Raw genomic sequence first — 143,168 nt, 5'->3', positions numbered from 1 at the left:
CGACGTAAACCTCTAAATGGCTTTCATATCCAGCCATGTGTTGTAAAATGTCTTGCAGCACGTGATTTTTCACAAAATAAATTATAGGAAAAAGATACACATGGATGTCTTACAATATATGGTGACAAGTTCAGCTATAAGAATGACAGAAATAAAAGGAATGTGTGTTGTAAATTTGGCTGAAGGCATTTAGACAAAAACAGAACATGAACAGCAATAAGACCACCCTCTGCTCTCTGTATTGCTCAGTCTGACAAATGGATGCAAGGCTCCAGCTGAGAAAGGTAAGGGCACGGAGGAGTGGAGAGTTATGCGCATCAGCAGTGTGATGGCTGCTAGACATGACTTTTCCCCCCATTCTAAAGATTTTAAAAGACATGAAAAAGATTGCTAAAAAATAGAAATATTTCTACAATAGCTATGATTACTCTTAATTACACAATGCTTCTTGTATAAAATAAGCAACACTTTAACTTTGTTTTTAAAAAAAAGTCTACGAAAGGCTGTGCGATACATCTGTATACTCAAAAAGACACAGCTAGAAAATATGATCAAAACTAAACTTTAAATTTCAAAACAGCAATTTTTTTTAAACCAGTGCGACAAAACCTGTTGACTAAATATTCTGCATTGATGCAGCTACAGCTGTCCTGCCTATGCAAAGATTTATACAACATCTGGAAGGAATCAGCAGCTCTTCAGCCTGCTGGAAGCAGGTCCGAGGTCAGAAAGCGCATTCCACGTTTCATGGATATCTCTACAAGATTAAACAGAGTGCTGACATGTGAAATTCCTTATGTAGATGCTCTTATGTCGACACGCCGAGAGTAAAGCTACACCTACGAACAAAAAATGATGGTAAGAACACTTCATCCGCCCCATTGATGCTGTTTATCCAGTTGGTTTCTGAGGATCTGAAACTGGTGATGGAGTGTGTATGTGAGCATATCTCGGGGAGGGGGGAGGGGGTGTCCAGCAGCAAACTTAAAACCTTCCGTGCTTGGCGTCTCCAATTGCTCCCCAGACGTCAAAGACGAACTCATCGGGAAAGGCGAAGTCTCCGAGGGTCTCGTCGAGAGCCATGGCAAATTCATCTGGGTTCTTCTTGTCGCGGCCGACCTCGACCATTGTAGCAGCTGGAGAGGAAACGTCAGAAACTTGGTTAGATTTCTAAAAACAACACTCAGATTTAACCACCTGCATACTAGGGGTGGGAAAATCAAATAGACAAATCGAAAATCAGGATTTTTTTGCTTAGCAATTTTAAAAACGATTTTTTTGTTAAAAAAACATTTTTTTTCAAATAAATGAAACTAATCCATTATGAAATTTTTGGCATTTTTATTGTTTTTATTGATCTTTTAACTTGTCTTCTTGGGCATTTTAGCAGCAGAAAGATGGTCTGGCTACTGAATTGTTTTTTCTTATTTGAAATCAAGGAAAATGACGAGTAACAAAAAAGTTTTATACATTTATTTTGTTTTTAATCTACAAAAATCATCAATATTAAAGAATTGTGAGAATTGCAATTTAAATCGAATCGGCACCCAAAAAAAAATTGGAATTGAAAACAAAAGCATATCATCACAGCCCTACTGAATACTGGGATTCAATCCGACAGCATTCGCTGTAAAAATAAATAAAGAAGTATTATTTTTCTCTGTTATATTCCTGATATTACAAACTTCCACTGTCTGTCTTGAATAATAAAATGTTGGCCTAGATGAAATATTTTCAGGCTGCCGTGGACACAGCCAGAGCCTGGAAAGTAAAACAGAGAGACAAACTAAATCATGTTTTCTTTTTGTCCCTCAAGGTTTCTGTGGAGAACACTTTCTGCTTGAATCATAGCATAATGGAAGTGAACGTTAGCTCGTATATTAATCCCTCTGACGCCTTTCTAACTCTTTAAACAACAGATTAAAACAGGTTTGTGTGCAGAGCTGTTCAATTCGATGGCCTTGGTTTGACAAATGTTGACAAATGATGAGTGCAGACAAAAAACCTTCAGAGAAAAGATAAATATTTCAAAACTGATATGTGCTCATAAAAAGATATCCTCACCAAGTTCAGTGTCTCTGATGCCCATGTAGCTCTCCAGAAGGTCATCTACTTTCTTTATAGCCTTCTCCTCAAATTCCGTTGGCTGGAAAACACAAACATCTCAGAGGTAATCCTTGAACAATTTGACTTCACTATATTCGCAGCTAGGAGAACAATATTCTACAAAAGACTAGAGGACAGACCGCTACAGTTTATTAATCTTGATGATTATTGCTAGTTTAATGAAGGATCTTTCATCCATCATTCCCCCTTTCTAATTCATCATGCATCAGCATTTATTTTCTTCAGTTGTATTTCAAGATAATAACATTTATATCTAGTTTTAGCCATTTCTGATCATGTGACAGACTTTTACATTTAGATGAAAGTCTAGAATTGGGGTACATTAAAAATGTAGAAGGAAAATCTACCAAAAGCCTTCAAAAACTTACAAATTTGACCTAAAATCTTTAACAGCTTAAGCCGAACACAAATGAGACAGCCCTGGGTTAATAATGAGTTTTTACATTTTACACTGTCACAGGAGAACTGATGACTAAATGAGAAGCAGCAAAACCGCGAGCCTCACCTCATCCTCTACAGTAGCCGGACCTTTGGAGCGTAGTCTCAGGGTTCCCCTTCCTGTGCCGATCTTGTTGTCGCTGGCAGGTTTGGCACCCTTTGACCTTGGCTCGAGCATTTCTGTCAATATAAAGACAATGTTACCAAAAAGTGAATTGTTTCACTCCCCTTCTTTCACATTGTTCAGAAATTACATAGAAAACAACTTTTTTCCTGCCGATGATTCATTCATTCATTTTCTTAATTGCTTAGTCCAATAAAGGGTCGCAGGGAAGCTGGAGTCTAACCCAGCAACCACCAGGCAAGAGGCAGGACACACTCCAGACAGGTCACCAGCCCATCACCGAGCCAACACAGAGACAAACAACCCTTCACATTAAGCGTGCATTCCTGTATTTGATCCGCTTGAAACGTGCCGAGACCTGTGTTTGTAGGCGGACCGAGTCCGCTTCTTTGGCCCGAATCAGAATTTGTTTGGTGCATCCACAGCTCCCCAAATGAAGCGGACTTTCCAAGCAATCGAACTCGGATTTGAATCAAAAAGACTGATGTGAATTTGTCCTTACACTCATTCTGAGGGATAATTTAGAGTGACCAGTCAATCTAACCTGCATGTCTTTGGATGGTGGAAGGAAGCCAGAGTACCTGGAGAGAACCCACGCAAACATGCAAACTTCACACAGAAAGGCCACCATTCAACCCCCCAACTGAGGCTCTAACCAGCGACCTTCTTGCTAACTATAATCATGCACTTGTTAAAAATTTACATAATAACTTTTCTCAACATTTTACTTTTCATTTATAAAAATGCAAAAATCAATACAAACATGTTTAGAAGAGTAGTATAACCACCATAATCTGCATCTTTTACATGTGAAGCCATGAGCATCAAAGGATTTCTGTTGTCTCTTAATATTTTATATCAGACATAATTACTCAATACTTTCATGAGATTATTATCAAGTATCCAATCCATCTAATTAGCTTTATTTCTCTTTAAGGCTTCCAACATCAGTTCATTAAGGGACAATCCATCATTTTTTTAAACCACTCTTTTTAACAACTTATTAAGCTGTCTTATAGTGAGTTTTTTTTTTTTTTTTTTACTTAGATATATGTATCTATCAGTTATCAATTGATTATCAACTGATACATTATCTATCAATGGTAAATTTTTATTTACAAACTGATAAAAAAAAATCTCAGAATTTAGAAAAATAAAAACAGAACTTCATGGTTTTACAGTGCCCATGCTTACAGCAATAACATGAAATATATAACATGAAAAATGTAGACATATTAAGTCACTGAAAGCAATCTGCATCAAATTCTCAAAACTGAGACACTAAGTGGAATTAATCTGGAATTAATATTAGTCATCAATGCCTGAGAAATTACATAAATAATTGACAAGTCATTTCCAGTCTAAAACAACCACTACTGTCTCATGAGTCTTTAATGTCTAAGTGAGAAACGCTGCTGTGCACAATTTTTTCTCAATTATACAGAACTTAATATGTTCTGAGAGGAACAGGAAGTCGTACAATAGATGCCATGATTATATCATCATGATACCAGTCAGACAGTTCTCTTGAAAGTGACTTTCCTGAGTCAGACAACCCATAAATATCAGAGTCGCAGCCATGATAAGAGTTCATCTAATTACCTATAATACTAAGAAAAGCAGCTCCAATGTTCCCTTTGTCATCTCCTTCAGCATAGGATACACGGACTCTCCATTATGCAGGAAGGGAGATAATTCTGTCTCACAATTTCACCTCTCAAAAGATACTGAAATATGTTCATCCAGTTGAGCTTAACTGGGGGTTTGTCTAGATAAATATGAAGATAAAGTGAGTGTGAGAAACTTGAAACAACATATTTCATTTATGCACCTTTTTCTTTAATTTCTTAATCGTGTTTAATATTTTTTGCTTGTTTTAAAGTATGTATTTCAACTAAAAATCCTCCTCACTTCACATTTAGTAGCTGAAGTCTACTGTGACTTTTGTGGGCCAGTTATATAATGTCTCGTTCGAACATCAACCACACTGTCTCAACATCTTGCTCCCTACTCACCGAAAGCCTTCATCGGCTCAACCAGTTTGAGTGTGAAAGACTTGTCTCTTGGCAGGTCCTTCAGCATGCGGGCAACCTCAAAATGCCGTGTTCCGAGGATGTTGTGTCCGTTAATGCACTCTATGTGATCGCCCACGCAGATCACCTTCACCTTGTCCACAATGCTGCCCGGTTTGATGCGCTGCCATGAAAGAAGTCGGTGTCAAATGCAATAACATGACAGCTTTAACACCACAAGAGAGATTTATTTCAAAAGTTTTTTTGTATTATAAATACTTCTAAGTTTTGTAAATAACACAAAGCCAGTGTGAGGGAGACTTGAAAAAGATTTGCAGAAAGGAAATAAACATTCATCATGATAGTGGTTACCTTTCAAGATTAGCAATGAAGTAAAAAAGGAGAGTGACGGAGGTGAAAATAAGCCGCATCTCTTCAATTAGCATCATGGAAATGATGAAATCACCTGATGGCCAAGCTAAAAGCCTTAGTGAGGAGTCCAAGTCTGTTTTCTTGAATGTATTGTTTTGTTTCATTGAAAGACATCTGCAGATATGACCTCAGATCGTTTTCACTGTAGGCCTTCAGACATTCCAGGGAATCAGATATATTTCATGAGTATTTCTATAGTTCAGACATTCACGTGGATTAATCTGTTTCTGCGGATGTTTCCTCAAAATGACACATTTTTCTAAAGGATACTGTTTATGTCAACACATGTCCATATATGTTTAAAGCCAAAGCCAGATATGCTTGATGCTCTCTGACACATATTTACTTCTTAAATATCCATAAACAAAATTTTGCTGTTCCAAAAAAAGTGTGAAGACATTTATATATGATAGCAAGGGGCTAGTCCTGCTCATGAGTGTTCAAAATGTCTCATTAAATGTGTGCAGAGATGTTTTTTTGATTCATTTTTCCAACATCAAAAGTGAAATCTTACATCATACATAACTGTGGCCACAACCACATTGGAATGAATGCAATGCAAGGTGTTCTTCTTTTACAAGAAGTGACAAAGTGACAGTACTTTCCCTGTTTATAACTCTGTCGGTGTTATCTGGATGCAGTGCTGTAGCAGCATCACATGATGGCACATGTGAGCAGTTGGATCTGTTGGGGCGACATGACTGGGAGGAGATAAGCTCATTAGAGCAGGGTCCATCAACACGGGCCAAAATGAGGCGACAAGTTTGAAAATCTACTTTCAATATGACAGAGCAGTAAGCAAGTCAGGTGGCTGCGGGGAAGAGACTTTGAATAGGATCAGAGATTATGAAAATCTGATTTGAATTGTTTAATTTCAGAATATTTGACCAAATAAGTTAACTAAGTACTATGTTTTACACACAACAAAGGCATAAGGAATTAAAACCAAAAGAATTAGAGTTATTACATGATACTTTTAAGTATTATATTCCTTGTGTACAGTAATGAACTCAACATTCAGAGATTCATGTTCACGCTATTCTGTGATACAAGAAGAAGACTGAAGATGATGTCTTGTTTTGATTTTGAAATCCACAGAAGTCACTGATTTATTAGGACGCAACTGAATCATTTATACCTTGTAAATTTTTGGTGGATATGATATGTCGTATTATTACAGACCATTTACAATAATAAAAGAATAAATTTACTGCATCTGTGTGTGGTCCATGATATGCAATTCTGATGACTTGGTTTATTTGTTGTTTGCACAATTTTGTTGAAACATTAGGCAGAAAAACCTCAGTAACATGACTGAAAATCTCTTTACATAGCCTGATGTGTTTAAGGTGAGAAGTCATGCATCTTCTTACCTTTATGAAAGCGTAGCCTGCTCCATTGTCAGTGATGGTGAGGCCCAGAGCATCTTCAGATTTATAAACTTCCACCTCCTTTTTGATCCCTTTAATGTGGGCAAAGATAAAATCTTCTAGGCCAATCTGACCCCCCAACAGCTTCTCCATGTCAATCTTGTGGGTGTTGAGGGTGCAGAACAGGATCTGTGCAGAAGCAGGTTTACACAGTACAAATAAATAAAATATATATATAAATATATACACACACATACAAGATTAGCTCTATTCAAGAATAGCATCAAATGAAATACTTTCTTACAACGTGGGAGGTGGCGATATAAAAAAAGACAGAGTGAGTTATAGTTTCGGCTCTAAAACAGATTGCACTTTTTACAGAACATGACACTGAGACAGCGAGACAGAAATGAAAGTGTTTGAACGCAGATGACAGAGTGTTGTGTCACTTAGCTAAATGCAGAAATCATCAGAGTTGTTTTATTGAAACAAAGTCATGAACTTGTATATGTTCCCTGCATCTTCACACAGTTTCCTCAGTGTGTACATTTAACAAAACCGTGTTAGCCTTGCAATGAAGCAGCAAGAGATAAATGACCTTTCCTCTTGCGTTAGAAATGTGGGAATCTGCCTTCACACCTTGTGGCTGTTGCATCTTGTCACGGCAAAAATAGGAAAATGTGATCAGCAGGAACACGAGACACAAGTGTCCAGATTTAACAGCTCTTCAAACAGAGACTAGACTGTGAAATCCAGGAGGAAGACTGCAATGTTAGTGAATAATTTATAGAGGCCTCACACAGCTAGACAGTCTGTGGATCTACTGAGTTCTACTTTAGCAGGTATCTATTAACTGTGGGAAAATGTGCTGTCAATTAGAAGTCATGCATTGAAGTTGATTGTAGAAGGGAGGGATTATTGTTTATCTGCTGGATGAACTCTGTGCACCAATCAGCCTCTGACAGGCAGGCTTGTCATGGTTGTGTACCAACAGGCATTGCTCACACACACGCTGGCTCACGTGGTCTTGTTTGTTCTCTTCGGCTACAGAATGGGGTTACAATGGAGGGAGGCCACAGAAGGAGAAAAATAAAAGGGACTATAGAAGGGAAGAAACCAATGTCTGTGACGAGGGAGAGGGACCACTGTGGATGAACTCATGACCGTCATCCTTTCTTATAGCACATAACCCCCCCCCCCCCCCCCCTGCCTTGGCCAAGAGTGTGTGGGAGGAACAGCAGCAGACGCCTACACTTGGTTACCAAGGCTGCAATAAGCACTGAGCCGCCTCTCTTCATGGCAGGCAGCTCCTCTCCTCTCCTCCTGATGGGCTGTGTGTTCACACTATAGATGTAGCTATGTTACAGCGAGGAGTGTCACACGCAGCAGCGACAGCCTCTCAACTCATCAGAACAGCTAGACCTCCCACTTACAGTGACACACTGACCAAAATCTCAACAACAAGAGATAAAAATGGAAAGACAAGGGAGTTTCACCACAATCACACCAAGCAGAGACACTTATGTGTCTGAGTTTTCAAAAGAAGATGAGAAACATGGGAGAGGTAACTCACTTACACAGGTTTCAATTCAAATTTGAAGCCAATGCTGATAAATGCTTTCTGATAAGAGCAAGTTGTCTCGATACATTTCTGAAATAAAAGTCATCAGATTTGACTGACACATCTTTTTGAGATATGATTCATGATTCAGCTCAATAGCCTGCTGGCTCACATTATTATTTAAATAGTAACTAAAACACAGCAACTAAGGAATCCACTGTTTTGCTTGAATGCCATTCAAAAACATAAAATCTATTTAATGTCACTTATTATAAAAAATGTTATTTTTATTTTTTAACACTGTATTTATTTGACATCTGCCTCTGTAAGTAGTTACACTGAAATGTATATAAATTATGACCACCTTATAAAATATAACCTATTCTTTTTGCAGTGACAAATCCCATTTCTTGGAGTTATAAAGAAAATAAAGACTTTTATAGCTTATAAATTCAAATACAAAATACTCAAAACTGGCTTATACTGAAACCAGAAAGCTATTAGAAAGAAAAACAAACAATACAATCTGTCAGAAACCCAGCAAGCGGTGAGTCTGTCACTGTGCTGACAACATTTCTGTAAAACATGCACACTTTGATCCCAGAAGGGATCTTTGCACCTCATATAGCCAGTACTGACAAGAAAGCAAACATAAGTCATTTTACCTCCTCAATGAGCTGCACATGGCTGCAGATACCTGCTCTCTGCACTTCCCAGCTTCTTGAGATGTACTGCTTTAGTTTTACAGCTCAACATATTTGTGTCGAACCTCAATCTCACTGACAGTGAATGAAAAGCTAAAATGTTAGGATTAATATCCTAATATAATTCAATTTATTCATACACTTAATATAAATTAAGTTTTGTTGGTAAATTTGGTAGCAATGAAAACCATCTGTACATTTAACTTTCAGCCTTTGAATAGGATTAACAATATATTTAGCCATTTTATAGACAAATAATTTCTCTCTCACTAATAGTAAGAAATTATACTAATTCTAATCATTTAAATGATCATATTTAATCATTAAATAATGTAAAGCAATGACTTACTAAAGAAAAAAGCTTTTATTGCCATTTTCAGAGATGAAAAATAGCCAACTCCAGCAGTCTAATAAGTGATTTGTTTAAAAATAATTACTCTAAATGTAATATTAATAACAGCAGAAGGACATGTACTGGCAATTAATCTCTCCCCTGCACACCCACCTACATTCATCCTTTTCAGCTACACAATTAGAAGATGCATCACTTTTCCAGCCTCTGTTTGACGAAAGGTAAGACTAGATAAATACAGCGTCTAATTGCACCTCCCTCTGAAATATTCACTGCATTTAAAGAGTGTTGACTAAAAGCTTAGAAAACCTGTTTCTTTGGCAACTGAACTGCAAACAATTTACAGTCTATTCAACTTGTCCTTCAATGAGAGAAAACCGGGTCAGAAAGATTAAACACGGAGCATTAAGTGTGCAACAGGGAATTGATGGAAATGTAGAGTTTGATAGGGAGGGTGGTACATGTTTCTATAAATGAACACAGTCCGGTCTGTTTTGATTAAACAATCTTAATGCAATCACTGTATTAAATAAATTTTGGTACATAAACCTTTAGCGTACAGCTACGTCCAATAAAAGGGCTGTTTCTCCTGTTTTATTTTTGTTTTCTGTAGTCTACCTCTATACAAAGCTTAACATCTATTTACTGGAGTAAATGCCGCTTCTGAAACTGGATCTACAGGAAAAATCCTTATGCCCTCTCTCTTGTATTATCTAATTATTTAATATCTTATAATTCCATTCACTAACAAGACTGATCTAAATGATCTTCTGTAAAGCTGAACAAAGACACACGTTTCCACCGACTGCTGAAATGAACTGAAAAAGCTCCCCAGCGTCAACAACAGTTGCAAGCGGTTGTATTTCAGTAGAAATCAGAGTGAAAATTAACCTTTTGGGGGGGGGGGGTATTGCAAACATCTGGTTAAGTAGTAACAATCTTTTCCACAAAAACATTAATCTCTGGAAGTATCCGGAAATATCTGGAAGGTGAGTCCTGTGAGTTTACCATTAATCCATCCAGCCTGAAAACAGGCAGCTGTCACGTCATTTTGGCTCTACTGGTTCACAAAATTGTTTCCATTCCTCTCCACTGCATATCGAGCTAGTTTATACTTTTTGTTTTTATTTTTTCCATTTCTTATTAATCTCAGCTTCTTATTGTAAATCAATAATGGTCCCGGTAACCCGGCTGATGCAGTTTAAATGATGTATGTGTGACAGTTTTATCAGCCGCTTCTCTAATATACATTCTTAATGTGTTGCTTTTCCTGTGTCGGATGGTTTTAATAATTAACACGGAGTGCTGATGTAAGCTGTGTGTATTGCTGGTGCAGCTGCATTTTCAACAGGAAATAACATCCATCAGCATTTAACCTGTGGTAATCATTCACCTGCTGATGCGAGAGTCCACAAGATCATGATGAAGATAAAGGTGTTTCAGTGAAGTGAAGCGTTGTGTCATTCATATCAAGTCCATTTGTAATAAACTAAACAAATACGCTCCTGTGCCAAAAACACAAACACATCTACAGATAAATAAAAATAAATGTCTGGCTAAAAACTAAGCAAGAGGGAGGATCTTTAATGACCCGAGGCTGAACTTTCTCTGACATCGCCACGCATCAGCTGGCAAATACTAAACTCTTTAACTCCAGTTGTTTTGTCTAATGCCACGCTGATCCTTGGAGAGGCCAATGGAAACCTGAGGTTACCTCTCAAAACCTGCTGTCATGGATGAAAGTGTTGTCACAGCAACACCTTGGCCTCAATCGCTGCTAGTAAACAACTACTTAACTCATTTAAAATTAGATCCGGTCTAGTAAGCAGTGAGTCCGACACAAACCTCCAGTTTACTTCACAAGATCCTCATTAGCATCGTGTTTGTTTCTGCAAATATAAGGAGGGTTTATGCTCACAGTAAAACACAATTTGACAACATGGTCACCTGAGTTATGTTGCAGGATCATTACAGAATATCCTGAGGCAGTTTGGGATGATTGAGGATAAGGTTTTTTTTTTAACTTGTAGAGTAACATCATTCACGTTCGGATGATGGAAAATGAATAAAAAAATCTGGAAAATCAGAGCTTTCCTCTTTAAAACAGAAAAAGGCTACCACTAAACCTCCAATGCGGAGCCTTTTAGTTGTACTAAACTTGCCATTTTAAGGATAAAATTTTGAAAATGACATTTTCTCATAAGTCAATATTTTACTATTTTCCTCTTTACAAACATTGATAATAGCATGACTGACTAATTCCTTTGAAAACTTCCCGTATAATTCAGTCTCCTCTGCCACTGCGACTCACTTGCATCAGTTTTCTAAGTGGCTGAGATTTCTTTTTGTTGTATATTTTCTTTAAAGTGTCTTTGTCAATTCAGGCACAAAAATAAAGTGAACTAAATCCTGTTTTGGATCAGACTGAGAAGGCTCCCACCAACCTGAAACAGACATGCGCAAAAGCAATATTCATAGAGTAAATAATCCATAAATCACATTTTTAAAGATCTAAATAGTGGATAGTTGGAGTTCATTGTGACTTGACCTGTCTCTGTTTTTTGTTTGTTTTGTTTTTCTAACATCTAGGAAGTGAACTTAGGAGACTGGTTAATACAAACAGCTGACTGAAGCCCCACTGAATGAGATTGTTTCAGCTAATCCCCCCAAATACCCGCTGTTAAGAAATGTCTGGCTGTGAGCATGAAAGTACGACTACCTGGAACTTGCAAAACAAAAACAACTTGTATGGCTCCTTCACGTGACCACAAGCCATATATTCAAACAATAGGCAAATGGATGCAAGCTTTCCAGTGAACAGGTGAACAAGAGGCAAAATAAAAGAGCCACACCTCAAACGATACAGGTTCAAAGCCAATAAGCAGACTTTGACCAGAGCAAAGGGACTGGGAGGGCATAAAAAGAGCCCAGTCTTTAACCTTAAAGGCTGCAACATGTCCTGCTGACTTGTATGAAACACAGACAAACCTGCGTTTACAAACTACATGTGGATGGTACGTGTGGTGCAACATAATGCGTTTAGTTCCTTCTTTGAAGTATTTCTGTGATTGAAATGATTGAGATGCCATTTATTTGATCTCAGCCAAATTCCTTTCCCGTGCTTCCACTTTGTAAGAGAAAAGAAGACTGATCCTTAAGCATGAAATAAAAACAAACAACTTCATTAAACGACAACACCAAAAGACACTCGTAGTTCATCCAAGTAGGCTAAAAATACAGCCTGATGTCTATAGTTTACAAGCAGTAATTATTATTGTGTGGCTGCTTGTGGATTAAGTGTTTCATTATTTAATCCTTTAATTTCACGTGCAGCGATGGCAGATAGGAGGTGAATCATCAGCAAGATGTTCATGTTGAAGTATTACCACTTTCAAGGCAGCAGTCTTGCTCATGGAAACAGCTGTTTCTGCAACAGAACGTAGATCACTTGGAACTATTTTACTGCTGTTTTGTCAAAGTATCACCATCAACAAATAAATAAAAAGAAGTGTGATAAAATACAAAAGCAGGTTTACTCTAGATATGTCTTAACCTACATAATTCAATATATTTAACAAGAGGAAACAGGTTTCATCATGACCAGACTAATATCATGTTAAGCTCAAGGAAAATTATTATAATTAATAATTATAGCTGTAGCTGCTGTTACTCTGTCATGGTTTTTTTTGTGTCTTTTTAGTCCCGGTTTCATGTTTTTATTTTGTAGTTTTTCTTGTTTAGTTCCCTCATCTCTGGTTTTCTGTTCTGCTTTCCTGTTCTTTATGTTCACCTGGACTCAGTTGATTCATTACATCTGTGTCTTGTTCTGTTTCTGTCTTATAACTGAAATTATAGCCCTTAATTTCAGTTCTGGTTGTGGGTTCATTGTGTTTGTTTCATGTGTTAGTTTATCTTTAGTTGAGTTTTGGAATTAAAACCGCTTGGTTCAGTATCCTGCCTCTTGTCCCTGCATTTGGGTGCAAACCTCTCTATGACATACTCAGCCTGAGCTGCAAACATCTACAGCTTCATTACAGGTTAAGCAGATGGTGCATTCAGTTGCATCTGATGCTTGGATGAAATGAGCCCCCTCAGTACGTGGAGACCTGCATTTGACAGTAGAAGACCCCTACTATGCTCTTCAACACACACTTGAACAGACATGTGTGGTTGGAAGCTGAACTTAGACAGCGAGATGAAGCTGTAGAGAAAAAACGCAGTAAACCTACAGTCTGCATCCTTCATTCATTTTTATCTGCATTAAAAACCAGAGAAACTGACACAAACTCTTTAGTTTTTGGAATTTAAAAGTTAAATTGGATTTAATACAATTAGGACAGTGCTTTGAGACATCATTTTACATACCTGGGTGCATATGAGTGTGTGTGTGTGTGTGTGTATAAATATGTTATGTACATGAAAATGTTGTGGGTTTATGGTCTGGGAGATTTGATGGGAAATAATGGAAAGAGAAGTGGGTGACCTGTGTTCATCGTGTCTTTAATGTAAAGCACTTTGAGATGGATTTGGATGTATGAACAAGTGCTCTATAAATAAGGTTAGATTTGATTTAATTTGACAACAGAACAACTGAAACATCATTTATAACATAAAAATATCAGGATTAGTCTCTTTCTGATAGTGGTATCATAATAAATACGTCTGAGAAGAACTTGTGATGTATCTTTTGGCTCCACTGTGAAGCATGAAGAATGAAACTGGTTACGTCAGGTGTGAGAGAAGAGTGATGTAATGAAGCACCAGATAAATGTTAGTCAGCAAACATAAAAGTAGACCAGTTTTCTACTGCTTGCACAAGACGTGAAGGGCCTTTTTACGTAGGGATAATGAGTCATGTCGGAATCTTTCATTGTCTTCATTGTGGTTTTGTTTTTTTGGTTTTAATTTGGAGTTCGGTTGTGGTCCTAATAGTCTGATCTGTTTTGGAAAAGTGTTGCTTTCTCTGATACTTTCATTTCTTTGTGAATTTCCCAGATTTTTGCTTTGTTTGTTTTCCTCCACTTCAGTGTGTTGCTAGTTGATTTTTTCCATTGGTTGATTGACCTTGTATGTTTTCATCTTCCTGTTCCTTCTAATCCTCTTTGCTCCGCATCTTTAATGGTCAGTATTAGATTTAGTCTGGATTAAGTTGCAGCATTTTTGTTTTTATAAGATAAAACCTTCTGGTTTTTTCTAACTAAAGACACTGAGTCTAATCTCTGAAAGTAATAATATTTTGAAGAATCAAACCTCCTGAGTACTAGATTTACTAAAGCATTTGCAATTATTTAACCCATACCAGCTTCCTCATAATCCTCTACAATGATTTGTGAAAATGCCAAAATTCATCAATATATTGTTTTTTTTCCTGAAAATATTCCTTTAATCTGATGGAAACAACTTTTTAAATAATTTCTGACAAACCAAACATTTTTCTCATAATTGATTGCATCAGTTTCTGCATCTAAACAATAAATAATGCAGGTACATGAAAAAATAATCTCAATGTGCCCAGTTTAAAATAATTCCTGAAGTATTTTCTATTTTTGTACATAACTGGTTTAGCTTGTTTTCCCCTCAAAGCTTCCAGCCAGAAACTACTTTTATTGAATGAGAACCATACAAAAGCCAGGCATATACACCACCAGATGATTATGACACAAAGCCGTTGTTTATTTGTTTTAAACCAGTAAACAAACAAAACAAGGCTAATGTGTACTTTCTATAAAGCAATGTCTCTAATGTGTCATTTTAAATAATTTTGCAAATAAATAGAAGCAAAGCTCGAGCTACTGGGCTTGCATAAAACATTTAGATAAAACATAAAACATTTGGTTCAGTTTCAAAGTACTGGGCCTGCAACTGAGTTTCTAACTTTACTCCTGAAAAGCTGCTTTCCAGTTCAGAAAATTGACAGTACTTTTATCTTTTGTCCAGTCAAAATAGGTCATGTTCAGTCATTAGCACAGAGAGGTTTGGTGGTGTTTATGAAGGGAGGAGGCCCTGGACAGATCTGCTTCCCTATGTCCTCTGGGATGAATCTGGCTGTGACTGGGACAAGTAATCTGGTTAGATTTGAGGCAGTGCCCACTGAACCGGACGTCAGGGGTTTCCTGTGGTAAAATCTGTGGAGCCAAGCAACAACTATTATCATGTCCCATTATGTCGCTCTGTGTGTGTGTCTTTGGTGTCAGGTTGGGACAAGAGATGAAACAACTGAATGATTTTTTTTTTTTTTTTTTTTTAAATTGCCATTTGCGGCACTGAATTCAGACTAATTGCACAATAACAGGTTGATGGGCTGTTATTTCTTATTTTTCCTCCCACTGGGAATTCATTAACTCCTTACTAAAGCAGGAATTGTTTATTTTATCAACACTCTGTGACTCTATCCTGTAAATTTTCTTGGTTTTGTCCAACCATGGAGACCACAAAAAACACTTTTGAAGCTGGTTTATTCAAAAAGGTAAAACTTTGGTCTTCCACTGCACTACATTTGTTTAAATCAGTAAAATCTGTTAAAACCTCTTTAGTATTTTATCGTCATTAGAAAAGGAGCGTGCCACAGTGCAGCTTAAACAATCAAACAAGTTCAGGCAGAGACAGACGAATGCTGTAGACTGTTACTACCAGAGGTGATGAAATAAATACCTGCAGAAAAATGTCTGAGGTCCCATTTACACAAACAACTGCAGTTTCAGTCTGGTTAAGGATATTTTCTGATGAGCAGCAGGTTTAAAAGAAACATGCACCCTGTGATTCACTGTACATCAATGCCATTGGGGTAAATTCCTTTCCAATTATTGCACTTGATGAATGAAGAGAGCTTCAAGGGCACGGAAGCTCGAGTTGCGCACACACAGACGTACTCTGGCTGACAAAAGCCAAACATGCCATTCACTCGCTCCCTTGAAAAGAAAAGTTTTAACACTCTGGTCTAAAGGGAAGATGCAGAACCTGCTATTGTTTTCAGGACCTTCATTTGCACATTCAGCGGTTGCACTTACTTCCCCAGTGTAATCTATCACTGAATGAACATAATAAATTGTTCCTAAATATAGACGCAGATTAATTTTTCAGGTATCCGCTGACGGTGTATTGTAGATTACAAAGTTCTTTTATTGTCTTATGAAGATTAAAGTGTGCAGGCCAATAATGAGTTGGCAGGGCGTGTATTTAAATATGTAATGAAGCTGACTTTAATGGCCACAATAACACTTATCTCCTAGAAAAGCCACAACACCTGTTTACTCCAAAACTTTACTGCAATCTCACAGCAGATTTTGAGATCAAAACAGAAATAAGAGTACATGTATTCAAGAGTAGTGAAAGATAGAGTAGTAGGTGAAAGATATTCTTTAGTGTGATCATTTACAAGTTATAGTAACTTCCAGTGTCATAATATCGTGTTGGAATTGAGTTATAAGAATAAACTGTCATGTCACGTGTTTATATGTAGTTTTATACAGGAACAGAATTGTATTTCTGGTTTAGTTTACTTCTGATTTTTGTTTACATCAATTAGCACTGTTTGAGTCTCATCTTTTAGCATAAATGGCAGGAAAAGAGATGAAATCAAGTGTCTCCTATTTATTATTAAATGACTTCACTGCAAGCAATTATTACTAATTTGTTAAATGAGGTGTATGCTACCTTTCAACAGGATCCTAAAATATCAGTGCTTGGAACATGGTTAGTACTATATAGGCTACAATAGCTACAAAAAAGTTTTTCTTTTTCTAAATGTCAAAGTTTCTTTTTTTGGCCTCAGTTATAATCTGTGTGAAAGCAACAGAGTTTTATGAGCCAAATCTGCGTTTTGTTTGAATATTTACCTTTACAAACAACCTCATATAGATCCATTAATGCAATATAGCTCATCAACACAAATATAAAACTAAAATCTGATACATAAATCAAAAATTAAGAAGTATTGGTAAGGATTTTGTAAATGTTTCAGTTAGCCTGAATACTTCACGGACTACTCTGTAAATGTGAGATCTAACAGGTGGGCGCAAACGTGACATCCTACCTCAGGTGGGCTTATACTAAACGCCTCTGCTATCTTCGTGTACAGCTCCTTGACGTTGGTAAATCCCTCGATTCTCCCAGTTGGGCTTCCGTGAGCAAGCTGCGTGTGGAAAACCAGTTTGGGCCTCTGGTTGACAGGTGGAGGCGGGAGCCCCGCTCCGTTCACGGCGGATTTACCGAAGCTCCCGACACCTGCGTGTCCACCGCTGACCTCCTCGTTCTCCACTAAATGCTCCTTCGTAGACTTGTTTTTCTTCTTCCATGGTCCCAATGGCATCTTCTTCTTTTAGTTTGTGCTTATTTTTATTGTTTTACGTGGTTAAAAAAAAATGTCCGAGCCGCTGTTATAACATTGAAGTAGATGACCTGTTGAGTTCCGTGCCAAACAACCGTGTCGTCCTCATTTACTTCCTCGATTCCTTAATGTCCTTCTTCCTTCCGCCAACACTTCTCCTTTCCTCACCTGCGCACGCACGAGCTTTCACTCTGATCTTCGATAGAGATTCTGCTTGCAAATAAATGGTGTAAATATTCAACAGGTAGGGGGTGAGCGTGGGATAAACCCTGACACAACCTGCCACTGTTGCCTAGTGCTCCTAGACTAACAATAGCCCTCTGTTTGGCTTTCAGCGTGCCGTGGGACGCAGGCGCAGTGGGACGGTCCCAGGATCTCAAGGCAGGAGCCTTCAAAGCACCTGTAAACAACCTCAGGGACAACATCAGACTAAAACAATTACTCAGACGTAGACAAGTAAATAATTCCTGATGTGCCCTTAATTCAAACATTTAATTAAATTGCTTAAAATGTAACTTTGCTTCTAATTTTTGTCCTCATGTTTAGTATTTAACTTGTATAATTATGTTACAATACGATAATAAAGCTAGAAAATAATTCATTGAGCGATTAGAGTATCTGAAACTTCATTTTTCTGTTAGTACATTGACAGTTTAGTAATGAAAGATTCCCACATTATTTTGTGACACCCAAGTTACCAAACTGTCAGAGTAAAAACACAGAGATGATGAGTTTACTTTCAATGAAAAGTGGGAAATTTAGCTCATACTTTTCAGAAACTTTCAAATAATATCAAATATTAATATTGTGTTAATAACGTTTTATCAATCACTTGGCTTTTAAATTAAACTTCTGAATCACAACAAGCTCTATGGTCATCATTTAACAATACACTGACAAAAAGCATTATTAGAAATAATCAGTTTGGTTCCACTGGATGCAAAGATTATAAGCAAGAAGGACTGCCGACTGGCAAGCTCCCACGCTGAGCAGATGTGTTTACACTCCAGCCTCCCTGGATGATAGTGACTCAGCATTTGCACAAATCTTTAACACGTTCTGATGTACACACATGAAGTATTTCAGGGACAGATGGGGCATTTTGATACAAATATTTGCTTGGAAGAGGTGTAATTAGTGCCACTCAAATGCCCCCCTCGTAGATAGAGATGTGGATTTGGTCTCTTCTGCTAAGATCAGCAGACCCTACCTTTGTAGGCCCATGCCTTATGCTGAGTGAGAGGGCGTCCCCTAGTGGGAAAACACAAAGCCTTCTTGTGTTGGCAGCTGAACAGCAGCAGCTGAGACCATACAACTATATTTAAACATTCATACTTTGGCCATTAGTAACTTATTGCATTACATTTTGTCAAGATATTTTTAATTTTGATCTCTGCACATCAGAAATGGGACCGCATATGTTAGACAACAGAAAAAATATTCACATCTCACTATCAAAATATGGGTAAATTTCATTTTTTTTAAATTTATAAAGAACCCCTTTTTATAGTGCTGTCAAAAAGGCTTTTAATAATTCATAAACATTTCTAGCAATTTTAAAGCAATTATCATTATTATACAATTTATGTAATAGAGGAGGATATTTTAAATGCCTCTTCTCCACGACTGAAACGGCTCAAGATCATTTCATGTGGAAATATTTATTCTAAAATTCAAGTTTTCACGTGTAAATATCTAAAATGCACACATTGCATGAGCTGAATTCCTCCAAACTCTTTCTTCTTGAATAACTTGCACACACATAATAACACAGCCTCTGATCTAAAGAACAGCCAGAAAAATGAGCATGAAAGACGGTTTTTAAAAGTGTCGCTGATGACTCTTGTCAAATCTAGATAACAGAAAGAAAATGTTACGTTTTTTTGGCAAATCTTTCACAGCCCAACATCCCCGATGAACGCAAAGATGAATAAACTGCGCCAAAGCCAACTTACTTTCACATAACAGTCAGAGAAGTCTTTCACTTGCACTTGCATCAGCTGAGCAGCATGCATGATACTTATAAAAACAACAAATAGCTCAAAAATAGAAATTGCACATTCATCGGTAGGGGGTCCATCTGTGAACTGTCACAACTGTCCTTGTGAGAGGGTCTCTCGTCGAGGTTGAGCGCCATCATGCTGTTTTTTCTCCCCCCTCGTTCGGTCTACCTCCTTCATCCTAAGTAGGTAAATGCCGTTTCAGGACGTCCTTAGCGTTGCCAGGCAACGTGTCAGGAAAGTTCACATCAAACTCCACCACCAGATCTCCTCTCTGCTCCGGATTTTTGGGGAAAGGGAGACCTTGTCCGGCTACAGTTCTTCTCATGCCAGGCTTGATGACGTCCGTGACCTTCATGTTGCATGTCTTCCCGTCTATTGTTGACACGGTAACCGAGCATCCACACAGAGACTGCAAAGACAGCAAGAAGGGTGTAAGTGAGGATCAGCAGGGGGGGAACAACTCCCACACATGATTCACTGCAGGCAAGAATAACACATACACTGAGATTAATGCAAAAACATATTAACCCCTTAACCTCTGGGTTTTCTTCAATTCAGTCAGTAACACCCCCAAAAGTGTGAAACTAAAATGAGTACGAAGGGTCGCCATCATCATCACCAGGCAACAGAGAGATTTCACTAATTACCACTCTACTGTTACTAGCAACCGAATAACAATAGACATCATTTAACCAAATCCTGTCTCGGAGCAACAAACGCTGTATTCCTGTTACTCCCAGCAGTACAACAGTATGCAACATGCCACACTTGGCAACATTTAAAACATGGTGTAGGTTGTGTGAGTCTAGCAAATGCTGCCTTCAAGATAACTCTGGAGTAGAAGTGTTTAAATGGGATATTCTCTAATGTATGTTATGTCAAGATTTTTCAGTTTGACTGATGCTGGATGGTTATTAGGGGTGGGAAAATCGAATTGAAAATCAGAAATCTGGATTTTTTTTTTTTTTTCTTCACAATTTTAAAATCGATTTTTTTTTTTTTTGTTAAAAATCTTTTTTTTTTTTTTTTTTTAAAATAAATAAAATTAATCCACTATAATTTTTAAAAAATAATTTTTATTGATCTTTCTACTTGTCATCTTGGGCATTATAGCAACAGAATGATGGTCTGACTACTGTGTTGTTTTTTCCTCATTGAAAAGCTTTATACATTTTTTTTGTTCTTAATCTACAAAATTCAGCAATCACTGAGAATTGTGAGAACTGCAATTTAAATCGAATCAGCACCCAAAAAATCGGAATCAGACAAAAGCAAATTGTCACAGCCCAAATAGTTAACAATGTGAATTGAATTGAATTTTATTTTAATCAATTTGTCTTTTTTCTTTGTTTTTAACACCTCAAGTCACCAACCATCCTAAGACATCTCTGTTACGTATACAGTTATAAAACTGATGGGAAATGAGTTGGAACTGAAATTATGAAATATGTGACACTTACAGAAAATAAATATAAAGTTTGACATGTAAGAGCTGCAATTTCATCTGTTTCCTTAAAAGTAAAAGCAATAAAGTTCTTTCCACCAGTTCCAGTCATCATTTTGGACATTCTTCAGTCAAAAATGTCCAAAAGCTCATGCTCCAAGGATGTAATAAAGGAAGATTTCTGATCAAAGTGTAGCAGAGTTTGCTTCATTTTATTTTAAAGATGAACAAAGACACGTTTTTTGAGTTTGTTACTTAACTATTCTACATTAAATTCTTCCAGAGCTTCTAAGCTCAACAAAGTGCTTACAAAGTTTAGATAAGAGGAAAGACAAAGATCAAGAAAGGCATTTGATGTCTTGCTTTTTCATGTAAACTTCATTCACAAACTTGTCATGCTGATTTACAACATGAGAGGTGATGTTTCACAGTCACAAACAGCTGTGATGATGAAAGTACGTCCTCTATCTTGCCTCAGGTTTTGTTTTGGTTTATTATATTTTTTTAAAAGTATAAATGAATTGTTTGTTCCTTGTGACGTCTTGGAATTAGATAAATGACTTCAAATGAACACTGAAAAAATAATACAGAGTTTTTTGCTTTTTCTTTTATTTTTTTTAATTTATTTATTTATTTATTTTTTATTATAATACACAGTATTTAGTTAGAAAAAAAACTAAGTGAAATTCCAGAAGCAATGTGTGAATAAAGCAAGTTGCCTCCGTGATTCAGCAGCTTATAGAAACGCTTTCAGTAGCAAACATTAAATAGTCATTTGTTTACAATTCTTACACACTTCATTGAGGTTTTCAGGCATTTGTTTGTTTCTGCACAGCTCTCCTATGATCCCTCCGCAACATTTCAACCAACTTGAGGTCCAGCTTTTGACTGCACCATTACAACATTTTGATTTTCTTTTTCTCTTCTGCTGTTGTGTTTAGGCTCGTTGTCCTGTCTCATGAGCCAGTTTTAGCAAAGCTAGGTGTCAGGCTGATGGTTTCGCATTTGACTCTAAAATACTTCGGCATTCAGAGGAGTTAATGGTTGTCACAGTGGAGTGGCAGGTGTCCAGGTTCTGTGCTTGGACTGAGGTGTGCTGATATTTCTGGTCACATATGTCAGAAAAACTTCCTCTTCTCTGAGACAGGAGGTTTTCTCTTTGTTAACATCTCCATAAGCCATTCGTACACAGTCTTCTCCTCGTGAAAATGTGATGAATGTTAGCATTTAACGTGCTAACCGAGGCCTGTGGCGTCTGAGATGTAGCTCCTGGGTTTCTACACAACTTTTCTGATGCATTACATGGTGTGAACTTAGAGTAAAGTTGCTAGGAAGCTCACCTCGGTGAAGATTGACAACTGTTTTGACTGCTTGTCTATTATTCCTCTCACTGTAGAAGGATGGAGTCTAAATTGTTTGGAAATGGTCCTATAACATTTCCTATGTTGATGAGCATCAACAGCAACTGTTCTGATACTATTTCTGATGTCTTTCCTCTTTGGCATTGTGTTCAACACACATCTGACCTGAATGCATCAGACCAGGAAATTTACATATAGAGATGCTTTCGTTTGGTGACGATCGATAAATCCATCGCATCTGATGAACAGCTCCTTACCTGTTTAACTCACATGTAGGCAGGGAGATGCTTCTTCATTTTGGCTGTGCTTTTTATCGTTTGGTTTGGTTGAATGAACGACATGGAGTATTATGTTGTAGATTTTTTGTTTGAGGTTAAAATTGCCTCATTTTAAATAATGAATTTTTCCCCCATCATCCTCTTATATGTGAAATCTTACAACTTTCTTTTTCAACAAACTGTAAATGTCTTGGGCTCCATGGTGGCACAGTGGTTAGAACTGTGGCACTATCGCAAGAAGGTTGCTAGTTTGAGTCTGGCCTGGTGGGTAGGTTTAAACAGTGCTGTGTAGAGTTTGTATGTATGTGTGGGTTTTCTCTGGGTACTCCGGCTTCCTCCCACCATCCAGAAACATGCATGTTAGGTTAGGTTGACTGGTTACTCTAACTTGTGTCATTAGGAGTGAGTGTGGGTGTGAATGGTTATTTGTCTCTGTGTTGGCCGTGTGATGGACTGGCGTCCTGTCCAGGGTGTACCCTGCCTCTCGCCCAATGATTGCTGGGATAGCCTTCATCGTCCCTACAACCCTGAATTGGACAAAGGGGTTTAGAAAATGGATGGATGTAAATGTCATGTGGTGTTTCAGAAATAATTTGGATAAAAAGTTTAATTCCTCTAAAGGAAAGCACCCCTTTTCACCTTCCATTTGCATAAAGTGATCAGATATTGAGAGTTGAAGCAGTGAGATTTATCACTGAGGGGCTGAAGGGAGTAGGAGGAACCATATAAGTACATCTTGCACCTTTTGCATGTGGGTGGGCGACACCTCTCTGCCATCCCTGTAAAACCGCTCCAATTTCCCCATGCAGATGATCCAGATTACATAAATGCACGGTTAACGTGTGCGTAGCTCAGCACTACGCTCATTCAGGATGCTAGTAGTTTCCAGGGTTTTGAGGCAGACTACCTACAGTTATTGATTGTAACCAGGCTTCTCAGAGGTGGCGCAGCAGAGTTTTAAAGTTGAATGTGAACTTGAAACTCGTGTGTGTGTGTGTGTGTGTGTGTGTGTGTGACTAATCCATCTATCAGCCTCTATTAATAGTGAAACACTCAGCTGAAGTTGCCAAAATGGAAAAAGCCTCACCTGTCTTAAGCTCACACGAACTGGATACACAATGTTGGAGCCTTCCCGCCTGAAATGGGGGTGAGGTTTATCCTTGATGACGAAGACAATGTCAGCCGGAATGGTTCCAGGCGACTCGTCTCCTTCTCGTGGGAACGTGATCTTGGTTCCCTCCTTCCAGCCCCGCTTGATCTCAATAGTGAGGATCTTATCCTCCGTCCGCATGGTCCTGCCGTCAGGGTTTAGCCTTTTGCGAGAGATTTTCATTCTCTTGGTGCACCCGTGAAAGACCTCCTCCAGGGAGACCCTCAGTTCATGGATGATGGCGGGGTCCTGCTTGCGGCGCTGCTGCCCTCCGAGGCCGACGTGGCCATCCCGAGGGAAGCCGTTCAGATTGAAGCTGGTGAAGGAGCTGAAAGGGTCGTTTCCATCCACTTCCATGTCATCGTCATCTCGCCCGTTCGCTTTACGCCCAAAAAACATCTCGAAAGGGTTGGAGCCGCCGAAGAAAGTGGCGAAGGTGGCGTGAGGGTCCCCGTGGAAAGTGTAGGTGAAGGTGGGGCCCTGTCCATCAGCAGTGGGCCCATTCCCTCCTTTGAGACCTGATCAGCAACAGATATTATTGATTGGTTATGGTACCATCATCACAGAGAGCTGCAAATGAAGCTGTTTGGCTGCAGAGATGCACCGTACCGATGAGCATTAACCCGAATTGATCTTCGGCATTAAATATTTAGGGAGAAAAAAAGACAACACAGTCAATAAACAAGAACCTGCCATTATCCAAACAGCTAAGGTGGATTTTTTTTTTTTCAATGAAAAAAAATCCTATAAAAATGTTTTATCCATTATAATACAGCGTGTTTAAATGAAGGGTGCAAATAAAAAAAAATAAATAAATAAATCAAAACTACAGGTCTGCTCTACAACCATCGTTTAGTTTGTCCTTTGTAGGTTACAGTAGTTTTGCATAAAATTAGAGCATCTGAATAATTTATTGTGATGAAAACTCAATGATTGTAGTTTTAATGGAATTTAACAGTACTGAAAACACACAGCAAAAAATCCTGCAGGCTGGAACTGAAACTTGGTTATGGTGTCGCAGCTAAATAGTAGTAGCCATCGCTTGATTCTTTCACTTTTCTTGATTTTAGTGGGTGTAACCATGGCAACATCTCCAAAAAAACACTTTTCTGGACAAGGGCATGTGGAAATAAACTTGATTTCATTTTAAGTCACAGAGTCTTAAAAAACCTTTTCTGTGGGCTAAGCTAGAAATCTGTAGGGGTCTTTGGTAGATAATGGAAACCATTTGTCTTAGTTTAGGCGTAGACTTAACTTCAACACCAGGGCTGTCCAGTTCTGGTCTACAAGGGTTACAATATTTAGGTTCCAGTGTATCCCTATTCTAACACACCTGACAAAAATGAATCAGTCACTGTGAAAAACTTCACCAACTGTTGGATCCATTTAACGGGAACCAGGTGTGTTGGAACAGGGTTACATCGAAAACCTGCAGGACACCGACTTTACATGGGATACAGGACGCAAGACCCAGTTCTTCCTTTTGGTCTTGCCATTTGGCCATACTTTGTTCATCATTCTTTAAAGTAGGAAATGCACCCTTTTTCTTTTGGACATCAATCCACAGCCAACCTGAGTAGATGATGTGATGGGCATCACCTCTTGATCCAGAAAAGTAATGAGCATCTTGGTCCAGCAAAACGAAAAGGTAGAGCCAAATGGTAATACCAAAGGAAAGAAAAGAGACTGGGTTTTATGTTGACTTTATTTAAAAAGGTATAATTCACAACCTTTAATAAATGAAAGACAACTTAATTACTTGGTAACAAATAAGATGATGGATAAATACTTCTAATAACTCATTAAGAGCAGTTTTCTTAGTGAGTTTCATAGAGCAATAATGAAAGAAGGATTTTCCACCATACTTGTCCTTTCTGGTAATGTTCAGTGTAAATTAAACCTAAAAATCTGAAGTTGACATGAAACAGGTTCCACCCATTTCCAACTGGACTGGAAATTTGTTGCCACACATTTATCTGTACATGCATTTTTTTTTTTTTTTTTTTTATTGCTTTTGTTTGTATGGCTGTTACATGATTTAATACTAATTAAATTTGATGCCTCTGTGTGAAAATCTGTTGTGGAAATGGGGACAGATACTGATTAATCTTAAGTCAGAAGCTTATGTGTGGAAAAAATGATGTAATAGGCAAATCCTTAGAATAAAAATGCACAGAGCTGTGGGCCCATGATCTGCTGAACAGCTGTTTTCAGGGCCTGCATTTTTGCTGGTTGCAGTGTGGGACTTGAATTAAGGCAAAACAGTATTTTACATGTAAACATCCTGCTTTACAGCTGGTTTATAACGTATTTGTTAACGAAAGAAGAAGAAGAAAAAAAAAGAGAAAGACCTTCCACTCCCAAACTGGCAACACGGTGATTTAATGTGATTAAAAATACACATTACCTTCTTCTCCATACTGATCATAAATTTCCCTTTTCTTCGGATCACTCAGGACTTCATACGCCTCGGCGATTTCCTTAAATTTCTCCTCTGCGGCTGCAGACTTGTTTTTGTCCGGATGCCATTTCAGCGCTTGTTTTTTGTAAGCTTTCTTTATGTCATCGTCTGTGGCTCCTTTAGAGATACCAAGCGTCTTATAATAATCCTTACCCATTATCGTCAGAAATGGGGGGTTTAAAATAAAAAATACAGTAAAAAAAAAATAAAAAGAGCGGAAAAGCCCCCCTCCCACCGTAGAGCTGCAGGACAGATGGTTGTCACAGCACGCAGAGAAACAATAAGAAGCTGCAGACAGAAACACGGTGCAGGATGAGCATGACCATTTGAAGGTTGTTAGTCAACGCCGTGGATCTCCTGCTATTTCTCCGTGACTAGATGACCCTCTTTAAATAGTCACAGCGCCCACCCCTGCGTCCACAGCGCAAAGTAAAGTCAGACAGGATGAAGAGGCTGCTTCCGGTGTGTTTGACATCAAGGCTGCTCTGCTCTGTTGGATAGTATTTTATTTTATTTTATTTTATTTTATTTTATTTTATTTTCAGTGTTAACATTACCAACTTAGTCATTTGTTTATTTATTATCTCCTACAATATTGAATTTCCCTTTGGGGATTAATGCTTGCTCATGGTGGGAGGTTGAGTTGGAGCCTCCAACTCAATCTGTTGGTTTCCTAATAAAGGGTATTTTTTTCCTGTCTGTAAACCGTCTTCAGATGGCATTGCTGTGATTAGACTCTAAATAAATAAAGATTAATTGAACTGAGTAAAGTATTTTTCATTCTTTCATTTCATTTCATTTCATTCATTTAGGCTAGTTATCTTTTTGTGTGTTCTGATTTACCTGCTTTCTTTTCTGATGTTCTGTGCTGTTTTCCATTTGCAAGGAAAACAGTTTGCAGGAAGCAGGTGGTGTCGTGAATGATGTATCTGAATATTTTATCTGTCTTTTATTTTCCTCATGACTTTGCCTTTCTTTTAACCATCATTGCAAATTTAAATGTCAGTCTTAATGACTTGCTTGATTAAGTAAATATTTGTTTAAATATATGTACATTTTAAAGAGATATTAAATTTGCGATGCTCTTGCAAAAGTATAATTCTGATAAATTGTTTTTGAGACTTTTTTTAAAAGCATTAAGAAAAATAGTTTCTTTTTATACTGCATGGAAAAAAGACAATGGACCTAGGTCTAGTCATTTATCAAAGAAAATACAGGGAAAGATGCAAGAACATTTATATACAAATAGCTAGAAAGTCAATATTTCTGAAGTAGTCATCTGAAATATTCTTCCAGGACTCTTGAAGGACATTTCAACGCTCTTCTTTTCAAGCTGGCTGTTTTTGCAAGATCCTTTCACACTGTTTTGATAATGTTGTCATCTAAGCTCTGGTGAGTAGGCTTTTCATCACTACATAAGACTCGCTGTCATTGATCATCAGCCCAGTTCTTGAGTCATTTGTGATAGTTCAGCCTTTTTTCCTTGTTTCCACCATTAATAATTGCTTCATGATGGTCACCTTGAAGAAATTTTGCCCAAGTTCATTTAGAAAAAATCACAAGAAAGATGTTTCAAGGCAAAATGTAAAATAAACAAGTTATGGGCCTGAAGCTCATCCACAGAAACGTTTTTCATTGAGGATTTTTATAAATTTTTTTCTTTGTTGCATTAACTTTGGAGAATTCCCACTCTCAAACATTTTGCTCCACCTGACTGACTTGTCAAAGGAAATGACAGAGTGTTGCACAAACATCTCCAGGTGACCGAAGCAGGCTGGGATAGTACCAAATGTGTGGAAACAAATAAACACTAAGGAATCCAAGAAAATGTATTTTTTCTTTCTTCAGCTTTTCTTACCTATTGACTGAAACGAGGCTAAATAATTTTATTCAGCATAGAACACATATATTTGTGTCATCTTAACTGCTTTGTAAGCAAAGTTGGAGACACATTAAAATGCCTTTTTTTTCTGAAGAATATTTCTCGAGACCAAACTTATTATATTTTGAAAGTCAGCTTCCGGTTTGGTCCTGTCCGGCTCGACAGTGTCTGAACTGGAATTAGGAGGCTCTTTCTAGAAACCAAATGCCGAGGTTCGTCATTTACTAAAAAGAGGTGCTTCACACGTCGTCCAGGTGAGGGATGAACAAAACGAGGCACTCAGTTTCTCTGCGTGACGTCATCAAAATTTACACCTGTCAACCCCCCCCCCCCCCCCCCCCACACACACACACACACACACACACACACCACCACCACCACCACCATCATCATCATCATCACCATTCACTTTTATTAACACAGAAAAGACTAAATTCTATTCAGCAGGTGGATTAATGTAAAAGTCATTTTAAAGCAGTATAATATGTTTACAGCATCATATTACAGCTCCAATAAAAAATTTTAAAAAAAAAAAGTTAGGATGTTGTGTAAAATGGTCATAAAAATGTCAATAAAGATAAAACTAAATTCAGGAACATGTTGCTCAATGTTGCTTTCATACCTAGTCATGTTATCAACCTGTTGTCAAGTAACTTCATTTGTTGTCAGATGCTACTTTGGTTGTTTTTGTTATGCTAATTACTTTTCCAGCATTTTGTTGCCCCAGTTCCAACATTTTATTTTTATTTTTTTAGATGTGTTGCTACCAACAAATTTTAAATGAGATAATAGTTTCAGTTTGTTTGTAATATTTCCCAGTTACAACATCTGAAATATTGTTCATAAACTGTTTGGAAAAATATGAGTTTATTAGCTTGCAAGAATGTGAATTCTGTGCAGTTTACGCAGCATCTCGAATTTTTGGGAGTTATGGATGTATTTGTTTAACATTTAATGAACCATAAAATGATATCCTTGATATCTGAAGGCTCTTTTTCAGACACTATTGAAATAACTGACCAAATAGACTCACAATTGGAAAGTCAATTACATGTAGCCTATGTGCTTTTTAAATGGAATGAAAACAAAGAATATCTGAGATCATACATGTTTAAAACAACTGAGATGAATATATTTGTTAAGATTATTAATTATTATAATTATATATTATAATATATATATTATAATATATAATTATAATATATAATATTATATTATTATAATAAGATTGGACCAGTAGTGTATTACAAGTGGCACAAAGCCTAGAAGAAACCACCACACAGAAGATCATAGACTGATAAGTGGATTTTTCTGTAGCCACAGCGCCACCTGCTGCACCACGCCGGGAGTGCGTTGTCCTCCTCAGACAGCTGATCCCAGCTCTCCTGCTGCAGAGCTCCGCCAATGAGTCAGCGTCGTCGCAGAGCTGCAGGTCAATGATCTGTCATGATCATTCATCTTTTTAATCCTCCCAGCTAAAAAAAAGAAAAAAGAAAAAAGGTCCTGATGGAAGTGAAACAGACTGTGCCTTCACTATTTTTTTTTGCACTTTGAGAAATTTATCATTTCTTCTCCATGAAGCATGGATCAGTTCCGTGGTTTATTCGTTAAACTGGACCAGAACAATGATGGGTTCGTTTCGGTGGCTGAACTCCACGACGAAATGAGGAAGCATGGGATCCTCTCAGCGGACGGAAAGGTCCAGGTAAAGTCATCTCAGTGGTGTAACACTGACAGAAAAATCCTTGTAGTTTCACTCACAACTTGCTCATGTAACCAAAGAGTTCCTCTCTTTCTTTTTAGAATATTATCGATTCATATGACAAAGACAAAGATGGCCTCCTGGATTATAAAGAGTTTCTCAGCTACATGATGGACAAAGAAAGGAAGTGGAAAATTTACTTCCATGACCTTGACAAGAACAAGTGTGGTGAGTGATTATTTGTTTTAAACACCTGTGAAATATCAAAAATGTTCCAGAAATTACAAGAAAGTGCACAACGACTTCAAATTATTTCTTGTTTAACCTTTGACCCCTTGTATATATGAAGGATATATTTAAAAAAAATATTCCCAGTTGCATTTATTCTTCATAAGCTTTAACTGAAGTTTATTTCTTTCCAGTAAAAAGTATTTTTCAAGGCCAGACAGGAAATGCTGGCACAAAAACATAAGATGTGTTTACAGTACATCTACAGCTTAATGACCCTTGTACTCAGTCATAATTTGATGTCTTACTGTGCAGAATGGGACCGGTAGGACCAGTATGTGTTTGTAACTGTGTATTTCTTCTCTAATCAGGGGAGATTGACCAGGAAGACATCATATGTTTGTTTAAGGAGTTAGGAGTGGTCATATCAAAGCCGAATGCAAAAAAAGTTATTCAAATGTAAGATTTTTTTTGTCCATTACAATTACCTTATGGATTCATAAAAGGACTTTAATCAATTTTATTCATTTATTTCTGAAAGATAAATGCAGTGATTTTAAGTCATAGTAGAAATGAATACATCCCATGAGGCTCCTTTAAGGTTTAAGATCATTATTTCAAACCGAGACTATAAAATCTCTGAATGTTGATGTTAGTAAATGATTTGCAGATTTTGAAACACTTTTATGGGCTTTTCCATTCAGTCTACATAAATTATAATAACAGTGTAATGATGTTTTTAAAAAAAAGGACAAAAATAAATAAATCAATAAGAAAGAAAACATGCGTGCACTCTTTCAGTTCTAAGGTTTTATGTATCGTTTATTTACTGGGTCATTTATTCCTATTATTATGCGACCTGAAATGTGCATCGCTATGTGAATTGGTCCTTCGGATCATGATTAAGTTAGCTAAAATGCAGAAGTGTGTGGAAAGCAGCTGTTGGTAAGCAAATGCACCTGATCAATCATCAGCAGATGTGAGCATCTCTATAGAAATAGAAGTCTGATCAAACAATAGGACCAACCAGACAGCGATCATTCACAGCAGAAATTCTCCACCAGAATAACTAGAAAAAAGAAAAGAATCAAATTGCTGCAATGGTTCAGTCAAAAGTCAGATTTCCAGTTGCCTGAATTGTTGCGACCTTAAGAGATCTGTGCATGAACAAATGCCTGCAAACCTTGATCGACTGAAGCGTCATGTAACAAACAAAATACAAACATGGACGACATGCATTTTATTTACCTCCTGTCATGAAGGATTCTGTGAATCTTAGAAATGAAAGAAGATGTGCTTTTTAATTCCCTACAACTTGATCTTTTCTAGAAAACAGGGTTCAGATTGTCATTAGTGCATTTATTTATTTAGCCAAAAGCCATCAAGTCTGCAGGTAGAAAAGAGTAAATAAATGCACAAAAAGCATGCATCAGAGTCTGTTCTTTGTGTGAAATATAATAGACTGTTACTGCTCTGGACACATAGCATAGAGCTGGTCCTAAAGGTTCGTTGTTTCCTGGTGAGTACTTTCTGTTGCTGTTGTGTTTGCTGTAACCAGGATGGATAAGGACAGTTCCATGACGGTGGACTGGGATGAATTCCTGCATCATATCATCCTCAACCCTGTGGACAACATCGGGGAGCTGGTGTCCTCATGGAAACACAGTCTGGTAAGATCATCGTTTAAAATGAAAAAATGACATGAAAGGACGATAAAAGAACCGCTCTGCTGGTCCTTTGGCAGGTTTTTGATGTTGGGGAGAGCCGTGCAATGCCCATCGAGTTCGCTGAGGAGGCGTCTGGCTTTGGTGCCTGGAGGACATTTGTTCTAGCCGCAGGACTGGCCGATGCTGTGTCTCGAACTGTGACGGCACCCATAGATCGTCTGAAAACACAGTTTCAGGTCAGGTGTCATTACCACTTTAGAAATTCATGTAGGTGAATCTTTTACTAAAAAAATAGCAAATAAATGTGTGTTGAGCTTGAATCCATAAGAACCCATCATAGCATATGTGATACATACACTTTCTGAGACATTTGGAATCATTTTATGGTACAAAAGTTGCTCAAAATCCTGTTGAACACAATCAGATTTTTGTCTTCTGCCCCTCAATGGACAGCAGGAAACAGAAGATTACACTATGAAGATTTTGACATATCACATGGTAATAAACAGTAAATACCTCTAAAAATGTTGGTACATTTTTATTTTACGTTTTGTTAAAGGGAGAAAAAAAAAACGTCATATTTAAAATATTTGACTTATCTTTTTTTTTTAATTTACTTTTATTGAAGTTTTCAAAATACAAAAAAGGTTCATTGTATCTGACAAACAAAAATGTAGACAATAACAAAATGTCTCAGTAAGTAAAGTCATCAATCATCAATTTGCTTTTTCATAAGTATGTTAAACACAAAGTACTCTTAAAAGATCAAATGAAACTAATCACAGAAGAAAAAAAAACCCAAACAAACAGTGTAGCTTTGAACAAGGGTGTATATCCATCTTCTTACTTTCCATAGAGGCAAATAAACCATTAGAAGATCAGGTAAGCATAGCACATCCCCCACCTTCAAATATTAAATCCCACTGTCTGTAGGTTGCTCATACCGAACCTATACCAACTCCCTTCTTAGTTGTTTCACATATTGTAACCATCCTCCCCAAATTGCTTCGAGTTTGTCCAATTCCAGTCTGAGTGAGAAAGTCAGTTTCTCCATATTATAGATGATTATTATTGTTTCAACCCAGTCCTCTCCCTTAGGCACCACTCCACTTTGTCATCTCCTGGTAATTATTCGACTTATCTTAATATTTTTTTTATGGGTTGCGTCTGTATGGGTTAAGGTGAGTGTTAAGTTCTCAACTCAATAACAAACTAAGTCTCAACATCACTTCCCTCAAGAGGTTGAAGCCTTTTTGTTTCTGAATTATTTAGTCATAATAATATTTTCCATGTAAAACCTCACTTAAGTTTTAGAAAGTTGGCTTGAAAATTTACTTCCTATTTTATTTTGCCAAGTTTTAAACCATATCTCACACATTCGCAATATTCAAGCTTTTTTTATGTTATGTTTATATTATATTATGTTTTAACCATTTTGATAAAGTGACTTCTAAAAAAAAATCATTCTTCTGGACTTACAGTACAGGAAGGCACAATATAAAGTAGGATTTACACATTAATATCCAGGCATTTTTCAGACAAAACTGCAAACAAGATTAACAATTCATTTAATGAAGATTTGAATTCAATCTTCAATAAATGTTACAGGTGCAAAATAAACTATGTTAGATGCAAAATAACTATAATGTGACGCAATTCCCGTCGCTGCAAATAGATGCAAACAAGAAGAAAAAAAGAACATGACACAAAATGCACAGAGACAGGAAAACAAGTAAAATTAGCTTTAAAAGAAAAAGTCAATAGATGTAAAACTTACAAAAAGATCACACTGGTAAAAGATGAAAGAGAGACAACTGTATAAAAAAAAAACACAAACACTGGCTACAGCCAGGTAACAGCATCTCTGAATGTATGACACATCAAACCTCGAAGCAGATGGGCGGCAGCAGCAGAAAACTGGGTGCAACTCCTGTCAACTAGGAACAGGAAACTGAGGCTACAGTTCACACTCACCAAAACTGGATACTTGGACATACGTGTTTCCATTTCAGTTGTAACAGTCAGATGGTAGGGTCAGACTTCAGCATCGGCAACATGAAGGCATGGATCCATCCTTTCTCTGTCGGCAGTTCAGGCTGCTGCTGCTGCTGCCAATGTGATGGTGTGAGACACATTCGCTTGGCGCGCTCAGCATCATTTCAACACCACAGCTCCTGACCATTTCCATCTCTTCATGGCCACAGAGTAGCTTCTGATGGAAGATGCATCATGTCACAGAGCTAAAATCATCTTAAACTGCTGTCTTGAAGGTGACAATGCCACCAGATTTTAGTCTTATAGAGCACCTTTTTGGGATGTTGTGGAATACTGTGGAAGAATTTGGCTGGTGGTTTGGGCTTGTTGTGTTATTACAACATGGCTGTGGGATGGATCAAAACTTTTCCCAGTGGTGAGATGAGATAGAGGAGAACTTGAACATCTAAGCCATCAGAACCAGTATGAGACCAAGAACGAGTCTCATAAGTCAGTCCTTTAGGGGTGTGTTTTCTTAATGAGGTTAACATTGCTATCATAAGGTTGTATTGTTCATGTTCCTGTCTGCTCGCAGGTTAGAGGATCCAAAGCCCTCTCTCAAGCCTTTAAGGAGATGAAGGCAGGTGGTTTACGGTCAATGTGGCAAGGCAACGCCGTCAACATGCTGAAAGGAACACCGCAGTCGACCCTGCAATGTCTGATCTACACACAGGTGAGGGCCCGGCTGCCCAGGCTCCTCGCTTTGAATCATTTATGAATAGCTTCTTGTTTGTAACTGAGAAGTGCACTGAGAGTCATTCTGCTCTTCCCAGATGAAGGTTTACACCCAAAGCAGAACCCAGGAGGCTCTAACAGTTCAGCAGCGCTTCGGCTTGGGTTGCATGTCCGGAGCTGTAGCTCACGCCGTCTTCTACCCTTTAGAGGTATCAAAGATCAGCGGCAGGTCTGAGTGCTTTAACATTTCTGTCCTGTCCTGTATTTCATTACTTGGACATTGGAAGGATGTTGAGCCGCAACTTTATTTGGTTTGGGAAGATCCTTTTGAAGAACTTGACTTATGATTAAATGAACACATTAATGAGATTTAATCATAAAACCTAATTTGGGAGGCAGTTTACCAATGAAAGTAACATAATATTTAATTAATAAAGTTTGAACTTACAATAATTTTGACATTAAAAGAGTTAAATGTGTTGATAATTCAGTTCCAGTAATAGTGTGATTTGATCTCAGCTGTTAAAATCAAAATATAATAGATTAGGACTGCATGATATTGGGGAAAAAAACTGACATTGCGATTTTTTTCCAACCCTGCGATATATATATTGCAATATGAAAAAATAAAGGAATTACCACCAGATGACTTGAATAGTACTTCCTGCCATCTTGTTTACAAAAAACCTGCACCGATCTTGTGAATGTTACAAGTTTGGTTTTTGTTTGAATTTGTCAGTTCTTTGGGTATCTTTTATTGCTTTTCTTTTATTGTGCTAAGTCCTGAGTGCGGGTTTCGTTCTGTAATGTGTAAACATGAATCGTGTTTTACCATAAAGGTTTGTTTATTGCCATTGGAAGTAAACAAACCCGTGTGTCAGGTACCCTTGAAATAGATGAGAACATAAAGTTAACTTGCCTCCTACATTGCAGGATGTGCAACGTGACTATTGTACACATGTACATTGCATCGACAACGATGCTCAACTGATATATTGTGCAGGTCTATTATGGATGGTGGGTTTGCTCCTATTTTGAGTTAAATTAAATGACAAAATGAAAAGGGGACAAGAAATGAGAAAACAAAAGGATAGTAAAGCATTTTATTAAAGTTTTCTGTTAACATTGTGATAATATCATGACTATGAAGGCTTTTGGGCACAATAACTGAGTTGTGAAAATCTGTTGCCATGACAGCTTTATTTAGATTACAATCTTATCACCAAAAGTAAGGAAATGTGGTTTTTTTATCTGTTATTTCTCTCCTTTAATAATATTAACCAGTGTTGTTTTATATAGAATTGGTCAACCTGATTAGTTAGATATGTTGAGGTATAACTTGTAAAGAACATACTCCTGTAGAATAAGCAACACAGTTAAACATGTGCAGAATTCCTCCCAAAAACTGCAACAGGAAAATATTCCAAGTGCTTTTAGCTCATTTTTTTTATTGCACTGACCACATATTTAGCTGTGTTGCTAATTCCACAAATGCACATCCTTTACAAGTTAGATTTTATGGTAAAGGTAACTATTAAGACTTTCCAATTACTAGTAATAAAACACCAACAGGTAATATTAAATGGAGATGTACGTAAATTTTAATGGATTTAAGGTTCTTTCGGTGGAGGTTTATGGGAGTATCCTCACTCTCCTCTTATCTATTCTACAGGTGTTAAAGGTGAGACTGAACCTGCAGCAAGCTGGCACGTATCATGGTGTTACAGCGTGTGCCCGATCCATCTACAGACACGAGTCTCTGTCTTCCTTTTACAGAGGTTTCAAGCCCAGCATCCTCTGTATGATCCCCTATGCAGGTGTAGAGTGTGCCGTTCATCAGGTGAGATTGGGCAAAAATAAAACGATTAAGTGCATTTTTATTTAAAAAGAGACTAATTTCCTTCCTGCTGCAGTCAATCATTAGTTGGGCAAAGAACGATGCGGCCTACAACAGTGAATCCAAACTGTTCTTCTTCAGTTTTGTGGCCTTTGCTTCGGGACAAATAAGCAGCTACCCGCTGGCGGTCATCCGAACTCAGCAACAAGCGCAAGGTAACTTCTGTTATCTCTCTGCTACATCTTTATTTATTTAAGGCAATAAGTGTGATTGTTTTACTCATCATCATTTGACTTGTTTTCAGCTTTCAGCTCAGACTCTCGCCCAGCTTCAGGGGTTTTACCAGGACTTGTTGGGATATATGAAAGAAATGGATTCAGAGGATTTTATAACGGAATGGGAGCCAGTTTCATCAGAGCGATTCCATGTGCGCTGATAAACTACACCCTCACAAGAAAATTTGAAGATCTTTTTTCTTCCCTGGAGTCTTGAGAAATGCAAAAAAAAATAAAAAAAATTAAATAAATCAACGAGCGCAGGATTGCTATTAATGTTAACTAACTGTTAAAAATGAGTGGATATTTGGAAAAAGGTTGAAGCAGGATGTGTGCCTTTCCTTAATACAGAAACCTACATGTTTGACTGGAAATATACAATGAGCAAGAAACAGCTTGTCATTCAAAATGTGCTATGTAAATATGAAAATGTGTTGTATTTCTGTCTATTTAATAAACATCTGTTGTACGAAATCAGTCTTAAAAAATTAAACAACAAAAGGAATTAATCCATAAAAATTGGACGTTTTATTTGATTGTTGTTTAGAGGAATTTGCTTTTTAATCTGATAACTTAATCATCAATCTGAAAAGAAACAGCCACCATATAGAGAGCCAGCCAGATCATAACATTATTGAATCAATGAAGGTCAATTTCTCACCCTTTAATACTCAAACAGCTTACCAAAGTTACAATGACCACAGACACGAGCACTGAGCATCAACTGTCTCACAGTGACAAATGTTTTGAGATTAATTAATGTGAAATACATCCTGGAACTACTCGTGTTTTTTAGAGAAACTACTTTCCTCAAGATTGGGCTAAATCACAATTAAATTCTTACATTTGGTAATTTGGTGATAAAATCTTGCATCCTTAACAATTTTTTTTTTTTTAAATTTAATGTATTTTAGAAATTATGATAAAAAATTAATACATGCAACCACACAACTCAGGAGTGTCATACATGTTTTATGTCTTTGAATAACATCTCAAATGATCATCAGCACGAGCTGTTTGCTCTAGGCATAATTTTTAGTTGGTGAAATGAAATTACTGTCAACCTAAATGCTTATTGCACATTCAAATGTGTAACATCAGGATGCTTTCCTTCCTGTGTCATTGCCTTTCTATTCCCATGCAGGAAGAAGAAAAATTGTTCCACTAAAAAGGGGTAAAATGTCAATTATCGTAACTATTTGGGGGAAAAAAACCCACAAAACTATTTTTGACTCGACAGTCCTTTCTTATTTACACCTTTTCAGACTTTATTATTCTTCACTAAAACTGCTTAAATCTAGGTGTGTGTCAACTATATCCAATTTCCTTACTTTTTAATTATCTGCTCAATTTCTTTTTGCCTTACACTGCTGTTTTTTTGCTTGTTTGTGTTTATTTAGCCCATGTACATAATGTTACCTTACTTATTTATACCTAGGCTTATTGCTACATTGTACCTCTACAAGGCTTTGTACTACAGACTGTACATAAAGATACGGTTTCGTATACGGTCTATGCTTTGTACTCAATTGTTCAATAAACAAATAAATAAATAAAAAATAAAAAGCTGAATGTAAGGTTGTTTGTGTTATCGCGAGACTACACATTTCACGGTGAATTTTCTCGCCTGCAGGACGTGAATGAAACCCGCCATCTTGTCGCGCCGCCGAGGAGAAGAGCAGCAGACATGGCGGACTACAGCAGCGTGGCTCCCCCGTCCTCTAACGCCGGCGGCGGAATGAACGATGCGTTTAAAGATGCTCTACAGCGAGCACGACAGGTAAGAAGAAGAACCAGATCATTTCCGCGATATATATTCTGAATTCAGAGCAGAGAGCGAGTTGTGGTGATTTTTATTTGTCGTTTCGTTTTGTCGTTGAGCTGACAGGAAGCTAAGCTAAGCTAGTCTGCGGTGAAGGCAAACGCCACAAAGACGATATCAGATTAAGATCCAGACGTGATCAGGACTAAAAACTCAGACTAAAGTAGTTAAATACAAAGCCTTTGCTAAAAAAAAAAAAACCCCGCGAACTTTGCATGTCCCAGTACTAAACTGGTTTCCAACCAGATAAAAGTAGGCGCTTCTTTGTTGGTCCGACTTCCGGACAGAAAGGTAGGCCACGGTCAGGGTGTTTCTGGAAACCACGCACTGCAAGCAAATCAAAATCTTCAGCTCTCCTTTCTAATCAACGTGTGATATTTTTCTTTCAGATCGCAGCAAAAATCGGCGGTGATGGCGTTGCGGCCCCCCCAACTAATGAATTTGGCTACGGAGGCCAGAAAAGGCCCCTGGAGGACGCTGGTGGGTATTTTCCCATGCCTAACCTGGATATCGGTCAGTGGCTCACATTAATTTCAATGCAAAATCTTGATGGTTAATCCTTGCCTGCGTGTTTTAGTCCTACTAAATATGCATTCATATCTGTATTAGATTTCCCCCTAACCCAACTTATGTACAATAAGACATGATCCCACTTTATTTTGATCATCATATTTGGACTATCCCACTTTATTTGAGATGGCCTTGCCGTGATTTGATGCTAAATAAAGTTCAATTGAATTGGTCAGTAAGATGTTCTTCCATTTAAAGAAAAACAAAACTTGTTAAATGCAGCCCATGTAAGCATGACATGAAATGCATGTGTAATTGGATTTTTGTTTGCTTCCACAGCTGTAATGTAGCAGTGACTGACACTGTGAATGTATTTTATGTTTAAGTGGTGAATCGTTTAATGATGGCTGTCTTAATACAATGTGCAACTTGGGTAAAAGTTGAAGAGAAAAGTGTAAATACAGCTTGAATAATATACAGCGTTAAAGCCCAGCTGAGAGGTTTTTAGAGAGCAGTAAAAGCCATCACTATAAATGAAAGGTAAAATGGATTTGATGCGTTTTCATGATCACTGGAAGCCAGGTTAGCTAAAAGGAATTGAATATTGAAATTGGCACTCCTCATTATTAATCAAGACTAAATATTCTAATCTTCTGGGTTGAAGGACTTGGTTTGCATCCTTTCACTCAACTTCAGACAGTTTTATGTCATTTCACTATTCAGATAATTGTGTAAACAAATCCTTTACAGGTTGATTAGTACAAGGTTGTTAGATGTAAGTGGTACTGATGCTGTTTATTCTGTCATCCGGTCACAGATCAACCAGAGACAAAGAAGGTAGCAACGAATGATGGTAAGTTATTGTTTTGGTTTTTTTTTTAATCTAAAGCAGTTGTCCAAAAGTCTACAAAGTCTCACAGATAAATCCATTAGTAACTTTTTAATTTCATGTGTGTTTCTCCTCTAATTTCCACTTTACAGCATTTTCTGCAATGGGAGGAATGGGTGGCCCTCCAAGGTAGATGGCCAAGTTTAATTCAGATGTTTGAAACCCAAGTTTGACCTCATCAGTCCTGTAAAGGTTCACGCTGACTTTACTCTCATTCCCAGGTCGATGTCAGAAGAATTCAAGGTTCCTGATGGGATGGTTGGATTTAGTAAGTGTTTACTTTACTTACAGCTGTCAATTTGGTTTGTTAGTGTTTTGATATTTATGTTTTTATTTTTCTCTTTTCTAGTTATTGGAAGAGGAGGTGAGCAAATCTCACGTATTCAGCAGGAGTCTGGGTGTAAAATACAGATCGCTCCTGGTAGGTTTGGTCTTGTTCATGCTAGGATGTTTATCTGGTTTTGGTTTGCTGCAGTTTTTTTTTTTAAATTTACTTCTGCTTTTGGTTTTTAGACAGTGGAGGTATGCCTGAAAGGTCGGTGACGTTAACTGGACCTCCAGAATCTATCCAGTAAGTGCCCCGGCTCCAAAAACCAAGTGTTACTGGGGAGCATAAAAATATTCTAAACGCCTGGATCCCAATCGAATTGTTATGGTAAATTTTCTGTCTTCAGGACTGCAAAGAGGTTACTGACGGAGATAGTGGAGAAGGGACGTCCAGCCCCAGCGTTCCACCACAACGACGGGCCGGGAATGACCGTTCAGGAAATCATGGTGCCTGCGTCCAAAGCCGGCCTCGTCATCGGAAAAGGAGGGGAGACTATCAAAAGCCTCCAGGTCAGCGTGCGCGGTCATATTGCAACAACGCCCCAGGCATCAGATCATTGATAATTGATGGCTTTGATTTGTGTTGATCTTCAGGAAAGAGCTGGAGTGAAGATGGTCATGATCCAAGATGGACCCCAGAACACGGGTGCAGACAAACCTCTTCGCATTTCAGGAGAACCTTTCAAAGTTCAAGTGAGTTTTCCATGTGATTGATTCATGTCTTTCTAAATATGATCCTAGTTGGGATATTGTTTGTAATTTATCCCCGATTCTGTCACAAAATGCTGGATTAGTTTTCTGAATCTGTTTTCGTTTTAGCAAGCCAAAGAGATGGTGATGGAGCTGATCAGAGACCAGGGCTTCAGGGAGCAGCGGGGGGAGTACGGCTCAAGGATCGGCGGCGACAGTTTAGATGTGAGTTCTCGTCATACGTCGCTTATTTTAACGGTTCAGCTGTGAAGGTTCGGAACTGTGTGTTAAGTGTGGTTTTCTGTCACTTATACAGGTTCCTGTCCCGCGGTTTGCAGTGGGAATTGTTATCGGGAGAAACGGAGAGATGATCAAGAAAATCCAGAACGACACCGGCGTCAGAATTCAGTTCAAACCAGGTGAGTGACTCGGCTGAAAAGCTGCCGATTCCACATTAAATTAGGCTTTGGTTTAGCAGTGTGTATGGTCTGTGATGAAAACTCATGCACCACGCTGACAGGCTGATGGATAAACCTAACCCTAACCTTCTGAGACCTGAACACAGATGCAATACAGTAGTTGTCTCCAAACAGCATTAGTTTAATTAAAGATGTTTTAACAAATTGTTGGTTGACTTTGAGGTTATAACATCCATCTGTAATTGTCCTTTTCTTCTTCTTCTTCTGCCTCAATCCAGATGACGGCAGCACACCAGACAGGATAGCACAGATCATGGGTCCTCCTGACCAGGCTCAGCATGCAGCAGAGATCATTTCTGACCTGCTGAGGAGTGTCCAGGCTGGGGGACCTCCAGGACATGGAGGTGGCAGGGGCCGCGGTCGCGGGCAGGGCAACTGGAACATGGGCCCACCTGGTGGTCTGCAGGAGTTTACCTTCACAGTCCCAACCATGAAGACCGGCCTGATCATTGGAAAAGGTAACTGCCTCCTCGGTGTTATATATGTCACGCAATTAAACCAAACATTTACAGACTGGGACAGATCATTTATGAAGCTGTAAACAATAGAGGGAGACTTGTAAAAACAGTTGGTGTGTTTTAGAACGTTAGCGGTTGTGATTCATGGACGTTTGTGAACCAGGTGGCGAGACAATCAAGGGCATCAGCCAGCAGTCTGGAGCCAGGATCGAGCTCCAGAGGAATCCTCCACCTAATGCTGATCCAAACATAAAGATGTTCACTGTCAGAGGCTCCCCTCAACAGATCGACTACGCCAGGCAGCTGGTGGAGGAGAAAATTGGGGTGAGACGTTGAATGTTGCACGTGATGGCCTTCCTCAGCTGGGAACTTTATTTACTGACTGCACGGTGTCTGCTTTTGTTCCTTTTTAGGGCCCAGTTACCCCGATGGGTGGCCCCCATGGTCCCTCTGGTCCACATGGGGGACCAGGCCCACATGGTCCTCCAGGGCCACCTGGACCCCCAGGAGCTCCTATGGGTCCATACAACCCTGGACCATTCAATCAGGGACCTCCAGGACCACAGTATGTTCAATCTCAGCTTATTTCCAACCTCATCTTTTAGGTTTGTGGTGACAGAAGACCTTTTAGGTTTTTAGGAACATTAAGCTGAAATGGAGGATATGACGAGCTGATGTCTTTTTTTTTTTTTTCTGTCATCAGCGGTCCTCCTGCTCCTTATCAGCCTCAAGGATGGGGCAATGGCTATCCCCACTGGCAACAGGGACAACCTGACCCAAGTGAGTAGCTTCTAAAAACAAAAACACGCTCACTGTTGGATTCAAATCTTAGGGACAGTAAATAGAGCTAAAAACCCCGCAACTTAACATGCAGCTTTAAGTGCCTGTATGTCTGCACTGATGTGGTAACAAAACCACTTGTTTGTTTTTTAAGCAGATAAAGCAGCAGCTGATGCCAACGCAGCAGCGTGGGCAGCCTATTATGCTCAGTACAGCCAGCAGCCGCAGGCTTCCATGACTCCAACCAGTGGAGCTCCAGGCACGACTCAAGCCAATGGCCAAGGTAACAGAGGTGCCCTTTGAATAAGCAGATGCTGCTTTTAGGAGATGCATCGTACTGAGAGGAGCTTAGAGAAGCGTAGTCGGAAGAGATTTACGGTAGCTGTGTCCTGTGCTCACGTCTTCCTGCTGTTGCTAATTGAAAGCAGGCCTCACTTACAAACGACTTTGCTTTTGCAGAGCCTTTTCTTTTTTGAAATTACCCCAGGGACAGGATAGTTTTCCTCCACCCTCCCTAGGCTGACAGCCCAACCCGGGCAGGTGGAGGACAAAGCGCTGAGAATGATTGACTAATTACAAGTACCGTCTTTTTTAACAGGTGACCCACAGGCTGCAGGTCAGAGTGGACAGACAGATTACACCAAGGCCTGGGAGGAATATTACAAGAAAATGGGTATATGATTGTAGTTTCAGTGTTCACCTATTAACAGATTCCAGTCTAAACAGCCACTGGCCTTTCAATCAGCTTCTTTTTCAGGTCTGGGTATTCGGCCTGCTGTTTTTCAGCGTGCCTCTTCTTTGCTTTTAGCATTTGACGCCTGTGCTGTTTAGACTGCAACACCTTTGACTATCTGCAGGACTGAGCTGTTGACACAGAAGCACCTACATGAGCTTATATTATTGTCTAGATTATCTCAGGGCCATATCTGGACCAATGGCATGTGCCATGAATGCTGCACTGTTATTGAATGTGTGTAAAATTAAATGTTCATGTTTGATTTCTGGGTTATGGATATAAGCAATGTAGGATTGTTTTGTTTTTCCTCATTATTTTGCTCTTGTATGCATCGAGTCATATACATACATATTTTTTTTTCTTGTCTTTCCAGGTCAACAGAGTCAACAACCTCAGGACTACACAAAAGCCTGGGAGGAGTATTACAAGAAACAAGGTTGGTAAAATTATTTTAACTTCTACCACATATTGTTATAGGTCAATTAGAATAAATGTACATCCTATGAGAAGTATTCATAGTGAGTTAAATGAATGTAATTACAAACCATGAAAGCTACCTGAAATACCCTGAAGCATCCTTTAGCGCTGCTATTCATGTTAAAGGGCGGTTGATTTCTCAGTCAGTGCTCTGTTGTAGAGTTTCTGTTTTCACAACTGCCCGATAGAAGAGCAGAAGGTTTCTGACCTGCGACCCAGAGATGAGGGTGGTGGGTTCGTTCCCCTTCTCATAGTAGCTTCTGCCTCAGGTGTTAAAGACTCAGAATTACAAACCCATTTAGTCTATAGCTGGATATTTTTATGCTTGAAAATAAGTTTTAGATTTCTTTGATAGTTTCTTGTTTTGCAGATTGGTAAGTGAATATTAGTACATGATCAGATACATTTAAGACTTTCTAAGAGGAGTCCTGTTGGATTTTTATACAACATATATCTTGTTGTACCTGGTCTGCCTTTCAAAGAGCAAAGTCACGCTCTGTAGCAGCAGCTGTTCCTGTCTCTTGTTGGACTGGATGCTTCTGGCATTTTGTGCCTCTGATGATTTTTATCAAGTTAGAATCACAATATGTACTTCACGTTACTGTGTGAGGGATTTTTAAATCATTTAATTTCTTTAATGTTCGTAGAGCAGGACATTTACCACGTGTAACAACCAGAAACAATCAGCCATGCAATAATGGAATAATAGCGACCTCTGTTGGCAGACATAGGAACTACAGGCGATGCACACTGAATAAAATGGTTTCATGGGGTGGGTATTAATGCTCATGAAGCAGTTATGTAAAAGTATTGCAATTAAGTTTAAAGGCAATCAACTTATTCTCATTTGCTGACAACAAATAGACTGAAGACAATCTGTGTTTGCACACTTTGAGCAGAAGTAGTTTTTGTTTGTCAGTGTAGCTGTGAAAATCAGTCATGACACATTTAATGGAAAGTTAAATTTCTTCTGTTTAAATTCACCTTTGACTGCCTTTTAATATGTCATGCAGCGACAGTCTGGTGATGCGGCCTCTCCCAGCTCTGACAAATGTTTCAGGCTGTGTATTTTGTTGTCTGGTGACTTAAAGATTGTAATTTGGCCAGTACAGTTTATCCAGTTTAGCTCGTCACGCGATTGTTCTACAGATCTGTATTTATGCATGTATGTGGGTTTGACCAGTCCCATTTGCCATGCATCGAGATAAGAAGCTTACTGTGAACTTGAAGTGCATTGCTATAGTGAATGCACTGGTCATATCAGAAACATTAGACACGCTTTGTTACTGGTTCCTGCTCACGACTTTCAGATAAAGGCGTGTGTTTCCACTGAGTTTCTACTGTACCAATGGGTTCTTTGTGTGTGAACTTCCAGGTCAAGCGGCCCCTCAGGCCGCTCCAGCAGCAGCAGCTGCTGCCACTCAGCCCGGAGGCCAGCCAGACTACAGCGCTGCCTGGGCAGAGTACTACCGGCAGCAGGCTGCTTACTACGGCACAGCCAACCCTCAGGCCATGGGCGCAGCACCGCAAGCCCCTCAGGTACACACTCGATTAGAATCTGTCTTCCAACATTGATTTGCACTCAGACTTTTTGCACCATAACATCTTCCTTCCTCAGGATTTTGCAGGGTTCCAGTGACAGTAGCAGCCTCACAGTTTTAACCAAACCTCTTCCTTCCTAAACAGGCTTTTTTTTTTCTTCATTTTTTAGCTTTTTATTTTGGGAAGCTGAGTCCACTGTTTCTGCTGTTAACATGCAATGTATCTTCTATGTATTTCTTCTGCACAGGGCCAGTAATGTGAAGTGGACATAAAGTAAATGCTACATTGTCGAAACAAAATCCTTTGTTAAATGTTTGGATGCAGACGCCTTGATGAAGATCTTAAATTTCCTTGGTTTGAAAGTGTTTCACATAGATGGCAGATAACCCGGAGAACACGTCCTCAGATTCTTTTCTTCTGTTGTTGTTTTTTTTTTCTTTTTCTTGTAAATGCTTTGTTTTTAGTGAGGTAATTATACATATGGTCATTCCAGCCCTGTATCTACATTAAATGTGGTTAGAAGTCATGTTAATTAAACTGTAGACATTACCATGTAAATCATCTCAGTTTTAAAAATGCTATTGCCTGTTGTGTTTTTGCAATAAAACAAACTGAAACCTCCTGTGTTGGTAAGTTGGGGTGGTTCACACCAGATGGGTTGAGGCATTTCTGTATGTTTTTGTTTACCTGGGGCTGGGGGGGAGTTGAAATGAAAGCCATGTGTGGGTTCAGTTGTCCCAAAGGGTTGACTTGGAAGTTGTGCTGTCCTGTCTCTCTCCAACTGTCTATAAGGCTTGTAGAAAAACATGCGTGTGCAATGATCCAGGGTGGCTCAGATCGACAAACGTCCTTATGAATCCTGTTTCCCCGACATTATTTACTGTAGTTGTAGACTCATGTTTTGTTCTAAGAAAGTTGACAGGTATCTGTGAATCGTCTCTCATGCATTTATTGCGTTGCTGTGGCCCTTTTTAAAAAAAAAAAAAAAAGTTTGCAGATATTGTTGAGCTTGTTTTTTTTTTTCCTCCTTGATAGTCACTTCCTCTTCCACAGGCAAGTTTAGAAAAGCGGTAAGCAGGTATTCTGAACATGTTCCTCAGAAAATGTGGTTTCAAGAAATGTTGCATACTCTTAGTGTCCTTTTTTTTGTGCTGTTCTTTTTCCAGGACAGTCAGGTAAATTGCCACTGTATTTAAAACATGTATTGAAACATTTGCCTTGCCCATTTCCAAATGTGTATAAATTTGTTTTTTTTAAATGTTTTTTTAATATAAAAACATTGCAAAAATCGTCTGCTGTGCCCATTCTGTTAGTGTTTATCCAATATAAGAACATAGATGCTGTAGGGTTGGGGGTGGCTAAGCAGTCTCGTCATCCATCAGTTGAGCCCTCCTGTAATGTAAGTACAAAACTGACTTGATTGAGAAACACTTTTTTATGCTTTATAAATTGCAGAGGATGTAGTATTTTTGTCAGAATTTGCTATCACCCCCCCTGGGTAAGTATATGTTCTAAAAGACACAGTACTTAAAACCTTTTGATGATTCTTGTACCACAAGTTTCTGAGACTTTTTGTGACTCCAATGATTGCATAACATGTAGACTTTTGAGTCTTCACAGTATGATGTAGCTTGTGTAGGTAGGTAGCATTTCAGCGCCAGTCGGTTTTTCTGAACTGAGAGTGAATGTCCGTACTGTTACTGTTGGTAGGAACTGTGCAAGGATGTGGGGTTTATTTGCGTTTTGAATATCTGACCTGCTGAGTGCTATTAAGTTCACTTTTTTTACACATGCTATTAATTGCAACGTATTGCTTTAGAAATATCCAACTGCTTAGTTCCAGTTTAGCATGCATAGGTTTCTGCTTATGATTTCTTTACATGTCCCATATAAGCATGTGGAATGCTAGTAGTGGAAGTATGTCTGATTAGCTCAGCACTGATGATCATTTCTGAAGGAGCACTGTTGCGAAAGGCTGTTTTGTTTAAAGACTAGACGATTTGACTGCATTGTTCACTGATGGCAAACAGTGCAATATATCTGATCTTTGCAGTGTCATCCCAGACCTTGCACCTTAGGTTCTGCTGCATAACACAGGTAAGCGAAGCCTAAGGAAACAGTGTATTTGTCCCGTGATTATGAGCCATATAATGCAAAGAAATGCTTACCTGTGTCGTTAACATGCCTCAATGCATTTATGCCTCGCCGTTAAATGTCCAGGGTATATACATTTGAACTGTCCCTTTTTTGAGGATCTGTTGTCATTTATGAACTGCATGATGAGCTGTATCACTTGTTACGTGAAGTTTTACTCTTAAAGTGATTTTTTTTCTTTCCCCACCCAAAAACGTTGCATAAATGGAAATGCTCTTGCAAATATCTGCTTAATATTTGATAAAGGCTTTGTCTTTGCATCTGGTAAGTCTGACTGCGACTGTACAAGGATGCTTTAAGTTGACACTGGTGTAACCAACTGCATGCCATGCAAACCTGTTGCCAGAAGTTAGCAATGTGCTCAAATGATAGGTGGAAATTGGTTAAGTACATGACTTTTTTATTTTTATTTTTGTGGTGTGAATCTGCCCTTAAGTGCAGTGCATATATATATTATTGAAATATTGCTGCCTTCACTTCTCGCTCACAGTGTTGGAGGATGCTGCAGGCTTAGGTCGTAGAATCAGGCCGTGTCGTAGTTTGTCCCCCCCCTCCCCCCAAAAGGAGGAATCCTTTGAGTCAATCCCACTGCTGAGAGTAGACCGTTCAAGAGCTCCAGTGATAAGGTAAAGCGGCAATGCAATGAAATATAAAGTCTGTGATTGCAAAGTGATGGTCAGATTCATGTTTTGACAGCTTGGATTTGTTTTCTTCCCCTTACCCATGATGCCATAGTGTTTTTAGAACTGTTTGATGGTTGTTTGTGAATGCCTTCATCTATAACTGTACTTCAAACAACTTTAGAAAGTTGGATGAGAGCAGGAACTGATAAACTTAAATGATTCATGCAGCTATTTTGGAGGTTCAGTTTTAAGTCACTTCACCTGTAGTTTGAGGGTTTTCTTATGAGGTTGTCCACTGTTTGTGTAAGATGCTCTATTTTTAATTCAGAGATCGATGGGGTGTAGAGGACAAAACAAGGAGCATGCCTTAGAGGTAAACAAGGGTTCATGTGTTGTGTATATTCTATTGGTTTGGGTTGGTTTGTTTTTTTAATAACTGACTATTAAGATGTTGCCATGTTGATAAATAAAGCTGTTATAAACTGGATCAATGGCCCTGAGTTTAATTTGGAACACACAGGGACAAAAACACACACACACACAAAAAAAGCCATTTTCAATCTTTATTTGCTTAATTTATAAACACATTTCCTTCCCTCCTAACTCAGTCTTCCCACAAGTCCACCCACAAACACTGAATTTCACAGCGAAACCATTTTTTTTGGGTCATTTGTTCTGTTTCTGACCCCCCCCCCCCCCTAAATACATACATAATAAACAAATTGACAGTCACTGACCACACAAGGCTCAAATGTGCATTTATGGTAAGGCTTCTTGTGTTAGACTGATGACGGCCCAATCCTCCATTTTGTAAATTGAAATTTAGGTATCAAGAAGCCCTCAACATCGCTCCCAAGGTGTTAGATGACCGTTACTCCAATCCCTGAATGGAAAGAGGCACCTGTTCAAGGGATGAGTAGGCTAGGAGACAGCTGTTGTGATGCCCTGACACACCATTGTGTGTGTATTTTACAGGCCTTGTGAGCTGCATGTTGTCAGAAAATAGCTTTCCCTTTTCAAGTAACAGCCTGATGTTTAACATCTCAGACTAACCCCTGTAAATGAGTGATGGGGAGCATGCGCATCTAGTAGTGTCTGGTGGCTAATGCTCAGCGAGATACGATACATTCAATCTGAATTCACGGCTGGATACAGGATAAACTGCAACTACTACAAAACAACCCCTTAAGCGTAATAAAATAAATATGATAAAATATCCTTTTTCAGTCACAAATTGCTCTTATACTGCCATAAATATCCCTTCTTTTCCACTGGGCAACGCCTAATCCCACAAGTTTAGATTAAAAATATTATTGCTATGATATTTCATACAGTTGTCTACTGCTATGGCACTGTGAAAGGGGGTTGGGAAGTGGAGGAAGAGGCCACATTAAACAATGAACAAGTGTGAAGCCAGACAGATGATCTGGATCCACAGCACACAGTGTAATGACAGATGTGATAAGTGAATGTGAGTTACTGCAAACATGAAATGTTATATACTAACAGCAGATCAGATGCACGCTCACACCTACGGATAGTTTTCTTTGGTCCGATGTTCATAATACCTTTGCCTCTAACAGGGTGCTGGTAACCAGCTGCACCTGTGAGGAATTACAGCTGTTCAGGGACCTCAGGGAGTCTGCTCCCAGGTAGGCCAGCAGCAGTTCAGAGCGCCGATGCAGCAGGTGGAGCATGTCCTCTGCCAGACTCTCCACCGAGGAATAACGCACTTTGTCCAGATCAAAAATGTCCTTTAGGAAGTGCAGCACCTGGTCCTGCAGAGTAGAGGAGATTTATGAGAATAGCCGTGGAAAGATTATTGCAGTTGGCACAAAGCTGATACACATCTTCAGCAACTTAGAAATATGTTACAAGACTAGATGAGATAATAACCAGCATCATGATACCACTTAACAGCTAAATCGTCGGGGTTGGTCAAGACATACACCCTGCCACTAACAGAAAACACAGATCACATGTCATCCGGAGGATGTTTCTGACCTTGAAGAAGCAGCAGAAGTCATGCAGGGAGCTCTTTGGCCCAAGGAAGCCCCAAGCCAGAACAGGGCTGATCTGTTCACACACGGCATAAAAGTGGGCGATGAAGCCATCAGACACCTAAACAAACAGCAGAGGCCTCAGTTGGGGGTTGGATTCCCTAACTGTTCTGCATAGCAAGTCACAAAGTGGTGAGCGTAGAGACAAGAAAGATCTAGATTAATTTGTCAAAAGAAATGCAGGCTGAATGGAAATCGATCGAGTTCGTTCATTAAAAATATTTTCAGTGTTTGAGACTTTTACCTTCATGTGTTGTCTCTTCTGCTTCAGTACAGACCAACAGCTTGACGCCACTGCCTGTGGTTTAGACACATTTAGGAATGCACAGTCAAAAAAAAACCACAGGTGTAAAAAAAACAAAAACTTGTTGCCTTTCAAATACGGAAAGTTAATCTGCCATTTTCACTTTGCAGTTTGACTCACTGTCTCCTTGAAGGAGCTGTTGAGCCAGCGGTTGTTGATCACGTTCTGGATGGAGATGGGAGGATTCTCCAGGTCCTCAAAGGAGTCCATCAGGACGAAGTCCAGAACAACATCATAGAAGTTTAAGTGTCTCACCTGGCCAGGATTAGTAGGACGTATTTAAAAAGATAAACAAATAAATAAAGTATTACTCATGCACCAACATCTTTCCACTCCTGTCAGATACAGATTTCACTTTGACTGGATCCAAGAGGTCTGCTGTTAGTAAGGGAGGCTGTAGCTTTGCTGTGATCCTTCTTGGCAACAAGTACTGCTGGATGATGTGACGGTTACAAGTTTAGATTCTTATGAAATTTACAATGATCTCTATAATAAACACGAGATAATTTCAGTCAATCCATTAGCAAACTCCAGTTCACAGTCTGGCAGTAAAGTTAAAGTGGAAAACCAGAAACAGAAGCAAGGAAGAGGAAAAACATAATAGTAAAAGAAACAAAAGTAAATAAATCTTAATGACCTGCCGCCATGTCATCAAATGTTGCATCATATGAACAAAATCCATCCCATGTGCTACAGCTGAGGATTTCTGCTCTGAATCTGCAGACAGCCATCTACAGCAGGGGTGCCCAAGTTCGGTCCGCTATATATATCATCTACCATCCTGCAACTTTTAGATGCATCCCTGCTCCAACACACCTGACTTAAATAGCAGAATTCCCTCTTCATCCAACTCAGGCCTGGTAACAAGACATTCATCTGATTCACGTGTGTTGAAGAAGGATTGCATCTAAAAGTTGCAGGATGGTAGATCTCAGGCCCCCCCCCCCGATTTACAGTCTCAGAGTGGCGAAGCCAGACAGCTGGTTATATGTAAAATAAAACAGAACAGCCTTTATTGTCACTGTACAAGACGATACAACGACATTGAGCAGCACTTCCTTTGTGCAAAACACTAGAGCGTTACACAAATAAATAGAATGAAAAACACAAGATAATATAGAAACACCATATATAATAAAGAATTTAACAGTGAGAAAGAGGTAGATGGGGGAAATAAATACTAAAAACACCAATTATTACACTAACCCCTCGTGTTGCCAGTTCCACCTCTGTGTCCTCCCAGTGCTCTGTTTGCTCCAGAAAGGAAATCATCTCTTCAAACACTTCCTCGAATCTCTTTGGGCTCTAAAAAAAACAACAAAAACAGCTTATGGAAGAACGATTTGAACAAAGACATACAGAGTTTTTTCTACAAGTGTCTTCATCCTTACTTTATGTGCTTTAACTATAATGGAAGACAGAATCTTCTTTCCTGTGTCGGCCAGAAACATCCTGGTGGCTCTGTCACACAAAATGAGCTGGAGACAAAATGGACATTTTGTCACAAAATCTGACCAAATAAACCAACAATTTTACAATTGTTTATTGTGCAGATACAAGCTTTTCCAGATAGGTTTGCATCCACACAATTCCAGAGAAAACATTGTTTTATCAGTTCCAGGCCTGCAACAGGTGCCGCATAAATACATAAAAACCCAAGAAGCCTACATGAAGCATGTGCAGATCCAAATAAATGATAATCATAGTCTTTACCTGACACGCCTGCCGCACACAGTGCAACTTAGCCAGGAAATCCAAGTCGCTAAAACACTCCAGTATCTCCGTTCTGAAAATTATAAGCAGAAAAAACAATCTCAGACTGCATTGGTAAAAAATTATCAACAGCCATCTTCTGTCACGGTAGGAGTATGTCTGTAAGAACACAGACTTCTCAAGCCAGAAAGAACTCCAGATCCTCCAATGCAGACAACCTTCTTAACTGGTGTGTTAATGAGTACACTCACCGCAGTACTCTGCATGATATCTTGCCCTCTTCCGCCATCTGAAGTGCCTCCTCGTAGAAAGGGTGATGGCCCAGAGCAAAAGCACTCCTCAGCTCTCTGTGCTCTGACAACTGAGGCTGAAACAAACAGAGGAGGCAGAAATAAATTAATTAAAGGTCATTTTCTTTACGGTCAGTCTGACAGAGGGCTTGAAGTGTTTATAACTCTCTAAACATGCGTAGTTTTCTTAGTTATTGGCACTTCAGAAGAAGAGCTGTAGAGACAGTAGAAAATGTTTTGGAGCAACACTTTCTCTTTATCATGCTGGTTAATAAACTTCTCACCCCCACCCTTCTGAGAAAAAAAAAAAAAGATTTGTAAACCTGGTGATCACTATTGGGGAAAAAATGTAAATTAAACCAATCATCAAATAGACAATATTAAATATAATAAAAAAAATCCTCTGCACTAAATGTGAACAGGAAAAGTCAAATCGCTACAGTTTCCACACGAATAAAAAATACTACCTAATACACTTTAATGTTACAGGTAGTGAAGTAGTGAAGACCTACTGACTGCAAGGCTTTATTTTCCTTTACTGTATATCAGATATTAAATTGCACCGAGCTGTTCAGTTCTGCATTGCTCCCCAAGTTGTGACCAAATGAGGAGTGTATAGTGAAACCAGCTGCAGAGTAACTCTTAGATGAGAGTTGTACCCTGCCGAAAGAACACTGAAGGTCTATTTTAAGTGACTCAATTTGTATGATGCCCTAGTTTTATTGCTAGGAGCACCAGTAGAAGCTAAATGAAGTGTGTAGTCTTTAGCATGGGCATTTTGGACAGCACTGACTAAAAACAAGAATAATATGCATGTAGCTGTGGATGTGTTGTTGCTCCCTTGTGTTTATATGTAGAAAGATTTAAATTAAATAATGTTTCCAAAACAATGTTGACAGATCCTCTTCAGATTAAGGCATGCTGAAAAGTTTGAGCTTTTGATCTGATCTTGTCGTTTCAGATCATTCAGCATGAAGCCTCACCAAATAAATAATTTAACAACCAGTTTATTTTTATACTTGGTAGGTCAAGTGTACTAGTGGCACCGGATACGCAGCTGAAGCCCCCACAGAGACTTAATGAGTAAAGGGGATAAACCAAGTCCTGGTAAACACCATGTGATGCATCTACAAGAAGATCAAAGCTATTTGAGTGAAACTCCTGCTGCGACCTAGACAACCTTGGTTCAGACAGTTAAGGAGTTTCACTGGGATTGTTGCTGCACTGAATCTGAACCTACTTTTATTTCCTTATTTGGATACTGCCAAAGAAAAACAGGACAGGATCTAATTCATAGTATAAAGTAAACCTTATGGCATCTGAAAAGCTACATTTACTGAATCAATACAGACTGTTAATGTAAAATTTAAGGTTACATAAAAATGGAAAGGTGGGAGAGCAAAACAAACCTGGTTTTCATACAACACAACTTTTGGGTAAAATACATTTTTTAATGTAGTTCACAGTTGCTTATGAGAGACACTTAAAGTAAATGAAAGAATGTTTTACTTATTAAGAGGTGATTTGTCTCCCTCACCTCAGCAGCAGACACAAAGGAGTCTGTGGAAGCGATGCTAATGCTGTCTCTGAGACAGGTGTCGTCCAGCTCCTCTCTGGCCAGAAGGTCTGCCATTTGATCTGGGAGGGAGCATGAGGATATTTTTACCCGTCTTTAGAGTTTTCATTTTTAATGAAACACATAAGAGTGCCATTCACAAAGTATGCATAAACATTTTAATACCTTTATTTGAAATTGAGAATTTAACTCTTTGTAAAAAAGTGAGAATAATAGTAATTGTGAAACTGCATCAGGTTTCAGAAATTTTTTTACACATCAATTAAAACAGATCTAATGTTCATACTCCAGCCTACTAGACTGCCAGAACAGCGGGAAATTATTGATATTTTCTCCATTTAACATGAAAAACAACAGATATTGTTGGTGTACTATGATCACTCCTGGCTGCATTGGAAACCACTTACTGATGCAGCACTCAGGACATTAAAAAATAATTTGCCGCTCGTTTTCTTTCTTTCTGAACTTGCCAAGAGGACTTGTTAAAAGCTGGAATCTGTGAAGCAGCTGCGTGATGCTTTACTGCTGTGCTTGCTCTTTTAGTATTCTTACATCATGCACAATTGATTTAGCCTGGATTCATTTATACAAGATAAACCATTGTGCAGCTTGTGTGCTCAAATTTAACCATGTCAACATTTGATACATATGAGAGCAATCAGTTGGTCACAGAATCATTTATGTATTAATCTCTACTTATAAAGCCAAAAAAACCCAACAGCTTTAAATCACAAAGACATTTAAACTATGGTTTCACATAGATGTGCAACTACTCAGAAAGCCTACAATGCATTGAAATACATGTCCCGGTGTAGTTTTCTCTACTGTTAATCCAGAATTTTATAATACTGTAAGAGGGTGACTCACCCAAGCTGTTGCTGTGTGATGAGGGCTCTGACATGCCCAAGACTCCCTCAAACTCCTCCTGGAGGCGGTAAGCCCGCTGAAGCAGAGACTTCAGCCTGTGGATGAACTCTGCACTTATGGCATCCTAAAGAGAAAAATAGTGAACTAAACTGTGAAAAATAATGCTCCTAATGGTAAAAAGCTAACTTCTGAGTACCTCATGACCTAATCCTCAACATCCTTTTGTAAATAGTGTAATTGGTTTCCTTGAAAGGAGACTAAACAGTAGCCTGATTATCTCTTTGTGGATTTGCACACTTAAAACTATTGGATCTGCAATAATTTTATAAAAAACAACAAACTTTAAATGAGGTGAACGAGAAAATAACAGCCATCAGTCAATCTGAACTCTGTGTAAACAACAGGTTGTAGGAGTGCAATCCTTCTGCTGAGACGTGCATTATTCGTTTGTAGAGTAACTGTCACTGAAAATATTAGCAGTGGTTTAATCAGCACCTTTCTGAAAAAGTTTTGAGTTTTTAAACTAAAGATGGATGAAAATGTGGAGCTATCTGACTAAAAGATGCTGCTTTCAGTCAGTATTATCTTCTCACTGGGAACCTTGCTCAGGAATTTTGTATTTTTTGCTCCTAATGAAAAGGAATATGTCTCCTACCTCCATGGCCTGCTCAGCGACGGCGTCTCCAGCTCCTGTTTTGACAGATGCACAGCTCTCATCGTCCTCTGCCTGTCTGCTCCTGAATGTCAGCGCCTCCTCCCACCGCCGCAGAGCTTCCTCAAATAAATCCATACCTGAAAGGACACAAAAAAAAGAGAGAAAAACTCAGGCATAATGATGATGCAACACCCAAGACAACCTAAACAGCATTACACACTTCATACTTCTATCGTTATAAAGTTTATGACAGTCCTTTCTACCCATGAAAAATTCAGTGCTGTATCTGATGAGATACATAAATATAGAAATAGAAAGATAGAAAAGTTATTTTACCCATTAGGTACAGGTTTTCAGGTGTGGTGACGGATAGGTTAACCACACTGCAGATATCAGCATCCCCCACTCCATCCCAACATGTGGATTCATTCGCACAGGTACTGCTGCTGGATGAATTTACACTTTTTACCTGCAGAAACAAAGCAGATCACAGTAAACCTTCCCAACAGTAGAAGGTGCATACAGAAATTAACACATTGTGGGTCAACTCTGTTAAAAACAGATCATCAACTCAAAATTATATAAATATCTTATTTATGTCATATAACTCAATCATCTTACACATCAACCCCACCTTAGGTTCATGTACTGTACATTATTAGTGCATTCACATGCTGCATGTTTTTTTTCTTTTTTTTCCCCTTCAAAATGAGAATGGCTACTCTGCTGAACTTTACAGAATATTTCTGGGCTACATCAGTTCACAAAAAAATCATTTTTAAAAAGGTACAATGTGTGTAACTAGTATAGCTTTCATAAGTATGTATTTTACCAAAGTTGAATCACAATTGCATCTAAATAAAAATATGCTCATAGCTTAGAATGAATTATTTATAAATACATAGGTGGCGCCGTACCAAACAGAAGCTTGCCATGTTGCACCGCTACCTTAGAATAGTGTAGCTGAAAGGGGACAAACTTGTTAGCCTTACGCGTTTTAGCTGTGAATCACGAATGTTTGAGGGGATTCACAGCAACTTATTTATTCTCCCGTTTGAGTTGGATAATTTACTGTTATTTGCTTTAGAAAATGGCAGATGCTAATTTGTTAGTTAGCCTAAAGTGGAAAAGCTCTGTTTTCAGTTGCTGTTAGGCGATGTGCACTTCTTTCACCAAATTTCTGAGAGTTTTTCTTGATGTTTCATAATATCTATCAGCTGATTTGTCAAGGGAAGTAGGGGTTGATGTTCTCCCTCATGGAGGACATGCTTTACTTATTGGCATTAACAACTAAACAGAATTATGTATTGTTCTGTACCTCATTACCTGATGGGACACTCCAACTTTTGTAGACATTTGTGGCTTCGGTAGTGGTAATAACCTGCTTAAGCAGTGACGTGCCAAAGAAAACGACTCGACTGTTTGCATTCAATTAGTGCAAATCTAGATGGGAGTATTTCTCACAGACAATGGTACCTTAAAATGAGCTTATCAATGGTTCAAACACACTTGTCACAGTGCAGTGTTTTACAGGACAACACGTGTTTGCTGTTCCTCCACAGTGTGAAGTCATTGACCAAAAGATAGGAACGATCTTTAAAGAATTTAGATGTTTTTAATTATGGCTAAATCAGACTAAAAGAGAAGTTATGTGTTTACCACACATAAATGAGTAAATAAAAAAAAAAAAAAGCATGTATGCTTCTGAAAAGAAGAACGCTGTCAGACACAAAAGATATGTCAGCTCTACCTCGATTCTTATTTCCATTTATTCCTCCTACTCATCTTGTGTTTTGTGTGTCTGCAGACTTGCACAGACTTAAACAACTTACAAGTTTGTCTGTGCAGATGCCACCTGCAGCTTGTTTCAGTGTCAAGACACGATGATTTGAACTTTTACACACAGTGCACAAAAAATCTTTGGGGCAAACTCAACAATGTTGTTATACAGGAAAGCAAATCTTACACCTGACATCTATCATCAGTTTTTCTTTGTTAGACATGTCAAGTCCCTTATTTTGGCTCCAGGCAGAGAAACTACAAAAACAGCAGGACCTGACAAATATCAACAAAACACGCAAACTGAACAAAACATGCATCTTTATCACCCCTAAAAACATTTGATTAAATTTACTGTAAATTGGGAACAACTCCCAAATAGGATGAGTGTGTACAGACATCAATAGCAATGATGATAAGCATACTGGGGCAGCTTGTGGCCTTCAGCCACTACGAACTCCACTGTGCCTGTAGGGTGACGTCAAACTACCCATTCTATTAAAACTGTAACTCTGTCTTACCGAGACCAGGCTCAGCAGAGACCCAGACAGTTTTCTGTAATCCCTTGTTGTGAGAACTAGACCAGAACCAGTGGAGCAGCCATTCTTTGAGTTGAGGGAAAGAGTGATGTTTTGGCTGGTGTTATCTGGGAAGAGAGGGATAAAGACTTAAAGAGATAAAGCATAAGAGGAACATCAGAACAAAGCAGGATCTGGAATCAGTAAGCAACAGAATGACATAATAGATGAGGTAGGCTTGCAATTTTGGTGACAATGTCTTCACTATGTAACGAACTTTATATGGTAATATTAGTGTAGTTGTCTAATAACTTACATTCTGGTAAATTATTTACCAGAGGCTATACATTGTTTGACTTGCGTGTAGTTACAGTGAGACAAAATATAAAGGAACTACTTAACACATTTAAGAGCACAATTAAAGTATTGTTAACAAATTCTAAATATCTATAAAATGCCCAAGCATCTATCTGTAATGACATCACTAAACATGTAGATGAAGGGCAACAGTAAAGTCTAGACATGGCACGTTACAATGCAGCATCTGTTTGTGCAATGCTATAACAACTGGGGTCAGCTAAACACACAATTCATAACAAAACTGTACCAACAAGAGGAATCAATTACAAATTTCTGATGTTCAAGTTTTAGGATTTAAGAAAAAAATTTCCAGACGAGTATTTTGCCATTAGTTGTGTGTGTAGTAGCCTGAGCCCAGTTTGTGTGAGCTAGTGTGATCCCACATGCTAGGCAGTGTGTGCTCATTCATAAGGTACAACATGCCTCAATGATTAAGTGTACTGCAAATGTCCTTAAAGTTACATTACAAGCTGTACAACATATCTGAAGAGACATAACCAGAATACCCAGAATCCAGTAAGAAAAATCACTTATAAGCCAACTCTGGAGGGAAAAGGCCCTTTGTCTTGAATTACTGCTTTGTGGAATAAATGCTTTACAACTCTGTGTCTGACTCAGCTACCTCTGACTTGGAAACTGTTGAGTCACATTTACATACACAACTAATTTTAGACAGTTTTGCTGCATTATAAACTCAATTTCAGATACAAAAGTCTGCTTTTCTATATATTAATGCACATTAAAAGAAAAATGACAATCAAATTAGTAAAATACTCTTTTGACTTCCTTTAATTTGACCCTTTCTGTTCATTTCTATGTGGAACCTTAATCAGAGACTAGAGCAGTGGTGTCCAAGCTTTTTCGCCAGGGCCCCCCTTTCATCAATGACAAAATGTCAGAGTATGTATTTTGAGTTAGGGCTGGGGGATATGACCTTTTAGTAATATCCCGATATTTTTATGGCCTGTCACAATATACAATATATATCTCGATATTTACCTCAGCCTTGAATGAATGCTTTGGTGCATACAATCACATCAGTAAGATGATTTTGTGTCTCCATTGAAACATAATTGTTCATACTGCATTAAGATATGCTGATTTTAAACATTCATGCCAAAAGGATGAAATTGTCACGAAGCAAACTGATCAAAACCGTATTTATTGAAAACTTAAAGCAGTGGCAGAAACATGTCATTTTAAAACAAAATAAAGTGACTTTGCATGATGTAATAAATGCAACGTATGAAAATAGGTGCTCTAGGGAGTGACTTTTCAAATGATGAACTATTATAAGGCTTTGCTTTATGGATACGTTTTTGAGTTGTCGTGTATTTTTTTAATCGCAGAGTTTAGCATAGAAATCAGTCTTATAATACAGGCAGAACGTCCTCGTATCGTCTCCAATAAACGGCTTCAGTCAGCTGTTAATTCAGGATTTGATTCCCACACCTTTCTGTACTTTCTAGAGACATGACAAGCTAGATAAATATGCTTGTGTCACACACAGTGGATGAGGTGAGTAAGTGACAGAGGTTGTAAATGTAATCAAATAGAATTAATTATTTTTGCGTGACGTGAAAAACTTTGTAATTTACGTCCCACTCTGTAATCCAGAGCGGGATCAGTGGCGGATTTGGCTGTTCATTGTGACTGTAGGTGGAGTTGTGCAGGTGTCCCCTCTGCTCCTCTGACTGGCAACTGAGTGCTTTAGGACGGGGAGAGACTCTCGTTCTGACAATAACTTTACAATATGCACTTTAAAGTCAGTCGCCAAAACACCAGGAAAGTTTCTAATAACTCCAGTAAAAGTCGCTAGATTTGTCGCTTTTCACAAAAAAAGTCGCCAGATTTAGCGAGTAAGTCACCAAGTTGGCAACAGCGGCTACACGCTGCCTCTCATGACGTAGCACGTAGCTCACGTTATGTACGTAACGAGGTGCGCTTGCTTTAACTCTCTGTGCAAAGCGGTGGAGAGTCGAGGAGGAGGGAGGAAACCCCGCCCACAGCTAAAAACAACTGCGTGACAACAGGATACTCGAATATGACAAATATAGGCATTTTCTATATCGCACAGAGGACTAGCCACGATATCTCGAGTATACTCGATATATCGCCCAGCCCTATTTTGAGTCTGCTTTTCATAGTTTACAGTAACACAGAAGTTGCCTCACACCAGACTTGTTAACCAAGAAACACATCTATTTACAAAAAAATACATCACAGACCAGGAGCTGCTGGTGAAAATAAGAATATATGTCAACATGGACATGAGGTGATTTGTGGGCATTTCCTTGTTTACGGCTTTCGGGAGATAAAGCCAAAAGTCTGACGCTATCAAAAAGAAAATATTCAGCTGTGATTGTGTAAACTGCCTCAGCTATCAGAGTCATTTTAAACACTGAAAATCACCCACACATCCGACATTCCTAGCATGAAAAATCCTCAGCAAGCCCACATCATTTGATGTTTTGCTGGCTAGAATAAGGGTGGAAGTGGGAATCTAGGAGCAGTTCATAGTTAATCTGACCTCTTACTAATATCAGGACCGTGGGACTACAGCCAGATCATGATGTTGATGCATCTCATTATTTTGTCATTCTTTTCTATTTTGCTGTTACCTCAGTGTGTCCATATATGTCCCTTATTTTTTCCCATTCCAGCCCTTCTTTGAGCACGACTACTTACACCTTTCATGTTATATCCTCTGGATGTCTGACTTTCCCTTTTATGTTTCTAGTATGCTGTACATTAACACCTCTTACCATTTTCTGCAGAGGCTGGTGTGAAAAACTCAAAACCAGCCTGCTCCCACTGTGGAGAAAGTGCCTTCTTTCTGCCCTTCCTCCTCTGGAAGCGGCGAGCGAGGAAGAGGAGTGAGATGGTACCAAAGGCAGTGGCAGCCACCAGTTTCTTGGTGCCTGTACTGACACTCACCTTGAAGAGATAGACACATAAAGAAAAAAATATATACTTAACATTTTCATGTCTTCTGTGAAGGAAAAAAAAGTAGAAGCTCACAACTGTCCCCTTAAAAAGATCTTTTTCTTCAGCATTTAGATTTGACAGTCCCAAACTTATTACAAAAAATTTTCATGTTTCTGCTCTGTTACGTTACCACTTACTTTTACAACACACAGCTTTTCAACTGATAAAGACTCGGGATAAAATCTTAGTAGACATCCACACCTACTGATCAGTGTATAAATAAAGAAAACTAAAGAAGATGTGGGAACTTCTCCCACAGACATATAAAATGATGATCAAACTTGTTTATGAAGCACTAAATGTATACACAAAATCAACATTCTTATAAAATAAAAATTCTAAGCAGGGGGTAAATACTTACATGGACACTGATACCAGTACTATTTCGTGCCCACATCAACTCATAATGATGCACATCACCACTGCTTCTCCCTTTAATCTCCTACTCCAAACCAGAACCAAGACCTGTGCTCCCATTAGCTTGTTCAGCTGAGCATAAATAATCATATTCATATGACCATACAATACTAATGCTGGAAAGAATTGAGGTTATTACAACATGCACAACATCTATCTGCCTGACAGAAATTCAACTATGGATATATAAATCAAACTACAGTGGACAGCAATGTTGTAAGCGGCAGGATCTGCTCTTTGCTGTCATATAGATTCATAAGAAACAATTTCAGACTGTGTGCAAAGCCCCCTCAGTCTATAGTTAGAATCGTTGAATGAGACGATTATCCACGCATCCCCACTTCTGCACATTTCAACAGTTTAAGTCAACAGAAAACTTCACTAACCAAGTAGATGATATGAAAAGCCAAAACTGACAGCCTGAAAAGGGCAGTGAATAATCTAAGATGGAGCTGCAGCCATAAAATCTGTATTCAAAGCTGCTACTGTTACACATCAGGTATTTTCCTGCCAGAGCACCCTAAACATACCAGATCCAGATCTGCTACGTGACTCCTGTCCAGCAGTCAAACATGCCGTTCACATAAACACAGCGCCATGTGGGTATCAAATGAAAAATACCAAACATATTAGAAGTGAGCTTCTTTAGATCAATCACAATTGAAATGGCATAGTTTCCATGAACCTCTTCTTATGTTTGAAAAACAAATAAACGCGTTTTTAAGAAAAACCTATGAATGGATCGGTGCCTAATACAGACAGATTTGAGAATCTTTTTATTAATTCACAATAAAAAATTTCAGATAAAGCTAACTTCAATAGAAAAATGGATAAAAAGAATTATTCTGTGAGTCCAATCAGTTCAAAAGAAAGCCACTGGCTGGACATAGCACAAGTCAAAGTTTCCATGTTTCTGTACTTTGTGTACTGAGCGTATGCACACAAGCCTACTAAAGTACAAAATAAGCACAAGCCTGATAATTGTTCCAAACAGGCAATTATTCAGTGTCATTAATACGAACAGATGAGATGAGCTTGACCTGATCATTTATCTGAACCACAATCTTTGTCCCTGCATATATGTATGGTTTAGCTACAATGCTGCGGAAAACAAGTTCAAGACACTAAGCAGCTGCCAACTTGGGGGGGGGGGATTACATATAAATTATACATCCAGGAACTGTATTAAACACAACATGTAATGTTGCATATAAATATACAAAGATTTGATTTAATTCTTGGTATGCATAACTTTAAACAGACTATTTTGACATATAACCCAAAAACAGAATGTACAGAAAAGCAGAAACCACAAAGAATTCCCAACAGCAGTATTGTGCATAGCTGTGCTAACCTGTGTCAGAGAGCTGTAGACGGACAACGGTAGGTCAACCATTCGCAGGGCAGCAGTCTTAACAGACAGCTGGGAATTTGTGAGGGTCTCATGTGTCATTGTGGGACTCTATCCATGACTTGGTATCTCTGTTGTCCTCACCACCATGACACTGGAGCTGAACAGAGTGACAATAGTGAGTAACATGCAAGGATTTAACCTTGGTGGCTCAGTAAGAGATATAATGACGCTATTACATAAAACCTTGGATGTACACTATGTGCAAGTAGAAGCCGGTCTAACCATGTTTATATTATAAAATGCATTAGAGAGTAAATGAACATATCTTGATGCTTTTGTGACCTGCAGGAAAGCCATTAAAGGACTGACAATTGCCTCAAGTGCTTGGTCATTTATGAAATTACAGCATTAACTGATAACTGCGAACAGACACAAAAAAATATAAGTGCCAACAAAACAAATGCTTCACCAACATTACACATGAACAAAACAACTGTCTGAGTAGAAAGATTAGTTTGAATCCTTTTAAAACATTCCTGGATCCAAACGGTGATCCTGATCACCACCAGAATTTAATCAGTTCTTCATTTTTACATTTGCAACAACTCTTGAAATATTTATAAAATCCCTCCGTAACCTTTTAAGTTATCTTAAGCAAAAAGACGCCGGGGAAAACAACCTCCTCGGCGGAGGTAACACCGGGTTCATTGCACATAAAGCAGACATTGCCCCCAGCAGTGATCCCTCCCCGCTGCAGACGTGCTTCTCGTGTAGTATATATGGACTGCCGAACAAGACGTTTTTTCTTGTTCTTGCAGCCTCGAGAACAAGAACTCAGTTCTTGCTTCTCGTGGAGTATGTAACAGGCTTTAATGTCCCAGTTAACACAGTAAACCTACTCACTGTGGGGCCGCATATTCTAAGCTGACATATATCCACCTGGTATGACAGCATGCAATATCCAATTAAGTTTGCCCAAAAGGCTTCTGGCTGGTCCCCATGGATAAAGGAACAGCTTTGAAGCAAAGTAAAATCTTCCCAAAAGCTTATTGTTTGTCTTCATTGTTTTAACAAACAACAACAACAACAAAAAACAACTAACTTACAGTTAATGTCAACATTTATTTCAGCTGACAGGAAGATGAAGAATAATATGAACAGCATACTAAATCTCAAAATAAAAGTTTTTTGTTTTTTTTTTACTTTACAGTGATATAGTAAATAAAAAAGGATAAACTGTAGATAAAGAAATAAAAAAAAAAACCAAAATTAAAGATAGGAATAGAACTATTACATTTGAGCTTTTCTTAAATACATGACTTAAACGATAATAAAAATAAAACAATCATAATGCAAGCAAGTTAAGGAAGACAAATACATTAAACTTAATAAAAACATTTTGCAGACTTTATCTTAAATTAAGGTGTTTTAAACAAGCATACTGACAGAATTATTGTTATATCCTAATTTTATCTATGTGTACGATATTACAATGCATCTTTACATAGATTATTTCTCTCTCCATAACGTTTTATATTTTTCTGCAGCACTCGTTTTTGAAAAAAAAGTCAATTATTTTGTTAAATATCTTTTTTTTAAAAACCAAAACAAAACCTGTCCTTTCCTGTAACTCATTAATAGCAATAACTGAAATATTCAAAGTAATAATATTAGCTTTCAAAAACATCTAATCGACAGTAAATCTAATAAACAGCAGCAGTGCCAGTATAATCATCACATTAGCACATGGTTGTGATGTGATGAATACTTGTCGGCCTGTCTGAGCAGCTAAAGGCTAACTTAGATAACAAGGCTAATAACGGCTAACCGCCTAGCTGCATTAGTTTAATTAGCTCAAACTAAACAGCCTGACAGGTTCATTCTCGTCTATCACCTCACTGAATGTGACACACTCAAAGCATTAGACATATCACCCGTACATTTTGAGGTTTACCCAACAGACTACTCTCGAGTTCCCGGTGCTTCAGCCGGTCCCGGTCTGACCTCAGTCTCTGTCGGTTGAAGGACTCGCTCGTGCAGCAACACGCGTCCATCCAGCGTGGCTTTCAAAATAAAGGCATTGCCTCTTTAGGTGATTTGTGGAGTTTCTGCGCCCCCGTCAGGTTTTCTGCAATATTACCTCATGAAATGGTTTATTCAAGGTTTTTCCTATTGAAGAAAGTAACTTTATTAGAAATGATAAAAGTAATTCATAAATGTATTAATATGAAACTATGGAAATTGACGAAATATATGTTTTATTTTTACTATTTCTTTGTTGTCACAATGCTTCTAGCCAATTATTCTTACACTGTTGGAAAGCATAGTTTTTTGTCGTTTGAAATTGTGCTACAAGAAAATGGCAGAAACAACAGTTTTTTACATGTATGTATGAATTCATCTAGCAAACACAACCTCAATAGGAGGAAATAGTTCTTTCAAATTGTTGAAAGAACAATGCACAGCCACAACAGCTTGACAGCTTCTTCCCATGCTGATCACCAGTTTGGTTATTCACTGCTGTGGGAAGGCATCAGCTGAAAGCCAGCCAGTGTTGTTAAGTTGGTCACTTTGACACTAACAATATGCATAAGGTAATCCCATGAGTATTCAGTGAGGTTGACATCAGAACTGCAAGCAGACAATTCTCTCTTCATCACTTCTAAATAGGAAATCCTTGATAAACTCTGCTATGTGGGGCCAACTGTTGTGACCTTAGAGAGTGGAGTTTGGTCTAAGACTGTAGAGAAATCTCTCTGTACTGGCATTCCTTCCATTTAAAATATCCCTTACTTTTTCAGTTATGGAGATGCTTCCCTACAGCATCTTACTGCACTGACAAAAAGTTATGTTGTTTGTGCATGATTGGAAAAAAAGGACCATCTGTGACTTCATCTAATTTTAACCCTCAAAATCGTGAACCTGATTGTCAGTGCCTGGGTAGTAGAAGCTTAAAACAAGAGTCAATAACATTTACCTTTCCAATGTAACATTAAAAAAAGAAATTAATATGTTTATCAATAGTATTCAATCTACTGGCAAGAAGCATTAATAAATTCATAAATCAACCAAACACACATTTTCTTATTTTCATGCATGGTTTACACTTTTCACTCACAGTCCATAATGATACTGATACTTGTGTATCTATTTTTTCTTTCATTTTCCCAAGTAATTTTGATTTCCGGTCAAAATAATCTTAAAAACAAACACAAAACAAAAAAAAAACAAAAAAAAAAAAAATTACTGTTCAAATAGAATATATTTTTCTAACATATTTTAATGATGGAGGAAAGATGCAGTTTGGTTAGGAAGACATTTCCTCTTTTTACGCTAGGTGGCACTGGGGATGGGTTTATTGTGTATTGTCTGATTATCTGGTGATTGTGTTACAATTTCAGCTCTAATAATCTTTATTTTCATCGTCCGAAGTACATTGTTATTACTGTGCTGATAATAGGCTATATTCACGGCTACTTTAAATCATATATGATGAATGTTTCGATATTAATGCTGTTTTTAAAAAAAAAAAAAAAGAAAAAGATTATTAATTAATTATTTATAGGTTATACAGGTTCATTGTGTACTAGTGTGCAGCTGTAATTTAGTTAAAATGTAATGATAATGAAAATAAAAGATAATGCGCAGTAATGTTTGGGAGGGTTTATGTTATTTTTTTTAAAAAACCGGAAAAGAGGCGGGGACATCTGTAACGTTAGCAACCACGCTGAGAGACAGGAGCTGTTGTCGATACTGTGACGGATTGCTTTCTGAAATACGTTTTCAGATACACTTTAATCCATGCCTGACACTTCAAGAAGAGTTGGATTTATCAGAGAAGCAGTGTGTGTTGTTATCGAGCCGGTAAGAACCGAAGCTGATGTTGTTTTTGGATCCCACTCAGCTGCTGCTGACTCCACTGTGGGAACGTCGGTCATCTTCATGCTAATCAGTTAGCACGCTAATCAGTTAGCACTTTAAAAGGGAGATGGCTATCAGTAAGGGGCCATCACATCGTAACATTAGTTTAAGATTGGGCTATAAACATCCATTGCTTTTTGGGGGAGGCTGTTGTGAATATTAGGAGTTGCTTGCAAAGGCTTAACTAAATAAATGGATGAGTTACCACTATCGTGCTAATGCTAACAGCTTGTGACGCTGTCAATGCCTCGCCTGCTTTTGACAGCTCACTTTGAGGAGAACCGAACAAGGCCGATGCTACACACTTCTGCAATGTCAGATGTTTTTCTCCGAAAACGAGGAGCTACTTGCCTTTTTAAAAAACTGTAGACCTTCCAAAAAGGTAGTTTTTCCTTAAAAATGATACTCCAAACCTAGCTATCACTGACTTCCAGGTAACGCGGATAACGTCATACTTTGAAGTCATAGGTTTGGGTTAACCAGTTTTTGGTAGCCTGCTTGCTACAACTGGTTATTAAGGAGCTTATACTTTAAAAAATAAATTAATTAATTAATTAAAAAAAAAAGAAAAAAAAAAGCTTTCCTTTCATTGATAATGCATCCACAAGAATATTATTAAGATTCATTAAGGAAAACCTGGGCTTTTGGCAGTGATTCTTTTGAGAAAGCCCCACCCAGTAAGGTCTTTTGTATAGGATCTAACTGAGATGGAAACTATATTGACATGCTCACACACCTGAAAATTAATATGAAAATGAAGAAATACTTGGACAACTACAAATACCCTGCAAGAAAAATATAAAGGTGGAGAGAAAATTTCACCTAAATTTCAGTGGAGGTTCTGTATTTGTACCTAATGTTGCTTAATGTTTATTGTCTATAGATTATCACCTGTGCTGTTACATCTATATAAAATGGACTTAGTTTGAGATGCATTTTGTGAAGTTTCTAGTTTCTGAAAGTGCCATCTGCTTTTTGATGAGATATTTCATCACTTGAACATTTACTGAAGTAAAAATATGAAGGAAGTCTTCAGGTAAACAAGTCACAGTCCTTCAGAAATGTGTTCTTGGCTTTTCAGTACTTCTTTTCTCAGACTGTCAAAACTAAAACTTTGGACTGTACTAGATTAATTTTTAACACAATCTCGTAATTCTGTCTCCCACAATTCATTGTTAAAGCATATAAACTTAAAATTAGCTAGTAACTAAGGCTGTCTGTTAACTATAGTGGAGCAGAAATGGAAATGTTTCCTTGCTATGCAGGAATGCAAACGAAAGTAACAATAAATAAGTGCTGCAATACAACCATTTGAAAATGCATTTATTTGCTGGCCTTTAATTTCCTGAAATGTTGTCATGTTGCCTGTTGTCAGTAATGAAAGGACAGTTTGTGATGGAAGTTTGCATCGATATTGCGTCGTCACTGCTGGCTCAATAGTAAAACCACCGGCTAATCAGATTTTCTTAGTGTGTACTACTAGCTGCAAGGTAAGTATTAGCTGCTGTAGGCAGGGACACTGATGTTATTTTACTTGACCTTTTGATCGGATCCTTCCCAAGCTCAGGGCAATTACAGAAGCATAATATTAAGATAATTTGAAATCTACCAGATACTTTCTCTGATCAGCATGTTTGAGTTCATTATTTGTATGAAAAGTACAGCTATCGTCTACATTATGTAAACCAGACTGATAAGACTTGGAGACTGTGTTGACAAAATCAGGAAACAGATATATTGACTTGCACCTTGTGAACATGAAGTTCAAGACTGCAGCTTTGTTGTGTTTTTGCTTATCTCTCAATTGACTTGTTAGGAAACGGGATGTGCTTAAATGTCCTCCTCTTTTTTTTTTTTTTTGTTTAGGTTTTCTGTAATGTTGATGAAAAGCGAGATCATATTAGTAATTACATAAACAGTTTTTTAACAGTGAAAAGAGTGAAGTATGAACAGCTGCTTGGACAATTGGAATACATTAGCAAGCTGATAAATGCTTTGTCATTATTACCATTTATATTATGCAGCAGAGTAGCTGTTTTCATTTTCTTCTGTAAAGCCATTTACTTCCTTTCATTTTGTTTTTGCGAACTGCTCCTTCTTCCTTGAGAACATGTCTTTAAATCATTGACTCAACTGCTGAGATTTAATACTCAAGAGGTGTGTGATTTCTGCACACTTTAAGGTGCTTGTTGGCTTTAATATGCAACAGTTCTTTACACAAAAAACTCTTGACAGATTGACCAGAGTAACCTCTGTCCTCTGTCCACTCCTATTGGCTATATAAGGGGAACAAAACCTTGTACCCTTGTCACAAGGCCTGATATTAAATAGTTGGTTTCTTGTTATCCCACTGTAGATGACATGTCTTGTTGTAAATAAGGCAATGATGTCTGAAAAGTAACACATGGTTTTAAGGGTAAATGCAGAGCTGTGCCAGGAGGATGTTTTTAAAATTTCATACATCTATTTGACAGAATGGAAAGTATCGTAATAGTTTGGGATTATTTGTCTTTGATTTAATTCCCTCATATTACTGATTCTGTTCTGGCTGGCTCAGGATTAATCCATTTGATTCATAGCTGCTTGCACCCATTTATCACACTGCTGGATTTATTCTTTTCCAGTTAACTTCCAGGAATAAAAGTTGAGTGCGAGCATAAATTTATGTTCTTGTCACTACTTTAATTTTTGTAAAAAAAAAAAAAAAATATATATATATACTACTTGTAGTTTCCGAGTAGAAAAATCAACTCCACACATTTGGAACAGTAATCAAAATATGTAAAGTATTTACATAACACAGGCTCATGGTTTCTGCCAAGTCATGCAAATCACACATCTGGGTGTGTCAGCATTCAGACTCTGGATCGGAGTTACTGAAAGCTCCTTCTTGATTCACTGCATAGCAAGTCAGTGTCTGATAATAAAAGGAATGTTTATGTCATGCAGGCAGGGGATAGCTGGGTCAGGTTACGTTTTTGTTGTGTCCAGTATCAAATATCAGGTTAATAAACAAGATTTAGAAGAAAAAAAAAAAATTCCTTCTGTTTTTCCAGGTGTGAACTCAGGAAGTCGCCTGACTTAAAAATGCAAGTCTTATGCTGAATATTATTATTCTTTTTCTTTGTCCCGTCTTCAGAGCAGTCGGTGAGCGATGCCGCCAGCATCCAGCTGTGACTGCCCCCACCTGGACTGTGTGGGGGAGATCACCAAGGAGGAACTTATCCAGAAGTCCCATGTGAGAAACCCCTCTCCCACTCTTCTTACTCTTCTATTTACCCTTTTTTAATAAGTTATTGAATATGCTGTAACTTCATAAAGTCTGAATCTTAACCTCAGCATACTCATATATTTCTAGGGCCAGTGCCAAGACTGTAAAGTCAGAGGACCAAACCTGTGGGCGTGTTTGGAGGTAACACTATTCTTGCCAGGAAAAAAAAAATGTTGATCTGACTGTGTGAAATACTACCTCATAACACTTTGTCTTTGTTTTTTTTTTTAACACCCTGCTGCCTGCATCCTCTGCTTGCTTTCATGATTTTTTGTCTAGAACGGCTGTGCATATGTTGGCTGTGGAGAATCTCACACCGATCACAGCACTGTCCACTCGCAGGTGAGAGATCTCAGAACCTTCTAAATGCCTTTCAGCTATGGAGTTTTGATGATGTAGGGGAAAGAGAGAGATGAAGGGATGCAGCTTAAAAGGAGGAAGCCTTGACTTGTGATGCTAAATTGGAAATGGATGTAACCGAAAGAGGGAGGTATCAAGTAGAGTAGCAGAGGAGGCACAGATGGCAGTTCGGGACGGGAATACCACATCACTGTCCCAGGAGTCGGTACTTAGACTAAAAACTGCCTCAAGTACTGCTTTTATATTTAACGTTTTTTTTTCTCTCTGCGTGATCACAGTGCCTGCACGTGCATCTTTTAGCTTTTTGATGTGCACGAGCTGTTAAAAACCACCAAGCTCCCTCTCTGTGCCTCCACATTGAGTTCAGTTTCAGCAGTGGATCATCCATTATTAATTGCCATTCCTCAGGGAAGTGGGGGAGATTCAGTAGTGCTGTCAGCTCCATGGTTACAGTGTCTACTCCTCCTAGATACTCTGCAGTTCACTCAGCCCATGCTGTCGTGGTTGTTGACTAAGGGTTTTCCCTTAGCACTGTAGTGCCAATTGAGGTTAAGAGCATGGACAGATAAAAAAAAAAAACCTAAGTTCATTTACTGTGCATAGTTGTACCTACAGCAAAGCAAATCCAAACTTCTGCTCTGTGAAGTGCTAACATCTTGATAAGTGGTGCTCTGTGTTTAGATGGAAGATGATTTTATTGCACAGTATCTTTAAATCTTATAAAATTAGAGACCATGCTTAAGTAGCGCTGTGGAAACCCATAGGGACGGAGACATGTGTATTTCATTCTCTTCACCATACAAGGAGCAGCTGGATTTGGTGCTCTGTGGTCTGTAGGAATGAGGGCCTGCGAATCAAACTGTTCAGGGATTAAATACGATTTGCAATTTCTGAAATTGGAGGTTAAAAATAAATGACTGCTAAAAGAGCTGATCTGACCTGTTGAAACTCAAATTCTGGTTTTAAAAGTGTAGAAGTCCTTCTGTATTTTGCAGATAAGGGATTTAAATTTGCTTTTGAGCTGCCAGTCAGTGAGTTTTGCTTTGTTAATTTCTGCAAATTTATTGAAAGGACCACCGTGGGAAAGGACCACTGTGGGAAGCATGGTGACTGCTTGTGTTTGTTATTTCTCATTGATGCGAGTCCCGAAGGATGAAGGCTAGAGAGGACGAGAGGATCTAATAGCTTAGTTTGTTCATTTGTTTTCTACAGTTTCACTGACAAAACTTGACCTAACCTGCCTCTTGAAAAGACTTCATACCGCTGCAGTGATTCAACAGAGAGCAGCGCTGCATCGACTTAACGTCTGCGTTTGTTGTAGATTAAATGTTTGCGAACATGACAAAAGTTGTTGAGATCATCAGATTTTACTACACTCTTCCCTTTTCTGTTATTGTTGATGGTGGTGGAGGGGTGTGTGAGGCATGCAACATGTGATGTGGGTTCGTAAATATACATCTTGTTGATGGAGCTTTTATTTTCCTTTTTTAAAAGAAAATGTAATGCTCTGTTTGGTATTTTTGGGGGGCTATGCTGTGTCACATCTGCCATAGCAGCCATGTCTTGCTGTGTGAAGGCAGATGCAAGCCTGATGAATAATACAGAGTCTGCTGGTCGGGTGCAGAGTTTCTGTAGCAGCACCCATCTTCCTCCACCTGTAACTTGAGCAGGCTGAGATAAATGGCTCTGCCTGAATTTGATTCAGCGTTCTGTGTTAGCAGGTCGATTTCACATCTCATAACGGTGGAATTTTACTAGTCAGTCAATCAACTACTTTTTTATTTTAAAAACTGAATCTGAAAATGTATACTTTTAACATTTTTGATTGTTTCATTTGAATGGAAACGTGGTTTAGATAGATCAATACTACCAAGGATGATGAATTCTACATTGCGGTTTCATTATAATGAATTGTATTTCTATGGTAATTTTGATTTAACGTCTTATTCATTCGCTCCTCATCCATACCTGATGATTGGCAGCAACATGTGTAGCCACGGCTACCCTGTGGCAGTCTGACGGAAATGTGGCAGCCAATCCACATCCACGCTCTCTCCGACCATCACCAACCATTCATACACATTCAAATACCATGATGCTGAAACTGTAGGCTGTGAGAGTGAAGTGTTTTGCCTGAGGACACAAGGGCAGATTGGCTGGGGGAAGTGGGAGTATCTCAGGTGGTAAAATGCCAGCCGAGCTCATAGACTGCCCTGTGTATAAGCAGTAAACTTCTGCTTATGAAAATAATTTTACATGTTCCAACTTCTTTGTGTTCAGGAAACGAGGCACAACCTCACTGTGAATTTGACCACGCTTCGAGTGTGGTGCTATGCCTGCGGCAAAGAGGTTTTCCTGGAGCGTAAACTCTGCCCCCATTTGCCCCATACCAACGTCAAACCCCTCCCCTTAACGCAGAACGCTGGTCGGGTAGGAGCCATATTTGCCTTTTATATGATTATATATTAGATTACATCATAAATTCGATCACATCTACGCTTGTTTTCATTGAGAAGCAGGTTTGATGATAATTGCAGAAAAGTTTGGTTTTATACTGTTAGCTTTATTTATTGCATCATCACATGACCAACGTAAATGACCATAAAAAAAATTCCTCCAATTCCCCTTGATACTGTAACAATGGTTATTCATTTACTCAGTAAGATTTATTTGTGCTGTTGCTGCAGGACAACAACAGGCCCCCTGGGAGCCCAACTTCTCTGAGAGTGCCCTCTAATGGAGCCTGTGACGATCTAGACATGGAGACAGAAGAGGAGGACGACTTGCGTGCCAGAGGTGAGCTTTGGCAGCTCATGTCATCAGCTTGTTGCTACATGAGTAACTTCATAGTTTAGTTATACATAAAAATATATCTGGCATTAACATAATATTGATAGTAGTTTGTGTCTGTAGTGTCAGTTGTTTAATTATAGCTCTGTCAGCTTTTAATCCAAGTATGGCTAAATTTGAAATGAATACCTGGAACAGAGGAGAGTAAGGAGCAGCAACTAACTTCAAAGCAAAGGTTATGATTGGAATTGGAAAAGAGTAAATTCAGCTTGTAAAAGTTCAGACAAACCAAGCAGGCTTCAAAGAACTGGAGCTGATGAAAAAACAGCTGGCGTGTTGCCTCACCCTCCCTCAAATTTCTTGATAGTTTTATCAGAGCAACCATCTAAAATCCTATTCTAAGAAGGAATAAAATAAATTTCCTCCCTTTGATTTTCCTCTGCTCCAGCTAATTGTCATCTTCTGATGTCCTAATCCTTTGCATCAGTGACCTCTCTGGTGTTTAAAGGCTGCAGATTCAGTGTTTTATCCTCATCTAGTTCTTTTCTTCTCAATATCAGGATCCCTAATTGTGACTGTTTGCAGCAGTATAGTCTTGGATTGTCTGATGCTACTGGTGCAAACAATGTTCCCACTCAGTGATGTGGGACGCACACGAGCTCCACCTAGCAGCATATGCCATGTTAAACCTCATGTGGTGCTGCTCAGATGGGCACCAGTCACTGCAACGATTATTTTTCTTTAATTTAGATAAAATGATCAGAGCGGAGAAATATAATCAGCAGAATAGGCTGTTCATGCAAGATGCAATGCTTTTAAAATGTGAAATTTCCCGCCTCCCATAGATGCAAGGGTGGGAAAGAATATAATATGAAGTGAAAGGGGCAAGTTCATGCTGAGATGAAGAAAGATGCTCCTAATAGTGATAGACATTTGTATCTCTGGGTATATTACAAGCAGGACTTGCTCATAGCTCTTCTGGCATGCATTTCATTGTGCTAGTTTCTAAAAATGTGAACGAACAAAGGCCAAGAAGCAGGGTTTGAGTGAGTCAACCGAAGGTTTATTTTTACTGCTAAAACATCATGGCAAATGTGGCTCCAAATCTTGGAAACTGGAAGTAGCAATAAGACCAAGAGTAATAAGAGGAGTCGTAAATATAAGCTTCGTACTGATTACAGCAACCAAAGCAGGGGACCTGAAATACAACTGGTTGCCACTGTCCTCGCTCTTGGTGTGAATTATTAATCCCTGAAATGGGATTGTGTTGTAAACATGTAGACACTTTCTACCTGCCATAAAAATGAACTAGTATTTGATGAGCGGTTTGCTTTAACTCGCTCCGTCTCTTTCAGGTCTGACAGGGCTGAAGAATATAGGCAACACCTGTTACATGAACGCTGCCCTTCAGGCCCTATCCAACTGGTGAGACCTTTATTTCCCCCTCCCAGTGTTTAACCCATGTATGTCTACCCCACATCAACCTCTCTGCCTTTCTCTATGCTTCCTGATGTATTTCTTCTAGTTACTCCTTTCTTGTTGCTCACCCTTTTGCCACACTTTTTTTTTTCCTCCGGTAGCCATTTGCAGCTTTATTCTCTGCCCTCTTAAAGACTGTGAGAAATGACCATGGCTGTGTTCATTTGGGAGAGTGATGGCTAAGTGAGAATTGGTGCAGTGCACCATTTGATACGCCAGAAATGGCCTTTTGTAGCTCCCTGTAGACTCTTCTGTTACAAATCAACACCAACTTGCACCTCATTTCCTCTTCTTTTCACATCCCCGCTATCCCCTTTAACAGTTTCTCTCCCAGTCTGCCAGTTCTAAAAAATCACTTTATTGAAGTGTCAGTCCATCTGTTTAAATTAGAGCTTTGCAGTAAAGTACAAAGCTTCCTTGTTTACCCTGTGCATTTTTCTCTACCTACTTTTCCCTTGTCTAAGTTCATCTTCTCATGGGTTTACGATTTTTAAAATAAGCAAGATGATGCAGACTCTGGTATAATTCAAAATAGTTAAAGATGTGGGTCAAAATTTGCAATCTAAATCATGTTCCAAATATAGGAGGATCTGAGTCACACAGCTGCAAGAGGAGGGACCCTTTCTGAAACTTTCCTTTGATCTGTTTGTGTGAGAGCTGCTCCTCTTGGTTACTGCCGGGTCATTATTCAGTGCAAAGGACTTCTCTCTTGCCAGAGGAAGGGAACACTCCATGTCTCATTCATTCTCTGCGTCGTCCCTTTCTTGCAAGTTCCTGTCCAATCTGTAGCTGTCAAGTAAAATCCCCTCAGCTGTTTCTCTTTCCAGTCACTCTGATGTCCTTCAGCTGTGTGAGGAATCTTCTTGCTTGAGAAAGTATATCTCCAAATTTGTGATACCACTCTGCAAGTTAAAAAAAAAAAATCAGTCCAATGAATAAAACAAATGCAAATTTGAGAAAAAAATGCAGACTTAAACATCTGCTTGTCTCCTGTAATCTTTTTTATTTATTTTTTTTTTTTTAAGTTTGAAAAATGGTCAGATATCAAGTATAAAACAAAGTTATGAATTTGAAATGTTTTTGGTAATAATATTTTGACAGTATATGCTTTTTTTTTTTTTTTTTTTAAAGAAGAAAGTATTGAATTAAAGGTTTGTTTTTCCCTTGTACCCATCCCTTCTTCTTACTGCAGCCCACCCTTGACACAGTTTTTTCTCGAATGTGGCGGTCTGGTGAGAACGGACAAAAAGCCTGCCCTCTGCAAAAGCTACCAGAAGCTGGTTTCAGACTTGTGGCATAAGAACAGGTTGGTGTTTGTCATACTAGTTCTCTTTAAATATGTACATATTAACACATTTGCCTGCAAGCCGCATTTTATGAGTTCAGATTTTTATGAGTTCATCTTTAGTTCTCTCAGTCAGACTGATAGTTGTCTGCCAGAACACCATTTCTTCCTCCTTCTGTAACATAAAGTGTGACTACGCCTGCAGACCTTTAAATCAGACTGTGTTTTCTCTTTCGACAGACCGTCTTATGTGGTCCCGACCAACTTGTTCCAAGGGATTAAAGCCATAAATCCCATGTTCAAAGGGTACTCCCAGCAGGTGAGTCATCCAGTGGAGGAAATTGATGTATATGTGAGTTGTTGGGAACAGTCATCTCATTTGGAGGCATATTCAGCTCTATAATGTAAATGTTGCTGTAAATTGATCAGCTGCTGCAACTTAAGATTTTTTTTCCTTTTTGTTATGGTCTTTTACAGTCTGGAATGAACAAGCATAGAGTGATAAATGAATGGAAAATACTTTTGTCTTTTAATTGAAAGAATTATTTTAAGCATTGAGAAATTATTGTTGTTATTCTAACATTACATTGATTTGAGCTTAAATCTTTCTCATCAGAGAAAGTTTCATCCAGTAATAAACAGATATAGATACATTTATACACACATAACTCCTTGCATCAGGCCTTACATGCTTGATTTGATTCTGTGTGGTGTTTGAAAGCAAAACTAATCCATTGCAAACATGAGGCGTTTTAAGAGTTGTTAAACTGAAGTACTTCTTGTCTTTAGCCAGCGCCCTGCAAAGTAAGGGTTTTATAAACCCAAAGAGTGAAACGATAACTGTGCCTCTTCCTCTACGCTCCCAGTGTTTGTTTAGAAGAGTTAGCTGAGGAATATTCATTTGTCACGCCATGCTGGGCTGCACAGCCCTGGATTTAGAATTGCAGTGAATAAAGTTAACATGCCAGCTCTTGGGAAAGGAGAGTTAATTTGGCTTGAAGACGGAGATTGGATTTCTGAGGTTCGTTAAGTTTAATTACACATTCATGAAAGTTTGATTTCGGATTTTGTAATCCAGAATTGGGATGAGCAAGGAGGTGAAATTGTGGTTGTCTGTAATGTGGGAGATTAGCTGAGGGAAACTTTCACTCTTGATTTATATTTTAGAACAAGTATTACTCAAGTTATTTTTCATGCTTAATCCAGTAACAGGGACTGAACTATTTGCTACCCAGACAACAGTGATGAAAAAGAATTACCAATCTCTGTCAGCAAGAAATAATTTGTTGTTTTACCCCACTGCACCTGCAGGACTCCCAGGAGTTTCTGCGCTGTTTGATGGATCAGCTTCATGAGGAGCTCAAAGAATCGGTGCCTGAGCTCTATGACCAGTCCAACGGCATCGCAATGGACAATGGCCCCGAGGAGGATAGTCACAGCCAGTCAGATAATGATTTCCAGTCATGTGAGTCGTGTGGCAGCAGCGAGAGGGCCGAGAATGAAGTGCAGGGTGGGAATGTTCTCATGGAAGACACGAACGAGGCAGAGATGCTGGTTCCTGAGCATGATGACATCCAGGCCAACAGGGAGTGGCAGAAGGAGAAGAACATGATCAATGATTTTTATCGCTCTGGGGTTAACGGTGTAATGGGTGGAAGCGCTGGGGGAGACATTGACAAAGATGTCGACACCACCACTGAGGCCACGCCCATTATTAGCAGCCAGGGAGCCATCAAGGTTCAAGGCAGGGCATCAGGTAAGAATCTAGAAATCTGACTCACTAACACTCCTGTTTCCTGACTTTTTGACATTTATTATTCCGTTTCTGTGCTAAAAACCGTTTTTTTGCCACCAGATTGCTTTCCAGATATCCAAATTTCCAACACTACGAGACCACAAAGTCCAGTCCCTATGGAAGGGCATATTCCCAAACTGTCCAGCAGCCCTCCCAAAGCTGCCTCTGGTTGGCCCAGCCTGAATCCCGCTCACAAGAAAGGTACATAGCTTCTGTTGGCAGGAATTCAATGGCAAACCGAGCCCCAATATGATATGCAGACATTTCTAAATAGAAACCTGGACAGTAACAATATCCCCCCCGTCTGTCCTTGCTGACTCGTTTGTTAGACATACTTAACTGTAAATCAGTATTCTCACATTTCCGACTCTCTGCCATCCAACAGCAGTTACCACATTCACCCCACCAAAGAACAAGCGTCAGAAGAAATACCGCAGTGTCATTTCAGACGTCTTTGATGGGACCATTGTCAGCTCAGTCCAGTGCCTCACCTGCGATCGGGTTAGTGTGACTGTGTGGTTGTTCTTTTTTTACTGCCATGTCTTACACCTCTGTGTGTCCTCACTGGCCTTGAGAATCAGTGTGGAATAGCAAAGGAGAAATAAATAGAGGGACACTGTATTAAAAAAAAAAAAAAAAAAAAAGCAGATTTCACACAGCTCTGATGTTTTTATAGACTTTATTAATTATGATAAGATTTTGATTATAATGATAATATTCTGCTAGGTTTCATTTGGGGAAACAACAGTGTGAAGATATAATAAACTATAACCATAACTAAAACATGACTGTAAATGTCAGGTGTCTGTGACCCTGGAGAACTTCCAGGATATATCATTACCCATTCCCGGAAAGGAAGACTTGGCCAAGCTCCACTCATCCACCCACCAGACGTCCCTGGTAAAAGCTGGCTCCTGCGGGGAAGCTTATGCACCTCAAGGCTGGATAGCATTTGTCATGGAATACATCAAGAGGTGTGTGTAAAACATGCACTCTATTTATCTAAATCACACACTGAACACTGGTTGTGTTTTTAATTTTTCAATTTTTCTGTAAAATAAATGTGTTTGTTTGCTTTCCTAGCTGGTTTTGGGGTCCGGTGGTTACGCTACAGGACTGCCTGGCAGCTTTCTTTGCTAGGGATGAACTAAAGGGTAAGCAAATCGGTGGAAAGGGATCTGTTTCCAACACAAACATCAAGATTGGTATCTCAGTAACTGTGTGTTCATTGTTTCTTAGGAGACAATATGTACAGCTGTGAAAAATGCAAGAAGTGAGTCATTTAGATGGGTTTTTCTTAAAAAAAACAAACAAACAAGATAATTTATTTCACAGTTATAATGGAAAACAGTGACACGACTTGTAATGATTTGCACTTTGTCTTTTTTTTCTTTCTCTGCTTTTAGATTACGAAATGGGGTCAAATTTTGTAAAATGCAGAATTTGCCAGAGGTACACTCAGTCCTAGCTACTTATACCACGAAGAAACCTGCATCTGTATCCATTCTGTCACAGGGGATTTTTCTCTAAAATGACTGAATTGTATTTCCTTCTGCTCCAGATCCTGTGTATTCACTTGAAGCGCTTCAGACATGAACTGATGTTCTCCACCAAGATAAGCACCCATGTGTCTTTCCCACTCGAGGGCTTGGATCTGCAGCCTTTTCTGGCCAAAGACAGCTCCGCCCAGACCACCAACTATGACCTGCTGTCAGTCATCTGTCACCACGGCACTGCCAGCAGTGAGTGGGAACAGTTACTCCTCTTTCTGCACTGGGGCAGCTGCCATTAGTTGGCACATATGAACATCCTGCATTCATTAGCCTGCACATAAAATTCACACGTACTTGTTAGATTTTTGCGAACGCCGCTCTCACACATCCCTCTCTGTCTGATCCCAGGTGGCCATTACATAGCGTACTGCAGGAATGATATGAATAATCTATGGTATGAATTTGATGACCAAAGTGTGACCGAGGTGTCTGAATCCTGCGTCCAGAACGCCGAAGCTTACGTACTCTTCTATAAGTAAGTGGACTCATCAGACATTTTTTACTTTTGCAAATGCAAAGTCATTTGTCACCGCGAGGTTTTTACAACTCAGACTGCTACTTTGGTATTCTCAATTTTGATTAATGCGTTGCATTTCTGTTGCAGAAAGAGCAATGAGGACGCAGTGAAGGAGCGTAGGAGGGTGTCGGGCTTATTCAACATGATGGAGCCCAGCCTTCTGCAGTTCTACATCTCCCGCCAGTGGCTTAACAAGTTCAAGACCTTTGCTGAGCCGGGGCCCATTTCCAATGATGACTTTTTGTGTGTACATGGAGGTGTGTACGTATTACCGTGCCATTACATTACTGAAACCACTCCAGGGTCAAACTGCCCTTTTACTTTTTCTATGTTTTGTAGCCAAATACTGCATTTTGTCAAAAACAGTGACGTGCCATCTTTCATCACAGTCTTTGCTTTTATTGTTGGTGTGGATTTTAGATGTTCATACATATAAATATTACTTTACAGTACAACTTAAAAGGGGAGGATTTACCTTGCTTTGTGCAGATGATCCCTCTTTTTTCACTGCAACTCAATTCTGTCTGGCACTGGAAATTACATTAAATTAAATGAAGCAGGAAACAAACGCAAAAAAACTGATAAAATAAAAAAAATTACTGAGGTTGTCTTTTATAGTGTTTCCTCCTTTCATCAACTCATAAGCAGATTAACCAGCTTGTCTGGTACATAAGCAGAACAGCAGAGCAATGAAACCAAGGTTACTTTGGTTCAGAATACTCTGTTTTATGATACAAGCAAGTATAAAAGAGCAGCTTGTCATTTTCCTCTTAGTGTGCTGTCAGAAATGTGACACAATGTGGAAGCATGTGTACCCTGTCTCTTCTGCGGTAGCAACTCTTTTTTTCTGGCGTCACTATTTCTCATGAAATCTGGGTCTTAATTTTGCTTTCCTAGTAAATCAATAAGAAATACAGAATGAAATATTTAAGATGTGTTGTGTATATTTTATGTCTAGGGACACCGTGTAGGTCTCACTTCTCAAGACGAACCAGTTTTATTTTACAAAGACGTTTATAATGTTGCAATTTTTGTCTCCGTCAGCTCAAGCACCACAGTGCTTTGAAAGAGATAATTAGTGTATAGTTAACAGATATTTATTTGTCATTGTCAGAGGAGCTTGAGAGGGAAATGTTAAAATTTGTTATGAAAATAGAAGAAATTTGTCTATTTGGCTTTAAAGCCCTCCCAGGTTACTCCAGCTGTTTTAAAGTGGATTTTAACAGATGAGAGGTACTAAAAAGTTCCAGAGGGGACTGAAAATTGTTAAAACATCTATTATTTATGTTTAAAAAAAACATGAGATCATACACAGTGGATTTCATTTGAACCTGTCTGTTGTTTTTTTAATCCTTTGAAAAGCTCCATTCAGAACCAAAAAAATAATTAAATAGTAGGATTTTACTGGCTGAGTACTACTAACCATGACAAAAAAAACAAAAACTGGGATGGAATGAGTTATGGGTCTGTTGAATAATTTTGTTTGGTCAGTTAAGACACCTCAATGACTAAAAGTATCAATATTTGACAAGCAAAACCAGTTTTTCTGGAGCAGACTTTTCTAGTTCTTTTTATTTCTAAGAGCCTGTAACTTATCCACTGAAGACACGCACACACAGCCAATTTCTTTTGAAATATTTTTGATGTGTTTCATCAGGTGTGCCTCCCAACAAAGCCGCATTTATTGATGATCTGGTGGTGATGCTGCCACAGAACGTGTGGGATCACCTTTACAGCAGGTACGCACAACTATGAGATGGCATCCGAACATTTTCAGATCTTTTAGCAACATCGTGATTTTCTTTATCAACTGTATTTATTTATTTATTTTCTGTTCTATTGCCCTCAGATATGGAGGGGGCCCAGCTGTTAACCACCTGTATGTCTGCCACACGTGTCAGATTGAAATAGAGAAACTGGAAAAACGGCGAAGGTCTGAGCTGGACATGTTTGTCAGGGTGAGCGTTCCTCTCCATCCGTTTACTCACAGAGCTGTAATGGTGACTGACCATGCAACACAAAAGACACATCTTCCATCAGACACAGTAAAAACTGATGCGAGGGATAATGTATTGTGTGCCTCTGTGCAGCCAAGTCTAATGGGTGTTTATAAACCTATTCTCCAGTCTGTTTAACTAGTTGATAGGCTGCATGTGTTGGAGCTCTTCGCCCCGGCAGTAGATGAGAAGAGTGAAACAGATAAAAGCCTTATCATGAATGCATTGAGACAGATGCAGCTGTTAATGCCTGCTTGGTGTTCCCACTCATACAATTGCTGCTGAGACAAGAGATAAGTGGTGTGTGTGTGTGTGTGTGTGTGTGTGTGTGTGTGTGTGTGTGTGTGTGTGTGTGTGTGTGTGTGTGTGTGTGTGTGTGTGTGTGTGTGTGTAAAAGAATAAGGCTTCAGTAAGCTAACACGGAGACAGAGAGAAATGGCACTGTGTTATTTCCGAGAAAGTTGAAATTGGTGCAGTGGTGTGTTAAGACTGTCTTCTAATTGGAATAACTACCAGAGAAAATTGATTGGGTTTTCCATCTTTTCTTCTTTCAATCCTTTCATCCTCGCTTGTTTTTCTTTTTCCCCCACCCATCTACCCCTCCTCTTCCTCCTCCCCATCCCTTTAAGTCCATTTTCCTCCCTCTTGTCTCTACCGCTCACTCCTCCCCCACTTCCTCCCTGCTTTTCCTCCCTCTGTAGCTGAACAAGGCGTTCCAGGAGGAGGAGACTCCGGTGGTCATATACTGCATCAGCATGCAGTGGTTTCGTGAGTGGGAGGGCTTTGTCAAAGGAAAAGACAATGGTAATTGGACTGAAGTGTCCCCCCCCCTCCTCCTCCTCACCCCGTCGCTTTATTTAAATGTCTGGTTAAAAGGTTAAATGTCTCCCATGTGACACCTGATATGTGCTGATGATTTAATTTAATGTGGGAAAAAACTGTTTGTGCAATTTGATGAAGATTTTGCTTCTAAAAAATGGCTTGAATATAAATTCTTTGGGATATGTAAAAAAAACTAAATGTCAGAAACATTGTTATTCAGGAGGAAATCCAAAGGCTGAATCTGATCAGGGAAAGGGACTGTGGATTCCCTTTTTCTTTTTCTCTTGATTTATCTTCAAAGGATTAGCTCTAGTCTCCAGAGTCGGGGTTCTCTCCTGCTACTGCAAAACGAAGCATCAAAATAGATTTTTTTTTTCTTTGTTTCTTGCTTTGTATTGTCATATCTATTTATAACAACTTGTTTTTGGCATGTCTGCAAATGCCTTTCTTTTGTTTAATGCTGACTTCCACTCCTTTAATATTTTTCATCTGTTGTAAATTGGATGTAGAAATTGCTTTTCATAGTCTGACAGAAACATTTGACATTTTAACGTCATTGCTCTTTCAGTCAGTTAGGATTTGGATAATATATCTGAAAAGCTTGAACATCACTTCTATGTGTAATTGCTTCCTTGTATCTTTTTTATATTTTAGATCCACCTGGACCCATTGACAATTCCAAGATAACAGTAAACAAGAATGCCCATTTCATTCTTAAACAAGGTACATAAGTTTCTTTTTTTTTTGCAGTCTTTTCAAAGTTGTTGTTTTTGCGAACATCTTACATATTTGTAGCTTATACTTGCATCGATCCTGCAGGGGCGGACTCGGGGCAGATCTCTGAAGAGACATGGAACTTCCTCCACTCTATCTACGGTGGCGGTCCGCTGTTAACAGTGCGGCCAAACATCAGCCATCAGGAATCTGAGACGTCACAGTCAGAGGAGAAGATTGAGGTGGAGACGCGCTCAGTTTAATTAAAGCAGTTGACAGTAAAAACAAAGAAAAAAGAAACAAAAGAAATGTAAAAGAAGCCTTTTTTTTAAAAATTATTTTGCACTTGACTTTGTTTCAAAAAGCATTCAAGCAAAGGACCTCATCTTTCCTGCTATGTGACAGCCTTTGACAGAGGGATTTAACAGGTCTGGAAAGGATTGTTGTGTTGTACAAATCTGTATAAAGAGCTCTTAGATTTCTATTAGCACTGTTAGAAATCATGTGACAGGTTTTGTTTTCTTCAGAAATGAGCATTTAAATTGTGTGCAGCTAAAAAAAAATTCCTCTGATTGCCATTTTTTTTTTCTCTCGACCAAATGAGCACATATATTGTATGTTCATGTGTTGCTGATGCTGATAAATCTCAATACATCTTGCTGTAGATATGTCACACAATTTCCCGTTGTAAAAGAATATTTTCCACTGTATGGGAAGGAGAGCAAGTGGGACACTTTGAGTGATGAATATCAAAAGGTTATGAAGGGACTATTTTCTGCCTAGTCTCAGGAATGACTTGGTTTTTTTTTTGTTTTGTTTTTTTTTGCACTGTTCCGTATGAAGTATAAATTGGCATCACCTAAGCAGGATGTCTGATTTGTATTTGAATGTATCAGTCCTGATAGTATGTTGGTCAAGATTCAGCACTTGAGTGATTTATTATGATGTCAATAGATTTTTTTTTTGTAGAAAATATGTGGCAGGCAGACTGTAATGAATGCATGCTTAACACTCAAGCACAATTTTAACATCACATGTAATTGCATGTAAATGCAAAGCTGCTCATAAAATGTGCACGCAATCCGGATCTATCTTCGCTAAGTTGTACAGCAGTAGAAAGCATATTGTAGTACGTAATGAGCATCATCAGCAATCTATTTTTGTGTATCGGCATGGTGTAGCTTAATGTGGCTGGCTGTTGGGTCAACTGAATGCTTTACTCCAAACTTATGCATTTAAGTGAGATCTACCCTGATTTTCGCTGGCTGACTCTATTAAAACTTAATGAAAACATGTTGAATACTGTGCCCCATTGATTTATGTTACTGTCGGCTGATCTGGAAGATAAACAGAAGAAAAAGTCAATTGCAGCGTTGCCTGTCATTTCAAGTTTATGAACGGATAAATTGGGCAAGGTGACAGTAGTTCTGTTGGCAGGGACAAAAATGTACAGGATAGTGTTGCATTTTGACGAGAGTGGCTGACTCGGCTCACACACCCCGACTAGTTGACTGGATTGAAAACATGGCTGCGGCCGAGCGTGCAGCAAATTTACGGAAGTGAGGTATGTTTAATTCTTAAGCTTCAAAAGCTGTTTTTGAAGTGTACCTCCAGTTGGGTTCTTGTAGCGAAACAAATGCAACAACTTGAATTTACTAGTCTACCAAAAAATGTGCGTGGACGCAATTTTCGGTTGCACACTAATACATCGGCAAAGTTATGCGCGGAACAATCAGCTAGCAAGGCTAGCTGGTATCAGGCTGCAGCGGCTAGCCGTGGATGCTAACTGGTTAGCTGTCGGGCTGCTAACCATGCTACTTCTGTCTTTTACGCAGCAACTGCATTATAAACCTCGGAGAAGCATACTGTTAGATGTTTTGGTGTGGTAATAGCTAACGTCTGAATCATCTGTGGAGATAGCTAGGATGTGACCGATGCAGGTAATGTTAATAGACTTGAAACTAATCAAATTGAGGATTTTTTTTTGGTACGATGCAGTTTACTGGAAAAACTAGCTGACAAGAACTGAGCTATAGCATCGTTAGCCAACTTAGCCAAGTAATCTATCACAACAGAAGACTTAAAAATTAAACATGTATTCGGTTTTAGTTTCCTATTCGGGTGAGTGTCATTGGGAATGTGAAAGGGAATATTTTTTTCAACTTGTGCAACAGTCACTGTTTTGGTTTCTGAAGCGTTAATGTTTAATATTTAGCTTCCCGTGAGATCTAACGGTAAGTTAGTTTGCTAAGGTTAGCCCGCTAGTCGTGATGCTAATTCAACTACGGTTTGCTTGGAAGTTGGGCTGTGCTAACGTTTAGCTCTAAGGTGAGCTCCACAGACAAGTGGAGTGGTCTTCCTTAACCTTAAAGCTGGGAGTTTTTTTTAAAGTCGACCTGCTGAAAATGAGCGTTAACCGGCTACACGTGCCAGTGCGGTGCTGTCTAGTCTCGCTAGTTCAACAGCATCCTCGTGCCTCCAACTTTTGCTGGTGAAGACCTCGCGGCATCTGATTAGCTGGGATGTTGGGATTTCAGCGATTCTCATCGGTGTGTACGCCAGCACCACTTCGCGGATTTTCTGCTGCCAGTAGGCCGTGTGGAAGTGTTGAACTTTAGGTTAGTTGTAGAGTTGTGCAACATAAACGCACTGGTAAAACTGCATAACAAAAATCTCCTCTCAAACTAAGGTGGTTTGTCAACATTTGCTTTTACATTTATATTTTATGCGGATCTGAAGTTCAAAGCCTTAACATTTAAATAAAAATAGTATTTGTTTTATATGTGCAAGTTGACAATCTCTAACATTTGATTTGTCATTAGCGTTTTGCTCAAATCAACACGTGCTACGATAAGTTGACAACCAAACAAGCATGTTAGAGAGGAACAGGAAGTGGTTGATCATAGTTGCACATGAGTTCTGCCTAGGTAATAACTGTCCCTTTTAAATTTATTGTTAACTAGTTTAAGTTGATCTTTTCCAACCTTGTTAGAATTAGTGGTTACACATCAATGTGTTTTATTAAAGTGGTATTAAACATAGTCAAACTTAACAATAATAAAAATTGCTGGCAGAGTTTAAGTACAAAACAGCAATACAGTTCCAAATGTTATTTGTCTAAAATAAATAAACCAAACAAAAAAGCATTGTCCAAATACTGGATATGACTTTGCCTTTTGTTCAGTTATGAGCTTAACTAAATAATAATTGATCAGTTTTTGTTTATACCAACTATAATTTTTAAATCAAAGATGAAGAAAGTGCTGTACTTTTAAGCAAACAATGTTTCACATAACTTAAAAATAATAAATCATGTATATAAATTTACTTTTAATTTATGGATAAATTGAACCATATATATTCAGGTAACTAACGTTGCAACATATAGTGAAGTGTTTATACACCTCATGCTCTGTAACTTAATAAATCCTGGTCATTTCACTGTTACTCCTGAAAAAGTCTCTAAGTACCTACTTAGCAATAGCATGGACTGTGAAATATGCAAAGCACATGCATTCTTTATATTACAAAATTCCACCCATTAGACCTTTGTCATGGTGCTTGACAATTATTTTGAGCTTAGGTCAGGTAGTCAGATTTACAGCCACTGATAACTTAGTTTCCATTGTTTATGGGCACACAGCTGACGGTTGGGTTGACTGCAGCTTTAGACTGATCTTATTTATTAATATCAGTTTTGACAGTTAAGTGAACAACAGTTCTGAGCAAATATTTCATTCTTATTGTCCTTTATTTGAACTAACTTTAATTATGCTGATGTAGTGATTAGTTGTCTCCTCTTTTTCTGGACAGATCTAATGAACAGACTAAATTAGTTTTGTGGGTCTGAATTTAAGGATGAGTACCTTGTCTGAATACCTTGCCCCCTTCTCCCCTCTTTCTGTTTTTCTTTCTCAGTCTCTTTCTCTCTCACTCTGGACAAATCACATTAGCTTTCTCAGCTGGAGTCTTAAGTGGAGTGTGAGTAATATGTGCATATGGTACTGCTTGCTCCAGGTCACTGTTGTATTCACTCCTTGCAGGAATATTATTGAAATGTATTTGTAACCAAGGTAGCCTCTGGCTTTGATCATGCTGTGCTAGTAGCTTCTGCTATACACAACAAAGAGCTTTTAAATGAATTTGACCGAGCTTAACTCACAGATTGATGTACTTGGAATTAATGTAAATGAGCGCCTTGGCTAAAATGCCAGTTAATTCGATAGTTTTTGTCTCTATAATAACAATAAAAAAAGTCTGTCTCTGTATCTCATCCTCTGCAGAAAGACATCTAGTGAGATCATCTTCCACTGAATGTCACTTTAATATGACCTCTGCCACACTATATTTTTGTTGTCGTCTTTGTTAGATTTATTAGTTGGACCGGATTGCAAAGATAATTCACCCACAACTCTCCCGTCTGTGTTGACCATGGGTGTTCTTGACAATGAGGTGTCTAACAAGGAAAATCAATTTCTTTATAATAGATTTCTTACTTCTCCCATTAATTACATATTTACACATTGATTACCATTCAGTTCTTACATATTAAGATCAATGCACATCCTTTTCTGCTTTAGTTGTTTCATTCTGGAGTGAATACACATGGAAATATATTTAAAACATCCTTTGCATTACCTCTGCGTATCCTTTTGAGTTCAGTAACCATATATATTTTTTTCTCTCTTCATGTCACTTTGACCTTTATGTGCTGCAAGAATCAAAATGCAGAATAAATCTCAATAAACTGGCTCCATATGTGTATGTTTGCATCTGCATAATAAGCAACCTCGCCTCAGTTACAATCTAAATGTTCGATGCTCGTTAGGATGTTTGTGACTTATCTGTGGCATATATTTGTTAAATTGATAATGAACTACCAGTGATAGGCTTCATAGAGCTACCTGGTGGCATTTGGATGTTGATATTCCAGTTCATACTGTAAGCCCAGTCTTCCCTCCTATTGGACTATCTTCATCTTTTGCAGCAACAACTGGGGGAACATTTTCATCCCTTGAATTATGTCATCAACAATATTGTCGTGACTTGAATCAATCTTTTTTTTATGCTTTTGGTTTCTCAGTTTTGGTAAGGTCTAAAATGATTGTAGCCAGTGGGCTCTATGGAACACCTTTTTAAAAAAATTAACAACCTCCAGCTCCACTAAATAATGACAATCCTAAGTCTGCAATGTTGTCTCAGCTGAATTTGTTGTTAGAATAACAGTGTTGACTTTCTGTCAGAGATTACCTTGTAAACCACATTTATTTCACACAGGCTAAGCAGTAATCTTTGTAAGGAGGAAATAAATATAACCTTGCTGTAACAATATCAGTATCTCCCCGAAAGAGCCGCAGGAGAGGGTTAGTGAGAGGAATGGTCTGAACAAGTCGGCTTAGCTTGCTGCTGCTTTCACCTTGACGGAAATGAGTGGAAGAGTGGAACATGACATTTCTGTGGTCGTTTAATTGTTCATATATATTATAGATCGGTAATGTATATTTTTAAAGCTTTAGGGATTTTTATTGCTTTGATTGTTTTTGTAGCCTAATATGTGAATTCCCGTTGGTCACAAAGTGCCTACAGCTGAGCTGCCAAGCTTAATGAGGAGACTGCAGAGGTTGTGTGTTTGGTCATCTGGTTTTAGATGGAGTATGTAATATCACTGCTTGTCTTGGTCAGTTATTCTACTTCTTTAGTTTATTTCTTTTGTACAGACCTGATATAGGACAGTTGGTTTCCCTGTGGGCAGAAGGTGTTGCTTAGCTGCAGTGACATAATAGATCAATACTCCTGTGGCATCAACTGAAAAATGACAGTGATATTTAACAGAGATTATTTTATCTTTTAACTCCACACCTATTTTTAGTGTTTTTGTCCACTGAAGAAAGTCAAACCTGTTACTGCTGCATTAGTAATTTTACAGTATAAGCAAGCACAGAGGTTGGACTATTGGCGACAGTTTACGGACTTAATGAAGAGTTTGTATCTTGTTTGTGTGTTGTTGCAGGTGCCCACATTCTGCTGCAAAGGAGCGAGCACCAGGATGAGGAGACTGTAGGCACCCACCGTAGTATGGCCGCGTCTCGTTCCTCGCGTGTCACAAGGTCATCAGTTGGGCTCAATGGATTGGATGAGAACTTTTGTGGTCGAACCCTCAGGAACCGCAGCATTGCCCAGCCAGAGGAGACGTCGGTGTCTCCACTGCCTAGGGCTCGCTCACCCAAAAAGAAGCAGGACTCCAAACAGGAGGCAAAGAGGGAGGCAAAGCAAGAGTCAAAGCAGGACACCAGCAGAGACTCAAGGGAAGAGTCAAAGCAGGCCACAAAGCACTGCTCAAAGCAGGACACCAAGCAGGGGTCAAAGCAGGACTCAAAACGGGAGTCAAAGCCGATCATCAAGCAGGAGTCCAAGGAAGACTGTAAGCAGGGGTCCAAGGAAGACTGTAAGCAGGGGTCCAAGGAAGACTGTAAGCAGGGGTCCAAGGAAGACTGTGAGCAGGGGTCTAATGAAGACCATCAGGCAGAATGCAATGAAGATTGTAAGCAGGAGTCAAAGCAAGATGTTGAACAGGACACAAAGCAGGATGCGAAGCGAGAGACTCATTTGCAAGATAGCCAGCAACAGGCCCTTTTGCAGGGAAACGTAACTGACACTAGTGCTTCTCAGGCTGAGGCTGATCAATGGACCAGCTTCAGGAAGAGGAGTGTGTCCTGTTTAGAAAAAGACATTAGCCCCAAGATTTCCGAGAACTGTGACACAGGGAAAGTGCTGCAGGACGCCTCTCCTCAAATCAAAAGGGCGAAGCGGTGCTCCCGTTCTGGGGAGTCTCAGGGACAAGAGGAGGACCAGGGGCTGCTGAAACATGAAAGTCCGGTCTCCGTCCCAGAGTCTAGTAAGGATAACATGTGTGAAGACTTAATCAGCCAAAACTCTGCTAACACAGCGCCTGCCTCTCCTGTCCTCAGCAAGGAGGAAGGTGGGCTGATGGGTGAGGAGGTAGAGGATGGTCATGAGGAGTGTGATGGAACAGTTTCGCCCAATTATGTTCATAAAACTTCAAATGGACTTAGAGAAAACAAAGCAGAGGAATCTAATACGCTGAATGAACAGTCTAGTGCAAATCCCTCTCCTGTTGCTAGCTGCCCATTGCTGCTCAACGGCAGTCAGATGGGGGCTTCCTCATCCCCTGACCCCTGTGTGCCTTTTAGAAACTCTGTCCCTGGGCAGATGGAGGTCTGTGGCTCAGGGGAATCTCAAGTCTCTTCTGCTCTAACATTTGAGGGTGTTCCAGAGGATACTGTTCCTGAGTTGATAGTGGCAAAAGAGCAGGAGGTGGAGGAGATGGAGGTTGACGTTGTAGGTGACCCCCTGTGTCTGGCGCATGAGGAACAGGTGACAGAGAGCGAGAGCGACCATGGCCGGTTACCATCACCGGTGCAGGAAGTGGCTGTCTCCACCTCTTCTGCTGCTATGAACGTCAACAACAGCAACTCAGGAGAAACTACACCCCCACTAACAACCCCCTCCTCCCCAGCAGAGCCAGGTTGCAACGCCTCAGTACCCAGCATCTCCCATACTTTCACAGAGCTCTATGAACACAGATACACCCTGCGGACTTCACCCAGAAGAGTTGCGTCTGGTGGCAAAATGTCCCCCTCCAAACCCAGCTCTCCTCCCACAGACAATGGTCCCTTGAGGGAAGATGGGGAGGTGGAGGACTGTCCTGGGTTGGAAGAACCCGTTTGCTCGAACTTGGTTGGCTTCTCCAGTGAGGAGCCAGCCAGCATGCATCCTGGTGGCATGGGAGGTGAAAAGGATGGTGGCTTTATGGAGGGCAGAGACACCGAGAGCAGCAACGAGCTAACTCAGAGCCACACAGCGGAGGAGGAGGAAGAGGAGGAGGAGGAGGAAGAGGAGCCAGACGTGTATTACTTTGAGTCGGACCACCTGGCTCTTAAACACAACAAAGAGTATGTGAGAGCTCCCCAGGGATTCTGCTTGATGTGTTGTTGTAACAACTCTTACACATGTTCGTCATTGTATTTGTGACTTTTTTTTAAATTTTTTTTTTTATTTTTTAATTTAATTTTTTAAATTTCTGTTGTACAGTTATGAATGAGTCTCGGGTACACTTCAACTAATGAGAATCTCGTTATTCTTAGAAAAATCTGATCTTTTAAAAGTGCTGACTATGGTCAAATCTCGTGTATTCTTGAGTAGGTTGTGATATTGATATTTACCCAACAGTGATTTGGGATTTTTCATTAGTTTGTTTTGGTTTTGAAAGTGAGCATAAAGAGCTTTTTTTTCTTTTTTTTTTTTAAATCAAACAAAAAAACAACAATAACATAAAATAGTTATTTTTATTATTATTATGCAGTTTATTATGCAGTTTATTTTTTAGTTTATATTTTGAATCATTAATGGTAACAATGGAGCACAGTAATGCAACTTTAACTATTGGAGACCTAATTAATTCAGTATTATGAGCAGGCCATGTGTATGCTTGTCATCTGGTGGGAAGGTGTTGCACCCCTGCTTGGGCACAGGCAAAAGTCTGCTATGGTGGATGATGAAACCAATGAGAAGCCTCTGCAGAGGTGATTACTTGCATGCTCTGGGCAAAGTGAGCGTCGGTGGCAATCAGAGCTTCGAAGCTGGTGAATTAGTGTCCCAAGTCCACGTCAAAAGCTATATACTTTGGTCAGTCATAACATAACCACCGACAGGTAAATTTGAATATAATCTTATTTCGATGTGGTGTTCTGCTGGGAAAACCTGCATTGTTGCATTAAGATGGATGTTACTTTGACAATTAACACTAAAACTTTATTAACAACCCTCCCCCCTAGTAGTGGCAGTCTCCTCCAACAGGATTTTATTTGGCCCTGCAGAAACTGCTAAGGAAAGACTGAAAGAAAAGAGCAGTCTGAAGTGTTTACCAGGCTCCCAGACTGCACAGATGCCAATCTCATGGGATCTGTGGGAAGCAAGCCCAATCCACAAAGACTCCACCCCACAGGCCACAGGGCTCAAATAATTTATTGGTAACATCTTGGTACCTGGCATTCCATCACACACTTGGGTGTACTTCTGTCCATGCCCTGACTGGTCAGAACTCTTGATGTTTTGAGGAGGATCTGCACAATGCTATGCAGGTGGTCATACTGTTAATGTTGAACGCAGATCCTTTTGTTTTACCATTGAAAGTATTTTCTCTCTTTTTTCCCCCCACATTTTTAATCCTATCTAGAGGTTTACACAGTCACTATTTGTGATGACTGCACTTATCTAAAGGAGTTTGATGTATAGACAATGAAAACAACATGCGGATTAGCCTTTTTGGTTAGCAAATGCTCACAAAAACCTATTTGCAAAGATGATAATTTAACACTGAAGCTTATCTGGGTCTAACAAATCAAAAGTGTTTAATAATGCCAGTTTTGGGAGGTGATTTCTCTGTAATTGAGAAAGTTTTGGTGGACTTCTAACAATAGTTTCGGTCCTATTAACATTTATCATTCTGCTGAAATGATACGGCAGATTGTTTGAGTTTTCTCTTGTCTGCAGCCTGAGTAGTTGTATACCAAATATAGTTCCCAGTGTTGACCAGTGTTTGTAGTTTTGTTGTTAGTTGTCAGACAACACTGGGATATTAATGCTGGAGAACAGGTCCCTCACTGTGCTCAGTCAGGCTCTGCTAACCTCTGTGGCAGGTCATCAGATTTGTGATTCATTTACACAGGATGTGGGGTTGAGTTTTTCTGGGTCTAGAAAGCATCATCAGCTGAGGTCTCTTTGTCTGTGACACCAATATTGGCAAATGTTTTAAATTTGGGTGGTGGCTTTGTCTATGATTTCATTGTTCTTGTATTACAAGGTAAATCAATCATGTTTCAGCGGCATGCCAGGGTTTAGTTGTGCTGAATAAGGAAGATTTTGAAGCCTTGGATCAACGCTGATAGGATCACTTTTAGAGAGTTATGATGAGGCATTTTAAACTTGCTGAATAAACAGAATGAATTAAATGAAAAGTACTTTATTCATCCCAGAGGGAAATTTAAATTTAATAGTAGTTTTTTCTTCATAGGAGTGATAATGATTAATTGTAGATGAAGAAGAAGATGGTGCTTTTTTCCGGAGGGTGATGATTGCTGGCAGGAATGATCTCCGGTACCTTTCTGTCTTTGATTGGAGTTGGAAAAAGTCTTTTACTGAACACACCCTGACCTCTCTTCACTGTGTTGTGTCGAGGAAATGAGGAATCTTCCACTATTTTCTGCAGCTTTTGCAGCATTTTTTTCTGGCCAATCAATAGTTATCTCCAACACAAGACTTGATTGAATTTTTGTATGTTTTGTATACTGTCTTGCATCTTTGCATTGCCATTATACATTTTGAAATCAAAAATACTTTGTGTTTGGATTTCAAAACACTGGTCTCCGAGCCAGCTTTTCATTTCCAACCATTGTGTGTCGTGGAGCTTTGGCCCAGTAGATGGCATTAGGACACCAGGCTTCTTCCAGGTTTGGACACTTGGAAGGAATTCAGATTGCTCAGATGATTAAAATGGATTAATGGACAGATGATGTGTTCATTTAGTTAGCCCGCTTGTTGCTGCCTCTTGCAGGGATTATAAATGAAGTCAGAAAAGATTGCAGTAGCAGTTTTGGTGCATAAACTGCTGCTGTAGAAACCAAAGAGGAAAGCTTGACTTGAAACAGACTTGACTTATCAGAGCATTTAGCGTGTAGGACTTTGAACGGTAGGATAAATTTCTGTCTTGTGCATTGATTTTCTTTCATGTTGTGTTATGAGAGATTGATCTACTTTGCTCCTCTAAGCTCGTGCATTAGGTGAGAACTCTTCTAGGATGCTGTCATTTATGTCGATATTTTATTTTTATTTGTTTTTTCACCGGCTCTGCTCGCACTATTTAGGTTTTATATGTCAGTATCACAGCCACTGACAGTTCAGTTTGCAATGCTCTTGTTGCCCCATAGATTGTGAGTTAGAAATTGCAGCAGTGAATAATCTTTAAGCGCTGCACAACCCAAGTATTTGTCATGCAAAGGTTTTGAAATTTGCAGATAAATCTGAGAGATGAGTGCCGGTACAGATTGTAGTATTGTAGTCTATTTACGTTCTGCATAGCTTAGAGGTCACTCCAATAATAATGGGTACTTGCAGTAGCAGTGTGTTGAAAAAGATAGTTTGCAGCTATTGCAATGATAATTGCACAGGAAGAGGCCATAACATTTGTAAACATATTGGTTGTACAATAGACAGAATATGGGTCATGTTTTTTTCAACTGTTAGGTTTTCTGCACCATCTTGAATTATGCATGGACTGTGGTCTAAAAGTTTGATGCATTGCAGGATTGCAAGTGTCAAGTTTAATTATGGAAGCCGTCATATCATTCTTTTCTTGACTAACCTTTCATCCCTCTGTGCCAGTTACCAGAGACTGCTGCAGACCATTGGAGTTCTTGAAGCCCAGCGCACACAGGCCATCCTTGACCTGGAGACATTGGCCCGTCACCAGAAAGAGGCACTTGCCGATCCCATCAGCTTTGTGGAGCAGCTGCAGAAACAGGTTAAAAAAAAAATCAACAGATTCATGGCCTTAATACAGAAATGCACTGAAGTGCTGTGCACACAGGTTGGGAGTGCTTAACAAAGATATCTGAGTCAGTGATGACAGAGCAGGGTTGTAAAAGCAAAGCATCCCAAACAAACATTTATGCCCCTGAAACATGAAAGGAAACTTGTCATTATGTTGAATGGTTTGTCCTCTGTTGGGATATTCACATTTGCTGTACTGAAGTTGAATCTTTTGACATTCAGGTAAATGTGGGCTTGCCGTGTCCTCAGCGTGTCGTTCAGCTGCCTGACATTGCCTGGGAGCAGTACACTTCAGGCCTGGGGGATTTTGAGCGAGAGTTCTGCGACAAGAAAAGAAAGACCAGGCAGCTGAAGTTGATCTTTGACAAAGGTATGTTTGAGTTTAGAATTAATTTATCTCTAACACGGTTAGTTTTATTTCCTGTTTTAGCTTTCTGTTGCTTTAACAAAAAGATAGCAGGCAACCTCATCTGTCATTCCACTGCAGGTTTGCCTCTTCGACCAAAAAGTCCCGTTGAACCCAAGAAGGAAGGTGAATGCTCTACCATGTACTCCTCTCTACCTATGAGTGATGCCCCAGAGAACGGCAGGCAGACGCAGGTACGCATCAACACCTTCCACTTCAGTATTCTGTACAACACGATGGAGCCAAGTCTGTCATCAGAGCTGTAGCCGTCTCCCAGTATATCATTAGTGTAGATGCAGAGGCAGCGTTTTCTCTCTGTGGCTGATGAGTCACCTCTGTCTGGCAAATCATCCCACAAATCATCAGGTTACTACCATTTTGCACGTCCTCCAAATTCATCTCTCTTATACTTACTTCTCAGCGTTGTAAAGCTATGGAGATGTGAGCACAAAAGATGGTATCTATGGAAACATTACTTGCAAAGCTTTTCCAGTCTACTGATTGTGCTTTACTTTGTGTCTTTCCTCAGTCGTATGTGCTGTAAGGTTTCGCTTTTTATTGATTGTTTGGATTAGACGGTGCAAAGCAGTTAACTCTGAGCAAACATCTGTCAATAATTTCTTTTGTTCTTTGTGTTTCTATTGTGCTAGGCTGTTTTAATTTTCTTTCAGATGCCGCTCTCTGAATTCTAACAGGATTCTGTTTGTCAGTCAAAAGACTTGCTGTTTTTCTTGTGTCCTCCCAGCGATGCATCTTGAGTCACATCTGACAGCCAGGCTTTTTTCTGTCAGACTGGCAGATTCAGATGGCCTGCAGTTCATATGTAAAGATCCTTTCAGATGGTTGCGTGCCCATTATTTTTGTCTTGTCAGTCTTTTGACATGCTTGTCACCGTGTGTTCTTGACAGATGATCAGGGGGAGGATTTGTCATCCAAATAAGCCTGACACGTTTAACCAGCTGTGGACTGTGGAAGAACAGGTTAGTGGTTTGTGTAAGGCTCATTCAAGCAACAATTAATCACTTTTTTTTTTTTAAAGCCTACTTTTTAATATTTTACTTTTTACCTTAGAATTAACTCCCAAATATAAATAAATTCTGTGTTTTCCATGGTCTAAATAAGTTTGACTCTCATCATGCTTTTCTTGTGAATTTGACTTGGAAATTGACAAGGAAAAAAATTAGAAGTGAAGGCAGATGTCCCTCTCATGAACATATTCTATAACGTTCTTGCAAGTGATGCCATTTTTAATGTTCATCTACGTTTTCCACATTGTTTAAGTCATAGAGCCCTATGAATCAGTATGACTCATCTTACCCCTTTTCAACCTTATATTGGGTCTTGGCTATTTATTGGATAATAATAATAATCATCATAATGATGGATTAGATTTATATACCACTTTTCAAGGCATCCAAAGTGCTTTACACTGAATTTATTATTCATCCATTCCTCATTCATGAGGTGGTGAGGTGATGTTAAACTGCATGTGTAGCCACAGCCGTCCTGGGGCACACGGACGGAAATGTGGCAGCCAGTGTGCCGCTTTTCTGAACACCACCGAATCATTCATTCATTCACATTCATAACACAGGAACCTATGTACTTACTTTTACTACTGGAGGCAGTTTCTGTTTTTTTTTTTTTTTTTTAACCTGCCAAGGAGATTATGTTTTAGTCTGTGTTTATCTGTCTGTCAGCAACTTTATGCATAAACCACTAGGTGGATTTATGTTTTCTTTTTTTCTGAGAATGGGTCTTGGTCTTGCTTTTATTCCTTTAAATTGTGGGAGTGATCTTGAAGGAAGTGTGGACACAAGAATCTTTAAATGTATTCTTCACAATATGGGTGGAAACGAGCTGGTCTGTGTCTCTAGATTTTTGTTTGTTTGTTTTTGTGCTTTTGAGCTTCAGGAATTGTAGCTGCATGTTTGTTATGGAGCTCATTTTTTACAGTTTTATATCTATTTAATACAAAGAAGAGTTATTCTCGAGAGTAGAACCACTTGTCATCACTGCATCTTGAATTGTTCACAGTTTTCACTAAATGTTCTTTGCAATGACAGAAAAAACTGGAACAGCTTCTTCTTAAGTTCCCTCCTGAGGAAGTGGAGTCCAGAAGATGGCAGAAGATAGCGGATGAGCTTGGCAATCGAACAGCCAAACAGGTGAGAAAAACATTGTTTTATAGATTTGGCACCAGGTTACTTAGAACAAACCAGTTGCCTAATCTATAAAATATCTCACAAAAGTAATGTTTCCATAACAACCTGGAACTGATAAAACCAGATTTTTGTCCCTTTTAGTCATCGTTAGGAAACTTTTTACCCGTACATTTTCCAGGTATTGATTGAATTTGTATTTGCACACTCTGTTGTGAAACTATCAAAAGCTTCTCCTTTAGATTAGTTACCAGAAGTGTGACAAACCACGACTGTAAGATCCCCTATTTTAGGACTGGTTTTGTGCAGACAGCCTTTTCTGTGAAGAGTTCTAGGTTATGGAATGTGCTCCCAACAGACCTTAAGACCATACCGCATTTTAAAAGGTTTACTTCCAGACTTAAGAACTGGATAAAGACAAATCAGGCCTGCACTCACATTTAGTATTGTAATTTTTTTCCATGTGGGTGGTAAAACCTTAGTTTAGATTGAATGTATTGACAATGTTCTTATTTCTGAATTTTATTAAAAGCCTTGAATGTGTTTTATTTAATTTTACATTTTGGTGTATATATACGTATTTGTATTTTGTATGTTTATATAAAGGCACATATGTGTAACTTTTAATTTTTGCAATGCAGTGTAATCTGTGTATACTTTCTTATTGTGTAAAAGCCCAACTAGGGACAGGCTTTGAAAATTAGCCTTGACTAAAATGCTGTAGTATGTGCCATCATTCATGGAGCATACTTGTCTCTATCAAATAAAAAAAAAAAAAAAAAAAAAAATGCGGAAACAAACTGATAAATTGCAAGTGGGAAAGCCTTTGGTGTTAAAAGGTAGACTTGTAACAACCAGGTATTTGCCACTCAGCGGCTACCTTGATGATACAAGTGTGTGACCTCAATTACATCAAGCAGCTGCTCCTCAGTTGGAAATGATTAATGAAGCCATTTCCCTCTCAAAACTTTCTAGGTTGCCAGTAGAGTTCAAAAGTACTTCATCAAACTGACAAAAGCTGGCATCCCTGTGCCTGGACGAACACCCAACTTGTGCATGTACACTAAAAAGGTAACTACTTTCCATTCATCAAAGCCCTTACTGTACTTTATGACTGATTGCACTTTAATTTGTGGGTTTGCCCATGAACCTTACAGCTTGGTAGTTAACTTGTTGCCATCATATTAATTTCCAGTGAACTGTTACTGTAACATATGACTGAACTAACAACTTTTCAGGAAATGGAACGTCATCATCTTCATAATGTATTTGTTTACCAGCCTTTGGATTAGTTCTGTTTGAAATGACTGCCGACTCCTGATGGTGTTTTCAGGCATCTAGTAAAAGACAGCACCACCTTAACAAGCACCTGTATCGACCATCCACCTTCCTGACCTCCTATGAACCTCCGGTCTTCATGGACGAGGAAGATGAGCGCTCACATTTTTACAACAGCATGCAGGATCCTTCTGCTGATGATTCGGTCAGTCTGTCCTTGTTATGGGAGTAGTTTTGTTTGTTTGGTTTGATTTTATGAATATGTTTGGGTATTTTTGCTCGCACAAGTCTGCTTTATTTGTCATTGAAGGTTATTTTGCTATTACCCCTGCCACCCCTAAAAAAACAAAAAAAACAAAAACCTAACTAACAAAAAAAAACTTTGTGTCAATCCTCACTCTCTAAACTGTGACACTTTGCAGCTTAACATAACTAATCCTAAGCTTATTACGTCTCTGTCCACATTTCACTCCCCTCTCCTTATGATAGTAGCAGCCTTTGTGATGAAACTTTAAAGCGAAAGCTGTATGCTGTGCCTTTGAGGGCTTATTTTAATCATGATAGTGCTCCACCACACATTGCTGCATCATCGTTTTTTTGCAATGCTGTGCATGTGCAGTACTACCATGCTACGGTAAACAGAACAAATTAATTTAGACTAGTCAGGTTGCAAGTTTTTTTTTTTTTTTTTTTTTTTTGCTTTACGATCTGACAGGAAAAAATAAAAACAAATTTCCGAGCAGTGCTGCTGGTGAGTGGGATGCAGTCACTTCACAAGGAAGAATATACAGAACAGATGTGAAATAAGCCATTTGTTCATTTATCCATATAAACTGGAGTCATGTCACAGAGTTAATGTCTTTACCACCAGAAGAAATGAAACCCGGCTGTGTGTGCAGGAGTCCCTCTGGCCAGCTGCGCTCCTCTTGTTCCCATGCACCAGTCTTCCCACACTAATACCATTTTACACCAGAAGTAATGTGTTTAAATAGTTTTTCAAACACAGGCGCAGCTGCTCGAACAAGCAGATTAAATCTCCTGCTGTCAGCCAGTGTGTTCATTCATTGTTCTGGGACTGAAAGGGAACAATAATAAATGACCTTCAGACATGGGAACAGAGGGGCTTCTCTTCTTTTAATTGGATCAAATAAAAGTTCACTTGTGTTTTGTTTTGTTTTTATAAAAAGTATAGTCTCCTCCAGAGTCTTGCTGGTCAATGTCATTTTCAAATAAACCTAAATAATCTTGTTAGAATCTCTAAATATTTTTTTTATATGAATTACAGGAAAAATAAGATGCTGCTTTTAAATTCTATCCTGGCCTGTAGAGCCTTAATACATGACTACCTCATTCAAATCCATTTCAGCCTGTGTGACAAAGACCCGGCTGTGTTCCTGTTAATGTGCTTTATTACAGACTGTCCCTTTTTAGTTCAACTTTGGATTTTGTTTCATTTTGTTTCTCTTTACATTTGAACTGCGCGACTGTTTATCATCCAAACACTGACATTTATATCTGCCCCTTAGATGCCAGTAACCTTTGAGTAAAACCTGCTGGGTGCAGACTGCTGTCTCCAGCAGCCTGGAAACTCAAGTTCTGGCATTGCTCGTGTGGAGTAAAGTTATAAGACTGTTGCTAGTATGAAGCATAGTAATTTCTCACTTCACCATGTTGTCCTTTATTTGGCTGTGTATGCAGGTAGGAATAAAGGTACAACCAGGCCAAGTGCCACTGCAGCTTACCAAGAAGGACTGATAGTTTTTTCTAATCTCCATGAGTAATTGGTGGATGATGCAATGGACAAAGTTACCATGAAGGACACAGTTTCTCATTTGTGTGCTAGTAGCTGAAAGACTTGTGTAATGTTTGAGGAGAGAGAAACCTCTAAAAAAAAAAAAAAAAAAATCCAAAGAGTATGATCACTTTAGTTCCATGTAGATGTTTTGCTTGTGCTTGTTACAAAATTCATCAGTCACCTCCTCTGATTCCTTCTTGCTGTGTGTGTTTTTTCTTCTGAAAACCCAGGAGGAAGAAGGTGTACCTCCGGAGCTGCGAAACTTACCAGAATATAAAGAGCTTTTAGAGCTGAAGCGACTGAAAAAACAGAAGCTGCAGGAGATCCAGGAGGATAAGGCTGGGATGCAGCACATAGGCTACAAGGTGAAACATTTGCATCTTTGCTCAACACTATGAGAACACTTGACAAATGCATCTACATACATGTGGACTTTTGTCTGTGGAGTGATTTGCTTCTTCCATCAGAGAGGTTTTAGGTTAAATAGTAGGAGCAAAGATTGTGTTCCTGATTCATGCTGTTCAGCGTTTCCAACATGTTATGTGCTCACACTGTGCAACAATAAACAGCAGAGACTATTATGGAGAATGTTTTCAGAAAAGTAAAGCCAGCTGTGGAACATCAGAAAAACACCAACTCTGATGCACTTTGGAATTAGTTGAGACACTTTGTAAAGCTTTTAAAACATTAAATTTACAGCTTCCTGTCATTTCCAATGCAAACATTAGGGTTAGGTTTTCATTTAAGTTTTGTATCTTTAATTACACTTTTTCCATCATGCTCTCTTATCCAAATCCCATTTCATTCAGTGTCGACTTCTGTGTGTTTGCTCTTGTGCAGTGTGACGTGTGTGGGATGGAACCCATACAGGGAGTACGGTGGCACTGTCAGGACTGTCCGCCAGATAATTCAGTCGATTTCTGCTCCAACTGCTCTGACTGGTGAGATTGTCCACCATGAGTAGATTTTGAACACCTTGTACATAAATGATAAATAGAACTGCCAGAATGTGATGATCTGTATGATATTTCCAGCATTTTTATATCACACACAATCATCTATAAAATGAGTGAGTGTTGAAAATGTGTCATTTTAAGTGTGTGGCTACTGGGGGCTGTGACGATATTCTTTCGTCCCGATTTGATTCCGATTCCGATTTTTTTGGGTGTCGATTTGATTTAAAATTGCGATTCTCAAGATTCTTCGATATTGCAATTTTTTGTCGGTGAAAAACACACAAAAAAAAAGTACAAAACTTTTTTTGCTAGTCATTTTTCTTAATTTCAATTTAGAAAAAACAACCCAGTAGCCAGACCATCATTCTGCTGCTATAATGCCCAAGAAGATGAGTGAAAAGATCAATAAATAATGAATTATTTTCATTTATTTGGAAAAAAAAAATTTTTTAATAAAAAAAAAAATCCTAATATTTGATTTCTTCGATTGGATTTCCCACCCCCAGTGTCTACCCTGTTCTTTAGTCTACCTCTTATGACATCACTACAAGATATCATGATTCTTACATTATTTTCCCTTTCATCTTCCAGTTTATACAAAACAGAGACCCACAAGCCGAACCACCACCTGGAACCAGTATATCAAGTGGAAACATTTCTGGACAGAGACTACTGCCTGCCGCAGAGCACAGGCTACAACTACCTGGACCCTAACTACTTCCCAGCCAACAGATGACAGGGTCCCAAGCGCCCCTAGCTCCAGGCTCTCTCCACATATCCTACAGGCCACTCTGTGCATGGCTCCATCCTCCAAGCCCAAGATAACTGCTTAGCCCGCCACTAGGCAGGAAGGCCAGCAGTTGTCAGGCAGGCAGACATCCAGGGGGCCTCAGAGCAGACCTCAGTGCTGCTGGTGGGTGGACTGTTGGTACCTGACCTCCCTGACTTGAGCAAAGGGTGGCCATGTTGGCGCCATAGTAGAAAAAAAAAAAAAAAGAATAAAGGAGGCCCTGCTCCACCTCATCCAGGTTATTCAACGGATCTGTGATTTGAAATGATACATTATTTTTAAAAAGAAACACAAAAAGAAAAATGAAGGCACACAACATTCCCAAGCTCTGTGACTCCAGGAGGGCTGTCCCTGTTTCTCCTTTTCTCCTGACTCCCTTCTCGCCTCCAGTAATCTCCCTTTGCTGCTTCAAGACTGGAGGGTTGATTCTTCTGATGAAGCGCCACCTAAGAGAGAACTGGTTGACCATTGTGTCATAGTGGACTTTCAAGTCATCAACTGATACACATAGGTGGTTTGTATGTGTGTATGTGCTCTAAAATGTTTTAGCTAGGTATCCATAGATGGAAGTATTATGAGTCACGGGGTGCTGTGGAAGAAATTAAGCAGACGCTTCTCCTGGATGCAGACTGCAGGAAGTTCAGCTGATCCACACGGTGTTCTGCAGACTTGTATGTGTTATATGGATTGTGCACCATGTTCCAGCATGGAGCCGTCCCTATTGTTCACACAACGCTGCTCTCTATCACCTCACCTTTCAAATGCACACAGACACACTTTCATCCGTTTCCCTTCTTTTTGCTCTCTCCACTAAAACGTGTCTAACGAGGAAGCACTACAACCCAGAGAGCAAGCTTCTGTTTTCCTAAAGGCAGGTGAAGGACAACAGGAAGAGGAAAAACACAAGGCTGTGTTTTTTGTGTTCCTTTTTTCCTTCCCCTTCCCAAGTGTGTGCCGTTGGTGATCATGTTGACTGTTCAAGTATATGGTAAAAAGTGAAAAGTAGCCACCGCTAGTTGCTGTGTGCCATTTTTTTAAAAACAAAAAAACTTTTTTTTTTGGTTGTTTTTTTTCTTTTTTTTTTTTGTTTGTTTGGCCAATGGATGTCTCATCCTGGCTGTTTCCTCTCCCTTCCAGCGCGGCTCCATCGACCCACTCTGTCCCACGGTATTGATCCTCTCATGCCTCTAGATCTTTAATTTTGCAGCCCACTTTAAAGGTCCATTTAAAAGATTGTATTTTTATTAATCTATTTAAAAAAAAAAAAAAAAAGAATAATTGAGGTAGTGGTTGGTGCCTCCACAGTGGAACGACCCACACAATTTTATACACATAGATTTTGTTGTGCTTGAGTAGACAACATTTTGTATGGTTTTTGTCTCCTTTCCTCACCCCATTTGCCCGGCTTCAATATCTGTGTATAACAGTCTGTTCTTATGTAAAAAAATAATTAAAAAAAAAAATAATGTTAAAAAAATGCTAGAGGAGAACTGTGGAAATAAAAGTATGTGAAAATAGTGTTTTTACATCTGTGGTTCCTGTATTATTCTCCAAGGCCTCTCTGAGGAACTCTAAGGGAATGATCAAAACGTATTACTTGTTATAAAATATATAAGCAGCTGGTCCATTCTAATTTACCAAAAATCATCGCGCCCATGTTAAAGCTGCACGACTGAAATTTGGCTGATCTTGTCATTTGTCGCCCCTTCATAAAGGCTAATTCTGCATCCATCTTGCATCCTGTCTCTTCTCTGAGTTCCCTCCAGCAACTAAAATTCAGTCTGACGTTTTTATGAAGATCTATTGCTAAGGATTTTTTTTCTGAATCAAACATGTTGCACGTTCAAATCGGCCAGCGGTGCTGTAAAGCTCCGATACCCCAGTCCAGTCCTCGAAATCCACTATTCTGAAGCTTTTTGATGCATACCTTCTCCAACACCTGAATCAAGTGGCTGAATTCTCTCCGCGTGTCATTCAGCTCTGAATACACCTGGTGACGAACAATTCATTTGATTCAGGTGTGTTGGAGAAGAACTGTATCTAAAGTTAACTGGATTTTCAATCTCAAGGACCAGACTTTGGCACTTTTGCTGTAAAGTGATGCAGCTTCCTGGGGGGAAAAAAAAAAAAAAAACTCGAAGTGTGGTTTCTCAGCCTCTGGATGTCGCTGAGCTACAATGACTCAAGGAATGTCCAGAAATGTCAGCATACAATCAAAAGCATATTTTTAAGGTCAGAATGTTGCATGGTGCTATTTCAAATTCTTACAAACTAAATTCCTGATCTCTTAAAAACATCTCAAAACACTAAGTCACTGTAAGTGTAAGTGGGACTTGGTAATAGATGTTAAAACACACAAAAAAGGAAATAAAAATGTACAAATCTGTTGAAGACTTTAGCGGTTCTTTTTGTTTCAGCTACTTGTTAAGTTATTACACATAAGGGGTTTTTAGCATGTCATCGGTTTGTACGTAATCATTAAACTGTAATAAACAACCCTCTTAGTGTGCACTCAATATGAGGAGGGGGAAGCCTTTGTTTTAACCAACACAAACTTGTGGAAGCTCCAACTGGCTTAAGTGAAGTGCAAATTAATAACAAAAAGATAACTTCAAATGGCTCCCCTCAGGCTCAGACGAACTAAAATGTTATCAAATTTAATTTAAAATATGCACTCCCTGCCTTTTAATTCTAAATGAAAAAAGTCAAACATTTTACTGGATCAGACCATTAGGACTTTAGCCATCGCAGCAAACATCGGAAATATGCAAAAAGTGCTGAGTACAGCTGACCATCAGCTCACAGGCTGTTGGGTCTGTTTGGCTCTTATTGGGCTTAAAAAATTATGCCTACAACAGTTCTAACCAAGCAAATGTCTTTTTTTTAAATTTTTTTTTTATCAAATATTAAAGTTGAAAATATTGCTATGCTCAAAGAGACTTTGTGTTGTAGGACATTTTATGGTATGATCTCATGTCTAAAAACGTTAATGTATAAAATGGCCAGTATGGTATTGGACATGACGTCATTGGCTTCAAATTGAAAGTGCAAGTGAGTTCACTTAAGGAATGCAAATGTGGAAAGTTTGAGTCCTCTAGTGGATGAATTCTGGTTAGCAACCTTCTTGATGTTTTTCCTATCATTTTAATTTCAGTTAAAAAAACGAAATAAAATCTCTTGGATGAAGATTTAACATAAAAATGTACAATTATCTGAAATAAAAAGTAAAACTTATTTGAAAAAAAGTTGGTTCTTAAATACACACACACAGACATATTTACAGCTGTTGGTAATTTCAAGGCAGGATTATTTGATTTCTTTATGTTGGGTGGGTTTGGCTGGTGTACAGCCAGGATTGGAACACACTGAAACGTGGCTCTTAAGGCGTTAGAGTTGCTCTGGTGGTATGCTGGTGGGTCACCGCCTGACTTGACAAGTGAGCATCTATTCCAGTATGAAATCTTGATTAAAACAAGTTTTCTTTGAGAATGTTTCAGCATTTAGCATCATTCCCTCACATTTGACCAGTTTTTCCATTCATTCATTCATTTATTCATTAATTCATTCATTTTCTGTGCTGCTTAGTCTGATTAAGGGTCGCGGGGAGCTGGAGCCTATCCCAGCAGTCTCAGGCCGGGAGGCGGGGTACACCCTGGACAGGTTGCCAGTCCATCACCAGTTGCCGACCAGTTTTTCCAGTCCACGGTAAAAAAAAAACCAAACAAAAAAACCCAAAAACATCCCTCTACAACATGATGCTGCCACGACCCTGCTTCACTGTAGAGCTGGTCTTCTTGGGATTAAGACAGGTGTTGGGACATTTTCCTTGATTTTAAAAAAGTTGTATTTTAGTGTCATCTGAGCAGGGGATCTTCTTCCCATATGTTTGGAAAGTCTCTCACATGTCATATGGGGAACATTTTGTAAGGAGTATCCTTTTTTGCTTGTTAAAACGCAACTCAGTGGAGTGTGTGAGTTTCGTAGTCCTATGAACACATAGATCCGTCTCTCCTGTGGAGCTTTCCAGCTCCTTAAGGTTACATTTGGACATTTTGCTGCCTCTAAGTGATGTCCTCCTTGCCTGATCTGTGAGATTTTGTGGCTGGCGCCCTCTAGATAGGCTTGTTATTGGGACATATATATTCATTTTGTTATGGATTTAATGGTACTGTGTGGTAGTTTCTGGTATTTTTCTTGTTGGAAAGCTGATGGTGTCCTTTGCATACAGTAGTGGTGTTGCAGACTGAGGCTTCTTAGAACTGAGATCCTTTCACACTGCGAATGCATGTGTGCACTATATTAAACTAATTAAGTGTAGCACAAAAACTTATTTAGGGGCCTCATGGCAAAAGTCTTATTTTAATTCAGTTTAGCCAATCTTTTGTTCATTAAATACTTAAGCATAAGAAAATGAGTCAACAATGTACTGAAAGGACAGAACCTTAGTTCAAAACCACTTTAAAAGGATTGCATTGCCTTTGCCGGCCTGATCCTGGTGGGGCCTGTTCCCCCTGACTGCGGGGGTCTCTGGCAGAGGCCGTCCTTCGCCACCTCCTGCGTGGATGCATGGCTGTCTCCGGAGTGGGGTGGTTGGGGTCTGTGCTTGGGGATGACTGCCGGTTGCCCGGGTCTCTGGGTTCTGCTGGCCTGGCTCTTGCCTATGGGTGGTCTGGGTCACATTGGCATAATCCCTCTTCTCTGGACACGTTCTACTCTTAATGTTTTGCATGTGTCACAGTCACTGAGTCATTCTGCAAGTTTATCCAGTAGCAGCAGGTAGCTCTCTTTCTGTCTTTCTGATTTAACTTGCTAGTTTCTGGTCCTCCTGACAGTTAAAGGTTTTGTTCTCTGCAGGAACCATGAATCTAGAGTTGGCTTGTGTGGGTGTATATATATATATATATATATATATATATATATATATATATGTGTGTGTGTGTGTGTATATGTACATATGTATATAGGTGGGTATGTATGTGTATACACATATGCATTTATCTCTTTCTCTTGTTTTCTCTTCTTTTCTGTTCTTTCTTTCCCTCTTCTATCCTCTCCGGTCCAGTCCAGCAGCACAAACTCTGTAATACGAACAATTATCCAAAATAAACAGAAAAATAAAATAAGAATCCAGAAAATCAAGGGGGATCATTATATCTATAAAAGCTCCCCTTGGCAAAGTTAATTTTCTCTGCTGAACACGGCGTCCAGAACATCATTCTGCTTGCTTAAATGCTTGACAAGACACACACACACACACACACAAAAAATTGCATTAGTCTGGCTAGTTGAAACGGAAACAAAAAACAACATACAGTTATAGTTGTGTTTAATTGCAACACAACAGTGTGCTGTAGATACAATGTTGAAAAGACAAACTCCTCCCAGGCTTTTAATCTGGATGCTGATTTTTCCCTCTCATCATCTTGACGCTATTGCTGCTGAGCTCGTCTTACCACCAGGTGGTGCTACCAGATCAGCCACGACACCACGTGCAACCCCGCAAAACCAAAACAGACACTTAGAAATACTCGGTTTAGCAAATGCACTGGCTTTATTGAATGCTGAATACCAGACTTGAACAAGAACCTGTACGATGAGCTTGTAAACATACAAATGCAGTAATCCTAATACTTTTAATTTGCCACTGTTTTTTTACATTTTTTTTTATTCAATGCACAAAAGGCAGTTTAAGCTTATTTGTTAGTCTTGCATGCTTGTTACAATATAAAGCAAAGTGCTGTGCATGAGAGCAAGAACACACACTGAGATTTCCACTTTCCAGCAGGCGTGGAAACCTTGCTCCGCTCCTCTGGTGGAACATTCAGCATGCTCTCAGTCACAGCAGGGGATGCTCATTTCTCTGTACAGTTATGAGCCTTGGTCCGGCAGTTGGCAGCATATATTGAGGTTGAAGTAAGAGGAGGAGGGGGGGGGGGGGGGAGTGATGCATGTGGGTGAAGCAAAAAGTGACAACCAGGTGCTGTGTCAGCATCAGAAGCTTTGACTGTTTGCAGGTGAGACATGCATACCACTGCAGTTTTAATGAGCTGATGCAGGTGCGAGGGTCTGTGGAAGGATGTCCATGAGGAGGTGGGAGAAGAAGAGAGGCTCTTTATCTGTGGGCCTGCTGGAAAGCAGAGAGAGGAGGTGGAAATGGGAGAAATCAGAAGAGGGAGCAGGACTCCATCGCCTGGCAAATCTGGGCGAACACTTCATCCGGCGATCTCTCGGCATCAATCTGCAGACAGAGACGAACAGAAGCCTTTCAGAAACTATCAGCGTCTTCGCTTTGAGTCGAGGACAGCGGCGTGCTGCGGCTCACAGCAGACTGATGACCTCAATACTTGTCGTGGCATTTAAGAGCACACACACTCAAACACACACCTGGTGTGGCATTTAAACCTTCAAACAACTCATTTTTAAAAGGATGGCTCACCTCCAAACGCAAAGTATGTGATTTTTCTACCTGCCTTCGTGTTAGTGGACACATCAGTGGGGTGAGTGAAGCCCACACTAAGTCAGATGTCACTTCTAAGGTCAGAGCTGACCTTTAGGGTGACATCTTTCTGTACAAACAATATTCCATAACATCTAACCCTACTTTAGATGTAATTCAAATGCTTAAAGGTTCTTATTTTTATCGTAAAAATATCTAAGCCAGTCTTTTTCTTGTTGTGAAACAGTACCTTAATGTTTATTTAGAACATGTTAAGACAAATTGCACACAGTGACTGGTCATCACTGAAAAAAACTACAGATTAATACAAAAACATAGGCCTGAGCTATGACATCTGGGGAGACCAAGTGAAGAATTGCTGTAGTTTTCATGTCTGAAAAGTGAAGCCAGTTCAGGAGAGCCTTCAATCTGTGCTTTCTGATGGCGAGGAGGGGGCAACTCCTGATTGTCTGATTGTGGGGCCGCTGTTGGCATCACAATGTGGAAGAATGTTTGATAGTGGCTGGAAAATCTCTTGGCCTGGATTGGTTGCCATGTTCCCTTCGTTCTGCCCAAGGGCAGGTGTGCTATGCATGTAGCATCACCAGGTATGCAAGGTAGATAAGTAATGGATACAATGTAAAGTGCCCTGGAAAAGGCTATATAAATCTAATGCTTTTTTTTTTATGACTGAAAATAAAACAAACATTGAACTGTCCCAGTCTTGGTATATATATATTTAGTCTTACATTGTTTACAATAAAGCAGATAGCAAATTGTTTTTACTATGTTGATGTGGATACTTTCATTCTCAGTAATTATATATATGTATATATAATCATTCATTATCTGTACCATTAATTTCAATTAAGGGTCGCAGGGAAGCTGGAGCCTATCCCTGCAGTCTTTGGGCAAAAGGTGGGGTACACCCTGGACAGATCGCCATATATATATATATATATATATATATATATATATATATATATATATATATATATATATATATATATATATATATATATATATATATATATATATATATATATATATACACATATTAATTGAAATTAATGGTACAGATAGTGAAAGAATATATATACATATATATATAATGTATATGGGGGGAAGTTTGGGAGGGAGGCTGGCCCTGTGATGGACTGGTGACGTGTCCAGGGTGTACCCTGCCTCACACACAATAAGGGCTGGGAGAGGCTCCAGCTTATTTTGAAAATGGATGGAAAGCTGATTAGAGAATCTTTCCAAAGTGAAATAAATAAATGAAAAACTGCAAGCTTCCAGTTACGTGCTTGCTTATTCTAGACTTCCTGGCTTGTTGTATTTATCAACATTCAAGACCAGAGGATGTGTCACTGAATGCTTCGGTGTGTGAGTAAAATAAAAGCACACGAGTGTTCTCTTAAAATCTAGAGAGCTTAAGAAACTCTTATGACTGACTCTCAAATGCCATTGATTTTTAAAGTCCTGAAGAGAAATCGGCCCCTTGACAATCTGACTGGGTTTTCTTATGGAAAATTTGTTTTGTTTTTTCTTATTTCTGGGTGAACTTGCTCAAAACTAAAGTAACGTTCAGGCACCTTCATTTAGTTTGTCTAGACGATGCTAATTGCAATGCTTGCAGTTAGAATAAAGGGGAGAGTGGCATCAGCAAACAAACAAATGTGATTTGCTTCATTTATGTCAGACGCCTGGTTTGACTGCTAAACGGAGGAATGATAACAGGGCTCATTTTTTCCCTTAATGTGATTCAGACATGTTGAAGCTTTATAACATCTTCTGTGGTTGTTTGGGTTTATTTGGAAAGATGTTAAATTTCATCCCAATATTGGTTAAAACAGAAAGAAATTACAATAAGCAAGCAAAAATACTTAAACACAACACACATGAGGATCGCTCCATTGCGCTAGTAAACCTATGCTTTAAGTAGTTATGTACATTTTACAATGTAATTACTACACAGTAAATAAGAACACCCACGCACCAACTAAATGTTATAAAATGTATGTCATAGCTATTTAATTAGTTCGTATGAAAGTCTTAAACTCTGTTGCTTTAGTGCATTGAACCCCTGAGCAACTGCATCTGAATCTTACTGTGTGCAGAAGCGTCTTGCGTTCATAGTGAGCGGTGAGCGCCTGGCTGTCGCTGCAGAAGCTCTCAGCCCTCCTCTGCAGGGTGCCTTCTTTGTCTGAGGCAGGATGGAAGCTGGAGGAGGACCTCCCACGACACTTCAGCCGACTGGACATGGTGTCTGAAGAGCAATTCAGCAGGATCACCGCACTGGGTTCCCCGATCTGACACACAGCACAGTGAGATGAAAGTCATTATTTACAACAGTGAACCTCTGCGTGTCTGTTTACTATTATTTGGCTCTCTCAGCTCTCTGTGGAAGAAATTGCCATTCTAAACACCTAATATCTTTTTGCTGAGGGTCTCTGCTTCTCTTTTAGTCCTGCATTTACCCTCTGTTCCCATTTCGTTCCTCATCATACTGCATGACTTTCCTTCGCCTTGCTCTCTTTTTGTGGACAAGCTTCACGTCTCCTGCTGCTCTGATCAGCCTGATGCTCTTACCTTGGCCTTAAACTCCTCCGCCTGTCTCAGGTCTCTGGGGAAGCCGCTGACCACCACACCTTTTCCCTGCCGCGCAGACAACGCCACGGCATCACACAGCAGTTCCAGCAGTGTCTCCTGCAGGCAACAAACACATCATATTATTTACCATATATGTACTAATTAGGGCTTGTAAAACGATCTTCCTCTGTAATGTTAATATAACATTTAATATCATGTAGAGCACAGAGGATTGGACGGGTGAAGACTACAGCAGGTTTACAATGCCAGTTTGTTTTAATTAAACCGATCACTCCTTTATTCTTTTGTTGTTTTGGGTCCTGTCTCGTGTAATATTTAGTTCTAAAAATGGTTTTAAATGAACCCTTTAACCAGCGGTGGGCCGCCCCAGGCTGTTTTCATACATTTTTTAATATAAAACCTTGTACAAGGTCCATCATGCGCTTGCTGGTCTGTCAGTAGTATTAAAGTATGGTATCAATGAATTAAAGGTAGAGTATGTAAGAGTTTCAATATTTTCAAAATAAACTAACTAAAAAAATAATTACAATCATAATTAGATAGTTTTTTGTAAACATGTAGGTTCCAGTTCGTCCATATTTGATGCGTTATTAAATTACAAGTTTTATTAATGACAAAGACCCTTCTTGAATGTATTCTGACCAGTAAAAAAAAGTACTTTTTTTCCACCAGTGGGGGGAGTATAAGCCCATTTATTGCAGAGCGGCTCTGAGCTACAGCTCACAAGCGATTCCTGCCCTCATTGGAGCTGGCAAGTAGGAGGGGTGAGGGGTGAGTTTTGCTCATTACTGCCAACCTGTGGTCGTTTGTGGAGGTAGCAGTTTTGTGGTTTTGCTCACGACCTGGTGTTTGCCACCTGGTGGTGGAAAGAATCGCCTTGAAATCTTACATACTCTGCCTTTAATGTATTAATGCTTTTCTGATATAGCAATAATATGTATTAACTATATCTGTTTACTATCCACAAGGTCTGTGAGAGAACTCTCTTCTGGGACACAAACAAAAAACAAACAAACACTTATTTGCACAAGTCATCAACTTTGGAACGGCCTGGGGGCGGGCCCCGCCGGCGGGCCCCGTTAATTAAGTGGTTAAATAAGTAATGATTTAAAAACATAAGATGATAAATTCTAAAAACCTTATGTTTTGTTGTTGCATTTTTTTTTTTTAAACCAAAATTGTTTAAATAAAAAGAAAAACTGACATTTTTAACAGTAAAGATACCAATATTAGCAAGTAAGATAAATGACTGGTGATGGCAGACTGTTCACCAGACAGGCGCTGGTTCAGACCTTATTCTCACGGTGCTCTTAGCTGTGGATGCTGGGTTTAAAGCTGCTTGTAGATATGTTTGATCAGGTGTTTTACAGAAGGCTGCAGGTTAAGAATATCATCTGAGGAGCCTCTGAAAAACCTGGTAAATGCAGAATCTATGAATACCTGAAAAATGTATTCTTGAAATGCTGAATCAAAGCTGATCAAAAAGTTATTATCAATGAAAAATCCCTAAAAGACTTTATACCCACATCCTGCCAGTCCTTAAAAGGTCTGATCCATGTCACAATATGTTTATATTTACCCTCTGTGAATGAACATATGAACATATTCGAGGAAAAAAAGAGGAGAGAACGTTAAGCTGGCTTAAACAGTGCAGCCCACTTTGTGGCAGAGTATGTAGGTTGCAGCCATGAAAAACAGACCAAATCTTCTCCACCAAACTGCTTATTCTGCTCTCGCTTGTCTGTTTTGAGCTTTTGCTTACTGACAGTCAGGTGCAACTGTGATTAAATTTGTCATGGATCAATAATGCTCATCCCACAAAGAAACATAAGCAGACTGAAATTATTAATGAAATGTATGGCCAAGCAGTAATTGGCTTGTTGGCAATACATTTATTACACCAAAGAAAGAATTGACCAAAATCTGATCAAACACAGATTTCCTACTTTTTGTGCCACGTTTATGCGGATCTACAAATCAGCAATTTGTAACAAGTTGTAAAAAAAAAAAAAAAAGCATGGTTTAAAATTAGCTACATTTTGCAGCTGTTGATCCCTGTTGGTGCCACACAACTCATACATGAATATTAAAGCACAATTTTCTCTGAGTCCTTGAGTTCTTAAGATTCACGTCTCATTTTATCTGTAAACTTTCCTTTTCTTTCCAAATCAGATGTTTAGTTCTTGTCAGCAGAGTGTTACAACTTTCATGGAAATAATTTCTAAGCTATGCAAGATTTAGGTGACTAATAAACAGGCAAATTGAAAATATTGGGGCTACGATAGATGTCTTCATGGTGTTTTCATGGAGCAGCTGAGCTCAATGTGAGCGGCTTGACAGATGCAGCAGTCAGGTTTCAAGTTCTTTGTCGTTTCTTTTCAGGGTTTCTGTTCATTTCAAAGTCTTTAGCAGCGATAGAAGGAAACATTCACAAACCCGATCACAGGAATATATAGTCCTGTTCAAAGTGGTAAAATGCAAATATCAAAAATTAAAATATGGGGAAACATATGTAGAAACACAGAAGAGAGACTGAGTAAAAACATCCATCCTTCAGGATTTTTCTATTTCTTAAAGAAATCACATTTGGATAATCTCCTGTAGATCTTTATTTATTTATTTGTTTGTTGTTAGCTGCAGCACTTCTTTTGTTCTCATCTGCTTGTTCAGTTTCCTCAAACACACTACACACCATCCTTAATACTCCAAGTATTAGCCAAAAAGTATTTAGGGAATCACCTTGTTGGTGTAAAAAATACAGATGTATGCCTGTTGAACGGTGTTATCTTTAACTTCTTTTGTAGACACAACAACAGAAAAGGGGGAAAATTATGCATCTATGCAACAGGCTGCCAATAATCAAGTGGCCAAAGACACAATTTAAATGAGCTCTTTGCTAAGTTGTCCATTATGTGTACCCACAATAGTAGTTTATTCAATTAAGCGAGATGCCATTTCTATGCTTGATTGATTCAGCTTAGTGTTAAGTTGCTTAGATATTGTATAACAAACAACAAAAACAACAAAAACAAAACAAAAAAAACCCAAAATGCATTTCTTTGACTAATGGTCAGGTACAGGGACTGAACTTTACATGAGTAAAAAGCAGCCAAACACTCTGAAAGCCTGAAGAAATATTTATCAAGAGCACATTAACTCGATAATGTCATATAATCTATATTTGATTCATACAGTTTCTGAGACCTTTTGCATCATTTTATGGTAAAAACAGGCTCAAACCCCTGTTGTGTGCAATCTGGTACACAGATGGATACAATAACTATAATATAAAAAATGTCTTAGTTATTCTTTTACATTTTGTTAAAGCATCAAATAAAGAGTTCAGATAGAAACAAAACAAAAACTTTTACAGGACAGTCTGGCTGCTTGGAAGCAAAAACAAAGAAATGAGAAGTGATTTATCAAACTAAACCTAACCTCCTTTACTTTCTTTTTATTCACTCTATAGTTCCTGGAGATGTGGAATCTTCTACTAACAAGTGTAGTGGACAGCACATACGTGAACATCTATGCTGATGATGCGGTTGGCTGACCTCATGTGTCCGAGGTTAAAACGTAAGTACACGCTCGGTGTAAAGGCTGAACAGATCGACCGTTTCTATGATTCGTTTGATCTGTTCCCAACATAAAAACAGATTAGGTGTTTAATTTGTCAGTTCATTCACATCCTTTATCGTCATACGTGTTCCCATGTCATCATGGGACTTTCCATATCTCATCTGTTGATGTAAGCAGGAAAGAGCAGAAAGCTATAATCCTTGAGTCTTTCATTCAGCAGGTTTTTAAGCCCAACAGACCACAACAGCTGAGTAATACACAACTATAACACAATTAATTATGGATTTTCACACTCTAACATGCTGGATACTTAAAAAAACAAAACAACATTTTAAATTAAAAAACTTTTCTAATAGTTGAACTGTTGGATTCTCTAATTGTTGAGTGCCAACGTCAAGTTCAGAGTCGATAAGAAGACCGCCAGCAGTCCCGTTTGGTGACAGGATTTACTTAACGAAGACTTGCAGAATGGGCAGGAGCAGATCTGACAGCAGCAGTTTAGCTTTCAAGATGTAAGCAGCTCCTGTTCCACTTAAACATTCAACTTCACAATCAGACGCACATCAAACCACTTGCAACACACACCTACACAGGAAAACAAGCACTACGACTGACAGATTAAATATTAACGGGATCGCACACCGGGGAAATCTTACGCTTGTTCCTTTGTGACTGTCGATGTGCAGACCAATGGCACACATGTGGACAGACAGGACATGATTCACAGAGAATATTAAATTGAGCCGTCTGTGTTGCCAGGCAACAGAGTGGCAACAAGTTAAACTGTCTGTGTATCGTTATTAGAGTTTAGTGCTCACCAGTGAACCGCAGCGTTTTATCTCATTGTGAGATAAAACCCCTAAACTCTGATGTGGGTGATTCTGCTTTAAATCTGCAGAGGTGCACTTTGCTAATCCCCTCTGCGGGATTATTCATCCTCTTTTAAAGTGCTGTCTTCTTCTTTTTCTCTCTATATAACCGTCTCATTCTTCTAAAAAAAAGAAAAAGAAATGGCAGTTCTCATGTTGGAGAACACATGGGACATGATGTTAATGTGCAATAAGAAGCTTAGACAGCTGAGCCTTGCTTGAAAGCAGTTGAGTGTCTCCCTGAGTCAATGAAGATGAAGTAAATCAGTGCATGGGAGTTTTTTTTTTTTTTTGTTTTTTTTTTTTTTTTTTTTAAATTCAGCTTCCAAATCTGTTCAGTATATCAGTTCTTTTTTCTGTTGTGATGATGGGAATACCAAGTTAGCCTTTTCTATTGTAATTTCTGCTACACTGGTTTTGCTCTGTTCAAGTGGAATAAAAGGAAAAATAAACATTGTACAAAGCATTTTTAGGTTAAAAAAACACATCTTATGATGTTTGCTTGATTGTTTTTTGTCTTGTCCAGGATTTAAGCAAGCAGAATGAGTATCTACATGCTGTGTTCTGCTCAACAAACTTACTTTGCCAAGGGGAGCATTATAGATATAAAACTCCCCTTGATATTCTGGATTCTTACTTTATTTCTTTTTCTTTTTTTTTTTTTTTTGCATAATTTTTTGTTTTACAAAGTTTGTATTGCTGGACCGGACTGGAGAGGATAGAAGAGGGACAGAAAGAGAATGGAAAAGAAGAAAAACCAACAACAAAAAAAAACACCTTGTAGACAGAAAAAGAGAGAGAGAGAGAAAGAAAGAATGAAAGAGAGAACAACTTGCATACATATGCATATACAAAAGCATGCATACACACCCACCTATATATCCACCTATACATCCACATATACATCTTATGATCATGTAAATGCTCCATGGATGTGTTGACTATGTGAAAACTATTTGGAGACATTCAGACGGCTGTGGATCAAACTGGGTCACTATGACAGGAAAAGCAAAATATTCCTGTGTTGAGAAATATCAGGATACTATTTTTAAGCACTTTACCAAAATGCCTGGTAAAGTTAAAAATGACTTGTTACATGTTATAATTCACGCTAATTGCAGAATGCTGGTGCAAACAGTATAGATGGTGGAGATGAGCTGAAACTGATACAGCATGATAAGGAAGTGTTATTTCCAACAACAGTATAACTTTTTCATATTTTTCCTGACTGAAACCATGCCTTTCCTCTGATTTAGTCTCAACCATGTTTCAAACTGCAAGATAACAAGCTGAATGACCATGACGTGTCAAGATGCGATACACCTTGAAGCCCTATATTGGAGGTTTAAACCTTCCCCAGAGTCTGTTTTAACCAGCTTTGTGTGTTTTGCTCTCAGTGTGAAAAAAAAAAACAAAAAAAAAAACATTTTCTCATCTGGAGCTGATTCTTTTCCTCACATGACAGGATTTAAAGTAAATTTCCATAACATTTCCACAAGGAGACACGTTTTTTTTTTTTTTTTTTTTTATTGTTAGGATGTTTTGTCCTCATTGGAAAAAAAAGTAATCCTTTTTAAAACCATCTCACAAAGTGAACAACAACAGCTGTTTTGTTGCTAAATCAAAAACAAACCAAATCCTTCAGAGAGATTACACACCACTAACCTGGATTTCCTCAGATAAGACAAGTTTGTGTCCTGTTTGTTTGTCCACAGATAAAAGTTGATCATGAAAGTATATGAGTAACGGCAGAACTGGGCTTGCAAGCACTAAATCTTGTGGGCATTTTATTACCTGAGCTGCAAGCTTAATCATAGAGTCATGCACCAAGAATGTCCGTAAAATAAAATCTGTAAAAGAAACGTGGTACAAGCAGCAAGTTTGGTTGGATGGATGTTCAGGATGAGAGAAGCTGTCAGGTTTTTCAGTTCACCAAATCCATTAAGAAAATATTCAGTAAGTCACTTGAGTTGATCCATATCCGACCAATCCTCCCAGCGAGGAGGTAGTCATTCAGTACATTGTAAATAGCTCATCCAATTTGTAAGACTTTTTAAAAACCTTTTTTTCTTTCAACATCTTTTGAGTCTTTTATAGCAAAATCTAGTTTCTTTTCTCTCACAGATGAACTTAGTGGTTTCCTGTAGCCAGCAGGTTTTTTTTTTTAAACATAAAGATTGCAAAATTGTGCTTACGAAGTATTGCAAGATTAAAATACGTCAAATGATCACACTCATTAATGACTCAAATATCTGACCAAATATTTAACTGTTTACGGTATGAAATAATGAAAAAATATGAAATGATTTTCCAATATGTTCTGTTTAAATTGTGAAAAGGTTTAATTAAGAAACTTAAAAAAATGTTTTTAAGCATAAGTATTGTAAAGATTAAAACTAGAATAAAAAATAATCTGATTGAGATCTATTCAAACCAACAAAAGCAGCACTGCGTGTGTTGATGTTTACCTGACTTACATTTTCCTGTGATTAAGGCACTGCCATGTAAACTTCTTACCTTAACCGGGATAAGATGTTTAAACTATGTAAAGTATGTAGATCTTACTGGCACGGTGTGTAGATACCTCCTGACCCATGTCCTGACCACATTACTACAGTAGTAATATTTACAGGTTTTTATCATAGTCTGTGATACACATTGCTACTTTACAACGTAGGCTCTATGCTCCACCAGTAAAAAAAAAGGAACATTTTACCTCTAACTAATAAAAACAACATAATCAGAATGATTTACATTTTTTTTTTCCAAACCTGAAACTACTTCTGGCTTGTTTTAATGGCGGACTGACATTCCTGAGCCATCATTGCCATCCAGCATCCTGGACCAGCCAGTAACTTTGTGTTCAAGCTAAAGGCATCATGTTACAGCTACGTTTTGGTTCATAAACCAGCAACTGGAAATCAACACACTGGCTGAACAATGTGGCTGATTCAGCAAAAGAAAAACAAAAAAAACCCTACAACAACCTAGTGAAGGACATGAGGTAAAAGAAGGATTAACATCAGACTAACTTTTTAAATCATGGAGAGCTCAGGGAAGAGACTGTCATGGTTTCTGCTCTGCTCTGACCGAGCTGCTCTCTTAACCTGCCTCTTTGCTGACTGTCCTCACCAGTACTGCTCTCTATTTAAACACCGGCTCGAGATCTGCTCCATGTGAGATTGTCTTTCTTTTCCACAGCCTTTAAGTGTGGTTCATGTGCCTGTTTCTCAGAGAAAACCTGGTCTTGGTCCTGCCTGTCCCCTAGCACTGTCTTTGTTGGGATGATATTGACCACCTGTTGCTGAACCTTGTCTGATCCTGACCCTGCCTTTTGCTTATTCCTTGTTTTTCTTCTACTTCTCTTTTTGTGTGGACCCTGGACTGTTTTGGACCTTGAGATTTTGGATTGGATTTTTTCCTTTTCGGCCTCTTCATTATCATCCCACCGGTTTTTGGTCCACCTCTGTCTTCTGTGTACCAGACTAAGCCAGACCACCTTTAACTCTCAGTATTTCAATAAATCTGTTTAACCTCCCCATGCTGAGTTTTGGGTTCTGACTTCATATTCGTAAAAGAGACAGGATGCAAGACAGATAATGAATTTGCCATCATTGGTGACAAACTCTTCCAAAGATCAGAATTAGGGCTTTAAACTCAGAAGTTGGAATATTATATATATATTTTTTTGCAATGTCTCTTGTCATGCTTTAGCATTCACCACAAAGACAATTTGGTCATCTTGAACTCATTGGCTGCCAAACACTTTTGAAGCCTTTTCAAATCTGAATGTTTGCTACAAAAGACCTGCGATTGCAAAGTTTTTGTCGTCCTAGAAGTCAATATTCTGTAAGTCCTGAAAGATGAGCGACAATAAGCCAAAATGCTGGTGGCATGGGGCTCTCTGCTCCAACAATGGCTGGCAGCCAGTGAGTTAAAAACTAGCTGTAAGTATTAAGTCTTATTTAAAGAGGAGGCTCAGTGATGTACCCATATAACGGGGTTTTTACAAACTCCTATTTGAGTAAACATTGTATTGTGGACTATTTTCAGTGATGAATTAATGTTTTGCCCAGTTGTATTTTTTTTGGAAGCGGGACGGTGAACGTGAGATTAGCCTCAAAATAACCCACGGCTGCTGTTTTCCACATGATAAAGGAACAACTCATGCAGTGTGACAATCTGACTCAGGAAGGTGTTTTTAACAGTTTGTGACTATTATGGAGTGCAGAGTCTCTGCTGAATACTCTACCTCGGGCTTCGAGTGCACAAGCTTTTATCGAATTATTGAAAATACGACACCAGATGGTTTTTTTTTTTTTTTTTTTAGCATCTTTGATTTAAATGATCCACAACTTTTACTTCAGCTTAATTCATGACTCACAAAATTCCTCTCAACAAAACAGACACTAGTTGACAGAAAATCTTTTAAAAACTGCTTTGTGCAATCTTCAATGTTTATCACTCATCCAGGTTCAACACACAGACATTCACACGTCATGCCGGTTAAGCTCATGCGTATCGTCCGCTTTGAACGTGTGTGTGTGTTTGTGAGTGATGGGCTGAGTGTGTTTTGATGTGAAATGTCACGGACTTGCAGCGAGGTTCATTCTGAAGCTTCCTGACCATCAGTGCTGTGTCACCAAGCAGCAGCAGAATAAATCACGGCTCTCAGTTTCTGCTGCTTCAGAACGACATGCAGATGCTGAAAATGGGGCGAGCTAGCTAAGCTATTTGTCACCCTCTAAAATGTGATTAAAGTCTCATTTGGATGAGGTTAATATGTGAGGAGAAGGTGGGCATTGGAATATTTGCATTGCTCCTTCATCAGTTACAGGAAGAAGCAGATGAGTCAAGGTTATTGAGGCAGAGAGGAAAATTGCTTGTGGTTGTTGGGGGGGAAAAAAACTAATTTATTGCATTGAACATTGTCTTTTAATCCACCATCCTTAGCTTGCACAGAGTGATGGGTGACAACAAAGAGGAGAAATTACCTTTTGATAAGGAAGGATCAGGAAGAGCGGCTGTCCATCCATCACCGACGCTTTTTGTTTTTATGGTACATTTATATCAGGTTGTTCACATCAGGTGCTCTGGTCCTACTTTTACACACCTCATTCAAATGAAACACATCTCCCTAACAGCTTGTTTTCATGTTCTCCACCAGCTTGTTGATGGTCTAACATCTTGAGCCGAGGGAGAATAAGCAGGAAAATGTCTAATACTAGCAGCGGAGTGGGCTTGAAGAACCAGGTTTCCCCGGACCTACAGGTGCTACATCTAACTTTTAGACAAGGCGGTGAGACGAGACAACTATCTATTTGAATCTAATGTCCTCATCTGAGCTCATTTGTGTTTTTGTTTCTTGTACAAACGTCTTTTTGTGATTAGATCATCAGGTTTTTCCCTTTTCTTTTCTAAAGTTTTGCTGTAGTTTACTGTCGCCATCAGGTTGTTTCCTGCATCCCCGTTAACGGCCTTCCTGTTTCATTTTTGTAGAGTTTGTCTCTCTGTGTATTTTTGTCATGTGGTACGGCTGCCTGTTTTCTTGCTCTTCAGCCTACTAATTCTGATAACCTTCAGCTGGGGTTCCTGCTCAAACACAGCTCTGATTGCTGCCTCCTGGCTGGGATTGGTCCTTCCTGTCACCTGCTCATCTCCACCCTGCTCACTGGATAATTGGAGCTCCAATCAGCTGATTCCACTAATCGCCAGGACTTAAAAGACACCAGGAGTCCTTCACTCAACAGCAACCACTGGCTCAGTAGTGGTCTGCCCTCAGCTTGCGTTGTGACTCTGAACTATTGTATTTCTAAAGGATTTTGATAGAGCTGCATTGTTTTCTCTTGTTTTGTTTATTTTCGTGGTTCTTAAATCTTGTTTGTGGCTGTAAAATCCAGTAGTGTTACATCTGTTAGTTTATTATTTTTTTTAATAGTTAAACCGGTGCTGCTTTTGTTTGGAGAACTGCTTTATGAGCTTGTTTTGGTTTTGGTTTGGCTATTTTGAGGCCATTGCTTGCCTCGTCTTCCCCCATTGGACAATAAATCTGCATTGGTCCATATGTACACCTTGCCACAGGTCTTTCTTTTGTACGGCTCAGTTGCCCTAGCAGAGTCTGGGTCGTAACATCATGTTTACTTCCTTCCAAGTTGTTAGTTACTGCTTTATACACACCCGCTTTGCACCTGTCATCAGTTCCTTTATTGTACAATAGGGCTGTGACGATACGCTCATGTCCCGATTCTGATTTTTTGGTTGCCGATTCGATTTAAATTGCGATTCTCAAAATTCTTTGATATTGCTGATTTTTGCAGATTAAAAACCCCCCAAATTTTTTTGCTGGTAATTTTTCTTGATTTCAGTTAGGAGAAAACCCAGTAGCCAGACCATCATTCTGCTGCTATAATGCCCAAGAAGACAAGTAAAAAGATCAATAAAAATGACAAATCTATAGTGGATTAATTTTATTTCATTGGGGGAAAAAAAGAGTTTTTAACAAAAAAAAATCGATTTTAAAATTGTAAAACAAAAAAAATCCCGATATTTGATTTTTCGATTCGATTTTCCCGCCCCTATTGTATATCCATCTGCCTCCATTTGTTCCCAGTCAGATCCGATGTTCCTGTTCATCTTTCCATTTCAGTTTTTCATGAACTTGTTCCATGTCATGATAGCCTAATTTTTCTTGGCATTGGGGTTACCGTTATGTCTGAGAAGACTTGTACAACATACAATATTCTGTTGCCTAATAACCTGCCTTGAATACCTCAGAAATGCAGCCAGGTGTCTTATAGCCTCACCTTGACCTGCTGTACAAACTGAGGAATCTGCTTCTGTCCTCATTAAGGTAGCAGGAGTTTTCATGCGGTTGTGAAGTTATTAATAACACAGCGGTGACATTTGAAGACAGCCTGCAGGCTTCACATCTTCCATGAACTAAAAACAGCTTGTCCAGTGTGTGCAGGGAGGAAGATGCAGTCGACTGATGAATGAAGCTGATTCTGACATCAGGAGCATGTTTGCATTATTGGAGGTGATTTATCTGGATTACACGATGTCAGTTAAATTCTGTTAAAGTGAGCTGAGACGACCACGCCAGCTCTGTTTGGTACAATGTGTATATGTTTGCAGTCTCTGTGAGCAGACTCTTGACTGTGGCTTATTGTTGCTTCCATCGTCTTTTCTATTGACTGAATTCGTCTTTAGGCAGAGAAAAACCTGTAACTGTATTAAACTGGAAGCTCATCTGTGGCTAAAAGTCTCCTCAGTTGTGAAACATCACTTTTTTTCATGTTTATGAAGCTATAATCTTTCAGATCTGGTTTTGCTGTCTGTTTTTTCCTCCATAGTTGTCAGGATTTTAAACAAATCCTCCCCCAGATCAAGTTATTAGCAACAAAACTGTGGCTTGTCCTTTCCAGACATCTGTATCCTTCTGATTTAATGTGCAGCTATGGAGGCATTTTGAAGTCGCTGCTCTTATTGAGTCCTCTCTCTTAGTTTATGTTATGGTTTTTAAATGTGAAGGTATCTTAAAAACTATGTTATGAACAAACACTCAATAAATCCTCTGTCTTTTTTTATTTTTTTACATTTACAGTTTTAAGGATTAAAGATTTGGCACTTATTTTTAAATCAAGTGAAAAAAAAATAAATTTTTTTTTGGTTTACTGCCTTTTTTTAAGCAATTTATTTAGTTACTATAGACTACAATACAGAATACAGAATATAAGAGTTGTAATAATATAAAGCCAGTTGAAATGCTGCTTAAATGGAACTAGATGCACAAAGAATGTGGACTTTTTCTATGGTAGTTTTTAAAAGATTAAAGCCTTACAATCCAGTCACTGACCTGATCTTCAAATACAAAGGAGCTGTGCACTAAAAACAGTTTTATTTTAAAAGTAATTCAATTTTTTAGTTAGTTCTGAAAAGATATATCTGCACTACATTCATATTTCAGAGGAGTTCAATAAGTAAGTGAACATGAACTAGCTGAGGTTTAGCGTGTTAAATTATTTCTTGTGAAGGGTGAAGAGCTGACAGTAAAATTATTGTTTTTTTCCTAAAGGCATTTTAACATTACAAGACATTTAAAGTGAAACGTGATGATGGAGAAGCGTGGCGTCCCACACTGACCTCAGGCAGCTTCTCTCCTCTCTCCAGAACATCCCGCAGGTGGCGGCCTCTTTCGCTGTGACACTGCAGCTCGCTACACAACAGGTCGCCCAGGGTGAGGCGACGCAGGCCAAACTTCTCCTCCATTCGCTCACACTGGAGAGTCTTACCAGAGGCTGGACCACCTGCACATAAAGACACAGATTGGTCAGGGTCCTTACTGCCGAGTGGAAAGGAAATGTAGGAAAAAGTGAGACGGAAACATTGAAGAGACTGAAGGAGGTTAAGTCAATATTGAGTGTATAAGAGACAAAAAAAAACCAGCTTTGGTCTGCATGGATTTAAATGAATCACAATTTAATGGCTTCTTTAAAAATATTGTCAAATTGACAATAAATAATCAGAATCATCACAATCCTCTAACCAAGACTGCTGGAGCAACTTTATTATAAGTGGTAAATGTTCCACAGATGTTTCTCTTTGCCCTTTTGTGCATGAATTAATATACAGCAACGTAATATTTTTATTAATACAGGATTTTACTTCTACAAACATATGCAATGATACTTTTTTTTTGTTGATTAGTGATATTCAGAATTTATCATGATCTATGATTTATGTTATTGTATTCTGTAAAATATTTATTAAATCACATATAATCAAAATTATATTATGTAAATCTTGTATAAAATCTAGCTGTATCGTTTTCTTTTCCGATTTATCACAAGGACAAACTTGTGTAATTACTTTATGTTCAATCATATATTTATTTATTCTCCGGTGAGTGGAAACATATTGGATGAGTCACAAACATCCACTGAAGGTGTTTATTTACAAAAAAAAATTACCATCTTCATTCATGAATATGCAAGAAAAAAGCTTGTTAATAGGTGGCCACCATAGGGCCACTATGCATGAAAGGGTTAAGGCACACAAAATATTTTTTTTTAACATAAGTATTTATCATCTGAAAGGCGGTTATAAATGGTCTATCATATTAAAGCTTATTTCTAACTGGCAGAAAGTGTTGCATCCTGGAGATTTACTAGCAAATGTAAGAAAATGCATACCAACCAAAAGTAAATTTGCTTTAAACTGGAAGGAAACTCAGAGAACCCACCTTCAGACTGGGAGATGTTTTGTAGTCTGGCACTAGTAAAATAAACTTACTAAATACTAAAATACTATCCTAAATACTATAATAAAATGAAAGCTTGAGGATTTCTTTCATTTTCTAAACAACATAAATGTGCAAATGCTTGGAATTGGATTTGGAAAGTAAGAGATGGCATCCTGGATCAGAATCAGTCCAAATTTCTTGTAATCTGTGCCGCAGCTGAGCATCATGGCTGAAAGGAGGAAGGGGAGGATGGGGGAACTTTTTTTTTTCTTTTGTTTGTTTTGTGTGATTTATTATTAAATAATTTTTGATTTTGATCTTTATAACCTAGTATGTTATAGGTATGCCTTTTAAATAAAGTGTTGAAAACAAAAAGTACATTTGTGATTCAGAATATTCATGTTGTTGTCTGAATTCCCAACAACCTAAAAACAAAACTAAACAAACAAAAATCTACCCCCACAATAGATCTTTGTTTTGACTCCCGTAGGTAATACATGTCATACATGTCAGTGAGGCGTTCAAACTTTAGGTGTGTTTCTGTCACACTCTCAGCTCAGAAAAGGATTATCCATCCTCCTCCTTATCGTCACCACACTGAAGGTTTCAGCGCAAATCTGCAGGAAGCTCGAACTGTCCTGCCTTTTGCTTCGCAGCAAATTCTCATAATCTTTTATTGTTCACTCATAACTAATTCTACATTTGCGTATCAAGGCATTGTTTTCACTGGAACTAGACTGGAAACAAGAGGAGAGAGAGAGAGAGAGAGAAAGTTGCACGGCCATGGGGCGGAGTGAAGTAGTCATTTATCAAAAGCAGCCTTGAGCCACGTAATAACACCCAGGATGTGCTTCATATTCATCCATATTCTCCTGGAGTTTGAGTGTTCCTGCCCTCTGCTCTGAAGCAGAAACAAATGTCCTCATCTCCATTTCCTCAAAGAACAGGGATAGAAATGAACTGAGCGCAGTTTCCTCCGGGGTGACCTTAAACTCAGAAAAGGTCCATAAAAAATCAGGAATGAGGAAATTATGGATTCATCCATTCCACATTTAACACAAAAGCACTGACTTGATCTTTTAAAAGCCAGCAGAACACCGGTCGGACATTTAAACATTTTCAGGGCAGCATAAAATATTGCAGGGAGACATAAATGTTTAAATATGTCAGTCTTGAGATGCTACACAGAGATTACACTGGTTTACAGAGAATCTAACTGTTCACTTCATTTAGTGAGTAAAGTTGGTATTTTATTTTTAAATAAAATTAACAGCCACTCAATATTTTGTGGTCTGCAAGATGTTTCTGTTTCTTTTTTTAATCTGTAAAATACCTTCTCACCTTGGAACCGTGCTTTTTGATGCTGCAGGGGATCAGACTTCAGTAAAAAATGTGTCTTTGACAGGTTTAACAAACCCAGTCTCTAAACCACTAACACGTTTAATCTCAGTTTTGTGATTTTATGCTTGATAAATTTATGATGGTCTCAGTGTTTCCTGAGTTGGCTTTTTCTAGTTCTTTACATCTATGTTTATCTAAACCACAGAGACGTGTCATTTCTGTTTCTCATGCTGGTTTCCCAGATTTCTTAAAAACATATTCTTTACTAGGTGGGCTGTTTGTATAGAGCAGGGTAGTGTCAGTGTTGTGTGATGGGAATCTCAATCCATTAATAATAAATAGTGTAAACCATAAAAATGTAGATTTTTTGTAAACCAGCACCATTTATTTCAAACATACAGGCCTTAACATGCATATAGAGCCCTGATTACATACATGGCTCTGCAAAACACTGCTGTTCCATTTGCATCTATGGATTAATGCCATTCAGTAGCTGTCCTAATAAAAATAATGTTCTGTTTTGGAAAAAAAAAAAAACATTTTCAATTACTGAGAAATTATATGCATGTGCTTTTATTCATGCTTTTACCATAAATGGGTGTCAATATTTTGCCGATTTATCATCCATATCATCCATATAAAAAGTAAATACAGATGACAGTGAAGATAACACAAAAAGATTTACTAAAAGTCAAATTGGGGCTGTGTCCGAATGTCCACCTTATTCTCTGCCCTGTATAGTGGTCACGGTATTTTCAAGGGGTATTTAAATGTCCAGAGAGAAAAAAGTAGAGCACTCAATTACCCATAATGCATCTTGAAAAGTAGTGAGTAGACGGGTCAGTATGGACCACAATGCATTGCAGTTCAAAGTGGCGCAAGAGACACGAACGTCAAAGCAGGTTAAAAAAAAAACAAAACATAATTTATTTTATGTCCTTATTTGTTGAACAAATATGCAAAAAAGAAAAAAGAAAAAAAATGTAAGAAACTGTTTTTTTTTTTTTTTTCACATTTCACATGGATTGGATTTAGAAGGTGTGGTGGTTGCCGTGGTGAGAAAATAGCCAGCTTCGTGTCCGAATCGCCAACAGAACGAGAGAACTATATAGTGTAAAAACGGGGCTGCGGAATAGTGTGGACATTCAGACACAACCTGAGACAATCTGATAAAAAGAAAATGAAGTTTGTTTTCTTTAGTGGCCTTGGTGCTGAATTCAGGAAGATGTAGGGAGAGATGACCTCTGAGTTCAGAGGCAAAGGAGACTGTGAGGTTAGAAACAAAGGATTGGCTTGTAAACTGGAGGCAAATGAATAACCATAACAAAGTTGGGCTCATTATTCACTCAGTTAAAACGGCTCAATTTAAATGAAAAATGGACATATTGGTTTGCTGGAAAGTGGAAAAGATATATAACATTTGGCCAGCTCTTATCCCATTTGGAGTCAAATCACCATAATAAAGAGCATGTTTTATGAAGTTTCTCTGCCAAATACTCTTTTTTTTTTTTAAAAATTAATTTTGAGTTCATCAGTATCAGTATCTGTACCTAAGTTTATCTCTCACAACGATGTGGAATTAAAATAGACTCATTTAGATAAAACTGACAGGATGCACTTAATGTCATGACTTGATCTCTGCTGATAAAATCAAAACATAAGCGGATACAAACTGAGCAACCCCCTCCTTTTTCCATCAGAGTAATTTTAATAACAAAAAAAAGTCAAAACAAAATTAAACAAAATGTATTGATTGACTGCAATGTATTTCTACAGTTTTCATTTGATATTGCAAAAATATCATGGTTACTGCTTTTGACCTCAATCACCCTGTCTCTAAAACTAGTTTTTGTGCAGAAAGAAGCATATTAATGATTTATGTGCAAACCCCTGATAATATTTTACAGATGTAAATCAAGCAGAAAGATAAACAGAATGAGGGGGAAGTAAAGCCTTGCAGGACACACAATTTGTTGAGTTTCAGCAGGCATTTGCACCCTGCTGCTAGTTTCATTCAGCTAAGGGGAAGCTCAGAATTGAGAAGCTCCAATCATCCCACAAAGTGTGAACAGCACTGTCACAGCACTGTCCATGATCGAGCCAAAGTGACAGATGGAATAAATTGGAAAGATGGCGTAGCACCCAGAGATGATAGATATTACACAAGTCGAAGAAGGCAGAGAGCCACATGGAGAGCAAAAATGCCAAAGTAATATCATTTGTGCAGTCTGCACCGCTTCATACTTATTTATTCAGAGTCCCAGTGGGTAATGTAAATAAGTCTAAATGAAAAATGGGCTGCAGCTGAGACAAGCTTCTCGCTTTTTACTAATTGACACGTTTTAGTCATCCACATAAGTGGTGATGATTAGTGGCTGTGATGACTCTCAGAGCAAAGTGCCGCATCAAAATATAAAACTGAAAAACGTCCCTAAAAACACCAAAGAGGGTTTTCACTTTCGAAAGGCAGAATGCATCAGGCTTAAGAGAGTTTAAGGGAGTTACATTTTATTATTTTGAATGATGTTAATAGTGCAGACATTGACTTAATGGTGGGATATGAGCCAGTGGTTTTGACATTGTGGTTTCTGATGCTTTTGGTGTTTGCTGCACAGTGGAGCTTTGGTGAGACAAACTAATGGGGAGGGCTGTCAATCCAGAGATAAATAGCTAGCTCCAAACATGCATGGCTTTAAAGGCTTTATAACCTCAGAAAAGAAACCTTAAAATAAACAACAAGAAGCAGGGCTGACTGGCCAATAGGAATATCAGGAGTTTTGTCTCAGGTCTCTTCCAGCGTCCTTGTCATCCATCACTTAAGTGCAAGTGAAGAGTGGAAAAAAAACACAAAATGTGAACGTGATATTGGCAATTTTGGAGAGAAAAACAGCAGAAAGTGCTTGAGGCAGGTGAGTTGAAGCACCTCAAAATTGCAAACACTCATTTAGTTGCCATTGTGACTTCTGCAGCTTGTTATGGAGATGGCAGAGAAGTACAGCAGACAACACTGACAGCTGACACATGCAACGGGCGGCAGGCTAAAACCCCACACAGAGGGCCAGGGCAACCCCCAGAGAACAGGGCAAAGCTATCTACTTTTACGTCACATATGTATGCCCTGCTCATTAAGTTGACGTAGGCTTAATTATTTATTTAGTTACTTATTTATAAAAAATGTCAAGGTTCGAACTGATGAAAATTCATAATCAAGTAATCTACAACCCTAATTCCAATATAAAGCTGCAGGTGGCATTCATGGCGTCTGAGCCTTGTGGCCCCCGCTACCTGTTCCATACACCTTTTAGCTTAACTCGGCATGATGTAATGTGTTATGGACCTAACATATATGAATGCTGTCAGTTGTGAAGCAGATCCCATGTGTTTCTATGGAGATGTGAGTAAACAGTGTTTCATGGGAAAAATGTTTTGTTCTGTGGATTGCCATGGTAACGTTGTCCTTTTAGAGAGATTTCAGTAGCATTTAGTCCCCAACTTGTCATGAAGCTTCCTGCCAAATTTGGAGTCAATTCCTTCAGAGTAGTTTGTGTAAATCCAGTGTGTGTAAAGTTGTCATTGTTTCTGCTCTGAACGAGCTGCACGCTTCTCCTGCTGATTCCTGATTATCCTCACTTCTGCTGCTCTCTATTTAAACACCGGCTCTAGATCTGCTCAGCGTGAGCAGCAGATCCAACTCTGAAAGAAAACCTGGTCTGTCTCCTACCACCGTCATTGCTACATGCTTTTTTGTAGGAATTGACCACCTGTTGCTGAACCTTGCCTGATCCTGACCCCGCCTCTTGGATTTCTTCAACTCTTGTGTTTTTTGGTGTAGACCCTGGACTGTTTTTGGACCTTGTTATTCTGGAATGTGGAAAGTAAGTGTTTTCCTGCTCTGGAGGATCACTCTGAGACTCCCTATTTGCCATCTCCTGGTAAACACTTTATTTTATGCTCTCTCCAGTATCATTTCACTCCTGGATTTCTTTTTTTTTTTATTTTTAAATTTATTTTGGCTCACCTGTCTTTTGTGTTCCAGACCTTCCTGACGATCAGACTAAGCAAGACCACCTTTATTTCAATAAATCTGTTTTACCCTTTGTTTGCTTTTTGGGTTCTGGCTTCTTTAATCATTACAAAAGTGACAAATGGGGTCAAAAAATTGGCAAACGCCAGGATGGCAGACACCTTGTTGCCATGGTAACATGTTTGACTTTTTTGCTTGTCTTGGCTGTTACACAGGTGCACCTTATTTCATTGTTCTACGTCAAATTAGACGTTTGGGACCCAATTCAATTTTGGATTTTTTTTCCCCCCCTGTCTCCGTGTTCTGTACGTGTGTGTGTGTGTGTGTGTGTGTGTATACAACTTTTCATGTCTGTGTATACAACTTTTCATGAGTGTTTAGGGGGTTATATTTGCACTCAATGTGCTTTAGAAGAGAAACAAAAGGGTCTGTTTCATACTTTTGTATAGTTTCAATCTTTTAAAGTTGATTCTATGTAAAATACATTAAACTGCGTTCTAACGTTTCAACATTTTATAGAAAATTAGAATTTAACTGTAGCAGTTAAACCAAAGCCAACGAAAGGGTGGTAAATATGGTAAAAAAAAAACCCTATTCAGTGTTTGATAAAATTATGTATAAAATCTAGAGGAATCTCTGTATGCACGAGACAAGGTTGAAGGTTGGGTGTCACATGAGGGATTTAAAACAGACATGATTCCTGACTGGAAATCACTCAGTAATACTTCCAGAAACAGTTCACCATGAAATCTTCATATTCAAGTTAAAGCTCAATCATGCAGAAAGAGCCATAAGTAACACAATCCATAGACCATGCTCTCTTTGGAAGAAAGTTAATCTAAAACAATCTGAGGCCAAATGGAGAATTGTTCTGTGGTCCTACAAATCCTACAAATTATTTCTGGAAAACTATGGACATGTGTTCTGCAGACAAAAAGGAGAGCATTAAGGAATTTCGGCAGCTTCCAGATATATGAAGACTCCAAGTCATAAGTAGATTTTAGTAGGTTTTCGATCAACATCTGCTCCCATCCAGATGTTTCTCTCAGGAAAGGTCTTGCAGATTTCCACAAGACAGTGCTAAACGACATACTGCGTGCATCACGACACATCACATGAAATGGAAGAAAAAAGACAGCAAATCCACAAAGTCCAGAGCTGCTGAGCTGGAATCCCACATCAATCAGAATAGCAGATTTCTCTGCTAAAACTAGCAGACTTCACTTACCAGATGTTTACAGACAGATGTTAAAACAGACGGGGTGCTACACCATGGTAAACATAAGGCTGTTTCATTGCCCTAACTTTTCTTTGGTTCCGACACCTGGCTTTATCATACTCAGGATTAGGTGATTTTGATCTTTTTCCACTTTCCCCAGAGCATCCATGTCTGAACTTCAGTTAAAAACTCATTATTATACCCAGTTTTCCACTGTTTCAACAATATAAATCCTTCAAACCAACACATGTTTGATACGCATATTTTAATGACAGAAATAAATTGTGCAAATACTGATCTGAGCGATCTGTTAATTTTGTGCAACTGATCAAATCAACTAATTCTTTAAGCACTAATTAGGTCCATAAGTCATTGTGAAAAAAAAAGTATTACAGTGAGGAAATAAAAATGAAAGGCAAGGGAGCAGAATGAGCAGAGGAAACAGAAATAAAGAGAAAATAACCAAAAAATAATTTCCCTCTAAGACAGGGATGCCCAAAGGTGGTCCTCGATGTATTCCTGTTCCAACAAACCTTCCATTAAATGGATCCAGCAGTCAATGAACTTCTGCACAATGACTGATTTGTTTCAGTCAGGTGTGTTGGAGCAGGGATGCATGGAAAACCTGCAGGATTGTGGCCCTCGAGGACCAGAGCTGGGCACCCCTGCTCTAGGATCATCTTATACATGTCGGGCATGGCTGCAGAGCAGAGGCATGCAGTTTGGCAAAAATACACAAATGAAACTTCAATAGGTAAAAAAAAAGCTTTAGGACATTTTGGGACACCTGATGTGCATATTTATTATCTACTTTAACTGGAGACATAAGCAACAAGGCAGAGGCGATGCTGACTGCCATAAATTCATGATAGTTGGTGAACTACATCAAGCCTGTTACCATTAGAAGAGAGAGCAGTCTGTTAAGGAGCAGCATCGTCAGTATAATAGGAGGAGGCAGGACTGGAATAAAGGACTGGAGCCTTTCTTAGAAATGCTGAGTCATCATGCTTTGTCTCGCTGAGTCTTGCGGCTCTGAACAGATAAGTCATTGCACTTTCTCTCTTGTTTTTAGGCTCAATCAAATTTAGGTGTTTGGAATTTAAAATGGAAAAGGAAGCAGAATTCAACACTTAAGGATCAATTTGAATAACTCTTATTTATATCACTCAGGGTGACCAACAAGGTTAAAAAAAAACAAAGCAAAACTAAGAAAGCGACTGATTGTTGTCTGACTAAACTGCTTTACGATAACATCCTCCTTGGCTGGAGGAGGATGAATGATATGTTGGTCTCATGTATCGCTGTGACGCACTTCCCACTGACATCTGTGTTATTCTACTTATTCTGTCACAGAGTTCGTTGTTTTTTTAAATTCTCACAGCTTGAATTTATTGGACATTCTCATAAACTTTCATTTTTTCAGAAGCTTCTTTCTGCAAAATACCTCTGCAAATGTTGTAGTTGGAAGCCTGATTCATTGATTCATTCATCCATCCATTCATTCATTCATTTTTCACCTTTTTAAATCCAGACTGGAAGCTATCCCAGTTATCACTGGGTATGAGGCAGTTATGGACAGGCTGCTAGTCCATCACTGACCCTATACAGAGAGAAGTGATACAATCATGCAAGCTCACACTAACTCCAAGGATCAAATCATAATAACCAGTTCACCCAAACTGCATGTTTTTGGACTGTGGGAGAGAGAAAAGAAAAGAAACCCATACAAGAACAGGGAGAGCATATAAACCACACTGAAAACCTCCCGGGTCTGGTTATAAAAAATAAAAATAATACTGATGTAGTTTTTAGGGTGCATTTACATCAGGATACTCTGTTGGACTTGGCTCAGCTGTGGGTGTAACCATGCGGACTGAGATTGTGTTCATGCTGCACTTTGGTCAAACTCGCCAAACCTTTACAATAATATACCCCCATTCCCACCTAAACTGGCGTTGCACTAGTATTTAGCAAAACAGAGGACAAGATCCGCGGGAAGAAGAAAACCTAATTCCTCCTCCTGCGAGGTAAACATGGAGCAGGAAACTATTGCAGTTTTGAATTTTTTTATTTTGTCTTATGCAAGTATCCTGCAGAAATACCCAGCAACTATGTGTGCAGGATGAACAACAGACGAGACAGAGGACTCATAACGCCATCGCTATGTATTTACCCACAATGCAATGCCATGTCAAATGCAGGAAGTGACAGTTTTTTACTCTGCTTCCTGTATTTGGTCTGCTTGAAACCGGGCCGAGACCTGTGTTTGTAGGTGGACCGAGTCCACATCTTTGGTCCGAATCCGAATTTGTTTGACGCATTCACAGCTCCCCAAACGAAGCGGACTTTCCGAGCAAACGGTCTCGGATTAGAATAAAAAAGGCTGATGTGAATGTGCCCTTAGACAGAAAAAGAGGAAATAATTTTTACTTTGCAAGTTTGGTTAAAGCATTAGACCATATTATTAATATAAACCAGTTCAAGGACTGATTTTTACTCTCCTTCTCTGAAGCACGTTCCTGATAAATAACATTCATTTTCATCGACATTCTCCATCTCTCATCAAACAGCACAAGAAGTCGAAAGTGAATCAAATGCAGCAGATGAAGACCACATTAACCAGCAGTCATTTTATAAATGTAATTTAACCTAAAACCAGTTAAAACAAGATTTCCAAACAAACACTACAATGCATCAATATAAATGTCATCATCTTATGTTTCATTTGTTAAAAAAATACATTAATTCAAATTAAAAAGACACTACAAGTCTAGGAGTTTCCCTGCTGCAACACACCTGACACACATCAGACTTAAGTAGCGGGCTTGTGCAGAGCTTGACATTAAACAAAGCTGCTGATTATCTGTTGATGTCAATCAGGTGTGTTTTCAGCAGGAAAAGTTAGAGGACTTGCAGGACTGCAGGCCTCGAGGACCGGAGTGGACCACCCCTGATCTAATGAAGTTTCACTTGTTCATCATCTGCTAAGCCACGCGCCAACTTTCCACAGGAAAAAAAAGAAGCTTTCTCCAGTTAGGTAAGTAAGTCCTGGAAATACAGTGGACAGTTTAAAAGTTTCTTAGTTTACCAGCAGCACTGAGTGTCTTCGGCCTTTATGTTTGCTGCGTTATGTTAACATCATATGTTAGCGATCAGCTTTAACATATTGTAAATGAAAATGTACCCAACTCTGCCAAATCACCCCAAAATATGCTGTTTTAGATGTGTTAAACAATAATTTACCTAAACATAATAGACACAAGACAGCATGATACCTGGAATTCTGCTGCCAGAACAGAGTTATCATTGAATGATGAAGGTTTATCTACAGCAGGGTTGCTCAAATTTGGTCTTTTGAGGGTGGCCGTCCTCAACGCTGCCTTAATGGATGGTCTTACCAGGGCTGAAGCCCAGGGGCCCACAGAGTTTAGGGGCCTATGATTTTTGAGCTAAAGTGATCTGAATACTTCAATTGTTATATAACTTGTAAGTTCTTCTGTCAATCAGCGTCTTGTGCAAATTCCAGATCCAAATGAATCTGTTTACCACCATGCCAAATCCTGCCCCCCCACATATGCCAATCAATTTGATAGACAGGAGGAAGATGTTGCCAAAAAAGGTAGAGAGTGGTGCTTCCAAAAGAATATCAGGACAAACAGAACTAGGAAAAAATGACTGAGTGTCCCGGACCTGCGCCGATGCCACAGGACAGGAAGGCAGAGGCAGGATGGAGTAGAAGCAGCAGGTACACAAGCATCAGAGAGGGGGACGAGTCAGACCACCCTTTCAGCAGAGACCCAGCTCTGTGGGGGATGACTTAGACCACTCCAAAGTACATGCTGACTGGGAACAAATGGAACTGACGGCTTGTCAAACTGGAAGCGCTGATGTGTCTGCGTCAGAGCGCATAAACAGCAGAGACTGTCTTTCAGAAACATATTTCAGCCACAAACTGGGTAACATAGTCAGTAACCTTATGCTCACTGAGCCTGACATTCTTCATGATGTGGATTATAAAGACATAATCACAGTTTACTGTGCAGCTTTCTTCTGCACTGAAGAGAGGAGAGTGCAGTGGTTTTTTTGATAGCATCTGCAAGTTTTCACATGTTGTGGCTGCAGTGTGTGAAAAGTAATGTAGATTACAAGCATGGCTTCACAGGGTTTATAGTCTGATCTGTTGCTATTATTGATTAATTCATTACTGTAGTCATTATAGTTTTATTATGGTAATGTTATTGATATGTCAATACAACTAACTAAATAAAATAACTCAGTGTAAACCTATCTGTTATTTTCTGTAATGAGACTTGGTACATTTGGAGGGACAGGGGCTACAAACCCTCTCAGCCCAACAGTAGGTGAGACGGCTGTACCTACAGGCACACAGTTTCAGCAGCTCCAGTCCCTTGGCTGTGAACCAGCTGGTGGACACGGGGTGGAGCCAGCTAATTGGACCAGACTATGTGCTGCAATCCATGCTACTATTGTTCATTTAGTTCGGTTTTTGTGTGTCATCCCCTAAGTCTGCTTTTGTTTGGGCTGAATGGCCATTATTTGAGTTTCACCTTGCGTGTCATTTGTCAGGTCAGTTTTTCATTTTTTTTGCCTGAGTTAGTTACAAGTTCTTTGAGTATGGGCCCGATTTATTCATTTATGTTAAAATTGTTTTTTCTATTTTTGGGGTGATAGTAAAAAAAAAAAAAGTGCATGGCTGTTCTTCGCTGTTCGGCCTATCACAGTAGGTAAAGGCGGCCCTGGCTGTCCTGCAGGTTTTACATGTTTCACTGCGCAAACACACCTGATTAAAACTGAATGAATAAATCTTCTCAGCAGCAGCTTCAGCCTGTTAATTACCCATAAATCTGAATCAGGTGGGAATACCTAAAACTTGCAGTACAGCCGACCTCGAGGGCTGAAACTGGACACCCCCCATCTCAACCTTACTCTTGAGGTTTAGCTGAATTTTCTCTTTAAATACTTTTTTAAAAATAAATATTTAAGGACACCTTAGGTAACTTTCTGACTTTATAAACTCCGCATTAATGGGTTGGAAAGGTTTACTGTTTTCAGTTTGACTGCATATTTGACCCTTGAACACTAACGTAGCAGCAGTTGCTTGTGGAAAAAAAAAAAAAAAAAAATCAATGTAGCATTGGTGAAAATCGCCCAACCTCTGTGTTCTAGGACTAACAAACTTCCTGTCAGTGTTGTGTAATTCCTTTATTTGGGACAACAATAAAAATATTTTTGAGGAAAACAAAAACAAACTGCGTTTTCCAGACTTGTTGCATGACATCATTCATCTGGAGTCGCTGCCACTCAGCAGCGTCCCGAGGTGGAGAAATGGCACCATACAACTTTTTCATCTGGGACGCTGCGCAACGTTGCAGCAAAGTTTCACGTTCTGACTGAACATGCAACAACAAAACAAGAGTCATCGTAAGATTGCCTTTTTCTGGCTAGAGAGAGCTCCAAGGTCAGATGGAATGGAAGATAGATGCTGAATTAGCCGTAGATTGGGGGGCACGTAACGGGGAAAATGTCTTTAAATAGCATTTAAAATATTTCATGTAATTATTAAAGTGAGTATTTTAAAGTAGTATGGTATGCCTGTAAGTACATTATTAGACTACATATTCTTATCTGGAAACTTCTGATTTCTTTTAACCCTTTCATGCATGAATTAATAAAAAAACAACGCAATATTTTTTTAAAAATGCAGTATTTTACCTCTACAGACATATGCAATAATACTTTTTTTGTTGATTAGTGATATTTAAATTCTTATCATGATTTAACTATTCTATAAAATAACATAATTATATTATGTAAATGTTATAAAAAATCATTTAATATAGCTGTATCATTTTCTTTTCCTATTTATTGCAAAGGCAAACTCGTGTAATTACATGTTGTTCAATTATATCAAATATATATTTATTCTTCAGCAAGTGGAAACATATAGGATGACTCACTTAGATCCACTAAAGTGGTTTATTTACAAAAATACCATCCTCATTCATGAATATGCAAGAAAAAAGCTTGTAAGTAGGTGCCCACTATAGGGCCACTATGCATGAAAGGGTTAAAGAAAAATCAAATTATTACAAACAAGTAAAAAACATAAAAAAAAAGAAGCTTGTAAAGTCAAAAATGTAATTGGCTTGATGTGCCTGAATGCCAGGATATATCTATTTTTTGAGCCTGCCACAATAAGATGAGTCGGAACTGAAGCTGGTGCTGAAAACAGAGCTGGTTTAAATCTTTTGAAACATAAAGTAAGAAGCTTCAGCTGAAATATCGCAGTAGAAAAGACAAATGTTCTGCTTTTCCAAGACGAGACAAAGACAATGACACAGCAAACAGAATCTGCGCTCAGATCTCGCTAATTGCTTTAAAAAGACTGAAATGTTAGCTGGCATGGTCGCCCTCTCATTATGTGGTTTTAAAATCGGCTCAGAAGACACATCCGGGTCTGGATGACAGTTGCTTTATATGCAGGTGACATTTTCCTCCAATTATCTGCTCCTGCTGGGGAAAAAGCTCTTTGTCTGCCTCAACGTCTCAACATCTGAAATATTCAAACTGGTGTTAATTAAGATGAGCTGGGATTTATCGTGTTAGCCACTATTAAAAGGGAGTTTGACACATATATGCACAACCCTCATACTGCAAGTGTGACCCAAAACACACAAACACACTAGGAGTGCTGATTACATATTATCTTAATGAGCACATTTTTTATGTTTTCATTGCTGCAAAAGATGCTTAATGGACCCTTGGTGTGATTCTCATTAACCTTCATCTTTGTGTCCTGTCTTCAGTTAGCAGGCTGAGCTACTGCCTCACCACATTGTCTCTATATACTAAATGATCCCCATAAACATAAAAAATATCACTTAAGAGGCACCAGTGACATTTTACTTTTTGTCTAGTTTGTATATATGATGTAGATTACGGAACAAAATAACATAACCTAACCTTCTGTGGCGATGTCTACATTTGTTTGAACATTTTTTTTCCGAGGAAATCTGCCAGAAAAGGGAGATGAGGAGCAAATCTTTGCCTTTTGCTTGGAAAGTCTGCTTTGTTTGGGGAAATAGGAATGTGCCAAATGAATTGTGATTCAGATCAGAGTGGACCCGGTCCGGGCCTACAAACGCAAGTCTTTGTCCGTTTCAAGTGGACCAAATACAGGAAACGGACTACAAAAAGTCACTTCTTGTGTTTGACGTAGCGTTGCATTGTAGGTAAATACATAGCGATAAGGGTCCTCTTCCACGTCTGTTGTTTACACTGTGGTCATAGTTGCAGTGTATTTCTGCAGTATTATGGCATAAGACAAAATAAAAAAAATTTCCATGTTTAACTTTCTTCTTCACGCGGGTCTTGTCCTCTCTTTAGCTAGATCCTAGTGCAGCGTCACCTTTGGTGGGAATAGGATGTATTATTATAAAGGTTCGGCTCGTTTGACCAAAGTGCAGCGTGAACGCGATCTCTGTCTGAATGAATCCACCCCCCTTCAACTGAGCCAAGTCCCCAGTCGGAGTGAGTGAGCGGACTGTCCTGATGTGAATGCACCTACAAAGTGTTTGTAGTAGACTGAACAATAGCAATGCTTTTATTGCAGTGCTGCTTTTATTAGTAATGAGTTTAATCTATCTGTTTTCTACAAATACTTAGGTCTGGGGTCAGGTAAAGGTTAGATCACCAATAAGCCCAACATGCGTGTTTTTGGACTGTTGAAATCTTTTGTTTTGTTATGTGTATCTTTGTGATTTCTGCAAAAGAACATTAAAACTGAGCGAAACTAATTTACAGTATCAGCTGTTATTAAATCACAATGTTGTCATATAAACTCAAAAACAATATTCTTTATTGTGAATCTATTGCAACCCCTTTAACTTGATGTTTTAAAGGATATTTTTTTGCAGCAGAACTTGTTTTAATAGGTTCTTAGATCATGTTTTTGCTAATTCTAATTACATTTCCTACCATTGCTCTTGTCTTCTATTTATCAGAAACTACACCGATGCAACCTGTCATCTGAGTTTGTGTGTTTACGAAGCATAAAGGAAGCAAGTTTACCTAACAGCTCTTGGAGCAGACACCAGCTGCTCATTGTGATCTTATCTTTCCAAATGAGGTGGATTCTGCCACTGCAGAAACCTGTGTGTGTGTGTGTGTGTGTGTGTGTGTGTGTAAAAACGCTGTGTTTGAGTGGAATGGGTGGGGGATTACATACCTATTATGAAGATGACCTTTGGTTTCTTCTGTTCTGTGCAGCATCCTGTCAGAAGGAAGAATATCACAGTTTAACATGTGGTGCAGATCAGTACACACATCTTCGTAGCTCCATCTTTATGAGAACACAGTTTACTCCCTGACTTCTGTACCACATCTTCCTCATCAAGAAGTCTTCCTCTGAGCTTTTCCAAACACGAATGCAACCACTACATCCAACACAGCTCACTGAAGAGAGGACCCTGCCTGAATGTCCTCACACTTTAAGCACAAAGTCAAATATTTAGTGGAAATATCAACATTTACGCCCAAATAATTTACCTGCCCGTCGTTTTACTGCCGGCTTGTTTACAAGCTGCATTAAATATTATAAACTGGTAATGTAAACACAGCCTAACAGGGACTTAAATTCAAAGCATGTTAATGTGCTTTGTGTGATTTATCTGAGAATAATTTAGTTCTAATACTGAAGATTTACCACAAAGTTGATCAGAGTTTTACAAACTAATATGTTAAATTGACACATCAGATTAAAAATAACTGACTGACATCTAGTTTATCTTATCTAGTTTCGTCTTCAAGAAAACGTGACCATAATCCAACCTGACTGCGTACACAGCAACATGCACTGCTGCTTGTTTGCATATCTGATTATGGTGGTATGATTTTTACATAAAGTTAAAACTTAAAAGAAAAAGGAGGGGTGGTGATGGTGGAGTAGTTGTGTAATGTTTGGTAGAACATGTCACAACAGCATACATTTTCTGTAAAACACTGGGTTTAAAATGAGCATCACAGAGAATAAGTCTTTATGAAATATAGAGGATGAAGGTTTTTTACTGAGAGGTTCAGAAAATCCAGATAAATATCCGAACATAAGAGACGTGGCTGAAAACCTAATGAAGTGGTGGCATCCTCAGGCTGGCTGGTGCTGGAATCACTGCACCGTCTGTAAATACAGTTCATTGTTTTAAGTTCTGCTTCACAAAGAAGCAATGCAATCTTCTGTTGTGCTGCTGGCAGCGATTTTTCAGACAATGACACAGCTGTAGTTTTCTGTAGTCATGAACAACTAATACAGAATCTGACATTTAAGCGTTTTATGTGCTATTTTAGATAAACATGTGTAGTTTAGATAGATTTACAGGTTTGTATGCATGATCATTGTCCAGACATGCGTCCGGAAGTACAGAATGAAACAAATGTTACTAAAGCTGCATTATGAACATGGTGAAAACTATAACCAGTGACTAATGCTGAGAATTAGTTAGTCCTCTATTAATCTTTCCTTTATTATTACCCTTGTTTTACCTTTTGATGTTTATGGGTGCAATTATGAAATTAGCTGATATTTATGTAACATTTTACTGTAAAAAAAAACAAGACATTATTTTAACATTTATCGGACTTTAATATTTATTTTTGACAGTTTCATATCTTTGTTTACAACAGCTGGACTCAGAGGTGTTTGGGATGATGTCTACCTGCTGTGCTTCTTCTGTCTGCTTAACTTAACAAATTCTGCATTTCCCCATTAAATCTCACGGATGCTAACTTGTAAAATTAGATGAAAATGCTCTCTGTTTATACAAAAAAATGAAAACAAATGTGTTTAAAATTTTGTTTGCCTGTTAAGCCTTCAGCATCATAAAATACTAATAAACTAAATACTAAAAAAACTAACTAAATGCTACACTGTGAAAACAGAGCAAACTAAAGCTCCAGTACTGGCTAGTTTAAACCACAATGATGGAGTCAAGAAATCAATTTCAGTGCAAGATTACAGCAAGGTTTCATAGTACAAAAGTAAACTCAGAATTTCTGGAGGTGGAAAAATTGTAGTAGTGGAGGGAACAGTTAGCATGTGCAATATGCTTCTATATAATATGTGCACAAATATCTTTTAAAAAATGACAAAAAAGATTTAGTAGGAATGATTGGTTCTTTGTTTTTCTTAACTATGCTAGTTTTTATCAATTTGCTCACATCGGTGTGTCTGTAAAGTGCCCTGAGATGACATTGTTGTAAAGTGGCATGATACGAATAAAGTTAATTGAATTGAGTTTACTTTCTTTCATTTCATGGGAAGCAGTTTACAATGTTCTGATCTCACCCTGAACTTGAAGATGTGTAAAATAAATAAAAAAATGCGACAACCAGGCGTGGAAAAAGTACTTAAAAATTGTAATTAGGTAAAAATAGCTTTCCTTTGCTTCACCTTTTTTCAAGTAAAAATTCCCTTATAAAAGTCTACAACAGTAAAAGTAAAAATGTACAAAAGTTAAAATTTACTTTGAGTAAAAGTTGTTTAATTTCATTCATTCATTTATTTTCCAAATCGCTTAATCCAATTCAGGGTCGCGGGGAAGCTGGAGCCTATCCCAGCTAGCTTTGGGCGAAAGGCAGGGTACACCCTGGACAGCTCGCCAGTCCATCGCAGGGCCACACAGAGACAAACAACCACTCATGCTTACACTCACAATTTAGAGTAACCAATTAACCTAACATGCATGTCTTTGGACAGAGTTTGCATGTTCTCCCCGTGTATGCGTGGGTTCTCTCCGGGTACTCTTGGCTTCCTCCCACCCTCCAAAGACATGCATGTCAGGTTAATTGGTTACTCTAAATTGCCCATAGGAGTGAGTGTGAGCAAGAGTGGTTGTTTGCCTCAGTGTGGCCCTGCGATGGACTGGCGAGCTGTCCAGGGTGTACCAGGGTGTTCGCCCAAAGACTGCTGGGATAGGCTCCAGCTCCCCGCGACCCTGAATTGGATTAAGCGGTTAACTAAACCTGTATTTAATTTCAAGTACCTGTAAATGAGGACGAGTCATAAGGTATCTTTTTATATAATGTCTGTCTGTGTGTTTCCTTTATGTCATATTTTATGTTGGAAAAGCGCTTCATAAATAAAGTTTGATTGATTGATTAAATCCAGTCCAACATTGTTTTTGATTAACTTAATCAGCGAGAATTCTGTCTGCACCACCCGGGCCTTTTCCTTTCAGTCGGTGTTGAACATGATCAAAGTGGATTAGCACTGGAGATGGACGATCCGTGATGTTCGGCATATTGTTCAGACTGATGCTTTTTCTCTGCATTTTTAATTTTTTGCTCAGTAAAGGGAGGATTCCAATGTAGTGAACTACAGTGTCTTCAAAATGTACAGTACTTGCTTAAAAGTGACATTACTTATTAAAAAAACTACTTAAAAAAAAAGGCAATTTGTCACAGTTTTTACAGTTACTTTTCATGTCTGGTGACAACATGCT

At 38.8% G+C, this 143,168-nt stretch overlaps 8 protein-coding genes across 18 annotated transcripts in view; 4 read left to right on the top strand and 4 right to left on the bottom strand.

Moving 5' to 3' along the window:
• Window positions 1-984: 984 nt before the first annotated feature.
• Window positions 985-17,428, bottom strand: gipc2 (GIPC PDZ domain containing family, member 2; the record flags this gene model as incomplete). Its single annotated transcript, XM_079243654.1, has 6 exons — window positions 985-1,136; window positions 2,065-2,146; window positions 2,633-2,745; window positions 4,705-4,885; window positions 6,507-6,692; window positions 17,153-17,428. The coding sequence occupies 6 exons, from the start codon at window positions 17,426-17,428 to the stop codon at window positions 985-987; spliced, it is 990 nt and encodes a 329-aa protein (XP_079099780.1).
• A 1,432-nt stretch (window positions 17,429-18,860) lies between these two features.
• On the bottom strand, window positions 18,861-26,489 carry dnajb4 (DnaJ heat shock protein family (Hsp40) member B4). The gene is made up of 3 exons (XM_079243478.1): window positions 26,090-26,489; window positions 23,620-24,200; window positions 18,861-19,858 (listed from the first exon to the last, which is right to left on the bottom strand). The coding sequence occupies exons 1-3, from the start codon at window positions 26,298-26,300 to the stop codon at window positions 19,628-19,630; spliced, it is 1,023 nt and encodes a 340-aa protein (XP_079099604.1). The 5' UTR covers window positions 26,301-26,489; the 3' UTR covers window positions 18,861-19,627.
• Window positions 26,490-29,607: 3,118 nt separating this feature from the next.
• slc25a24l (solute carrier family 25 member 24, like) lies at window positions 29,608-36,660 on the top strand (the record flags this gene model as incomplete). The annotated part of the gene is made up of 10 exons (XM_079243710.1): window positions 29,608-29,730; window positions 29,829-29,955; window positions 30,327-30,414; window positions 31,514-31,625; window positions 31,700-31,863; window positions 34,197-34,329; window positions 34,430-34,540; window positions 36,004-36,171; window positions 36,245-36,383; window positions 36,473-36,660. The coding sequence occupies 10 exons, from the start codon at window positions 29,608-29,610 to the stop codon at window positions 36,658-36,660; spliced, it is 1,353 nt and encodes a 450-aa protein (XP_079099836.1).
• A 1,437-nt stretch (window positions 36,661-38,097) lies between these two features.
• On the top strand, window positions 38,098-48,417 carry fubp1 (far upstream element (FUSE) binding protein 1). Of its 8 annotated transcripts, none has more exons than XM_079244394.1 (19): window positions 38,098-38,223; window positions 38,655-38,745; window positions 39,593-39,628; window positions 39,757-39,793; window positions 39,886-39,932; window positions 40,014-40,085; window positions 40,178-40,235; window positions 40,339-40,501; window positions 40,586-40,684; window positions 40,811-40,906; window positions 40,998-41,100; window positions 41,379-41,618; window positions 41,782-41,942; window positions 42,032-42,183; window positions 42,322-42,398; window positions 42,556-42,681; window positions 42,997-43,071; window positions 43,508-43,570; window positions 44,987-48,417. In XM_079244394.1, exons 1-19 carry the CDS (start codon window positions 38,131-38,133, stop codon window positions 45,184-45,186), a joined length of 1,989 nt encoding a protein of 662 aa, XP_079100520.1. In that variant the 5' UTR covers window positions 38,098-38,130; the 3' UTR covers window positions 45,187-48,417. The 8 variants fall into 8 exon arrangements, with proteins under 8 accessions (XP_079100520.1, XP_079100519.1, XP_079100518.1 ...); XM_079244393.1 differs by having other exon boundaries at window positions 42,553-42,681; XM_079244392.1 differs by having other exon boundaries at window positions 38,655-38,778; window positions 42,553-42,681.
• A 68-nt stretch (window positions 48,418-48,485) lies between these two features.
• On the bottom strand, window positions 48,486-64,860 carry miga1 (mitoguardin 1). The gene is made up of 16 exons (XM_079243349.1): window positions 64,752-64,860; window positions 62,812-62,968; window positions 60,818-60,989; window positions 57,696-57,820; window positions 55,732-55,864; window positions 55,396-55,532; window positions 54,741-54,864; window positions 53,835-53,935; window positions 52,259-52,374; window positions 52,008-52,080; window positions 51,686-51,772; window positions 51,501-51,599; window positions 50,415-50,549; window positions 50,235-50,288; window positions 49,935-50,051; window positions 48,486-49,708 (listed from the first exon to the last, which is right to left on the bottom strand). Exons 2-16 carry the CDS (start codon window positions 62,908-62,910, stop codon window positions 49,490-49,492), a joined length of 1,791 nt encoding a protein of 596 aa, XP_079099475.1. The 5' UTR covers window positions 62,911-62,968; window positions 64,752-64,860; the 3' UTR covers window positions 48,486-49,489.
• A 1,673-nt stretch (window positions 64,861-66,533) lies between these two features.
• usp33 (ubiquitin specific peptidase 33) lies at window positions 66,534-84,238 on the top strand. 2 transcript variants are annotated; one of them, XM_079244422.1, is made up of 24 exons: window positions 66,534-66,675; window positions 69,872-69,970; window positions 70,091-70,144; window positions 70,283-70,345; window positions 72,644-72,793; window positions 73,051-73,159; window positions 74,509-74,578; window positions 75,825-75,938; window positions 76,158-76,236; window positions 77,229-77,673; window positions 77,773-77,913; window positions 78,098-78,213; window positions 78,514-78,686; window positions 78,796-78,866; window positions 78,952-78,985; window positions 79,119-79,164; window positions 79,274-79,454; window positions 79,614-79,740; window positions 79,870-80,039; window positions 81,440-81,521; window positions 81,632-81,740; window positions 82,481-82,583; window positions 83,256-83,324; window positions 83,421-84,238. In XM_079244422.1, the coding sequence occupies exons 2-24, from the start codon at window positions 69,887-69,889 to the stop codon at window positions 83,576-83,578; spliced, it is 2,748 nt and encodes a 915-aa protein (XP_079100548.1). In that variant the 5' UTR covers window positions 66,534-66,675; window positions 69,872-69,886; the 3' UTR covers window positions 83,579-84,238. The 2 variants fall into 2 exon arrangements, with proteins under 2 accessions (XP_079100548.1, XP_079100549.1); XM_079244423.1 differs by lacking the exon at window positions 70,283-70,345.
• A 611-nt stretch (window positions 84,239-84,849) lies between these two features.
• zzz3 (zinc finger, ZZ-type containing 3) lies at window positions 84,850-103,812 on the top strand. 3 transcript variants are annotated; one of them, XM_079244100.1, is made up of 12 exons: window positions 84,850-84,879; window positions 89,326-91,288; window positions 94,776-94,914; window positions 95,166-95,313; window positions 95,431-95,543; window positions 96,258-96,329; window positions 97,416-97,517; window positions 98,487-98,582; window positions 98,845-98,994; window positions 100,815-100,949; window positions 101,425-101,525; window positions 102,132-103,812. In XM_079244100.1, exons 2-12 carry the CDS (start codon window positions 89,391-89,393, stop codon window positions 102,274-102,276), a joined length of 3,099 nt encoding a protein of 1,032 aa, XP_079100226.1. In that variant the 5' UTR covers window positions 84,850-84,879; window positions 89,326-89,390; the 3' UTR covers window positions 102,277-103,812. The 3 variants fall into 3 exon arrangements, with proteins under 3 accessions (XP_079100226.1, XP_079100225.1, XP_079100227.1); XM_079244099.1 differs by lacking the exon at window positions 84,850-84,879 and adding an exon at window positions 85,170-85,255; XM_079244101.1 differs by lacking the exon at window positions 84,850-84,879 and adding an exon at window positions 85,892-85,933.
• Window positions 103,813-108,493: 4,681 nt separating this feature from the next.
• The window catches only part of ak5 (adenylate kinase 5), a gene marked incomplete at its 3' end in the record, with an annotated part of 131,013 nt that continues 96,338 nt past the window's right edge, over window positions 108,494-143,168 (bottom strand). Inside the window, exons 10-14 of the mRNA XM_079243678.1 lie at window positions 139,901-139,945; window positions 123,970-124,133; window positions 111,359-111,475; window positions 110,878-111,078; window positions 108,494-108,568 (exon numbers count right to left, since the gene is read on the bottom strand). Coding sequence (XP_079099804.1) covers window positions 108,494-108,568; window positions 110,878-111,078; window positions 111,359-111,475; window positions 123,970-124,133; window positions 139,901-139,945 — 602 coding nt within the window. The remainder of the gene's footprint in view (window positions 108,569-110,877; window positions 111,079-111,358; window positions 111,476-123,969; window positions 124,134-139,900; window positions 139,946-143,168) is intronic.

Source organism: Telmatherina bonti, assembly GCF_933228915.1.
Source record: "Telmatherina bonti genome assembly, chromosome: 7".
In the NCBI taxonomy this organism is placed as follows: domain Eukaryota; kingdom Metazoa; phylum Chordata; class Actinopteri; order Atheriniformes; family Telmatherinidae; genus Telmatherina; species Telmatherina bonti.
The sequence above is the reverse complement of the archived record's forward strand: the minus strand, read 5'-3'. Positions and strand labels throughout refer to the sequence as shown.

Bases quoted from the DNA above. Each gene is read 5' to 3' on its own strand.
- dnajb4 (XM_079243478.1), bottom strand. From the start codon at position 26,300: ATGGGTAAGGATTATTATAAGACGCTTGGTATCTCTAAAGGAGCCACA. The intron at 24,201-26,089 runs GTAATGTGTATT...GTTGCTGATCAG, and splicing joins TGATCAGTATGGAGAAGAAG to GTCTCAAAGGAGGGAATGGG. The intron at 19,859-23,619 runs GTGAGGCTTTTT...CTGTCTTTGCAG, and splicing joins TTCGTGTGAGCTTAAGACAG to TCTCTGTGTGGATGCTCGGT.
- fubp1 (XM_079244392.1), top strand. From the start codon at position 38,131: ATGGCGGACTACAGCAGCGTGGCTCCCCCGTCCTCTAACGCCGGCGGC. The intron at 39,794-39,885 runs GTAGATGGCCAA...TCTCATTCCCAG, and splicing joins GGAATGGGTGGCCCTCCAAG to GTCGATGTCAGAAGAATTCA. The intron at 43,571-44,986 runs GTTGGTAAAATT...GTGAACTTCCAG, and splicing joins GGAGTATTACAAGAAACAAG to GTCAAGCGGCCCCTCAGGCC.
- miga1 (XM_079243349.1), bottom strand. From the start codon at position 62,910: ATGACACATGAGACCCTCACAAATTCCCAGCTGTCTGTTAAGACTGCT. The intron at 55,865-57,695 runs GTAAGACAGAGT...TTGTTTCTGCAG, and splicing joins CTCTGCTGAGCCTGGTCTCG to GTAAAAAGTGTAAATTCATC. The intron at 51,600-51,685 runs GTAAGGATGAAG...TGTTTTTTTTAG, and splicing joins TTATAGTTAAAGCACATAAA to AGCCCAAAGAGATTCGAGGA.
- usp33 (XM_079244422.1), top strand. From the start codon at position 69,887: ATGCCGCCAGCATCCAGCTGTGACTGCCCCCACCTGGACTGTGTGGGG. The intron at 78,687-78,795 runs GTGTGTGTAAAA...TTGCTTTCCTAG, and splicing joins GTCATGGAATACATCAAGAG to CTGGTTTTGGGGTCCGGTGG. The intron at 79,455-79,613 runs GTGAGTGGGAAC...GTCTGATCCCAG, and splicing joins TCACCACGGCACTGCCAGCA to GTGGCCATTACATAGCGTAC.
- zzz3 (XM_079244100.1), top strand. From the start codon at position 89,391: ATGGCCGCGTCTCGTTCCTCGCGTGTCACAAGGTCATCAGTTGGGCTC. The intron at 95,314-95,430 runs GTATGTTTGAGT...ATTCCACTGCAG, and splicing joins GAAGTTGATCTTTGACAAAG to GTTTGCCTCTTCGACCAAAA. The intron at 97,518-98,486 runs GTGAGAAAAACA...AAAACTTTCTAG, and splicing joins GCAATCGAACAGCCAAACAG to GTTGCCAGTAGAGTTCAAAA.